General features: G+C 33.2%; 2 protein-coding genes across 4 annotated transcripts in view; both read right to left on the bottom strand.

The window, feature by feature from the left end:
- The window catches only part of LOC126881124 (RING finger protein 207-like), a 63,792-nt gene extending 9,201 nt beyond the window's left edge, over positions 1–54,591 (bottom strand). The window contains exons 1-13 of one of the 3 annotated variants that reach the window (XM_050645181.1): positions 54,492–54,591; positions 54,245–54,433; positions 49,616–49,764; positions 41,215–41,318; positions 33,650–33,829; positions 31,854–32,058; positions 28,809–28,950; positions 28,634–28,746; positions 26,912–27,188; positions 22,455–22,605; positions 21,561–21,702; positions 17,689–17,878; positions 12,222–12,379 (exon numbers count right to left, since the gene is read on the bottom strand). In XM_050645181.1, the coding sequence (XP_050501138.1) occupies positions 12,222–12,379; positions 17,689–17,878; positions 21,561–21,702; positions 22,455–22,605; positions 26,912–27,188; positions 28,634–28,746; positions 28,809–28,950; positions 31,854–32,058; positions 33,650–33,829; positions 41,215–41,318; positions 49,616–49,764; positions 54,245–54,417 (1,984 nt within the window). In that variant the 5' untranslated portion in view covers positions 54,418–54,433; positions 54,492–54,591. Of the gene's footprint in view, positions 1–12,221; positions 12,380–17,688; positions 17,879–21,560; positions 21,703–22,454; positions 22,606–26,911; positions 27,189–28,633; positions 28,747–28,808; positions 28,951–31,853; positions 32,059–33,649; positions 33,830–41,214; positions 41,319–49,569; positions 49,765–54,244; positions 54,434–54,491 lie in introns of those variants that run through there. The other 2 variants (XM_050645182.1, XM_050645183.1) reach the window with 2 other exon arrangements.
- A 16,616-nt stretch (positions 54,592–71,207) lies between these two features.
- Positions 71,208–143,089, bottom strand: LOC126881123 (1,4-alpha-glucan-branching enzyme). Its single transcript, XM_050645179.1, has 11 exons — positions 142,742–143,089; positions 126,191–126,360; positions 124,549–124,664; positions 122,246–122,374; positions 117,577–117,786; positions 115,167–115,335; positions 100,590–100,965; positions 89,647–89,823; positions 83,751–84,108; positions 78,102–78,317; positions 71,208–72,640 (listed from the first exon to the last, which is right to left on the bottom strand). The coding sequence occupies exons 1-11, from the start codon at positions 142,852–142,854 to the stop codon at positions 72,596–72,598; spliced, it is 2,079 nt and encodes a 692-aa protein (XP_050501136.1). The 5' UTR covers positions 142,855–143,089; the 3' UTR covers positions 71,208–72,595.
- Positions 143,090–144,179: the final 1,090 nt, after the last annotated feature.

The raw sequence follows: 144,179 nt of genomic DNA, 5'->3' as shown, positions 1-144,179 counted from the left end.
GGTTCAAGAACTCGCCCAGGTGAAAAGTAGGCCAAATTTTTTTTAACAATTTTTTTTAATCAAATTGCAAAAATCAATATTTTTGGACCGTATAATTTTTTTTGTAAATTTTTTGGACCATTCTGGATAAAAAAGGTCTCTTATAATTTTTCTCTAAAGTTGATCGTTTTCGAGATATAAGCAATTTAAAATTAAAAAAATCGAAAAATGGCGATTTTCAAGACTTAATAACTCGGTTAAAAGTTATCATTATGAAAGTCAGAAAGTGACTAAATCAAAGTTTAATGCTATTAGATCTACATCCTACAAGATCCCGAAGAAATTTTTGTCATGATTTGATTACTAAGCTGTTATTTATTATTGATAATAGCTGTAATAATATTGTAATAATACATAAGTAATAATATAATAATACATAATAACTGTAATAATAATATTACTGATAAGCTGTAATAATATTGAGCGCCATGCACGTGGTAGCCGCTCGTAAATGCTGAGTGCGAGAGAGATCCCACTCCGGCAGTCCAATTGTGCCTATTACTTGCACTCACATTTACGGCGTGCATGGCGCTCAATATTATTACTTAAAAATAACAGCTTGGTAATAAAATAATGACAAAAATTTCTTCGGGATCTTGTAGGGGGGGCATTAAACTTTGATTTAGTCACTTTCTGACTTTCATAATAATAACTTTTAACAGAGTTATTAAGCCTTGAAAATCACCATTTTTCATTTTTTTCAATTTTAAATTGCTGATAACTCAAAAACGATCAATTTTAGAGAAAAATTATAAGAGACCTTTTTTATCCAGAATGGTCCAAAAAACCTACAAAAAAATTGTCCGAGCCAAAAATATTGATTTTTGCAATTTGATTAAAAAAAATTGTTAAAAAAAATTTGGCCCACTTTTCACGTGGGCGACTTCTTGAACCTTATTCTGGGATGTCTCACGAATGTAATTATGCAAAAAAATCTCATGGAAATGTTTTTCCCAACGAACCCGCCGTTTTCGCCTTGTCTAAAAGGAATTCCCGCAACAAACCAGAATTCTGCAAACGAGTAAATAAGCAGTGTCATAGCTGCATCGAGGAAGGTGGTCTGCAGTTTGAACACAAACGGTAACTTTAAATCCATAATTCATCATCATCATTGGCTCTACAACCCATGTAATAGTGGATCCTGGCCTGTTCCAGAATCAGCTTCCATTCCTTCCTATCCTTCGCCTTGGTTTTTCCCTTCTTCTTCTTCTTCTTATTGCGCTGTCTCCTTTCGAAGGTTGGCAATCCAAATGACAATTGTAGTTTTGGAAATTGCAGCACGAAAAATTTCTGCAGATGAGTGGTCAAACCATCTTCTCAGGTCTTTCAGCCACGAGTTCTGACGTCTTCCTACTGATCTTTTGCCCTGTAATTTACCTTCTAATATGATTTGACGTAGTTCATATATTTCCCCTCTCAACACATAGCCCAAGTATTGTATTCTTTTCTTTTTGATTATTCTTAGTAATTCCTTTTGTTTGTTCATGCGCCGAAGTACCTGATTGTTAGAAACTTTTTGTACCCATGAAATTCTCAACATCCGTCTGTATATATTCATCTCAATGGCAACTATTCTCTTTTCTGTTTCAGAGTCCAGTGTCCAACTTTCACAGCCATACAGCAAGACAGAAAATACATAACATCTGACCATTCGGATTCTGAGCTCCAGACTAAGGTCTGATCTTGTAAAAAATGTTATCATGTTCATGAGTGTTTTCCTCGCTTGTTCGATTCTTGATAGGATTTCTTTTTTTGGGTTACACTGGCTATTGATATTTGCTCCCAAATATTTTATGGACGTTACTTGCTCTATTGTTTGTCCCTTGGCATACAAATGTACGTTTATTGGTGTCTTTGAAAATAATAAAACTTTCGTTTTGGAAACTGTAAACCAAACATTTCACTACGACGAACTACCGCATTTATTATATTTTGTAGTTCTTGTGCGTTGCTTGCTATTATAGTCTAAGATCCGAATAGGAGGTCAAAATATACCCATCTGCTTGCCGGATGAAACATTTTCTTTTATTAAATTTCATACATAGACAAATATTTCTAGCATGGGTTGCCTATCAAAATCGTGTCATAGTTATCCTTAAGGGGGGGGGGGGGTTTGAAATATTTAATTTTTTTTATTATTTCAAATAAAAGTGCATACTTTCAAGAATACACTCTGAAAATTTCAAAATAATCGGAGTAAAATTACCAGAGATACAGGGTGTTAAATATCCCTACCTTCGACTCGCTTTGTCGCGACTTCGCGCCAGCACGCTTGAGCGTAGTGAGAAACGTTAAACAACTGTTCGCCTTCTCTTTTGTAGATTGTGCGATCTTTGATGTTAGGATCTCAAATAGGGGCTGATTCTTTGTTTTCTAAAGGAGCTCTGACACCGGTTCAATAAAAAACTTAAACATGAGCAAAAAAGGAATAGAATAATTAAATGAGGCGCAAAGAGGTCCACTTACCAATTCAATCCCTGCATTTGGTCTTCAAGAGGGCCCTCAGCTGCATTTAACATTGCACCAAGTCCATACACGAAAAAAGCCTTACCAGCTAGGCTTTTACACCGGCAAACGAGCGAGCCGTTGGTTGAGTGGCAACTTACGAGCTGTTGATTGTAGAACAACTTGCGAGCCATTTATTGTAGAGGCACTAGCTTCTCTTACTTTTGACGAACACTACTAGGCTCCAGTTTTTGCACTCATTAAAGCAAACCTCTTTTCTATCGCGATAAAAGGCAAAATAACTAGAGTTGGGACTATTTGCCTTCCTCGTGTAAATAAGTTAATTCAAATTTAAATGAAAATACAACATTCTCCCCCACCAAAATGCAGCTTTGAATGGTGCATTTTAAAACTATTACAAGCTAATAAACAAAAAAAAAAATAACAAATCATGGCACTTTGGAATAAATCCCAAAAAAAAAATTAAACAATATCATACTAATAACAAGATCAACAAAAAAACTAAGGAATTATTTAGATAGGCAGAGGACACAGCTTGACCAGGGGGCGTCGAAGAATTCCCTTTGTGGTCTTAACATCCGCAACTCTTATAATTCCATCCTGTCCCGGAAATACTTGGGATATTCGTCCCAAACGCCATTGCGACGGAGGGATATTATCATCCTTTATAAGGACCATCGTTTCTAGTTCGATAGGTTTTAAATTATCGGATGAAGTCCATTTACTGCGCTGATGCAAAGTATGCAAATATTCTTTGCTCCAGCGTTCCCAAAAAGTTTTATGCATTTGATTTATTAACTTCCATCTCATCAAATGAGATGCAGGAATATACGCTCCATCAAGAGGTTCAAACACAGCCGAAAGAGGTTCTAGATTTAAAAAATGACCCGGCGTTAGAACTGACAAATCATTAGGATCAGAACTTATAGGGGTCAAGGGCCTAGAATTAAGATACGATTCAATCTGAATTACGACCGTGTTTAGTTCCTCATATGACAAGATCTGATCGCCTATAACGCGAGCTAGGTGCGTCTTTACTGACTTTATTCCCGCCTCCCATAAACCGCCAAAGTGGGCAGCAGATGCAGCATTAAAATGGAAGGAAATATTTTCATTTGAAGCAGCATTTTTCATGAGGTTAAGGTATTTAGCAGCGCCAACAAAATTACTGCCACGATCAGAATATAAATTATCAACCCTACCACGACGAGCTATGAAACGCTGCAAAGCAGAGAGAAAAGTCTCACTCGATAAATCACTAGCTAACTCTAAATGAAGAGCTTTGGTGGCCATGCAAACAAAGAGGCAAAGATACACCTTACAAGATTTAGCTCCTCGATAGCGATTCATCACAACATAAAACGGTCCACCAAAATCCATACCTGAATTCAGGAAGGGTTTAACCTGGGAAATTCTAACTAGGGGTAAGTTACCCATTGGAGGTAGGTAATTTCTAGGATTGGGCCTCCAACACTGTATACATTTTGACAAAACCGAGCGTATAGCACGCTTAGGAGACAAAATCCAAAATGACTGGGCAAGCAAAAAACTAACTGTACGCAGCCCAGCATGACAGTATCGTTTATGGTAATAATCAATCAGCAAATAAGTTAATCGACTTTCGCGAGGTAGGATGCAAGGAAATTTCTTATCAATCGAAACAGACAAATATCTAAGACGACTTCCAACCCGTAATACTCCTTGATCATCGATAAAGCAGGACAACTTTCGCAAAGGTTTGGAAAAAACATTTCCCTCGAACTCCCTTTTACAATATCGATGTTGAGTATATTTAACTAGCATAATCAATGACTCATAAAGTTCCTTGGAACTTAAGGGACCTTCTCTCTTATCATTGGGGAATTTTGAATTCCAAGCAAACCTCAAGATCCAAGCTATAAGTCGTCGTATAAACGAGAAATCGGAAATGTCATTCAATAGATTCTCAAGAAAATTATCATCATTAACACAAGCCAAAGTTACCGTACGCTCCTCATCAAACATTTCAGCACACTCAGAAAAGCGACAGGAAGCGTCTGGAATGGGATCGGTGTTATACAAAAACTCAGGACCTGCAAACCAATGAGATTGCTCCAACATTAGAGCAGGTAAAACACCTCTGGAAGCCAAATCAGCGGGATTCTGAGCAGAAGGAACATAAAACCAACTATTAGGAGAAACGCGTTCCTGTATATATGAAACCCGGTTAGAAACAAAAGTTTTCCAACGATGAGGAGAGGATTTTATCCAACTTAGAGCTACCTGAGAATCGGACCAAGCTACAAATTTTGCGATTTTAAGTTTAGGATCTAATACTCTAACTACAAACTGCATGAGTTTAGATAGTAGAACTGCAGCGGACAGCTCCAAACGTGGAATGCTTACAGTTCTTATGGGAGCCACTTTTGACTTCGCGCAAACAAAAAAGACACAAACCTGACCATCTGGTAGAACAAAACGCAAATAAATAACAGCGGCATAACCCTTTTCACTACTGTCACAAAACCCATGTACCTCACAACAAATATACCTGGACACGAACATGCACCTAGGTATTTCAAGCTGTGCAAGGGATAACAGTTGTTCCTTATACTGGTTCCAAACTTTACAAATTGAGTCTGGAGGAGAGTCATCCCAGTCGATTCCGGACAACCATAAACGTTGGATAAGGTGCTTCGTGAACAAAGTCATGGGAGCTAGAAACCCTACAGGATCAAACACTCGGGCCAATTCAGACAACATACTTCTCTTAGTACAAGATTTGTCCAGAGCTGTCACTTCAAAAGAAAAACAATCCAACTGTGCATTCCATACAAGTCCAAGGATTTTTAGAGGTGACGAACAACTATTATCATCAAAGGAAATAGGTTTCTTACCAATATGCGACTCCGGTAGGCCTTCTAATAATCGCATATCATTGCTCGACCACTTACGCAATTCAAACTGACCTCGAGATAACAAGGATATCAACTCATTCCGAAGATCTAGCGCAATTTCTAAGGTATCACCACCACACACTATATCGTCAACATAAGTACTCGTACGCAAAACTTCAGCGGCAAGGGGAAACTCTCTACCTTCATCTTCACTCAGCTGCAACAAAGTCCTTAAAGCAAGAAAAGGAGCTGATGATACACCATAAGTAACTGTTAATAACCGAAATTCCTGTAACTCTTCATCAGAAGAGAATCTAAAAACAATCCTCTGATAATCACAGTGACTTTTATCAACTCGTATCTGCCTATACATCTGCTTAATATCCGTGGATAAGACATATTTATGAAGTCGAAAACCCAATAAAATAGTTAAAATATCTTGTTGTAGTTTCTTTCCAGTAAACAAGCACTGATTAAGAGAATTCTGATTTCCAATTCGAGCAGAAGCGTTAAATACAACTCGCAACTTGGTAGTCAAACTATCAGGTTTTAATACAGCATGGTGAGGAATATAGTAACAAGATAATGGACGAGAAGTTTCTGACACAAGCTCCATATGATGCAAATCCAAATAATCTTTCATAAAGGTACAATATTCCTGATAAACACTAGGATTTTTCAAAAGCCTTTTTTCTAAGGAAAGAAAACGATTTACAGCTAACTCAAACATTCCTAGAAAAACAGGAGATAATTCCCTGAAAGGTAGAGCAACGGTATAACGACCAGAGCCGTCTCGACAAACACTCTCAACAAAATTTTTCTCACAAAGAATATCTTCAGGAGCTGAACATTCTACTTCAGGAACAGTTTCTAAACTCCAAAACTGCTTTACAGACTCCTCCAACGAAACCATTTGATCCACGAGACAAAACAACGAGGTGGCAGATGTCATAGCAACCGAACTACATGGACCCATAAGGACATAGCCAAAAACGGTATTAAGAGCATCAGGCATACCTCTAGGAGTTTGAACTTTACCTTCTAATAATAACTGAGAAAAGATATCAGCTCCAAGCAATAAGTCCACCTTACCAGATAGATGAAACCGAGGATCTGCCAACTTTAAATTAGCAATATAAGACCAATGCTCAACATCCAAACTGACAAAGGGTAGGTCCTCACAAATTTTTGGCAACACAAACGCCTCACAATTAAAAATAGGATCCACTCTATCCACAGGTTTTATCTGAAGATCAACTCGACCAACCACTGTACTTTTTATAGCACCAATACCTTGTACCGATAAGGTAGCAGAAGAATGTCTAATACCTAACTGACGAATACAAGACTGAGATACAAAAGAGGTCATGCTGCCCCCATCAATTAAAGCTCGAACAGGTTGATACAATCCACAACCATCCATAATTTCTACCACAGCAGTAGCTAACAAAACGCTCGAGTTTTTTGAGGCAACACTACCTAATGATGCAGCGTGTGAGCTCAATGTTCCAGTATTAACCTGAGCATCAGAAGAAGCAGTAGTCGGAGCGGCAGCAATAAAAGTAGCGCCGTGAGTGGCACTTTCAGAACTTTTAAAATGTAAAAGACTATGGTGGGATGAATTACAATGACCACAACGAGAGGTGACACTACAACTACGAGAATCGTGTTTTTCTAAACATTTAAAACAAAGACGCATTCTCTTACAAGCGTTGTACCGTTCATAAGGAGATTTATTTAAAAATAAAGAACAATCTTTTAAATGGTGATCGGCAGAACTTAACAAACAAGTCGTCGCATTAGGCTTCGAAAAAAAACTATAGCGATTATTGACTTTAGAACCATTTTTATTTGCATTGCGTTTAGAAGGCGATTTATTTTTTCTATTAGAATCTTTGGGAGAACAAGGCGACAACAAGGACGAGTCAAACGAAATGCATTGACTTTCTAGGAAATCAGATAATTGAATAAAAGTAGGCATTTCACTAGACCCATGTAATAATTCAAAACGTTGGTGAGTCTCCTCGTCAAGCTTGGTGAGAATTTTGTAAGCTAACACAAAATCCGAAATTTTATAACCCAAATTTTCTAAGGCTGATAAATTTTCCGAAAAGGTATCAATTAAATTACTATAACTATCAGAATTCTTAAACATAGTTGCGGGAGCTTCTTCAATTTTGCACCAATGTGCCATTGCACGCAAACGTTTATTTAAATACCTATTTTTTAATTTATCATAAATCCTAACATAATTTTCTCTAGCTAAAGGCAAGGATTTAGCTAACCTTAAAGGAGGCCCTTCTAAACTTTGAATCAAATACGTTAATTTTTCCGTATCATCAACGTTAGGTCTACGGTGCACAAGCGCATCGAACAAGTCAAAAAAAGTAATTGCTGACGTAAAATCACCGGAAAATTTAACTAATTCTAACTGCGGCAAGCGAACATTACTAGGAGGTTGTACTGCATTCGAAGCGGCGATATTTTGCTCATTTTTTTGACTATTATCATCATTTTCAAAGAGATCCGCGAAATTAGCCTTGATCTGATAATAATCATTTAAAAATTGGGAACGAATAATGTCCTCAGAATCTAATTGAGCATCCGTAGGTTCAGAGTTCAAAAGATTTGTAACGATGTTTTGATGATTTTTATTAAAACTCTCCAAAACATCGTCTAAGTCTGAGTACCGAACACGAAAAAGCGACTGCTTATGAACCTCTGTAAGAGAAGAATTGGATAAACGCAATAACGTTTCTAAATCGTTCATTGCCATTCTCCTTTGAAACGTATATTTTTTCAATTTATCAGCCATTATGGAGAAAAAAGAATAAAAATTTGTTTAACGTAATCAACGATAAAATTAAAAATACAAATAATCAACGATCCCCTGGTCAAGCTGCCACTGGCATAAAGAGAACGCAATTTTAACTATAAATAAATTCAAATAGCTAATATTTTACAAGTTTAATGACCTAAACAATTAAACTTAATAAATTTATCAAAAAACAAGAATCCTTATCAAGCCGTAAAGGCGAGGACTTTAAAATTTGAAAACTCACAAAATTCTGTGTATTGAATACCTGAAAACCATTCAAGGTCAACCAATTGACATTACCTGCTAGACAAGAAAAGAAGCAAAAACTGTACGCAATGTTTTTTGGGCGTTATTTCAAAATGCAAATTTTATTATATTATTCAAAATTAATTGTTAACAAGCAATTTTGTATACAAGCGAGGAAAAACAAGCCACCCCAACAATAATTGAACAATTAATTATAAAAGCAATAAAGTTTAAATTCTTTAAAAAACCGACTATCAAAACACCTCAAAAAAACAATATCCGGCTCGAAGGACCAAAATGTGCGATCTTTGATGTTAGGATCTCAAATAGGGGCTGATTCTTTGTTTTCTAAAGGAGCTCTGACACCGGTTCAATAAAAAACTTAAACATGAGCAAAAAAGGAATAGAATAATTAAATGAGGCGCAAAGAGGTCCACTTACCAATTCAATCCCTGCATTTGGTCTTCAAGAGGGCCCTCAGCTGCATTTAACATTGCACCAAGTCCATACACGAAAAAAGCCTTACCAGCTAGGCTTTTACACCGGCAAACGAGCGAGCCGTTGGTTGAGTGGCAACTTACGAGCTGTTGATTGTAGAACAACTTGCGAGCCATTTATTGTAGAGGCACTAGCTTCTCTTACTTTTGACGAACACTACTAGGCTCCAGTTTTTGCACTCATTAAAGCAAACCTCTTTTCTATCGCGATAAAAGGCAAAATAACTAGAGTTGGGACTATTTGCCTTCCTCGTGTAAATAAGTTAATTCAAATTTAAATGAAAATACAACATAGATTACTCCTCGATTCAATATGCATCACTTTACGATCACAATATTCGATCACAATATTACGATCACAATATTCCAATATGCATCACTTTACGATTTGGCAGACAAATTAAAAGATGAAGATGCAGTTGTCAAAACTTTAAACGAATTTTTCTCAAAACTGCTTTTTCAAATGCGGTGGACATTGTAACTGTAACTGAAAAACTACTCGGCCGATCTACCTGATATTTTGCACAGATTTTCTTTAGACATTTCGTGAGGTAACAACGTCGAGATATTTTTCTTTTTTTGCTTATTTTTTGTTCAACAATAATAAATCTGTTGATTTTCACAAAATTTTTACCAAAAATTTCATTTTTTTTGATTTCTGAGTGATACCAAAAATTCAAAAATCATTAAAAATAAGAAAACTCGACGTTGTGACCTCGTGAAACTCATAAGCTAATTAAATCTTTTTGAATTTTTTATTTCGTATGATCGAGTGTGGAGTTCTGATGTCCACCGCAAAATCCATTTTTTGTGAGCTGCCTGTCAAAATTTGTCACAAATGGCTTATTTTTCAATTTTTTGGATTGAATTTTTTTCTAAGTATTCTTTGAATTGTACTTAATATGCTTATTTAATTTAAAAATAAAATAATTGTACCATAGCTTCGAAAAAAAATCACAAAAATGTGCTTGATTTATTGATTTCAAACCATACCCCCCCCTTAAGGGTGGCCGAAGGGGTTGAAATCAATATTCCAAACACATTTTTTTTAAAGTATGGTAGAATTATTTTATTTTTAAATTAAATAGGCATATTCAGTACAATTTATAGATTGCTTAAGAAAAAATTCAAGGAAAAATACTGAAAAATAAGCCAACTGTGGCAAATTTTTAAAAGACACCTCAAAATATAATGGATTTTGCGGTGGGCATCAGAACTCATCATTAAATCACGGTAAACAAAAAATTCAAAAAGATTTTATTAGCTTATGAGTTTCTCGAGGTAACGCTGTCTTTTTAGTTTTAGTAAGTTTTTTAGTTTTATCTAATTTTGACTTTTTGATACCACTCAGAAGTCAAACCAACGAACTTTTTTTTGTAAAAAAGAGTGAAAATTAACATATTTATTATTGTTAAACAAAAAATAAGCATACACCAAAAAATATCCCGACAGCTTTACCCCAAGGAATGTCTAAAGAAAATATATACAAAATTTCAGGTGAGTCGGTCAAGCAGTTTTTGAGTTACAATGTCTACAGCCTTTGAAAAAAGGAGTTTTCAGGAAAAGTATTGTCAACTTTTATTTTCAATTTTTTTGTCTTTTAAAATTGTAAAATGATGCACACCGGACGGAATATCTTTTTGAATCGTGGAGTAATTTACAAAAGAAAATAAAAACAGCTGTTGACCGTTGTTCAATACGTTGGAGCGAACCTGCTGCAAATCGAGTCGAAGCTAGGGCTATTTAACACTATCTCCCTACCTCCGACTCGTTTTATAGCAAGTTCGTGCCAACGCGCTTGAGCGTAGTGAGAAACGGTCAACAGCTGTTCTTATTTTCTTTTGTAAATTACTCCGCGATTTAAAAACATATTTCGGTGTGCATCACTTTACCATTTGACAGACAAAAAAGAAATTGAAAATAAAAGTTGACAATACTTTAAACGCGTTTTTCTCAAAACTGCTTTTTTCAGGCTGTAGGTAGACATTGTAACTCAAAATCAACTTGACCAACTCACCTGGAATTTTGTATATATTTTGTTTATGACATTCCTTGAGATACCGGTGTCAAGATATTTTTGTTTTATGCTTATTTTTTGTTTAACAATAATAAATATGTTGAATTTCACCCTTTTTTGACAAAAAATTCTTTGTTTAGATTTCTGAGTGATATCAAAAAGTCAAAATTAGATAAAACTAAAAAACTTGACAGTGTTACTTCGAAAAACTTATAAAATCTTTTTAAATTTTTTGTTTACCATGATTCAATGATGAGTTCTAATGTCCACCGCAAAATTCATTCATTATATTTTGAGGTGTCTTTTAAAAATTGGCCACCGTTAGCTTATTTTTCAGTATTTTTCCTTGAATTTTTGCTTGAATAATATATGAATTGTATTGCATATGCCTATTTAATTTAAAAATAAAATAATTCTACCATACTTTAAAAAAAATGTGTTTGGAATATTGATTTCAACCCCTTCGCCCCCCTTAAGGATAGCTATGACACGATTTTGATAGGCAACCCATGCTAGAAACCTTCGTCTATGTATGAAATTTAATAAAAAAAATGTTTCATCCGGCAAGCAGATGGGTACATTTTGACCTCCTATTCGGATCTCGTACTATTAGGACAGTATCATCAGCGTACCTGATGTTGTCTATGCTGGTTCCGTTAATCTTGATTCCACCTTGGACCTCGTCTAATGCTTCTCTGAATATAGACTCTGAATACAGATTAAATAGTAGCGGTGATAAGACCCTGTCGCACTCCTCGTCGGATTTGTATATCTTCGGATGTTGTGTGCTCTATTTCAATTGTTGCTGTTTGGTGCCAATACAGTTCTGAGAAAATTGGCAGGTCTTGCTCGTCAATTCCAGTTATTCTTAGAATTTCGATCATCTTTTGATGGTTAATGCAGTCAAATGCTTTTCAATAATCAATAAAACATGCATAAACATCTACATTCATATCTCTGCATCGTTGTGTTCCGGTCTCTGGCTATCCATAATTACTTTTTTATATAAATAATCAAATCAATAAACTAGTTTTCTGTATGTTTTTTTCTTTTTGTTTGGTATGCAAATTGGTTAACTGACTTATGCCCACCCATGTAATAAGAAAATAAATTAGGCTGGACCTAAAATATCAATTGAGATTCTTGGGAAGCCCTATTAGTTAGAACGAAAGACAACGGAAAAATGAACACTTACTCTTTTCACTCTTCTTTGGCCTAGTTTTTTTTTATTTTATCATCTAAATGAAGTACAAAAAAATTACCTATCGAGTCTGTGCTACTCATTTTTCTATCGTCTTTAGCCAATTTCCTTTCGGTTTCCGTATCCGATTTCGAAGACGGTTGGCTCTGTCTTCTACTGAGTATATCCTGAATTTTCTCCTTGATTTGTGCTTCTAATCGATCAATGTTCATTTGTTGACTAAAATGTAAATTAATTTAAAATTGCTGCGTAGATCTTTGAAGAGCGTTTGGAAAATTTTTATTTTGGCCAGTTTAAAAGCTTAAGTGGAATATATAAGTCTAGTTAATTTCTTATTATCTATGGCTTTATTGTTTATTATTTTTTCCCAAACTAAACAATTTCCTCACGAGAGTCTTCAAAGCCATACAGCATCTACGACAAAGTTTCGTTTTAATAAAAATATAAAATGTCCCTCGGCAATATTCAAACAGAAACCCTTAAGAAATTAGAACTAATGCAATCAATAATATATTACCATCACCGCTTTTATTGGTTAAAAGTATCAATCAATTTAGTAGGCACCGTAGGTCTTTACTCGAGTGTTATTAAGACTAACCGGGAAACTTTTTTACCATCTGTTTCATAATAAAAACAATAAGTAAAATTGTTTGTCTTTACAATGTCAGAGATATATAAGGTCCAGTAACCAAAACACCAGAACACAAATATTGGCTGTTTGATCAGTGGGATGCGCACGCGCACATACAGGGTGCGCCAAACCTCTGGTTTTCTTTGATTACGGCTAAACTATGAGATATACAAAAAAATGTTTATAACAAAACTAATGTGTATCAAAGACGTCTATAATTTAAAATTATTTTCGATTATACATGGTAAGTCAGAACGACGGTATGAACCAAAGTTTTATTTTTTTAAATGGAACACCCTATATATTAAATCATTTTTGAATATACTATTTAAAAATATGAAAAATTTGTATAAGGTCTTATAGGCATAAAGTTAATAATTTTCGAAATATTTACATTTTTATTGAGAAAAATGGTTAATATTTATAGGGTTGTGGATTATGTTTTCAAGGTAATAACAATTTAAGTGATAGGTCAAAGTTTTTATAATATAGTGTTATTTTTAAATAATTTAATATCTTGTACTTTTAGCCATAAAATATACAGTGTGATAACTATTTGCAAATACAAAATTTTCTCATTTTTTTTAAATGGGACACCTTGTATATTAGTTTTGCATTTTGTAGTAAATATTACAACCTTTCTTTTGGTATAAGGTTGTATGTACCTAGCATGTTTCGTTTTGTAGATATTTAAAAAAAAACTATAGTATTTACGTTTTTGCGGATTTTTTATTAAAAATTTTTTTGCAAAAGAAATAATTATAATCTGGTTTTAGAAACATACACTAAAATATCAAATATGAAAATAAAAACGTAATTAAAGATTAAAATAAATCGTATGCTAGTACAATTCAATTGAATTTAATGACTTTAAATTATTTTACAAAAAATATTTTACCATACTAATGAATGCATAAATCAGTTACTAAATTAAATAAACTACCAAATTTTAAATCTACCTTAGTAATTTTTCTACCACAGCAACTTTCCTGTACCAAATTAATTGTTAGTTATATTGTATTTACAAGTAAGATTAGTTAAACTTTTAATTTACCTTTTAAAACTTACATCTTGAGAACATCATAATTATAAAGTATGCTTTGAAACAAATGAATGTTAAATGCATCAGCCAAATTATTTATTAATATAAATAGTATTTACTGGTGTCACACAAGCTGGTAATACTTTTGTAGTTGAATTTTTTGTAACAATTTTTTATATTTTAAATTTTAATTTTTCAACCGAACAATTGGTGGATATGACATTTGTGTTGGGCGAAACCATTAGAAATTATTAACAGCTTTTGTGACACGAGTAGGTACATACAGTAGGAAAAATGAAAGAATACCCATGAACGAATATATAAAACAGGCTGTATTTTCCTGTCAACGTGTCACACAAAAAATTGGCCAACACAAGTACATGTAATAATTATTATTACATATACTTGCACCGGATAATTTTCTTTGTGACACGGTGACAGGAAAATACAGCGTGTTTTATATGTTCGTTCATGGGTATTCTTTCATTTTTCCGACTGTAGATACTATTTACTTCTTAATATACTTCTATGACGTTCATTTGTTTCTAAGCATACTTTATACGTTCACAAGGTGTAGGTAAATTAAAAAGTTATTAACTAATCTTACTCGTAAATACAATATAACTAACAATTAATTTGGTACAGGAAGTTAGGAATACTAGGGTAGATTTAAAATTTGGTTGTTTATTTAATTTAGTAACTAATTTATGCATTCATTAGTATGGTAAAATATTTTTTGTAAAATAATTTAAAGTTATTGAATTGTACTACCATACGATTAATTTTAATCTTTAATTACGTTTTTATTTTCATATTTGATATTTTACTGTATGTTTCTAAAACCAGATTATAATTATTCTTTTTGCAAAAAAATTTATAATAAAAAATCCGCAAAAACGTAAAATCTATAGTTTTTTTTTAAATATATACAAAACGAAACATGCTAGGTACATACAACCTTATACCAAAAGAAAGATTGTAATATTTACTAAAAAATGCAAAACTAATATACAGGGTGTCCCATTTAAAAAAAATGAGAAAATTTTGTATTTGCAAATAGTGATCACACTGTATATTTTATGGCTAAAAGTAAAAGATATTAAATTATTTAAAAATATCACTATATTATAAAAACTTTGACCTATCACTTAAATTTTTATTACCTTGAAAACATAATCCACAACCGTATAAATATTACCATGTTTCTCAATAAAAATGTAAATATTTCGAAAATTATTAACTTTAGGCCTATAAGACCTTATACAAATTTTTCATATTTTTTAATAGTATATTCAAAAATGATTTAATATATAGGGTGTTCCATTTAAAAAAATACAACTTTGGTTCATACCGTCGTTCTGACTCACCCTGTATAATAGAAAATAATTTTAAATTATAGACGTCTTTGATACACATTAGTTTTGTTATAAACATTTTTTTTATATCTCATAGTTTAGCCGTAATCAAAGAAAACCAGAGGTTTGGCGCACCCTGTATACATATACGCGAGCACAAAAACTAAAAACGGCACAGAACACAATGGCTGGGCGCTGTTGAAGACCTCCAATTACTATAGGCAATTGGTGGAATGCATAAAACGTAGTATCAGCTAATGCTTCAAGTATGTGCTAGATGTTTGAAGCTTTTAGTACACTTACAAAGCATTTACTTTCCTCCGTAACATATGCTACTATTTACCAGATATATAGAACGATAAACTACGCTTTTGAAGTATTTGCTAGTTTAGTAGTATTTGCTTCAGTTTAAGTGAAGCTGGTGGATGAACGACTTCGGTGTAGGCGTTCTTTTGTTACAAAATGGCAGCATTTATGAATGTGAATGAACAATTGTTAATTTTTATCCTCGCCTATCTCTTTTGTCGCTTCGGAATCCGAGTCACTCATTTTTAATACTGTGAAATTCTAATAACGCAAATTAACGTTAATTCTAATCCGTAAAAATGTGAATTCACAAATCACAAGTACATGGAAAACTATAAGTTTATAGAACTTATATAGTTTTCACACTTATATAGTTCTAAAACGATTGGTGTGATGCGCTACGCTTAGTAGTAGATACGGTATGCGGCAAAATAAACAGTACTGAAATGTCTATGCCTCAAATTTGTATGTGTCATCCGCCGAAACGTACTGAGTGGTTTCAGAACGAAGTTATAACCTATGTGAATGTCATGTTAACGTTAGGTGCTTCAGGATGGTTCTCAGTTTTGCAGAAAATTTTTTTATCGTGGAGCACTCTTTTCGGTCATACAGAAAAGGGGGCAAAAATGATCCAATCTTTCAGATCCAATGGTTTCAGAGGGACAAGGCAACCTGTCACACGGGCAGGTAGCTTCTTCAAATACTGCGCGATCATTTTGGGAGATCGCCACTCACCAGACCTCACACCACCGGTTGTGTACATATGAGGAATGCTGAAGGAGGCAGACCGATCCACCGTCTTACATTCCGGAATTGAGGACTAGAATTAAATATTTTTTCATGGCAGAGGGCATCTTTACATCTGTTTTATCGGGATCGTCGTCGTGAATAATGTTTGCAAGGCTATATCATGTATACTAAATATACAAAATATTCACAAACATTTCAATATAAATTTCAGTACTGTTTATTTTGTCGCATATTGTACTTCATGTCAGTAGTAGGTACTTCTTTTGTGTAGTATGTTCTTCTCAGCAAAAGCACATACTTTTATGTAAAAGAAAATGCTACAAGGTAGAAACGATTTGCTGAAGCAACAGCATCTACTACGTTTTATGCATTCCACCCATTGCCAGTATCTGTTAAGTATGTCCAAAGTGTTAATCCTTTATACGAGTGAAAGTCTTGTATGATAATATCACTAGGTAACGGGATACCATTTTTTGGGGTTCTTATTGTAAATACATTAGGGTATTTAATATATTTTTACACAGTAAATCTAGTTTCCTTTTATATTATGTTCTTTATTCTTTATATTTCGGCGTATTTTAAAGATATACGTGCAGCAGCAGCTTAAGTCACTCTTATAGGTTTAATGCCCATTCTACGCCTGGCGCTTTGTATTTCCTTTTGTCTTTAATTTTTCACTGACACCCCTTAGTTTCTTATTTAGACCAAATTTTTCACATTTGAAATAACTACAGACATGCAAATGGGTCGTTCCCATACTTATGTAGTCTAATGCTGTTGTTCGATTCTACTGCTAGCCGTTAACTTTTTTTGTTCCAAACTTTGTTTCCTTTACTTTTGTAGGTGTTTAGCATTTTTTATTTTTCATTAATACTCAATATTGGTATATTTTTTCTAGTTTATATTAAACATTGTAAACTTTGTTTAGGGAACACATTTGGTAGACTTTGTTATTTTCTTTAATTAATTTGTTACATTTATTTATCTATATATTTATTTATTCACTGCTGCATTCTCATAACTCAAATTTATTGTGTACATCAACAGTTCAATAGTGTGTTAACATTAATAAGTTAATTAGTTATTGACAAAACTTAGTGTTGTGACTTTTAATAAATATTTTGTTGGAGTTATACTGGTAATATATACTTGTCTGTATAATTCAAATTACTTTTCACTATACTAATAATTACATAACCTCAATTTTATATATGTTTTAAATTTATATTTAAATCTGTACATTATTAAAAATTCAGTTTTCCCATTAATTATATTATAGTATGTAGTTAATAACGGTTAAATACATGTTTTTCCATAATTAAAAGTAACTAGTAATACTCGTAATGATAATGATGCATTTTCTTTTGAGTAGTAAATAAATACAGAGATCGGCTTTCTTATATCAGAAGAGTAAAACTTCGAAAAATAACGGATTATTACTTACCTGGATATAAACGGTTTTTTGGGTGTCGCTTTTTGGGATGTAGTAGTCAGAGGCTTGTCTACTTGACCGGCAGACTTGCTCCGTTCTCTTTCTTGAACATTAGGACGGACTTTCTCGAGTAATTGACCGAGTACTCTACTACGAGAACGAGGAATTTTTCCCATGGATGAATCAGACTGTTGTAATAAACCTAAAAAGTATATATAAATTTGCAATTCTAGTTCTACAAGGTCAGTTTTGGCTGTCTTGTTCTGAGAATGAGAAATTGACCTCAAATTCAGATGACTAAATCTGAAACAGTTACAATAACGGCATACGATGCGAAATGCAAATGAAAAACCTCATCTTTAACGCTCTTGAAATTTGACAGTCCTTCCATATTTTGGCCATTTTTGATGTGGCAACTTTTGCTAGATCACATCTACGTTTAATCTCTTCATGTAATGACGCTATGTTTGTGATCAATGATCCCAGATATAAGTACGAGCTCACAACCTCAAACCGGTCAATTGTGGTTATGTGTGGATGATTGTTATGTAGTCTATCCACTATCATGATCTTTGTTTTTGATATGTTTAATTGCAGACCAAATATTTGACTTTCCTTTTCGACCAGTCTTATAAGATCAATCAGCTCTTCTTGACTATTTGCAAGATGGGCTGTGTCATCTGCGAAATGTAGGTTGTTTATTTTATGACCATTTATTAGATGCCCTTTTCCCATCCTTCAAGTGCTCTTCTCATAATATGCTCCCCATATACAGGGTGTCCCAAAAGTAGTGGAATAATTTTCAAAAATCTATCTAATGACACCAAACACCAACCCCCACTACACCCCCTGGAGGTGGGGTGGAGGGTAACTTTAAAATCTCAAATGGAAACCCCTAGTTTTTCTTGCAGATTTGGATTCGTTACGTAAAAGTAGGCAACTTTTATTTAAGACATTTTTTCGAACTGTGGATAGATGGCGCTATAATTGAGAAAAACGATTTATCCTGATACGATAGGTAAATTATAGAAACGGTCTAATATCTCGAGAAATACACTTCCAAATGAGAAACCAAAAAAAAGGTTTTTAATACTTTTCGAAAACCTATCGAATAACACTAAACATGACCCTCCAACACACCCCCTGGAGGTGGGGTGGGGGGTAACTTTAAAATCTTAAATAGCAACCCCACTTTTTATTACAGATTCGGATTCGTCATAAAAAATTAAGCAACATTTATTCGAAACATTTTTTAGAATTGTTGATAGATGGCGCTTTAATTGGAAAAATACGATTTATTAGCGCCATCTATCAGCAATTTTAAAAAATGTTTCGAATAAATGTTGCTTAATTTTTCATGACGAATTCGAATCTGCAATAAAAAGTAGGGGTTGCTATTTAAGATTTTAAAGTTACCCCCCACCCCACCTCCAGGGGGTGGGTTGGAGGGTCATGTTTAGTGTTATTCGATAGGTTTTCGAAAAGTATTAAAAACCTTTTTTTTGGTTTCTCATTTGGAAGTGTATTTCTCGAGATATTAGACCGTTTCTATAATTTACCTATGGTATCAGGATATATTGTTTTTCCCAATTATAGCGCCATCTATCCACAGTTCGAAAAAATGTCTTGAATAAAAGTTGCTAACTTTTACGTAACGAATCCAAATTTGCAAGAAAAACTAGGGGTTTCCATTTGAGATTTTAAAGTTACCCCCCACCCCACCTCCAGGGGGTGTAGTGGGGGTTGTTGTTTGGTGTCATTGGATAGATTTTTGAAAATGATTGAACACGTATTTTTCAGTTTTTTGATCCAATGTTTAGTTCGCGAAATATTCGACCGTTCCACTACTTTTGGGACACCCTATATATTGAATAATTGTGGAGATAGTATACATCCTTGTCTGATACCCCGTTCTGGCTGAAATTCGTTTGAAAGTGTGTCAAGCACTTTAACCGATCCAGTAGTGTGTTCATATAAATAGTTTAGTTATAAGTGAAATTAGGTGTTGTGGTACGCCTACTTCTTTTAGTATTCACCATAAGTGTTTCCACTTGACCCTGTCGAACTTAACGATAATCTATAAAACATATATGTATAGTGGAATATTGAATTCCCTAGATTAGTTTTATATTCAACAGGTGTTCTCGAGTGTCTTTAACTTAGGTAAATCCAGTGGAATGCCCTTGTGGAATTTCTCTTTGAAGGAGTGAGGTAACTTGGAAAGGAGAATGGTGCCTAATAACAACTAAAAGAAATCGCTTCTACACTCAGTAAGAGAGGAAAACAAATACTTTGACGTTGGAATACTATTAAAATATACAATATGTAAAAGGTTGTCTGGCAAATAATGACGACTAGATTTTTATATTACACGTTTATGCTCCAACTTCAGACAAATTAGATGATGAACTAGAGAAATTTTACTATAATGTAGAGGAGGCTCTCATATTCCAAAAAAAAAACCTCAAGATCATTATGGGAGACCGAACGCAAAAATTGTATTGTATAGTAATATCCCACAAATTGTGTCACAATTACAAATATACAACAAAACTAGTATCTTTGGTGGGGATAAGCCAGAATTTTTCTTTAAAATTAAGTTTAAGTATTTGAAATTTCGATTTCCACTTCGGAAAGCGTTACCAAAATACAAAACATTAATAAATTAAATAAATTTTGTTTTTGTTGCTTGGTAAAAATTTTTTCTAATAATTTATTTTTGTCTGACTCATTCAGACATATACATTTTAAAATAGGTCTGAATTGAAATTAAATTATTAGAAGAATTTTTTACCAAGCAACAAAAAAAAATTGTTTAATTTATTAATGTTTTGTATTCGGACGATTTCCAAAATTTCAAATAAACTTAATTTTGAAGTAAACTTGTGGTTTATCGCCACCAAAAATACAAAATTGCATTAAGATGCCACAAGAAAATATTTATCTTCAAAACAATATAAACAAAATATTTAGAAATGGGGTAATCAGCTGCAAAACCTATCAAAGTAGTGAGTAGTGACATTAATTTGGAATAATCCCTTAGCAGTAAAAATTAGATTAAAATTCAGAAAAATGCAAAAAATGAAACCCCAACGGAGAACAAACTGAGATTAGTTTCGAAGAAAGAAATACGTAGAATGACTACAAAATAAAAAGAAAAAAAAAACATTAATCACACATAAAGTAATACACATAATGGAGTACAAAATAAGATATTAACAATTGAATAGAGATACCGACGAAAAATTTAAACTAGTAAAGAAAGACTAGAGGAAAAATTATAGCTACAGCTGATTAGTTGTACTAGAAAAAAAGTTTTGTTAATAAATGCTCCTAATGAAATAAAGCGCATGAAACTGTACCAAGGATAATATCTAGACCTTTATTATTTCGCTAAAAGTTTCTTGATTAATTTTTTTTTAAGTATTTTATTAGTACAGACACTCAAAGTGTCTCGTCTGTAGTCGTTCGTTTAAAACAATGGGTGCGTTCGGACGACCACAGCGGAAATGATCAAAATGATCATTTCCAGCTGAGTAAGCGATAGCGTTCAGAGGACACCGCTGGAAGTCAGCCGCTGAGAGATTTGCTAAGCTTTTCCTATCAGCGCTGGATACAACCACTAAGCTGCTTTGTGCTGACAGTCAGCCGCTGTGGTTGTCCGAACACACCCAATGCTTTGCTGCAATTGAACACTGGTGGGGGACACCGGTGTCAGACACCAAGTGTCTTAGTCTGAAAGGATACTTAGACGTACATATGTGGTCGTTTGAAATTTATTATCATTCTTTACTGAATCGCTGAAGAGTTGGAAAATTTGCCTGCTATCATACCCTAAATTTTTCAATCTGCATATTCCCCTGATTAATAATTCTATAACTTACCAATGTGTTCCAAAAGAGAAGCTAAATGTTGGGCCTGTTCAGCCTGACTAACTTGAGTTTGTTCAGTTTGACCTTGTTGTTGCTGCTGTTGTTGTTGAGCTGGTGTTAAACTTCGTATGTAAGGTTCTAATTGCGTTGCTACCTAAAATTTATTTATTTGTTTAACTAATACATATACGCTTTTCATCTTGATTTAGACGAAGAGAAAAGGGCAAAATAGCTAAGTGAGGGATAAAAATTGTGGTATTTAAGCAAAAGCAATACTAAAAAAAATAGAAATGGAGTGGTATTATGGCTGATAAAGGAATGAAACAGTTGTTGAAGTTGTAAAAACCCGTGAAATAAAAATGTCAGTGAAATGTACGCTTTTCATCAAGGGCTGAATGTAGTAGATATTCGTGTACAATATATGCTCCTCAAGGCGTACTGGGTTGAAAGATATGTGATCAGTTAAGAGACGTACTTAAAAGATATTTCCACTTAAAACAGAATAATTGGAAAACATGTCTAAATTCAAATAACACGTTTAATAGAAATTAAACCTACGTGAGGGCAGTATGCAACCTTGTCTGACTCTATTCTAATGGATGGTGTTTGACGCAATTTATACGTACAAAATGCAAAAACAAATTAAATAGTGAGTGTAAGGATTTAGTTTATTTATTATGATTGTATTTGTAAAATTATTCATAATTAAATAAAAAAATGTCTGAAGGTACTTGCAAAAACTAAATTAAAAATATTTTTGTATTATGTATTAATAAAAAAAATGAAATCCTGAAATCCAAGAAACCTTGAGTACCAAATACAAAAATTTAAATGAAAAATCAATAAATACTTGAAAGACTACTAATATTTAATAGGGTATAAATATATATAGAAAATTAAACATACAACCTGACTAATATGCTTTAATTCGTTTCTTAATGTATTGACGTCGGCTCTTTGACAGCTGAAAACTTCCTGTTCAACGCGTAATCTCCATAGTTGTTCTTCCCAAGAGGCATCGAACGCAGAGGCCATTCTATCCAACTCCTTTTGTTGTCTAAAAATGTTTATCAATCTTAATCTATATTCTTGAGTTATACTTCTTTAGGCGCGATTGTGAAAAATGTGGAGAGTGAATTTTTACAATGGGCGCGCACACCGACCGAAAAAAGTTCTGAGGTTAGTTGCTTAATTTTTAATTAAAGTTGCTAAAGTTACGTATCAGTGCAAATAAACAATGTGAAAAAAATATATTAGTGTTTTTGTTAATTCAATTATGTATATCGCACCCTCAGTGCAAGACTGCAGTAACTCAAAATTTTATGAAAATGAAGTAATCATGGAATTCGATTGTAAACATGCATGTCTATCCCCTGTAAAACTTTAGTAACTTTCAAATGCTTAATGGGCTAAATATTACAACAACAACAGTTTAACTATTTTGCGTTTTTGAACATAAGTTCCGTACAAAACTGTTGTAACTCTAATGTAACAGAGTTACAACAGTTTTGCACGGAACAATGCAACGGATTCGGTAACAAGCAATAACAAGCAATGAAAAAAGTAAGATATTTGTTATTTTAATATCTATATCTGTGGTGCTTAATTTTAATATACAGCGCGTCTACGTAATCCATTAACAGCTGAGACAATAAACAAAGATTTTCGAGACCAATCTATTCATGTAAATTCTATGTCCTTTGTGTGATATTATATTTATTTTCCATAAGATGTGTGCGATTTCGTTTGACCATTTATTTGTTAGATTGGATTAAAACCACATAAATTAAGACTAATTATTTACGACCAAAAAGTATTTTTTCTCATGAAAGGAAAAACAGTTATTTTAAAACTTGTGTATTGACAATACTGAGAGGTCAAAAATATCTATTCTCAGAAAACTTGCCAAAGAACAGCCAAAAATTCAAATGGCCAAAAAGAAAGATTTGGTATACCTACTTATGCCATTCGGGTATGATACCAGAAGACCACCATAGTTTTTATAAAAATATTTTGGCACAAGATGATGTACGAGAAGAGGACAACAACTACGGTAATACCTGTCAGCAACGGCCACTAAAAATGAAAGAACTATTGGCCGATATAGAAAGGTGACCGGTATTGCCAGTTTCTGTAGTCTAGATATACATAATTGGTTTGGGGATTTTTAAACTGGCCGTTAGTACAGATGGCCGGTAACAAAGGTTTCACTGTAAAAGTAAATGTGTCTACACTTTTTACAATTTTCTCCGTGCAAAACTGTTGTAACTTTGAAATTCTAATACTAAATGTGTAGTGATTAACAATTTTTTCCGTGCAAAAGTGTTCTAACTTTGAAATTCCTATTTTTTTGCATTAATATTATTTTATTTAAATTTCTATTTTTGGTTAATGTAATATAGGCTGAAAAGCATGCAAAATCATAATTAAATGTTAATTTTTCTTAAAACTTGTGTCTTATTTCACCGATATTAGCACGAAAATAAACAAAATCGTCTTTATCTCGAAACTTACTTATTTTGACTTACTGCAGTCTTGCACTGAGGGTGCGATATGTACGACGCGACGGTGATATATATTTACTGATTATTTCATTCATAGAGATTCTGACCAATAGAAACCTACAAGAATAAAAATTGCAACGGTTATTTTTTAATGATTTTAATTTCCAATCGTGTAGTAAGATGTTTCATCACGTGTTAAATTCTGTCCAATCAGATTATTATTTTAACTGGAATATTCTACCTACTTAGATTATTATACTGGGAATATTTTTAGGTAGATTGTTTCTCTTTATTTACGAGTTTCCTAGTTTTGACAACTGTCACATTTAAGAAAATAAACCATAATAAACTTTTAGTTCTGCATCTAATGTCAAATTGTCACGAGGACAACACAAATCGGCAATTTTAAGCGCTCGAGTGTACTTCGGTAAGATTATTTCATGAATAAAACTGTATTTATAAATAATTTTAACTAATATTTTATTGATATCTTCGTCTCCTAAACTGTACTGTTCACTTCGACAAGTTGAAAAATCTGTGTCACATTAATTGGGATAAATGTCACTGAATGATTTTTATACAAAGACTTGAATTTTATACGTGTAAGTATTAAAAAATAATCTGTCGAATATCACACGATAGTAAGAATAAATAGGAAAATAATGCTCCAATTTCTTTCTGAAACTTGTTTCCATTCGGCAATAGTCTATTGCCAGGCAACAAGTTTTCGAAAAATTGTTGCAATATAGTCAATTTATTCTCACGCTCTTGTGATATTAATATTGGTAACGTTTTTCGATAATTTCCAGTCGCCAAGTATTACGTCAGATGCCCTTCGTTGCTACGCAAAAATGAACATTCAGTGACATTAATGACAATTAATATTTTACAACTTGTCAGAGAGACCATCATGAACAGGTTTAGCAAATATTCAAGCGAAGATATCAATAAAATATTAGTTAAATGATTTAAAAAGACAGTTTTATTCATGAAATAATATTACCGAATTACACTCGAGATCTTAAAAATTACTGATTTGTTTTGCCCTCGTGACACTTTCGACAGAATTTCACTCCCCTTGGGATCGTGAAATTAAAACTGTCACTCAGGATACAAATCGATAATTTTAGAGCTCTCCTGCAATTACTACTGATAATTTGTTAGTAAATATATTTATTTTGAATATTTGTGGTAAAAGTAGTTTTAATACATAACTGCATTTACAATATTTTTACTTTACGTTACGTTATTTTAAGTTAAAAACAATATCTTAAAATAATTCAGTAAATTGTTCTATTCAACATTGTTGCCAAGCATACGTTGTATCAAGAATATCAAGTATGTATAATATCAAGAATAACATTTTTTTCATTTTTATAATATCAAAAATAAAAAAGTTTCTCCTCTTAGGCATCCATCCAACCCCCAGATATCACACTGTTCACTGGACATTACACTGGACAGTAGTGCAGTGTCTAGAGAACAGTGTAGTATCTGGGGGCTCAGCAGACTAAGACCCCGAAAGCCCTGAAGATGACGTCAGAGAGAACGTCGAAAGCTACGGGGTCGGCATAAGTCAGGCAACGCTCTCTAAAAAAACTGCAGAAGTCCGGCAATGCTCATAAGTCTGGCAAAGCTGTCGAAAAAGATTAAAACGAAGCATGTTCGTGCTTTGATGCAGCGATGCAGCAAAGTAAAGTAGGCCTAAATATTAATTAACAAAAGACAAAAATGATGACGAATTTAGTTCCGAGCCATCCTTTAAAGGTAGAAGATGTCAAAATTGAAGTTGTTGACAGCTACATATACCTTGGACATGCGGTAAAAATTAGCAGAGACAATCAAACTGCTGAGCTGCTAAGAAGAATAACTCTGGGTAGCATATGGAAGACTGTGTGATATTTTTAAAGGTGATATACCTATCAGCTTAAAAAGAAGAGCCTTTAATCAATGTGTCATGCCTGTTCTTACATATGGCGCAGAGACACTTACTCTAACAAGAACATCTGCACGAAAACTAAAAGTGACGCAATATAGAATGGAAAGATCATTGTTGGGCATAACATTAAGAGATAGGTTAAGAAACGAAGAAATTCGTAGAAGTGGTGTAGAAGACATTATAAAACACATAGCCAAAATTAAATGGAAGTGGGCAGGACACGTCGCTAGAATAAAAGATGATAGGTGGACCAAAAAAAATCTTGAGAGGAATGGAGACCGAGAGCGGATAGACGAAACCCGGGAAGACCACCCACAAGATGGACTGACGACATAAAGAGGATTTGTACCAACTGGATTGCAGCAGCGCAGGATAGATCTGAATGGAAGTTTTTCGAGGAGGCCTATGTTCAGCAGTGGACGACTATGGGTTGATGATGATGTTCGTGCTTCAGACAGTTGTGTCGGTGTCATGATAGTACGTGGGCGTCGAGCTACGTGGCATGTGTGCGGGAGTACCTTAATGTTCATTTTCGAGAATGGATAGGCAGACGAGGAATCATCGAGTGGCCGACACGGTCATGTGACCTGATCCCCTTTGATTTCTTTCTGTGGGGCCTTCTCAAGAACCTCGTTTATACAAGAGGACTACGCACCCTTCCCGACTTCCGAACTGCATTTGAAGAAGAATTTGAAAATCTTCGCAGACAGCTTGACGTACTTCGCCGAACCTGCCTCTCCCTTGCGAAACGTTGCAATAAATACATTAATCAAGATGGGCCTCAATTTTAACACTTACAGTAACCTTTTCTCGAATCCCTTTTGTAATTTCTTTGAAAATATTGATGCTACATTTTTTTCTCTTAATGCAAATTTGTTGCCTGACTTATGCCGACCTCTGTATATAATATACAAATTTACCTTTCCAAACTTTGATCCAAATGTAAACATTCCCTTATGAGCATCTCATAACGTGTCGCCAAAGGTGGAGTTTGAGCCTTTCGCAGGGCGCTGATGTCTTTGTGCAATTCACCAACTTTTTCCTTGATGGAATTAAACTGTTGATTGAGATCTCTAATTTGGGATTCAAATGATCGACAATGAGTGGAAAATGAACTGTCTCCATCCAAGAGCTTGTTCTTAAGAGCAGTTTGTTGCTTCTTGGTAGCTGGCGGGACGCTATCGTACATTCTTGAAGCTAGAAATATTGTTATGATTAAACAAAAAATTGATGAGTTACGCGTTGAATAGAACTAAAAGTTTCTTTAAAATGTATAATACAGTACTTGAATATTTGAAGGGGCTGTAGTTGAAAGGGCTTGAACGAGTCACTAATCACGAGTGTATACAAATTTTGAACAGCCATATCTTACCCAATTTTAGCCTTGCAGAAAAAAAAATTCAATATAATCAGAAATGCAAAACCTACATTTTTTTATCCTTTGAGATTTTTGGGATCGCTAATAATTTTTAAGTTATTTTGAAAAAAAAAAGGCATTTTTTTTCAAAAATAAGCACTTTGAACCGATCAAACTTACAGATCATATAAACAATACATAAGTAAAGGCACTTGTGAAGCGGTAAAGAATAATTCTAATTAGGGGGTAGTTTTCACGATTTTTTTACCAAAAAAGGGACCAACTTTATTTTGAGCGTAACTTGCTTTTGATGCTAGAAACATTTAAAAAAAAAACAAAGCTTTTTTTAAACACTTTTAAAAACATGTGATGAGTTTCCCCGAAAAGTGCATTATTTTTTGGTTATTTGACGTTGAAATAATATGAACACACTTTTCATTAGCTACAACTCTGTTTCTACTGGGTCTACAGACTTCATACATACCGTTGTTTTTACTTTTTTATAAGACGTATATTTTTCCTAATATTTTTTCGATAAAATACTTACTTTTTGAGTTATTTGCGAAAAACTGTCTAAAAACGTGGTGTATTTGTTACTCACTCGCAAATAAATCGAAAAGTATTTTCTTCAGGACTTATCTTGAATTTATGTTTTTTCATCCCCGAGAAGGGATTGTACTCACCCTCAGTGCGAAAGCACACATCGGCACAATATCACTTTTTTTCTTTAACATATTAGCTACGTGTTTGCTAAATTTCATGTCAATTCAAGCGGTTCTTTAAAATTCGGAGCAAAAACCGTGAGTAAATGGACTAATAGACGGAGAGCTAGAGCCGAACAATATTGGTTTGAAATCCAAACAACTATGTTCTAACATGTCATGACATATTAGTAGACGTAAGTGGTTACACAACGTATTTTGTTCCATGATATTCCCCTCTTTATCCTTGTTCGCCATCGCTTTTGTATCCACTTAGGTGTCAGCCCTTTGGAATTTTGTTTAATCGGGAAAATTCGTAAGCATATTATCGATGACGATTTTTTGTCTGAAAATTTTCCATTTTAACTCCTTATTTCTACTTCCTGCATCCACTTCGGTGTCAGCCTGCAAGGGATCATAATTATCAATATACAATAGGTGCATTTCACAGGAAAGCACTTTTGACTTTATTTATTATTACTTATGACGATGATTTTTCGGCTCCAGCTCTTAGTCTATAAGTATAAATCAAGTTTATTGTGTAATATCGTAAAAATAACATACAAAATGAATAAAATACTTACTAGCAGCCAATTCTGACTGATGCTGACTTACAGCAGCAGGTCCAATCCAAGGTTCAAGACTCTGAGCGAATTCGCTTCTATAATTTGTCTTAATTTGCGACGATTGCAGAGATCTACAACAAATATATAAATTCACAAAATCAAACGATAACTTTTGATTTAATAATTGATTTACCTAACAGGCTGACTTAGATTTCCTACTGCAGAGAGTCTTTCTATAAGAGATGGACACAGTTCTAGAAATTGGTACTTATTGGCAGCAGCTGTGAAGGTTGTACAAAGAACCAAATGCAGTTGTAATACTGGCATAACGGTACCTAATAAAATCAAAAATGTTTTAAGTAATAAATTCAAATATGTATTGCAATAGTACAGTCATTTGATCAAAAAAAGGGGGTTACCTGAAAAGTTCTCCGGGAGTTTTGAAAATTGGTAGTTCTATGGATTTAGGTAAGCTATTTTCGAATTTCAACTTTGCTACCTCGTGTCTTCGCCGTTCACGCCACCATATTGAAAAAATGGCGCCTAATAACAGTTTTTTGGGAATATCTTCTTTCCGAATCATTTTATGAAAAAAAAAACATTTATGTACAAAATTAAACTAGAAAAAATTTCCTACGATTTATGTATTTATAATTTTTTCTGTAAAATCAATAGTATTCGCGTACAATCCGACAAGCGAGACCTGGCGGGTGACCTTCTCGTATTGTGTATTTCTCCTTGTGCATTTTCGCGCAAGGTCACCCGCCAGCTATCACTTGTCAAATTGTACCAGCGTGACAAAGTATTATTAATCTACACCACCACGTGTTTTTCGTATATTTTTCTAAAATATTCTACTACTGCAGCCGTATTACACCGAATCATTTGGCCACCTAGTCACCGCGGTGAACCATTTTCATCTATTTGTAGTAACTGCATCATGTACGTTTGATCGAAATATAAATCCAATACCATAATCGTATTCGACGGATATCCTGAAGATATAGTAAACCGTAGCACCAAATAAGCGGAGCGATCCCAACGATCACGAATAGCTGCTTCAGTAGACATACTTTTTGACGAGACAATGATTTCAACTGTGTCACAAGTTGGAGTTCTCCAATTCCTGGGGAATGATGTGAACAAGAACCGCCTCAGTAGAATGTTAAAGACAAAATTTGAAGAGGAAAATTTCAGTTCTCACAAGCCACGTAAGATGTGGATACGCTAATCATCAATACCGCAATAAATGTTTCACCAGCATTCGATACCGTAATAATGGTCGGCAAAGATATAGATCTTCAGATTCTTTTCACAGCTCTAGGTACGCGATCAAACCAGGAAAAGGAAAACTTTCCCAACAAATATATTCCACTGAAAGTATCATAGATACAACAGCTGCAGATCATATGTTATTTTGCATGCCATCAGTGGCTGTGGTACATGTGCACTGTTTAACTAAGGAAAAATGAAATCCATTAATGTACTCCGAAAACATCCTGACTTGAACGAGGGTATTGAGGTATTTAAAAATTTAAACGTTGATCCAGAGATCATTGCTAAAGCCGGAGAACGTTTCCTCCTTCAATTATACGGTTACAGTGATGTGAACAGCAAGAAAGACATGTCTTTAAACAAATATAGATACAGTTGAGTCCGCGAGTCTTTACCCGTGCGTCATCATTTAAAGCATACGAAATAAGTCGGAAATATATTTCACGCAATAACAAGTGACAGAAAGTGGCTACTGTTCCGATTACGGGTTTTATTATTTGACGTTATCAAATATATAGAATGTCAAATGTAAGTTTTGCTTAATTCGCAAAATTTTTGTGCAGAATTACAGCTACATTTGAAGTAGCTTAATAAACTTTTTTATTATTATTGAGTAATAATTAAATAAACAATTTATAAAAAATTCATTAACATATTTTATTTTTGTTATTTTATTCACTTTGACGGAAACCTAAACACAATCATTTTTTTACTGTGTGAATGACGTTAGCTTTGTATGTTTTAAATATTAATTGCCAAAATATAATTACTACTTTCCTTAAAATTTCAAAGGCCAATATAAAATTAGTTGTGAAAACAACTGTTTGTGTAATATAAAGAAACTTCAAAACGCAAAAATTCGACAAAAACCGCAAAAAATTCAACTGGCTGACAGCCACAAAAGTAAACAAAGCAGAAACGTCAAACAAATTGTGCTTAAAATATGAAAACATACCGAATCGTCTTTTTTGTACCTATCCCTTTTCAATGCACTGAGTCTAGATGGTTCATAAAAATAGCATGTGTTTTTACTTAATAACAAACGGCAGCTGGTTTGTCATGAGTTTCATGCGTGGAAGAGAATGATGCTAGATAAAAAGTATGTGTTTTATCTCGCCAGGTATTAATGACGCACGGGTAAAGACTCGCGGACTCAACTGTATGTATGCTTCACAAAATCAGCATAATATGCTGATTATATTATAAAAGTAAATTTAATATTGCGTCGCTACCACCAACAGAAACCGTAGCACTACAACATTCTTTCCGAACCAGGTTCAGCAGTGGTACGAGAATTAGAGAAATGCAGAATAAAGGGGATGGAGAAGAAATAAAAATGCACTAATTCCTGTTACGATGCTCAATCGTTATTGAAACTTATTTCTTGTAAATGTAAAAAAAATGTCAGAAAGCCTGTGGATACAGAAAAACTGGATTAAAATGCTCCATTATATGCACAAATTTTAGTGGAACTTGTAATAATTCGCTAAATTTCTAAATAAATACATAACGTGTGGATTAGGCCTACAAGGAAACCACAATAAAAAAACGCGCCGCTTACTCGACCTCCAGTTGGTGTGGAAATGAGTTTATTTTCAAAATGTCTATTGAAATGTACCTACTTTGCGGCGCTCGTACGCCACACAAAACGATTGATTTTATAAAAAAATTATACCTAAATACATAAATTGTAGGAAATTTTTTCTAGTTTAATTTTGTACATAAATGTTTTTTTCGTAAAATGCGTCGGAAAGGAGATATTCCCAAAAAATTGTTATTAGGCGCCATTTTTCCAATATGGCGGCGCGCGAGCGGCGGAGATACGAGGTAGCAAAGTTGAAATTTGAAAAGAGCATACCTAAATCTGTAACACTATCAATTTTCAAAACTCCCCGGAAAACTTTCCAGGTAAAACTACCAAATGATTGGACTATAATAATTTCTGTACGAATATTTCACTTACCCAATACAACCAACTGGCTTCTGTAGATTCTCTCTTTGCTTTCGTATTGTCGTTGGACTTCCATAATCATTGTTGCGTGAGTTTTCGCCATGGCTTCTTGCATGCCGTGACAAAAAGTGTTGATGGTATGTTTTTCGCTGTCCATGTTTCTTCGTAATTCGTCCATCAGGCCTTTCAGAGCGATTATGCCATCCCTCACAGATGTCTTAAAATGCATGATGTTAAATACGTATTAAAAGGTAAAGAACCAAAATTGATTCAATACAATCAAAATGTGGCTTAATATATTTTTTAAATAATTATAGGGCTTTTCATCGATTGTCATTTGTTTCGAGCTTCTGTCATGTGTCGTTTAATATTAATATAAACTAGAAGTCAAACAATTAGGAATGCACGTCATAGATTTAATGACATCATAACCCACCGGTACAAACTTAACGGCAAACAAATTCAACAAATTTTTCCTCATATATTAGTTTTTTCGCTACCGTCAAGTTTGGCAGGACAGCGCTGTTGCCAAATAAAAAACACATATTTATTTACCAAAGCTGCCTACCCTGTTTCTCTTTGTCTTTAAGAGCGTGAAACAAAGTTATCTTTACTATAAGTGTCCAACTGACACTGTCCGATATAAGGTTATGTAAGATGTTTGTTTGTTTATTTTTTTTTCTTCTTCTTTTATGGCCTTTGTGAGCTGTGCTCATTTAGCCAGCAACATTTCTTAGAATTAACGCCTAATTAAACCTACCATACAACAAGACCAATCAAGGATAGGGTAGGGAAGTGAAGTTGGTGAAAAAATAAACTGTTAAAATATAAACTAAATAAATAAAATATAATTTGAAAACAATAATTTGACATTATTTTTAACCTCCAATATTATGACAGACGTCAGTTACCATTTACCATCTGTGACCAAATATAATAATGACGTCATATATAATCGTCCCTAATTCTAGCCAATAAAATGCTCGTTGTAATAGGAATGGCATGTCAAAAAGATCTGATTATTCCCTATATATTTTTTTAAATTTAGAATATGGCAACAAGGGGAAAATTACGTGTATTCCTTATTGTTTGACTTCTAGTTTATCTACGTCATACGTTATTGGTATATACCAATGATATAAACCAAAGACGTATGACGTAGATATCTTAATATTATAGGACACATGAAAGAAGCTCGAAACAAATGACTGTTGTTGAAAAGCCCTATTGTTTCATATAAAATGATATTACACTTTTCTCTTCGTTCTTCTTCATACATCCTTGAACGACTTGCTGTTTCGTCTTCGGGTGGCTTCTTATTAGATATACAACTTATCACTCCATCTTTTTTGACTTTCACCTACTTATTCAACTTTTTCATTCCACTTACGTAGCTGTTCCAATCTTTTTTCTGTCCCTATGATATCCCTGACAATCTTCATTTCAGACGTTTCTATAAACCGTCTTATTTTCTTGGTAATTCTTGGTCTGCAGTTAAGTCATAACCGGCCTCACTGCCGCCTTATAAATCTTTCCTGAATTATTTTGCCATCCCCTTCTAGTTTGCATATTAGATTTTTGAAGATTAAATAACGTATATTAACCCCCCAACTTTCTGTGGTAGTTCGAATGTTACAGTTACAGAATGTTACAGAACGAGGATTTCTTTGTGTACAAGTAATTAATAATATGCTTGCATATGTATTTCAACTCATCTATCATAAAACCTTCATATTATTAATATGTATAGAACAGAAATAACTACAGCTTTATTAAAACTGATTTTACTGAAACCCTTTTCCACTTACCTGTAAATCCATGATTGCATTTTGACCCCTTTCTAAGCGTTTTGCAGCTTGAGCATGAGCAGTATCGATGTCGACGCATTGTGTACGCATTTCATTGGGTAGGTCTCTGAAGCAGTTAACACACAACATAGTGTTTTGCAGCGGAGAAAACATTATATAGTGTTCTCCATGTAGGGCACACTGTAAAAGAAAGCGTATTTTAATATAACGTAATGAAAATGTACTATAATGTAAAGACAATTAGTCAATCAGATCATCAGGACTTTTATCGCCGTTGCTACTCAATTTGGCCTTAGAATATGCAATAAGTAAAATATCATCTGAGCTGACAGGGGATTTGCGAATCGAGGATCAAAACTCTTGTTGGCCTTTGCTGATGATCTAGATGCAGTGCCTCATTCTACAAGAGACGTGAGATAGGTGTTTTCAGAACTCGATGAGAAACAGGTAATCTGGGCCTTCTAATAAATGAAGAGAAGACGAAATACATGCTCGTAACCAAAAATCCAAGACCAAGAGTTAGGCAGAACATAACTAGTAATGACCACAACTTCGAAGTAGTAAAAGAGTTTAAATATTTGGGGCGGTAATCACAGATGACAACCACATAGAAAAAGAGGTCTCAGCAAGGATAGCTGCGGGAAATAGAGCATTATACTCCCTATAATTATTAAGATTTAAGCTGCTAAAAAGAAAATCTAAATTAAAACTGTACATGTCAATTATTCGCTCAGTTGTTACATACGGAAGTGAAACATGAACTCTACATCAGCAGGAAATAAATAAGCTGCTGGTATTTAAGTAAGGTTCTCAGAATGATATTTGGCCCTCAAAGAGATGAAGAGAGGAGTTGGAAAAGGCGCCGTAATGCTGAACTGGTGACTGTGTGGTACTGAAAACATCGTCAGACATATAAAAGCTAACCAGATAAGATGGGCAGGTCATGTAGTAAGATCAGAGGAAGACAGAGTGTTAAAGATAGTATTTTTTTAGATACCAGACCAGATAGAAGACAGTAGGCCGTTCCAGAAAAAGATGGAAGGATGATGTTTAAGCCGATTTATCTAGGATTGGGGTAAAACAATGGGAAATGGAAGCGCAAGATTATAGAAAATAGAGGACTATAGTGGATACTGCGAAAACTCACCCCGAGTTGTAAAGCGAGTCAAGAAGAAGAAGAAGTAGTCGATCATGAAAAATAATTATCAAATGTTTTATTGATGTCCCTGAGACCATTCGGAGAGTCATGGACGTTGTCGTGGTGAAGGTGCTCTTCACGATGGGGTGTTTGTTAATTCGGTAAGGCGAACACGACCGAGTGAAACTAAGAACCGCTCAACACTCCGGGTATCAGATACCCAGGTTCCATACCATTGGCCGTTCTCCAGCATACGTGGCTCCGCCAAAAATTAGCATCCATTTCCTAGGTTCACTCAATGCATTAAAGCTATTATAAGTACTTGATATAGTAAATAAAGCTGGTGTTTGACAAAAGTGTTTCTATATGCCCCTGATGTTAAGTGAAATGCCGACAATCTAAGAACCTCTACACAACCTGACTTCGAACCAACGGCACCCAACAATACACGGCAATCCTTCCGCTGCTACGATAATGCAACATTACATGACTATCATGTCTAATCATATAGGACATTCGATGATTCGATGCATTCAGATGTTACCATCCTGCTGTCGCGTTGGTCCTTAAGGGACGGAAAGGGCCAACTCTCGAACTCAGGAAAAACACGAACTTTTCACTATCTTTTATTTACAATTATACACGTACATGATTACGGGGTCTACGAGGAGTTGTGTTACGGTATGTACACATCTCGAATAATAAATATACAATAATAATAATCATTTAAACCTTTTTCACCTTTTATATATTTTCTCATGGTTATCCTATTGATCTTTGAATCTACGTGATATAAGCCTTCTTATGGCAAGGTTGTGTATATCGCTGTATCAGTGCTATACTGTAACATCTCAAAATTTCTATGTTTTGAGATAAGAGTAAATTCCTATAAATGAATGATGGTTCTTTTCAGATCAATACTGTACTATCTTAAAATATTTTTTGTAATTTATAATTCCATCATATTTTACTATGGTTCTGTGCTTAAAGTTCTTATATTACAGGGCAATAGAATAATAAATAATAATGTTACGGTTTTACTCCAAGAACAATTGTATAAAACTCAGAGCAATACAGTAATATAATCAAATGTTATAGTATTGCCTGGACTATATTGTAGGAATGTTTAGATTGTTGTGACTATGCGAATATAGCATAAGCATAACGCCAGTATCTTGCAGTGTTTACAAAACTGATTAACTGCTGTTTTTGACCATTTTTATTGTTAAACAATAATTACTTGTGTGATTAATATGGATGAATTTGTAAATAAGTTAAACGAAGGAAAAGGAAAACAGTTACTGTCCCTCAATACATCTAATACAAAGGTAAGAGTTGAAAGTTTACTTTTTAGGTTAATCTCAAATTGATACCTTTTTAAATCGTTTACAACGTTCATAACTACTACAGGCCTATGCCTAGGATAAAAACCAGCTGATAATAATTAAACAAACCAGTTCACTTTTGACGTCCTTTGAGTTACAAGTTTGTTTTTAAAGGGTGTTTTTCTTTTTCAGATAACATCTGGCTCAGTTTTTGAGAATTTTGTTCCAAATCAAGTTCCATTTGAAAGTACTGAAGAGCCAAATAATATCCTGCGTGAGCACAATGGAAATAGAACGCCTGCTAGCGAAAAAAACTCTCATGTGACCGGTTACAATCAAATTTTAATCGAATTATAATATTCCAGACAGTGACAATTTTCTATCGCCAGCTAGGAACGAACTTCAGCCTAATGTTCAATTACGTAATGACGAAAATGTCATTCTACCAGCCGAAAATTCCACTTTAGCACTGCATGAGTTAGGTGATAGAGAAATACTTACTTTCCATTTGGAAAATGGACCTAATGGTGTTTCAGAAAAAGACATTTTAGAAGCAGATTTTGTGTATACGTTGGTAGAAGAAGAAATACCTGCGATTATAGAGAGCGATAATGATAGACATAAAATAATGACAGTGACACCAGCACTTACGATTTGATAAATCCAATGGTTAATAATGAAGACCACGACTCTCTAGCTAGATGGTAATGGAAAAGACCCAAATGACAAGGATTATGTACCTAATTTTAGATTGTTTAACTCAGACTAACATTCAGAAAGCAGTTTTAAACAAGATGAGCCTGAGGAAAGTGGAGAATCTGGAAAGAAAAAATCAAAATAGAGAGTTAGAAATGAAATCTGGTGGGCCAAGAATATTAAGAAAATGAAAGTAAATAAAGGCGAGGCTTACAGAACCAAATCAGGCACGCTTGTGGATCAGAAAACTCTAAAAACTGGCTGGGGCGATAAATGCAAGTTGAAATGTTCTTGGCCTTTCTTAGTCTTCATGATTCTAACCGGAAATTCCACTTCAGAAAAAAGCGAATTTAATAAGTTTATGCGATGCAAAATTAATACCAACGCCTTATCATAACTTTTTCCATGGATTGAAGACCAAAGAAAATGATGAAAATAATAATTAAGTCAATGTAGTTTTTTCTATTGTATGTCACGTGTACTGAATATAGCATAAAAATAAATTAATGTAGTTTTTTTAAGATGGCAGTGTCAATAAATATTGTTGTTTCTCCATTAGGAAATGACGTTTTACTAAAACCAACAACATTTACACAACGATCACTCAATATTTTTAATATATAATTTAGTATTTCAGAGGTAAAGTGTAACATTCAAAACTATTTTATAACATTGTGGAAAAAATTTAATTCACTGTCATTTAATTTTCAAAACAAAACAGTAACATCTACAAATAAATGTAACAGTTTTAAAAGTTGTTGAAACGTTCAGTTCAATATTGTAACAAGTCAAACTCCTTTCATTTAATCCAATAAATAAAAAATGTTTTAAAAGATATATGCATTAGTGCTTTTTAAAATTGTACAAGATTAATTTACCTAAACTGACAACTAACTGAAAAGCGAAAATAAACAATAATTTTCGCTGAGGAGTCAATCTTAACGCATGAAAAACTGGTTGATTTTGAGATAGTACAGTGTTGCACTGAGGCAGCGATATGTACAAAACGAGTGTCTGTACTTTAAAGATTCCAAAACATAACTGCTCGTATCATGACCCACTTTTTGATAACATATATGATTTAAGATATTCTCTAAAATATTATAATGTAAGGGTTTATACCCTTACTGTACACTGCATACGACCAAAAAAATGGTATTTATTATATTATATATGCTAGTTAGTGGTCGGCCAACTTTTTAGCCAAAGCCAAATATGAACATTACAACAATTTAAAAAAAATTGGGAGCCAAATCTGTTTGTTCAGCAAACTTTGATTACACCAGTTAAAACTAAAGCCCTACTACCTAGTCCCATCCATAACCCCCAAAAAATTAAAACCTGTTTTTTTCGTTTTTTTGGCGATATTTTCGTTTCCAATCATCGTAGAAACTTCTATTTTCTTTCGTTTTGTAAGGTTTTATTTCCTACAACACTGTCTTTTTACAAAAAATTTGGCGCAAAATCCATTTTTTTAAATGTTGATAAGTATGTAGAACCGAAAACGGAAAGAACAACAAACGTGAGCTTTTTCAGCTGATCATAAGAATCAGGAATACTATTCCAAGCGTTGAATGATCATGTCTTCCTTCTCCAGGTCATTCAAAGCAGACCACTTGTGTTGTGAACATTTTTTTCTTCTCTAATATTTCCAATTCAACACGAAGACGTTCGAATTTAGAGCGTCATACCTTCTTGTTCTTAAATACATATTTCAAAGCTATTAATGCAAATGTTAAAAGAAGAAAATTTCAGCTCTGTTATCGTAGCATTAAGAGGAATTTTGACAAATGCTAAAGTTTGTAAGTTTGATGAAAGCTAATTTATCAGAATACGATGTAGGTAATGTAGTAGATGTAGGTGCAGAGCCGCACCTAAGGAGCCAAAGAGCCACATGCGGCTCTGGAGCCGCACTTTGCCGACCACTGTGCTAGTTGGTTAGAAAAAAATCCTTTAACGAGTTTATGGAGACATAAAGAAGAGAGAAGCAAAAAATTAATGGAGGACGGAACAATGATCAAAACAAAAAATGAAACAATCAAAATAAGAAAGCTGGAATTTTTGGGCCACATTACTAGAGGTGCGAAATATGGGATATTAAGACTCATAATGCAGGGCAAAATTAAGTGGAAAAGATTCATAGGTAGAAGAAAAATTTCCTGGCTGAGAAACTAAAGAGAGTGGTATAATTGCAGCTCAGTAGATCTTTTCAGAGCTGGCGCCAATAAGGTACGGATAGCTGTGATGATAGCCAACCTCCGATAGGAGAAGGATATACAAGAAGAAGAAGGTACAATGATGAAAGCGAAACAATTGGAGAAAAATATCCCCAGAGAACTTTTGAGAAGAAAGGGAAAATAAGGACAATTTCGAAACGTGAGTATATGCACATATAAAACAAGCACTACTATTATTGACTGAACCAAAATTAGTAGTGCTTGTTCGATCTTAAACTATAAAGTCAGCAAACTAAGATCAGGAACACGGTAATGTCCACAGAAAGCTAGATCCTCATCTTTATTCTTAACCAGTGGCGGCGCCTGGTGTTAAATATTGGGGGTGCACACATAATATTAAGATATAAAAAGACCTTGAGACCCTATTTCCGTAGGTAAAATTTTTTGAGTGTCGTCAAATTGTAAAAATTAAAGGATCTTATTAAAAATTACAATAAATAATGTATTTTATTGACTTAAAATTATAATTTAGTATTTCAATATTACAAGCAAGTTTTGTAACGAAAGTAAGTCGCCTTTTTTTAGATAAATTATTCACAAACAAATTCAGTAAAATTTGGAACTTCTTGAATCATTTTTTTTAATTGAAAACATTGCGAGTGCAGTTAATCGATCCTGGCCCATAGCCATTCTAAGGAAAGTTTTGATACGTTTCAATGCAGAGAGACATCGTTCTGTTTCTGCAGTTGTCACTGGCATCGTAACAAGTTATTGAAGAATTCAAATTATTTCAGAAAAATCGTCTTGTAAATTATTTTTAATCAAAAATTTAGTTAAGTGGACTGCGCCGGATAGTTAAAATCGTATCTTCTATTTTATTCAATATGCTTCCTCTTCTCCAAATATGTGCTTCACACCTACACAATTTGTAAGTTTTTACACAAATCTCAATTTTAAATAATCATTTATAATCCCAACCTTTGCACTTTGGTACATTCTTAATTAACAAATTTGGTTTCGGCATTTTTAATTTTTCTTCTAAATATAATGAAGAAAATTTAATTGATTTTAAATATTCCACGCTAACATTTACATCCATAAATCCTTCCATTCTTAATATTGTTCCGAAATTCGAACTTCACGAAAGCAAAATTTAAACGTACGTGTGCCGTGCACGTTAAAAACACCATAAGATCACATCCAACTTCAACATGTGCTCTTGTGGCCATCTAAACTTGGGGGCTATAGCGGTTAGCGGGGCGGGTGGTGAGTTGTATTTTGACCTATAAAAAGTCATTGGAATAGGAACCACCGTAAGAGCGGCGAACTAGGGGTTCTGTCTAAGGCCTCGCATCCGTGAAGTTTCTTCTTTGAAATAGAATAGAAATAATTAAATGTTACCTATTAAATACTTATAAACTCCTTGGATCTGTTATTTCGAATTTCAATTACTGTATAGTTAGATTAAGATCTTATTTATAGAATGATAAATTTTACATATACGAATGTTGGTTGGTGTGAAAATAATTTTGGGGTTCACGTGCACATGTGCACTTATGAAGAAACCGCCACTGTTCTTAACGGATTTTATGTTGATGTTGTGATGCAGATTTTCTGTACCGTTTTAGTTAGAATTATAGCCTTTATTTTCCCATTTATGGGTACTAAACCCCGTTTTTTAAATGGAGGAGTAATTCAAATTTACCGCGCCGTATAATTGGTCCACCCAGAGGCAAGTTTACTTCACTAAATTATAAAAATTTGTCATTATTGACATTTATGAAATTTTGACACTAATGACATTTAAAATTGATAGGTTAATTAAGTTATACCGGCGATTTTTTAGTGTTTTCTGCCATATTTCTTTAATTTTTAGATTTTTAGTCTGCGTTTATTTAAAAAACAGTTGTTTTTAGAATTTTTTAGCGACGTGTTAGTATAATATAATATTTATGGATTACCATCGAAGACCGACATTATCAACCAAAAAAGAAGATGGATCTGGTTATTTTTTTGGTGACATTATTGGGTGTGGATCTGTCGTTTAAGTTTACTCCTCCTATTTAAAAAATGAACCATAGTTTCATATAAGAATGAAAAAACTGATTTCCCGTAATTAAAAAACTCATAGTTATCATCATTAACTATGAATATTTAACATTTTTGTACTTTGACTCTTTGACATAGAAAGCGTATAATACATGACTAACATGACCACCAACAATTTACCTTTTTAGCTTCCTTGGCACATTTGCTCATATGAACAACATCGTGGGTAGAAAACATCTTTGCTCTATGGGTATTCTCACGGCAGTGAAGACACAAGGCTTGTCCTATAACGTTTATATAAATGTTAAACTTGTAATCTATTTACAGAATAAATTATAAATGAAATTAACAAATAAATTAAAATAAAACTTACAAAAATAAATTTTAACAGAAATTAGGACACAAAAGCAATAACTAAAGTACATCTTTTGAAGTGGATATTTGGATTATCCCTGTATATTTTGTATAAAATATTTGTCCTTATTTTTTTTTATAGAATATTGGACACATTTTGCATGAATTTTGGACACATAATGAGAAACGAAAAGTACCGCCTTGGGCAACTGATCACCCAAGGGGAGATGGGAGAGTGAAGGAAACGGGGTACTGGTAGGTGCCAGATTACATGCTTTAAAAATACAGAGACTGGACCGGTTTTGATTCAACATCTTTGTTTAGAGCTGCATTGGAGAGAGACAGATTTGCCAGTATAGTCGCTAACCTCCATTAAAGGAGACAGCATCCCAAGAAGAAGAATCTTTTGTTGCAGCGATAAGCCACGATTTAATTAAATAATTGTAAAAATATGTAACATTTTGTTTTTACAAAAACACTTGATCACAGAAGTACAAATTTTATACCGTTTTATTCAGTTCTTAAAAGTCACTTTACATATAACTGTAATATTGTATTGTTAATATTGTAACACTGTCTAGGGTCTAGTGGTGTATTGATATACAGGGTGTCCCGGAAAATAGTGCGTTCCTTAAAGGTGTGGGTAGAATGCACCATTTAAAAGAAAACTTTCTTATAAATTTTTTTTCTAAAGTCATCTGTTGCCCCAAAAAATGAAAATAATGTATTTTACTAAAATTTGCATTTGGCAACACGGCAGTTTTATTTATTTTGACACAGCTTAGATAAAAATATACAAATTGTAAACACAAACAGTCATATCATAATCACCTGTAACCCCAGAATAGGTACATCCTATTGTTGTGATATTGTCATGATTTCGATAGCGAGTATCATGATATTATGTTAATTACGTTTAGTGCAAGATTTACAGCAAGGCTATTTACCTCCAAGTAAAATAAGATCTTCAGAGAACCCGAATTTCTGTGTAAAGTGTTATGTGCAGATAAAGTTTATTTTTACGAATGGTGTGTTTAACTTTCGTGGTTGACAAAAGTATGAATTTGTGGGCTGGGAATATTTTTTATAATCATCTAATTGAACCATTCGAACTTCCCAGAAGATTGAATGGAGAAATGCAGGTACTCAAATGTTTGCAACATGTTCTATCGATGCTTCTTGAAGACGTAGCTTTATTGTAATAAAAAAATTTTATGTAAGTTAAAACACTATACAAACCTTATTTATTAGATATTTAATAAACACAAATATTATGCTGTTTTTCTATTACTGTTATCAGTATTTTATCAATGTATATTATGCCTATGATCGATGATTCATGATAGTTGAGTTACAGTAAAATTATTTTAGCACAGAAGGAACGCAGCGCTGCCGGCTGTATTTGCTTTTCTGTGGACATTAATCAAATGCATTAAAATTAATAAATTATTTTTTTGAAAACGGTTGACTTAACAAAAAAAATTTATTAGACTTTTTTGCTCTAAATGGTGCACTTAGCCCATACCTTGAAGGAACGCACTATTTTCCGGGACACCCTGTATACCCATTGAAATTGTAGAAGCACTGGGGACTTGTCTAAAGAAAAATATCAATTTATTTCCAGTCATCTCAGAAGTCTATGACACCTTGAATACTCATGACCCAAATTTGAAAAATCTTTACAAAAGAATAGATGAAATTCACAGTCATCTTACGAGAAGCCCTGACAATGAAAATGAATCTTTATTCCATACGATCAGGGAAATGAAACAAGACATTTTTAATCTGGTGTCAATATTTATGGGCAATCATGAAGAGACTGTAAAGGTCCAAATTCAGGATACATCAAAGGAAGAAATAGTGAAGGAAATGGCTGACTTGAAAATGACTATCAACCAAATGGCACACAAAATTGAAAAGCTAGGTACCAATGAAAAACCAAATAAAACTCCACCGCAAACCATAAAAAAGTCCATTTCAACTCAAACTGATCCTACAGAAACCCAAGAGCCTTTAGTGTCTTCTCCTTCAAAGGTAAATACTGTACCACCTACCAAATACACTGTAAAAGAAAACTGGCATTATGTGGTTGTATCAAAAATTCCACCTCCTTATACTGCTAAACAGATTGCTCACTATGTCAAGGAGAAACTTGGTACCACCGATTTTATTCGATGCTTCCCATTGCTGAGGGATACGGATAGACCAGACTCTGACTTTAAGATCGGTGTGCAAAATCAGAGTTTCATCAAGTTGCTGAAAGATCCAAGTTTGTGGCCGCCTGGTACTGTAGTAGACAACCTTAATGACAATCCTCCAGCGCATGCCAATTCAGCTTCAACGACCATAAAAGTAGCTGCTCCAGCATCCAGTACTCCTTACACGACACCATCAACACCTACTAAGGAGGGCATATCCATTCAGATTGGTTCAGATAGGGATGCCATTATTGCAAGTAAGTCCTTTAATAAACAAAATTCAAGTATTGTGGTTACGGAGAAAACTATGAAAAAGGATGATGGGCTTTGTATGGACCCGATGACTCCACCTGTAGTGCGGCTATCTCGTACTGCCGATGTGGAAAATAGTCGTTACTTGTTAGCTAGACTGAGGGACCCTGGAATTTTGAATCCTCTTCGACTCTTCCTTGCCTATCTCCATGATCAGCCCCCGAGTACGTGTTACGATGGGCACACCAACACCACCATTAAGTTTATGCTGGCTTCAGAGGGACTTCCTACTGACGTGGATTCCCTGCGTAAGCTGTATCACAGATTCCATGAGGCTTATGGTATTAGTACTGCTGAAGTTGAAGAAGATCTTTCGGCTTTTGGAACCTTCTTTTCCACTGAGACACGCCTCCGACTCCAGAAAATTAGGGAATGTCAGAATAAATATTTTTCAAGTAATTCCCCATCTAGCAAAAATTTTTTTTAAATAAATTGACGCGTACAGAAGATCAAGCGCCTTCTGACAATTTGGACGATAGCAAGCTAAGTTTATTTCTTATTAACATTCAGTCCTTAAGACACAAAACTGATGAATTACTTCTATTACTAGAAGAGCTAAATTTTCCTGAGATTGTTGCCATAACTGAACATTGGTTAAATGTTGATGAACCTGTGTTTATTAAAAATTACACTATTATATCCAGATTTAACAGGAGTAGATTATCTCATGGGGGTACTTTGATTATGTCTACACAAAATGACTTTTCAGCAGTGACCAAATTTGATAATTTATTAATTGAAAAAGTTTTTGACTTCTCCATAATTTATCAGAAATCTTCTGACCTCTATATTATTTGTATTTATAGAACTCCCGATGCGGATGTGCAGATTTTCTTACAACAACTACTTAGCTTGCTAGAATCAATTCCTTCAAAAAGTAAATTAATTCTATGTGGCGATCTAAATATTGACTACTCCAGTGTGTGTGCTGCTCAAGAATCTCTTCATTCTATCTTTGATTCCTTTGGTATAGGTATGCATGTAAATTCTCCAACCAGAATAACTAAAACTAGCTCTAGTATCATTGACTATGTCGTATCGTCTTTAGCTCCAAATTCTACTGACTGTACTGTTTTCAACTCAGGTTTCTCTGATCATGAAGCAGTATTGACTACATTTTGGTTAAAATCAAAAAATAATAGTGAAAACACGCAACGAAAATTGTTCCGTGTCTTTGGAGAACAAAATTTTCTAACATTTAAACACCTATGTCAAACAACTGACTGGGACTTCCGCTCTGTTGATGTCGACATCGAGTTTTCTAGATTCATAAAGTTATTGTCTGGTCTGGCATACGAATCCTTTCCTCTTAGGCCCATCAAAACTAAACATCGTAAACCCTGGTCAACTAGAGGTCTACGTATATCTGCAAAGAACATGCGTTCATTATCGTACCTAAAAAAATTCTCGGACAACATATCCTTCCATGATTACGTTAGGCTTTACAAGAAAATTTACCATAAAGCCATAAAAGCCGCCAAGGAAATTTATTACAATGCGAGGCTGGCTAAATCAGGTAATGTTGCTAAGGAAACGTGGTTTATCGTAAATGAACTGAGAGATAAGACTTCTTCTCCCACCACAATCCCGACTTCTACTGAGACCCTGAACAATTACTTTGTAAATGTGGCAAAAAATTTAACAAATACTATACCTCCTTCTCAGGATCCGATTTCATATCTTTCTCATAGGAATGTAAATAGTTTCTTTTTTACACCCATAGTATTAGGTGAACTACGCTCTACAATAAATGCCATTAAAAATAAATCGTCATCTGGGACTGATGGCCTCACTCTTAAAATGTTTTCTGCTCTACCTGATTGCACGTTAAACCATCTTACTACCTTAATAAACAGGTCATTCGAAACTGGAGTTTTTCCAAGCTGCCTTAAGACAGCGATAATTATTCCTATACATAAAGGAGGCGATAAAGATCTTGCTTCGAATTATCGCCCTATTGCACTCCTGCCCACGTTGTCAAAGATAATTGAAAGTCTGGTAAAAAAAAAGAATCTTATCTTTTCTGTTGAAATACAAATTGCTTACTCCACATCAATTTGGATTCCTGAGTGACAAATGCACGAATGATGCTATGTTCTTCCTTTTCGATCAGGTTTACTCCAGTCTAAACAACCATCACTCTACAGCAACAATTTTCTGTGATTTCTCTAAAGCATTCGATTGTGTAAACCATAACATCTTGACTGACAAATTACAGCACTATGGATTTAGGGGAAATGCTCTTAAATGGCTTAAATCATATCTTAATAAAAGAAGTCAGTTTGTGAGGGTTGACACGAAGACGTCTTCTTGCATGCCATTAGAATGTGGGGTACCTCAGGGTTCAGTTCTAGGCCCTATATTGTTTCTGATATACATAAATGACATCTCTAGTCTGAACATTAAAGGTAAAATATGTCTCTTTGCAGATGATACTAGTATTACTTGGAGTAACACGGATATTATGGATCTTCGCAATACCATAGCTACAGACCTAGTCACCATTAAATCGTGGTGCGATTCGAATCTCCTGTTATTTAACGTTTCGAAAACCAAAGTCCTACCTTACAACAGTATGATGCAACCTTTAGTACTTAATAACAACAGTCTAGAGGTAGTTGAATCGGTGAAGTTCTTAGGGCTTATTGTGGATAAGTCTCTAAAATGGAACTTGCACATTGATGCCTTACACAAAAAATTAAGTTCTGCTTGTTTTGCGCTAAGATCAGTTGCTACGGAAATGAATTTGTCAACATCTAGGACCGTTTATTATGCCCTTTTTGAGTCTCATCTTCGGTACGCCCTTCCATTCTGGGGTACGTGTTGTGCGACTCAATTTGAGCGTATTTTTAAACTACAAAAGAGAGCTCTTCGTTACTCCCTGAGACTCAATAGCAGAGTTCATTGCCAAGAATTCTTTAAAAAATTTAAAATATTAACTCTTCCTTCTTTGTTTGTTTTTGAATCCGTTTGTTTAATCCGCAAACATGCATCAGAAGGTCCAGAGAGACCCACTCATAACTATCCCCTTAGAAACATGGATCATAATCTTTATCTGCCAACCCCACGGTCTGAGCTGGTTAAGTGCTCTATACTATACAATTCGAGAAAAATGTACAATCACCTGCCATCTAACATCAAATCTATTGCAGCATTTCCCGCTTTTCGCAAGGCCTTGAAAGCTTATTTGCTGGAGAAAGCTTTTTTATACAGTGAATGACTTTTTTATAAACGATTTGAATTCAGCAAATTGACTTGTAGGATTATTACTTTCGAGTACTTGTGTACATATTTGCAGCGGCATAGAACTTTTGATTTACTTTCCCTTTGCCCTTTCCTCGTTTGCCTTCTTTTTGCTCTGACGTTGTATACTTATTGTTTGCAAAATTTTTAATTTTTTAATGTGTACTTAATAACTGTAAAATTATATTAAGTAGTATAACTCACGCCATTTACTTGGTGTCTGTTTCTGTTTTTGTTTTGTTTGTAGTTTTTTACTATTTTTTGTTTTTTATTGTATTTTTTATTTTGTATAAGCTTTGTCCACAAATTGTTAAAATTTTTTGACAATAAAGCATACCTTACTTACTATTATGGGACTAACAAAGCTTTCTTCCGAAAACATTGTCGCTATCGCAGCCCTTTTGCAACGTAGTAAACACACTTAACAAGAAGAGGCCAAAATATTCAACGTTTATCAGAATGTGGTTAGTCGAGCTTGGAATCGTTTCCATTTTATTATACAGGGTGTAACAAAAATACAGGTCATAAATTAAATAACATATTCTGGGACCAAAAATAGTTCGATTGAACCTAACTTACCTTAGTACAAATATGCATACAAAAAAAGTTATAGCCCTTTGAAGTTACAAAATGAAAATCGATTTTTTCCGATATCTCGAAAACTATTACAGATTTTTTAATGAAAATGGATATGTGGTATTCTTACGGCAGGAACATCTTAAAAAGAAATTATAGTGAAATTTGTGAACCCCATAAAAATTTTATAGGGGTTTTGTTTCCTTGAACCCCCCAAACTTTTGCGTACGTTCCAATTAAATTATTATTGTGGCACCATTAGCTAAACAAAATATTTTTAAAACTTTTTTTCCTCTTAGTACTTTTTCGAAAAGCTAGTTTTTATCGAGATATTTTGAATATTTGTCAAATCCACCACATATTTTGTATACTGACAAGAGACCTGGTATACTACATTCGCTCTCGCGAGATTTTTTTTGACACTGACGTTAGTAATTTCTTTTTTGAAAAATTCAGTTGTCAGAAGTGACTGGAAATTACTACAAAACCAACGCACCTACTCATATCCAATATTATTAATAGTTAACAGACATAAAAATAACATAAACCTTACGCCAATCAATATTTATTTATTTAAACCATTATAATGTATTGATAGCAAATGAGAAAATTATTTATTGTACAAAATAAAAATATTTTGTAGAAATAAACTTCACAAAATTTTATGAGATTAGTAGACACTCCCACTATTTCTAATAATTCTTCTTTTTTTAATGAAAGATTAAGTTGATTTGAGTTGATTTTAGCAGTTAATAGTGTGAGGTAGGAATTTTTGTGTTGTACGTTTCCTATTCCGAATATCTCAAAAAAAATCTCGCGAGAGCGAATGTAGTATAGTAATATGAAAATTTATTTATAAATTACAGTTTGAGATATATTTTGAACTATATTAGAAAAGAAGCCATATCTCGATAAGAGGTGTCTTATCGAAAAAAGACTATGAGGCAAAAAAGTTTTTAAAACATTGTGTTTAACTAATGGTACCGCAATAACAGTTTAATTAGAACGTACACAAACATTTGGGGGACTTAAAAGCACAAAACCCCCATAAAATTTTTATGTAAATATATTAAAAAAGAAGCCGCAACTCGATTAAAACTGGTTTATCAAAAAAATACTGGGAGGCAAAAAAGTTTTAAAAACACTGTGTTTAACTAATGGTACCACAACAATAATTTAATTGGAGCGTACATAAAAGTTTGGGGGGGTTTAAGGGAACAAAACCCCCATAAATTTTTATGGGGTTCACAAATTTTACTATAATTCCTTTTTAAGATGATCCTGTCATAAGAATGCCACATGGCCATTTTCGATAAAAAATCTATAATAGTTTTCGATATATTGGAAAAAATCAATTTTCATTTTGTAACTTCAAAGGGCTATAACTTTTTTTGTAGGCATATTTGTACTAAGGTAAGTTAGGTTCAATCGAACTATTTTTGGTCCCAGAATATGTGGTTTAATTTATGACGTGTATTTTTGTTACACCCTTGTATAAGAGTTTCCTCTGTTATTATATAACAGAGGGCGCAATATTTCTTTGTGATGAATAAAGATCAGGTACTTTTGGAACAGATCTCGTATGATTGAATAGCTATACATGAATAAAGAGGTAATGTAAGATATTCAAACTTTCATTTGAGGACTAAGAAATGGTAAATCTATTTTTTTTTATGAAGAATTTAGTTCACATGACTATGAAGAACTCAATATAGAGAACAAGGGAAAACCATTTTCTTTAAAATTAATTATAAATATATGTTCTTTGAAAAAGAAACTTAAGTAAAGCATTAATTTGTAGTCAAAATTCTATGAAAATAATTGAATAAATAAAAAAATAAAAAAAACAAACCTAAAATAATAAAACTTGGATAATAACATAAAATTCAGTGCATTACCACAAGTATTGCAGTAATACATATTTGACCTATCCCTTTTATCACAATTGGAACATGGTGGATTTTCACTATTGGCAATGTCAATCAGCTGGCGCATTAAAGAATCTGGTGGGGGCAGTGTTGATCCATCTTTGAGAGTTGTGGGTTGCCTAAACGAAATAAAATTTATTAAGTATGTGCCCAGTCCAATACATTATATATATAGCACTAGATAGTCAAAACCATATATCGCCGCCGCCTACGAAAAGTATAACTCCGAAAAATGCCGTTAAGAGTAGAACTTTCAATGAACGCCGCGAAAAATATTATTTTTGATTATATGATTGTAAACATTATAATCCCTAATAAAGTGTCAGCGAAAAAATTTATTTTTTGAGGAGTATCGGCAAAAAACATCATTTCTGTTTGTGGGTCCACGAAAATTATAATTAGTAAAAAGTTCTCAGAAATAATTGTTTTCGTCGGCAGAAACAGAAACAGGAAGGGAAATAATTGTTTATGTCGGCATCTATTATGAACTAAATCTTTTCATTAAAAATATTTTGGGAGTTATAATCTTATATCGCCAATACTTATCAAAGAGTTATTATTTTCACTGGAAATGTATTAGGAATCACCTTAATCATAAGTACCAGCGATATAATGACTGACGTGTAATTAAGCAATGACAGTGGACCTAAAACAGTTGCTTTAAAATTTAATTCTGATCACTTGAAAAGTAAATTAAGTATTTAATTTCCTATATTTTATGTTCACTAATTATGTTGGATTTTGTTTTATTAACCTTTTCACTGCAAGAACCGGACATATACGTAAAATAATTTCGGGCCCGTACAACGGGAACCAGCTAAATACGCATAGCCTTTTTCGGCATTCGCTGCGGCAACCGCACGAATCAGATATTGTTTGCGAATTGTATGTTGCCCATAGATGAGCATGTTATATCAAAATTTACATTACATTTAAAAATTCATACATTTCAAGAATCTAACACCAACAAATTAACAGTCACAACCGGGTTAATCAGCACAGGCATGAAACAGCCGTACCAGAGATCATACTACTTTTATAACTAGCCACAGTGAAAAGGTTAAAGGCAAATAAAATGAATATACTATTTACGAGCCCCAACAACTTAATGTTCAGCGAAACGAAAATTTATTGAAAAAGTTCTCTTCGCAACTTTGCTTATTTAATTAAAGAAAGAAATCAACAATACATTAAAGTCTATCATTAATAATAAATAGCGGTATAAAACGGGAGACTATTATTTATTATTAATAATAAAATCATGGCAACTGACCATTTACCTACTATGTAATGCCCACTAAGATATTAAATAATACCAGATGATTTAATTTTTAACCATCAACAAAAATGTATCTAATACAATTTGATGACAAGAAGTATCAATTTGATGTGATATGGTAATACATTCTTCACAGATATCTCCGCTGCAGTACATATTTCTTTGTTGATAACAATTTTTAGATAACATGAATAATTTTTCAATGATATAAATTATTATTTTTTTCATTCTTGTAAAGGCACAAGTTTGATTATTTGGTAAACCTACATTATATCGCCGCCGCCTACGAAAAGTATAACTCCGAAAAATGCCGTTAAGAGTAGAACTTTCAATGAACGCCGCGAAAAATAATATTTTCGATTATATGATTGTGAAAATTATAATCCCTAATAAAGTGTTAGCGAAAAACTTTATTTTTTGAGGAGTATCGGCAAAAAACATCATTTCTGTTTGTGGGTCCACGAAAATTATAATTAGTAAAAAGTTCACAGAAATAATTGTTTTCGTCGGCAGAAACAGAAACAGAAAGGGAAATAATTGTTTTCGTCGGCATCTATTATGAACTAAATCTTTTCATTATAAATATTTTGGGAGTTATAATCTTCGTGGACACGCATATAAAAAAAATTGTAATCGTCAATACTTATCAAAGAGTTATTATTTTCACTGGAAATGTATTAGGAATCACATTAATCATAGGTACCAGCGATATGTCACCAGAAATTAAAAAGATTATTAAAACATGTTTGTTAATAAATTTACTGCTTTATAAATACGATATACAGTGGAACCTCAATAAGTCAGATTAATCGGGATCACGACTGATCCGGGTTATCGAAAATCCGGGTTAGCCAGAGAATATGGTAAAAATTAATAAAATACATATAAATAATAAACAAATACACATCATAATTGCAAAAACATGAAATACATATGCACAGTACATGTAAATGACATACAGTTGTACAGTGAAACCTCGATTATCCGTCAGGGCACCGGACCAAGGGTATGACGGATAATCGAAAAGACGATTAACAGAACATTAAAAAAATTGAAAATTGATAGTACAACTCTCAAATTTTATTTACATATAGGTTTAGTTTTACAAGATAAGATGAATGTTTGTTCGTACAATCGAATCAATTTGGTTTAAAATATGCTGAAATCTTTTTTTGTTTTACTGATGCTTCACATTTTTCCTAATCCTCGTAAGATCACGCAATCTACTTTATTGGCTTCTTCTTGTCAAGAATACCACTCGATAAATTGTTGCATGTGCGATGCAGCTTCTCTAGCTTCTTTACACAAATCTTTGTCAGTTGCAATAACATCATCGACATTTTCAGCTTCTGAAACTGTTTCGTCCGCCTCTTTTGCCATTTCAATGATTTCATCATCTGTCAGCAATCGATAGCCGTTTGCGTCCTTATCACAAATTAACAATTCGTTTATGTCATCTTTATAGCCAATAAAAACAAAACAGCCATTCAGCCATAACTTCATTTGTTACCACACTGTACATTTCAGCGAATTTCATTTGGATTATCGCAATGCTCAAAAAAAATGAATTGATGACCCAATTTTTGCTTATGTAGTCAATACAACTTATGTACGGACCCTGATAGTTAACAGAGGTGACGGTTAATGGAGAGACAGATAATCGAGGTTCCACTGTATACAGTATTGTTTATTTCTTGGTAAAAAAACCCAGTCAAAGTGAAAAAATGTTTGTTTTGTCTGATGAAAATCGGTCCGGGTTAGCCGGACTTCCGGGTTATTGGAGGCCGACTTATCGGGGTTCCACTGTATTATATTCAGTACTATTGTGAAAATTTAACTGTTTCGCCTGTCTTTGTCCTGGTGAATTCCTCTACCATTCCAAAGATTTGTGAGCTACCCACTTTCTTGTTATTGCCTGTACAACCTCCAGAAGGGTTCTCGTCAAAAGAATGTCATTGATGAGCCTTGTTTGACCATTTCAACTGCTTTTTCATTACCCTTATGACCCTCATGCCCTGGTACTCAGGTTACTCTAACCTTGCTACAGTCTCCTAGTTTATTTAGGGCACCCACACAATCCCATACTAGCTTAGAATTGACCTCTACAGAATTGAGTGCCTTAAACGCTGCCTGACTATCTGTGAAGATGGCAATTTAACTGAACATTCTTTCCTGCCTTTCTAATACCACCCCTTAGTGTCACCTAATTTTACATAAAACTAATATTCTATATATATTAACACACATAAGATTTAACTTAAATGATAAATTAATACATAAATCGACTTCCTACTATAAAATAGTAGTACTAAGAAAGGCAGTACCTGCAAAAAGAGCAAATTAATCAGCGATTTTAATCTCTCCCTTTTAGACATCTCGCACAGAATGGGTGGCAACAATTAAGTATACACAATAAGTGAAATAATCATGACAAATTGGACATAATGGATTTTTTCGAAACTCCAATACATTTTCCGTTCCTGGTGGTTCCATTTCGAATTTACAGGAGCTAAGATAGATAGATAGATAGATTCAAAGGCCTTTTTGGCCTATTCCACTGTCTAGCCGGACCCTTTTTAAAAGGTCTAATAGCTTCGAGACTCAACCTTCCATGTAGCTGTTTGCTGGTAGATTTTCTTCTCCTAATGCAAAGAACCACGTATTTGCCAAACTCTCACACTGACAGAATGTGCTCTGCTGTTTCTTCTTCTAGGTGACAGAATCTGCGCAGATCATCATCTGACAATTCCATCAGCTCCAAGTGACTATTCAGCTTACAGTGCCCTGTTAGCAGTCCTACTATAGCTTTGACTGTTTTCCTGTCTTCACTTATTAAGTCTGCCATAAATTTTGGTGAATGTTCTGTAAAGAACTGTTTCCCCTGTCTTTGTCCTGGTGAATTTGTCCACCATGCCAAAGATTTGTGAGGTACCCACTTTCTTGTAGCCTTTCTTGTTACTGCCTTTGCAACTCCACAGAGGGTTCTCGGTCCATCAGATAGCACTAATAAGCCTTATTTGGCCATTTTATCTGCTATTTCATTGCACTCATGACCCTCAGTACCTAGGCTACTATAACCTTGCTACAGTCTCCTAGTTTATTTAAGGCACCCACACAATCCAATACTAGCTTAGAATTCATCTCTACAGAATTGAGTGCAAGTTCTTTCCTGCCTTTCTAATACCACCCCTTAGTGTGACCTAATTTTACACAAAACTGATATTCTATATATTAACACACATGAGGTTTAACTTAAATGATTAATTGATATATAAATCGACTTCATACTCAAAGAATAGTAGTACTAAGAAAGGCAGTACCTGCAGAAAGGGCAAATTAAACGACGATCTTGATCTCTTCCTCTTAAGCATCTCGCACAGAATGTGTGGTAACAATTAAGTATACACGGTTCGGTGAAATAATCATGACAAATTGGACATAATAATGGATTTTTTGGAAACTCCAATCCACTGTCCATTCCTGGTGGTTCCATTTCGATGTTACAGGAGCTAAAAACGATACTGTCATTCACGTTGTATAAAACTACATTGTTAATTTATAATTCACCTGGCAAAGTAAATAATACCGAAAAATAATACGGAATTTGTAAGAAAAATTACAAGAATTTATTTATTTAAAATGTCAACTCTCAGCTGCTTCATTTGGTTTGACAACTACTCTTCTTTTTTGTTGCCACTCCCCCTACTTTTTTGTTGGATCGATTTGAAGTTAGTAACGACTGAATGCAATGGTGAAAAACTCATAAGCGTAGGCGTTATATAATTAGCAGGGGGTACATTTACAAATTGATTCCATTATTATGTTTTCAATGATTGTGGATTTCAAAGGAGTCGATTGGTTACGTACAGTCGGAAAAATGAAAGTACGAACATGAACGAACATATCGTCGGTATACTGCGAAAACCAGGTAAATGCCGAAATACCGAAAACAAGAAAAAACGTTTTTAAAGTTTATCGTTTTATTTTGAATTAAGAGGACAACTTGTGTTTGATATTCGGTATTCTAGTGAAAGATGCATATATCAGAAATTATATTCTATCATTAGTTTGAAAAAGTTAACACACCTGATTAAACCTAAATTTAAGGTGGAGATGCAATCACTTACCTGGTTTTACCTGTAAATCTAAATTAATCAGTTACCCTTAAAATAACACATTTATAACAAATATAATAAACCAAATATAATATTTTGTAGTTTTGTAATCGGAATATGAGGCTTTAACCCAAGAAGCAATTGGACGTAATATTACGACGTCTTAACGTTGGATTAAATGCCCCAACGTTAATACGCGACGTTGCGACCACGGTCAGAAAACCGCTATTTGCACCTAAGTGGGGAATAGAAATACGGGTTGCCTCGACTTCCCCCTCTCGACTTCTCAGCTCGAGATATTTTATCGTCAAATTACGTTGGTTTTTTAGGACTTTGGTCTTGTAAAGTAATAGTATAATATTCTCTACCACAGAAGTACGGCCGACACACTTAATTTTTACCAAATAGGTTAATAATCTTGGAGGATATTAAATCATCAGAAACTAAGATTCATGACGGCCTGTTGATACTTATTTAAGTAGGTTCCTTTTCTATTCAGAATATAACCTAAGTGACTTGTATAATTATTTTATTAATCATCTGCCTCATTGCATAATGCGGTCGAAAATTTACAAACGCAAGGAAGTGTACTGTTAAACTAGGTATAAAAATTGCTAAAAACTGAAATCGTAATTAAAAAAACATATTATTATGTCTAGACCCATACAAAATTATCCTTGATTTATATATAAACAAAATTCGTTAATTAAAATAAAATATTCATTAAAATCTAGCAAAAAAATTGCGAAACATTATGTTTCAAAAAATGGCTGAACCATGGCGATCTTTCATTAATGGCGGATTTGACTCGCGACCTAAATTGCACTACATTTTAACTAATTTGGACAAGGACACCCCCTGCCGACCTTTAGTATAACCTATTTTTACGTTGCACACTTCGAATTTACCTATTGGTATACCTAATACGTCCTAAAGTAAGTGCAAACAACCTGGTCTTGACGACAGACTCCCGACGACCGGTCGTCGTCGTGAACACGCCTTAAGGATCCCCCAAACCAACGCGAAACTTTCGCAACCGCAACCTACGCGGAATCGCGGCGAACCGATATTCACGGCGGATTATGAAGGTGTTCAGACCACTTTGCGCGGAATCCGCAACGGTCGCGGCAGAACAGCGTTCCTTTCATGAAACGCTGCATGCACGGTTTTTTCCGCTACCGTTGTAGTTTCGCGTGTTTTAAAATGGTTGTTACAGAAAAACTCATTGAAATTGTTAAACAATATCCTATAATATATGATTTAACGGACGAAGATTATAAAAATATAAAAAAAAAGGATAAAGTCTGGAATAGTATAGAGTTTGAATTAGGAGAAAATGATAAGTTTTCATTATATATTATAATATTATTATTAATTTGCTTGCTTAGAGATTACGCCCACTTAAAAATTTGGTGATTTTTGATGTCTTGTATTTCCTAAACCTGTTGGCCGATTTAAAAATATAATTTGTTCACATTTGTATGGCGAATAGTCGCGTCGGCTTTCGCGTCAATATGGGGAACCCTTGTCCGCTACCGCTCCGCCTGCGAATGTTCCGCTACGGAAAATTCGCGTCGCAAAACTTTCGCGTCGGTTTGGGGGATCCTTTAATCTGGTGGTAGATGCTTATGTATGTACATCAGGCAGCTTAAACCAAAGGGTTTTATGAATGCATTTATTAATCTACTTATAGTTGGTTATTTTTATTTGTTGCATATGTTTACCTCATGAAAATCTTTAGTCCCATTTTGAGTAATTAGCTGTTCAGGTTATGTATGTGCCATTTTCAGAAAGTTTAGCTTTTTGTCTGTAAAAGGATGTTGAATGTCTAAAAGCTTTTGATTTCTTTTTTCCATGCATTTCCCCTTCATTTTGAGACATTCTTTTTCTCAAATAACAACTATATATATATTTTTAACTATATAGGTTTTTCATTCAATAAATTGTTATTGTTAATATACTGTTTATAGAAAAACTAGAAAAACCAAGTGTAAAAAAGTAAGGTTATGTTATGCAATGTAATATCTTTCATATTATAGTCATACAAGTCAAGTCAGATAGGCCCTAATCAGCAAATTTTTACGTCGTTTTGTAGTTGGAAACTAAACAACCAATTGTCGAAAATTTACTTTACGACGTTGGATAGTCGTCGACGTTTTTTAGTAAATTACAGGTATCTCATAAAAAAACCTTTGACGTCAGGTTAGCGTATACAATTTTACTTAAGTATTACGTTGTTATTACCTACGTTGTATTGTCGTTCTCACCTTCCCGCAAGTACACGCAGCAATCTACCATATACCTACTGAGAAAACACCCGACGTCTCCTGAACGTTGGGTCCGATACTAATAAATACTCTGTAATCCCCGACGTTGAGCAGTCGTTAAATGTCTTCCAGTAAATTACATTGTAGTATATAGGTTATACCCGACGCGCGACGTCAGCTTAACGTTAAACCTTAATCTAATAATTAACGTTGGTATTCTCAACGTTGGATTGTCGTTGTCGTCTTCCCGAAAAATACGTCTACCATACTCGATAAAACACCAACGTCCTGTGAACGTTGGCATCTATCCTAAAAAATACGTTGTAATTCCCGACGTTGAGTATTCGTTGATGTATGCCACTTAATTGCACTTATAGTACAGATAGGTTAAGAGCGACGTCAGCTTAACGTCAAACCTTATCCTAATAATTGACGTCGTTATTCCCGATGTCGGTTGGTCATCAGATTATATGACTTATTAGCAGCAACGTTGGTCCATAGGAAAAACAGACGTTGTCCTTGGTTAAGGCTTATTGTCAACCAATTTTGTCCTTAAATTTAACGTCCCATTAAGACAAAATTGGTTGCAGGTCGTAAAATTGCTACTTGGGAACTAGTTAATAGCAATGTTTTTAAGGGATTAGTCGATAATTATAACATTTAACTGGTTTTCACTGAAGATTTCATTTAGAGCTGTTTGTAGTTATATGCATATATTATTTACATAAATGATAGGCAGTTTTATAGAAAAAACAAATTTATTTTGAACGTGTTATAGATACAAGAAAATAATATTACTATGCGTATTACTCGTCAGATTAGTCGCTGAAAGCAGGATCTGACAAGATGCCATTGGCATCGTAAAATACGATACCACCTGTTATATTCCTCCGGTATCACTCCCTTATCAAATAGCTGTAACAAATCTCTGTTTTTTGATATGCTAGTTGGCGAAGTTCTATCATAAAGTTGCTTAAGTTCTTATCGACTAACAGAAGCATGCTTATGTTAGTTAATAACTCAGCTTGCTTTTTTATTGTTGACTTGCCCTGCAGTATCAATAAAGAAATGAAGCTTGGTGACGCGTCATAATTGAAATGGATTCTGTTTGTCTCTTCGTTCACGAATCTCATCTTTTTATCTTTAACCACATTATTTTTCGCCGTTTTGGTCTTTTGTTCGGTTTTTAATTAGAGTGTGTGACAATTTTTTAAATCATAAACCTCGTAGTACTTATTTAAAATCTTTATTCTTGTATGTATACATACTTTTTTATCACTGACCTTGACATTTTTAGTTTCCCTTGCATTTTGAAAAAACAGACAAGTAATCTGGCATACCATAGAGAGACCTGCTTTCTAGCGGTTTAGATGCTGCTATGTATAGAGTCAGCTTCCATACAAGAATGTCCAGACTAAAAATTTATGTTACGATATACTGTCCTCCGCAGGTATAAGAAAATACACTTATTTCACTTGCTTACTATTCTGGGACACATTTTGGTAAGTAGTTGAGTATAATGCTTACTATTTCAGAACTTCCTCGTCTACCGTTAATTTCTGGCCAGGCAAAACGGTAAGCTACATTTGGCAATGCGGCTTTATTTACACACAAATTGTAGACCCATAATTTTCGGGAAAATATATGAATTGTCCAGTTAATCTGGAATCTGTAGTATAGCCTGTAGATCGAAAGTGATTGAAACAAAATTTCGTTGTTGATTAGAACTTTTCTTATCATTTCGTTTTTCGAGATTCCATACTTCTTTATTTTCTGATGTTGTCTGTAACTATTTTCTAAAGGCAAGCGTCCACAGACCCGCATCGTACGCAACGGATTTTAGTTTGCCTTGTACAGAAACTTATGTAACCGCGTCCACTGATCCGCATCGTCCGGATCGCATTATCGGCAATCATTGTAAGGCAAACTAAAATCCGTTGCGTACGATGCGGGTCTATGGACGCTTGGCTTAAATCCGGTTTCTTAGTTGGATTAGCCATATCATAATATAATATGGCTAATAAATATTATTTATTACAAACTAAACATTGATCTTATTTAGGACAAAAAAGCTAAATTATATAGTCGTTAGAAAATATTCTTCTGTATGTAACTTCGCTAATACCTTCAGGGTTTTTCAGCTGACAATCATTTATATAAAGTTGATATGTTTTACTTATACTCAAATTTTTGTCTAAATATCTACGCTTCGAACTTTGTCGAATATAATGTGGGACCATGGTTGCGGAAAGGACTCAATATGAGAATTCACCATTTTTAGGTTTTCATTGCTATTTTTATTTGGCAGTATATGCTTGCCTCTTTTGCCCGTATCTGCATAACAACATAGAATATCAATTTTTCTTACAACGCCTTGCATTAACGACGCTGATATACAAAGTGTCTTACAAAAAACTTCTCACATACTTGTACCTCTTGACCATTCAAAGAAACATAGTCGATACTATCGATTTTACCAGTCGATATGAATGAGAAATTTTAATAAAATATACAAGTAAAATGTATTAAAGACATTTAGCACCTTTTTACTGAATATGGTATACAGCAGTAGAAATATATTGTTGTCCGGCAAACTAATATATGTGCGCTTACTTGGTTTTACATGCAACAAAACTTTAATGTTGTGGGAGTAAGTAGCAATATATTGTTTTACTTGAAACTGAAAAGTTGGTTATGTGTAACTTATTTGTTTCTCACACAAATTATCTGCTAAATGGTAAGTCGTATCATTTACTGGGTTTTACCTGTACGTAGAGCGTAAAAAGCTGAGAATTTTGGTATACTTAACTCAATATTTTAAAATTTGTCATTTACCTGGTTTTCGCAGTATACCGACGATATAAAACACGCTGTATTTTCCTGTCACCGTGTCACAAAGAAAATTGTCCAGTGCAAGTACATACATGTAACAATAATTATTATGATGTACTTGCGCTGGCCAATTTTTTGTGTGACACGGTGACAGGAAAATACAGCGTGTTTTATATGTTCGTTCATGGGTGTTCTTTCATTTTTCCTACTGTAGATCTTTTCACACTGCAATCTGTAAGATCATTTGTGTATATTCTACATCTGTATTCAGTCGAACAGATCAAGGTTTCTAAAAAGCTTGTTATCCGTTTAGGAGAGATATTTAATAACTGGTCAAGCTCTAAAAAAACCTAACCATGTAATTTAGGGTCAATAGGAAGAAGGAAAAGTTTTTAGAGAATTGAAACTTGGTACGCAGGTTACTTTTGGTGTAAAGAAGCCCTATTTAATTTGAGGTCAATAAATTGTCTCCTTTTCTCATATTATTGTCTTTTCCTTTCATACTATTGCCTTTTACCTACTTCACAACGCTCTGCGTTGTGTTCTTGAAAACACCTGAGAGCCGGTAGCATAGTGGATATCCTTAAGCCTGGTTTTCTTCGTTTAACATAAATTGAAATACAGAGCATCCCCTTGGTTATTTTTTTGTTTTGTGTGGCCCACTTTTACCAATCGCGGTTTATGATTCGTTACAACGTTCTTCTTGATCCAAGAAAGAACCCTATTGAATTTAGAGTCAATAGATTTTCTCATATTCTTATGCTCCTTCTTTTTCTTGAAGGAAAAGTTTTAGAGTTTTGAAACTTGGTACAAAGGTTCTATTGAGTGTACAGAAGAACGCTATTAAACTTAGGGTTGTGTGTGTGCTTGTTTTTGGCTTGGATGCAAGTCCATTTGCCACAGATTTTTTTTATGTCATAATTATCAAGATAATTATGTACGATAATAAAATAAATTCATATTATAAACATTTATAAATATATATTATTACTTTTGAGAAAACTAACTAGCAGATTTAATATGTTCATATCAGTGGTACAGATGACAACATTATGGATATGGTAAGGTGGTAAATAATTCTTTTGAATAAGTGATTGTATTAGAATTTTTGTATTTAAATTATAATTATTGCAATTAAAAAATATATGATTAAGTCTCCGAAAGACCCACAGCTACATAATGCATTTTGTGTTATACCTAATTTGGATAAGTGAGCAGGAAATTTGCCATGGTTTGTTTTAATACGAAATAAACAGGCGGAAAATAATTTAGAGTGTGTGTGCATTAATTTAAAATAAGAAGAACCTGACAATTTTGGATGAATACTAAAGTATGGGTTGAATGATGAATTTGCTAGATTAATATATTGATTTTCCCATTGCGACTGGATGTTAAATTGTATAATATTTTTGTTATCTCTTTCAGTAATTATATTACAGAATTCTCCCTCTGTAATTGCAAGTTTAGCCAATTGATCAGCTTTTTCATTACCCATTATCCCTATATGTCCTTTTACCCAAACAAAAGTTACATCAATATTTTGAAGGTATCTTTTAATGTCGCATAATATTGGACATTTTAGCGTCTCGAATTTGGTACTTTGAATAGACATTAATGAAAATTGAGAATCTGACATAATAACTGCTTTTTCAATATTTTGTGATATTAACCAACTTATGGCTTTTTGAATAGCAAATAATTCTGCAGTGTATATACTGCTATGTTTTGGGAGCTGATACAATAATGACTGGTTGGCGGTTTGAATAAAAACGGCACAACCGACGCTATCTATCGTCCTAGATCCATCAGTGTAAAGAGTAGTTATGTCTTTGTCTACAAAATCTTCTAGTACGGAATTTAGTATTGCTTTGTTGATTTGTTTGGACTCTGTATACTTCTGTAAACTTAGGGTTAATAGGTCATCTTCTTCGTTTCATATTCTTGCCTTTTCTTTTCATTAAAGAAATATTTCTATAGTCTTGAAGCGTGGTACATATATCTTCTTCTTTAAGTACCATCTCCCAATCGGAGATATCATCATCAATATATATTTACTCTATATTTTCCTGTTCTGAAGAGTTCTATTGAACTGCATTTAAACCAGTTTAAAATTTTCAACCATAACACTCTTCTTCGTGTACTCCATCCTCCTCTTATCTTTCCCTGCATTAGAAATCTTAGCATGTCATATCGCTGTCCCACATCCTCATTACGTGTTCCAGAGGTTCCTCTTAGTCTAAGGAATAATTGTATTTAATTTGGAGTCAGTATATCGTCTTCTTCGTCTCATGTTTCTTCTTTTTATTGAAGAAAGTATCAAGAGTCTACGTAATATCCTCTTAGTGTAAGGAAGATCCCTATTGAATTTGGGGTAATAGGACCTCTTCGTCTCATAATCTTAGCATTTCATATCGCTATATCCACTCATTACGTGTTCAAAATATTTTAACATTCTTATTTTTTTCCTGCTTATTATTAGGTATTCTTTGCTCATTTCTCGCAATACTTCCGTGTTCGTTTTCTTCTGTGTCCAGCTATTTTAAACACCTTTCTGTAACACCATATTTCAAATGACTATAGCTTATTTATGTGTTCTTGCTTCAGTGCCCAGCTTTAAGTCCATATATTGTAGAATCGAAAACACGTAGCATCTCAGGGCCTCGATTTTTGATCCTTCGCTTCGTTACGAAGCGAATACGTTCGATAACGAAGCGAAGGGTCAAAAATCAAGGCCCAGAGCTCTTACTCTTAGTTCTAATCCAAGGTTTTTATTGCAGAGAATTGTTCTCATTTTTATAAATGCATTTCTTGCTATTTCTATCCTGGCACTTATTTCTATTGTTTGATCATTATTTTCTGAAATCCAGATTCCCAGGTATTTGTAGGTACTTATCAACTCTTTTTATCGATATATCTCCCAAATATATGTATGTTTGTATATTTGTTTTCTTTGTTATTTTCATATACTTCTATATCATTTTTAGTCCATATTTTTCACAAACATTGCTTGTTTTATTCAGTAGTAATTGGAGTTGTTCAGCCTAGCTTGCCATAATCACATCTTGTTGTTAATAGTTCTTCAGTTAATTATTATTCCTTCACTTTCAGATAGTAATGCTAATGCTTGTTCAAAAATAGATTCACTATATACATTGAGTAGTAATGGAGGAAATACATCCATGCCAAACTCCTCTCTTGATTTCAATTTCTGGACTGGGTTCATTATCGATTACAATTTGTGCTCCTTGATTCCAGTAGGTAAAGTTTTATTATTCGTAAGTCCCTTTTATCAATGTTTTTTGTCTTTGGACTAATTTTTCATGTCTTTTTTTGTCAAATAGTTTTTCAAAATCAACATAAAAACATGCATATCCACATTCATATCCATACATCTTTGAGCTATCACATTAAAAGCAAATAACGCCTGTCTGGTTCTTAGTCGGTTTCTGAACCCACACTAACTATCATATCTATTTCTTTTTCCAATTTTTTATTTATACGACCATGTATTATTTTCAAGAATAATTTAAGAACATTACTTATTAAGGATATTGATCTGTATTCACTGCAGTCTTTAGCATTTGCATTTTTAAGGATAGCACAAAAGGTGGAGAGTAACCATTGTTTCGGTATGTGTACTGTTTTTTATATTGTGTTAAACAAGTCTACTAAACTTACGTGCATAGAAATCGACCCACTTAAAAATTTGGTCATTTTTGATGTCTCATATTTCCTAAACCTGTTGGCCGATTTAAGTTATTTTTTGAACATGTAATAGCCCGATTCTTTAACAATACCACTGTAATAATATTGTTGTTAAACAGGTAAATTTTCATTGTATACCTGGTGTACCAATCAAACTGTGTTTTTTGCTCAAAGTTCGCATCACCCTGTGGAATATTCTAGCATTTATAAAATACTGAAGTTAAAACCCAACTATAGCCTCTGGTTTTCTTAACGTTCTGTTTTTTGATTCATTCGTTTATGTTGGATAATAAAAAAGTTAGGTACTTTAACAACTACACACGTTCTTCGTCAATACATGGTGTTTCTAAATAAGTGCGACAAACTTTAAGGGATAATTCTGCATGAAAAAATAATGACAGTTGGCTTTATAAACGTATGTCCGCGAATGTTTCGTTTCAGAGATACGGGATGTTGAATTTTTTCTTACAAACTGACGATTTATTTTATTGCTTTAACCTTTGACTACACGCGCTGGCGTACTTTGTACGCCAGATATAAGAATTCTACTGGAAATATATTTAAAAATTTAATTTTTGTCCTTGCTTATTTTTCTAACCTATCACTGGAATGTGCTTTACAATTTGGTTTTAGTTTCGTTATAATCGGCGTTCTGGAAAGATCGTAATTTACATTTTATTATTTGTTGTTTCCGGTGGTGGACAATATACCCCAGGATTATATTACTATAAGTCGTAATATAAGTACATATTTTAATTGTTTTTTAGTCATTATGGCAAAAAATATATTTTTCTTTGTAAACAATACTTTTTCTCCTGTAAAAAATCACATTTAAAAAAATTTTTTATTAGTAATTTTATTTATCATGGAATCCAGTTATTCCATGATTCCAGTTATAAATCCCAATTGGCTTACTGAAAAGGAACTCCAAGTATTCACTGATGCCGAATAAGGTTTATAACAAACAACTAAGTGTATTTTTTCAAAAAAAATTAAACAAATCCGCTGTTTTTAAGTGTATTTTCTTATGGCGTACAAAGTACGCCACGCGTGTAGTTATGTTATAACTTGATGCGCGGGTAGTTAAAGGTTAAAACCAGTTGAAATATGCCAATGAAATTTGGTGGGTTTTAAGATGTAGTTATTGCACATTTTTTGACATACAATTAAGAATTTAATATTCACTATTAGCGCGCATACGTGTAAAATGACCGATCATATTTCCCGTATGCACGCTAATGGTGAATAAAAAATTATTAATTTTATATCGAAAAATCCGCAATAACTATCTCTTAAAACCTACCAAATTTCATTTCCATATCTCAACTGGTTTTAAAGCAATAAATAAATCGTCAGTTTGTAAGAAAAAATTCAACATCCCGTATCTCGGAAATGAAACTTTTGCGGACATACGTTTATAAAGCCAACTGTAATTATTTTTTCATGCAGAATTACCCCTTAAAGTTTGTCGCACTTATTTAAAAACACCGTATATTGATGAAGAACATGTCTAGTTGTTAAAGTACCTAGCTTTTTTATTGCCAAACATAAACGAATGAATCAGAAAACATAATGTTAAGAAAACCTGAGGCTATAGTTGGGTTTTAATTTCAGTATTTTATAGATGCTAGAATATTCCACAGGGTGATGCGAACTTTGAGAAAAAAACATTGTTTGATTGGTACACCCGGTATACAATGAAAATTTACCTGTTTAGCAACAATATTATTCCAGTGGTATTTTTAAAGAATCAGGCTATAGCATGCTCAAAAAATCACTTAAATCAGCCAACAGGTTTAGGAAATATGAGACATCAAAAATGACCAAATTTTTAAGTGCGCTGATTTCTATGCACGTAGATTTATAATGTCCTACGGTTTCTTCATTAACGTTTTTAAGCTTTCTACTGGGATTTGGTCTGGACCTATTGCTTTGCAATTTTGCTGTTTTTAATTTTATTTTTTAATACCTATAAAACCACATCATCTTCTACTCCCATCTGTTCTGTTCTATTATTGTCTTTGAACAACTCATTGATGTCTTCTGTCCATCTCAATTTTTCGTTAGCATTCAATACTAGTTTCCCCTTTGTATCTCTCTGTATTCCCGGTTTTCTTTTTCTATTGTTGTGAGTTAATTATTTAATCTAGGACACATAATGAGAAACGAAAAGTACCGCCTCGCGGAACTGATCATCCAGGGCAAGATTAAAGGAAAACGGGGTCCCGGTAGGCGCCAGATTTCATGACTTAGAAATATCAGAGACTAGACCGACCTTGATTCAACATCTTTGTTTAGTGTCGCATTGGACAGAAACAGATTTGTTAGTGTATGTAGTCACTAACCTCCACTAAAGGAGACACCGCCACAAGAAGAATTCTTTAATATTTTTTTTAGGTTAAAATTATTGTCTTTTCTGTCATTCTTCTATTTCTGCGCATTGTTCTTTTAACCATTCTTCTTTCGCTTGTTTAATTTTGTATTTTATTTAATTATCCACGTTTTGTACATCTGATTATTTTTGTTAATATGTTGACGTCTTTTTTCCATTAAATCTAAACATTTTTCCGTCATCCATTGATTCTTTTTGTATATGTTTGGTGTCAGAACTTCTTTTTGACTTTGATATTATTAATAACCATTTTGTATCCGTGGCAGTATTTTGCAGAATTTGTTCTTTAACATTCATTAATCGAATATTGATTTCATCTGTCAGGCGTTATCATATGAGTGAGTTCCTTAAATTACTTATATCGACTTGGCCATATGTTGTTATTTGTTTTATTAATCTCATTTTTAGCCTAATTTTGGTCACTACTGGGTTTTGATCTGATCCTATGTCGGCACTCGAATATATGTTTTTACTGATATAATTGCGTTCCTGTATGTTTGTCTAACTAATACATCTATTTGGTTTCTTTCAATTCTCTCTTCTTGAACTGCTGGTGACTTCCACGTGTATAGCCTTGTCTTTGGCAGTTTAAACAATGTATTCGCTATAACAAAATTATTGTTTTGGCAAAATTCGATGGTACATACAGTAAACGCCACACTGGTACCTATGTAATTGCTAGGCTTATGAGCTAATCCGGCCCGTTCTCACATGAAACTTTCATATCACGTGACCATTATGTCATGTATTTTATAACTTTTACAACTTAAACACATGAACTATAAACTTCAAATACAACTGTTCTATAACCTGTCAACTCTCTATGTTTATATAAATATGGTTTATATGTAATAATAATAATAATATCGTATGGCATTTTTGCCGGGGAGATCCTTTCGGATAGTTCCAGCGCCAATTACATCTTTAACCCTGTTTCAAGTAACTAGTGTCGATGTACACTAGCCCAGGGGGACCGACGGCTTAACGTACTCTCCGAGGCACGGTGAGACGGCTCGTGTCATTATTGGAAATGAAAATGGTTTGTCTTTGGCAGGGATCGAACCCACGTCTACTGGCGTATGAGGCCAGCGTTTATGCCGTTACCCACGGCCGCTCACAATGTATACATGGTTTATATGTATACATTTTCTGACGTTCTAGTGATTTCTAGGTTATTCAATGAGTGTTAATGGTCCACTTCTTGAGTGGCTGAGAACATACTTGATTGACCGAGTTCAGATGGTGCGTATCAGGGATTTTGTTTCCAGTGAGATTAAGGTTCATTCAGGAGTACCTCAGGGTTCCCATTTGGGGCCCCTGTTAAATAACATATTCATCAATGATATACACCACTGCTTCCGGCACAGTTCACCTCTTCTTTTTGCAGATGAAGTTCTATGCAATTATAGTCTGTTCGCTAAACTCAGACGCAACTTTCTAGATATTTTAGTCGGTAATTTTGCCAATTTTAGTAAAATTGGCAAAAAATAATTACTAAATAGTTAATAATCACTAAATAGTTAGTAATTTTGCCAATTTTTGCAAAATTGGCAAAAAACAAAAAAAATATCGACTAAAATATCTAGCCAGTTGCGTCTGAGTTTAGCGAACCGACTATATCAACCATACAGAAGATTGTATTAATCTTCAACATGATCTTGATCGGTTGAGTGAGTGATGTATGTTGAATTCCATGGCCCTGAATGCATCCAAGTGTCATGCTATTTCTTTTGGACGATCGAGAGACCCAATAGAATATAATTATAATATACAGAATATTCCTGTTGACTGGGTTACTGAAATTAGTGATTTGGGAGTTAACTTAGACTGTAAACTTTTATTTGAATCACATTATACGTCAAAAATTTCCAAATCTTTACAAATGCTTTGTTTTATAAAAAGATGCACTAGAGACTTTCAGAATATTGAAACAATTAAACTACTATATTGTTATTTAGTTAGACCTCATCTAGAGTATTGTTCTTGTGTATGGTCTCCATCTTATAATATTTACATATCAAAAATCGAGACAGTCCAACACAAGTTCTTAAGGTACGTAGCATAAACTGGGTATACCTTTTGAGTTAAATCATGTAAATTGTCATCAAATTGAAATTCAATTGGGTATTCTCTCATTACGTGACCGACAAGTAATTAAAGATGCAAGGATGCTTTATGGCATAATTAATTCAAGAGTCCTCAGCTACTTGAACAGGTTGGTCTCCATGTACCTCTCCGTAGAACTCGATTGAACCAAACATTCTATGTTCCTATCCATAGAACCAACTATGCTTACACCTTTTTATCTCGAGCACTACGATGGGCAAATATTCACCCTGATCTAGATTTCTTTGCACCGAAGTCTGAATTCATTTCAGGCCTCAGGCGTATGTTTGTTTGAGTAGTTGTGGAATAGGTAGTCATTATTGTGATATGTAAATCTGTTTGTGATATTTACTATTTTACTTTATTTTAATTATTGACACACGTATTATGTATATTGGAATATATTATAAACTTGTAATCTTATTGGGCTGCAGCCCGTTGAAAATAAATAAATAAATAAACATATCGTATCATATTCATAGATATAATAACAATAGATTAGGCCAGGTCCGAAAAATGGCGTAACGTTGAGCAGTTCGGGTCGGTGGTCTATCTGTCTCTCTCTAGCATATGATGGCCGCTGCCGCTATGTCCGTGTCGTTCCATTACTCCCACCTCTTGGAAGATACGCTCACACTCGTATAACAGACAAAGATAGCTAGACCACCGTACTTGATATTGGCGTTACACCTCGATGTATTATCCCTAGCCTAATCTATCTGTTATATCTATGATCATATTCTCCAACTTAATACTTCTTCTTTTACGTCAAGGGACTTTTTCTATATAGGATCAGTCTGTTTACTCCTCGGCGTAAAAGTAAACCATGCAACAAGTGAGGGGTCCAGGACTGTATTAGCTCAATGTGTCCGTGTGCCTAGTATAGTGGCGGTTACTGTATATACTTTTATGTAAAAGAGAACCCTATTTATTTTGGGGTCGATAGGTCGTCTTCTGCTTGTCATATTCATATTCTTTTCATTTTTATTCCTTTTCTGGTTTTATTTGTTTCCTTTTCTTTTTCCTGACGAAAAAGTTCGTAAGTCTTGAAACTTAGTATGTACATAGGTTCCTCTTAGGCTAAGGAATAATTGTATTAGATTTGGAGTCAATATATCTTCTTCTTCGTCTCATGTTCTTACGCTTCTTCTTTTTATTGAAGAAAAAATCAAGAGTCTACATAATGTCTTCTTGGTGTAAGGATGATCCCTATTGAATTTGAGGCAATAGGTCTTTCTCTTCGTCTCATATTCTTGTCTTTCCTATTTCTTGAAAGAAAAGTCCTAGTCTTGAAAATTGTATCCTGTAAATTATTTACCATATTCGAGAATTATATCGTACCGTTCAGTACTCCGTTGTATCGGTTTATTCTTCCAAAATTTAATTCAACGGTTTTTAAGTTTTTGAAGACGCTTTAAAACTATAGGGTTTATTTATTGTGCAATTTTTTTGGTGAAATATCAAGTGAATCCCTTTCCCCTACTCATACTCCAAAACTTATACAGACTGTTTAGATTTAAATTAGATATACACCCTATAAATGGCAACACTGTCTCCTTCGTACCTATACGCTCTGAGCTTCGCTGGTGTCGCTCCTAGCGAATTAGTAATGCAACTTGCACCGGTAATTTTTAAATTTATTATTTAATTGTTATCGCGTAATATTTACAACGCAAAAAAGTAATTAAATTGTAATCGATTTTTTAAGATTTTGCTAATCATTTTGACGTTCTATTGATGAAATATTAATTTCTTACTTCGGATACTTTCACAATTATCGTCTAGATGGCGCTAAGATTAATAGAATAATTTATAAGGGTCGCGGACGTTTCCCCAACTGTCATCAATACGACTAACTTCACGCGTAACTTTGATACGAGAATTATAAAAAAAAATATGCATTGAAATCCAGATCTCGTAACTCCTTAAGCGTGATAAAGTGAGTACAAAGACATACATATTTGTTTCTTTGTAATTACAGCTTCAATTTACCGTACACTTCTCGTAGACACTGCCGATAAGGTAGAGTCGTATTGGGGAAAAGTCGTGTGCCCAATACATATTACGGAACATTAAAAAAACTTAAATTCAGTATTTAAAACGTAAGTATATTTAAGGTAAAAATGTATACCACAGCTTTGACCAACTAATATTTTTTATAATTAATGTTTTTAATTTTAATTTTAAATTAATCACTTTGACATTTATGTCAAATTTCCAGTAAACGTTTACAGACTTGTCACTACTGGCGCTCGCGAATTTTTAAATATCCCTCTACTTACGAGCTCACAGCGTATACTAAAATTTAATAAGATATGCAGGAGACGTAAACATTAGCAAGTGTATTAGTTGTGTTAGTTACCGACGGCGCGGCGTGGAGTATCAATTTCACCGACACAATGGAGATGGCTATTTCGGTTAGTTTTTGAATATTCTTCGACAATCGTTGCTTGCATAATCGCTTAAATTATTCATTGATTTAATTAATAGGCCTATTTTTTCATTATATTCAGTGACACGTGACTATATATACAATAATTTATATACTATACAATAAAAACTAATAATCGAGAAAAGAAAAAATTGATAAAGTGATTTTAATAACATACTGTTACTGTATTGGAACGAGTAGATAAATTTTGAACATCTTTAACAATTAAAATACAATTCTAGACTACAGCAATGTTGCCGATTTTAGAGTTTCCTTCAGTGTCTTATATCTAATCAAAAACTAAACAGTCTGTGTAATTCCCTGGAAATATTATTTTATCTAGAGAAGCAAAGGAAAGGATAGGAGATTGGAGAAGGAGATTGAAAAGGAAAGGATATTTGCGTGAACTAGGGAATGACATATTTAAAATGAATGTTACTAAAAATATTTTTATTCAACAAAAATAAACTATCAGGTAACAAATAACAAAAATTGTTTTTTTAGTTAAAAAACAAAGTTGCTCCTATTTTAGGGCGAATTTAAGGTACTAGTACACTTTAGAAGACCAAAAATTAGCATTTTTTCAAGATTTTTTTTCTCAGAACCTTGAACATAAAGCTTGTTACATATTAATATCTATTTCTTAAAGAATACAAAAAATATATTTTTTTTTATTTGTGTACTTACACTAATATTGTAGAGGGCGCCAAAGTCGAGGCCTCGAAAAAAAGTAGCTCCGATGGCGGACAGTTAACCTCAGGATTGGGATCTCTGAAACAAAAAAATCGTACGGCATTTGAAAAAGGAAGGTTTCTTACGTGACAATTTACCACCGTTAGTGAAAAATTCCGCAAAAGAAAGATTTTACGGAAATTTGAAAAATTTTTGTGAAAAAATCGCCCGTTTTTCTTCAGTTTTTCATGGTTAAAAAATATTTATCTTTTATTTTTTGGTTAAATTGTGGTAAATTGTCACGTAAGAAACCTTCCTTTTTCAAATGCCGTACGATTTTTTTGGTTCAGATATCTCAATCCTGAGATTAACTGTTCGCCATCATTTTTCGAGGCCTCGACTTTTGCGCCCTCTACAATATTAGTGTACGTGCATAAATAAGAAAAGATATATTTTTTGTACTCTCTAAGAGTTAGAGATTAATATGTAAAAAGTTTTATGTTCATTTGTAATAAAGTTTCTGAGAAAAAAATTCTTGAAAAAAATGATTATTTTTGGTCTTGTAAAGTGTACCAGTACCTTAACAACTGGTTTTGTAAAGCAAATTTTTGATAAACATTAATGGCCGATTTCTCAAAATTTAACAAATTCGATACTTTATTAACAGATCATTATATTTGAGGGTAATTTTAGTTATATGTTTAACTTTATTCAGTTCTGGCCTGCCAGAAATATCCTGGATTTAATTTCATTCAGTGATTTAATGTACAATTTTAGTAATATCGTAGACAGTAAACAGATATAGGAAAATCCAAAAAGTATCTAACAATTATTATAAAACAACATTCTAAAAATATTTAAGTAGCATAAAACGAATTTAAAAAGTTAATTTTCAATCGAGATTACAATAAAATTTGTATAAAAATAGCTGTACCGAACAAATATTTTTTAAAGAATAAAAACTATCGGTACAATATAAAAAATTTAACTTTTCCTATATCAAAATAGTAGTCTTCTTAAACATGGCACTAAATATTTTTTTGACATAAAATGCAAAAACTGCGCATATGATTATTTTGTTATTTTGGAGTAGGAAAATAATATAAAGTGCTTAATCTTATTAAACCATGATTTTTTTAGTTACCGTTGATTTACTCTTTTGCCAATGTTATGCACGTCCTGCTTGGAATATAGACCTAAAACAAAAAAGCAAATGATCAATTTTAAGGCATAATATTTAAGTCATAAGTTGATGAGGCTTAGTAGTATGGTATAGTTAGACCCAAACCCAGACATCCAAAGTGAAAGTTATCCTCCAACATCAAATTGTTCTATATGGTCCACATAATGTTCAGAAAAAAGTCACACCATTTTGAGCGTCAGGTTTGGGGGGTAGAGGGGGGAAAAATCTGGAAATTCGTAGTTTTTTACGTTGTTCGTCAATATTTCTAAAACTAAGCGGTTTAGCATGAACAACCCTCTACACAAAATTGTTCTACATTAAATTTGAAATAAAAAAGGCCCTATGCATAACCCTTCTAAAATAAACGGTTCCAAAGTTACGGAGGTAGTATAGTATAATTGGTCCAAAAAAATGCCTAACCCAGACATCCAAAGTAAAAGTTTTACTTCAACACCAAATTGTTCTATATGGTCCACATATTGTTCAGTAAAAAGTTACACCATTTTGAGCGTCCGGTTTGGGGGTGAGATGGGGGAGAAGTCGGTAAATTAGTAGTTTTTTTACGTTTTTCGTCAATATTTCTAAAGCTATGCTTTAGCGTAAGGAATGTTCTATAGAAAAATGTTCTACATAAAATTTAAAACAAAAAAGGTTCTATACATAATTGTTATAAAATCAACGGTTCCAGAGTTACGGAGGGTGAAAAGTGGAGGTTTTCGATACTTTTTATATTTACCGATTTCTCCCCCCTCTCCCCCCCAAACCCGACGCTCAAAATCGTGTGACTTTTTTCTGAACATTATGTAGACCATATAGAACAATTTGGTGTTGGAGGATAACTTTCACTTTGGATGTCTGGGTTTTTGGTATAGTTATATCATAAATATTGCCCAAAAAATATAAAAAGTATCGAAAACCTCGACTTTTCACCCTCCGTAACTCTGGAACCGTTGATTTTATAACAATTATGTATCGAACATTTTTTGTTTTAAATTTCATGTAGAACATTTTTGTATATAACATTGTTTACGCTAAAGCATAGTTTTAGAAATATTGACGAAAATCGTAAAAAAACTACTAATTTACCGGCTTCTCTCCCATCTCCCTCCCAAACCGGACGCTCAAAATGGTGTAACTTTTTACTGAACAATATGTGGACCATATAGAACATTTTGGTGTTGGAGGAAAACTTTTACTTTGGATGTTTGGGTTAGGCCTTTTTTTGGACCAGTTATACTATACTACCTCCGTAACTTTGGAACCATTCATTTTAGAAAGATTATGCATAGGACCTTTTTTATTTAAAATTTAATGTAGAACAATTTTGTATAGAGGGTTGTTCATGCTAAACCGCATAGTTTTAGAAATATTGGCGAAAAACTTAAAAAACTACGAATTTACCGATTTCTCCCCACTCTCCCCCCCAAACCCGACGCTCAAAATGGTGTGACTTTTTTCTGGACATTGTGTGGATTATATAGAATAATTTGGTGTTGAAGGATAACTTTCACTTTGGATGTCTGGGTTATGCCATTTTTTGGATCAACTATACTATACTATAGCATAACCAATCGCTGCCGATCACGCGCCAGCTCGTGATATGGTTACTTCAGTTAGGTGCCGTTCAGGCGCCAGTGAGTGATACGCTTAGTTCAGTCATGGGTTATTGACGTTATTAACCAATGAACTTTTATGTTAAAAGTGCCTTTAATATACAGTAACCGCCACGTTACTAGATACACGGGAACACTGAGCTATTACAGTCCTGGACCCTTCACTTGTTGCAATGTTTATTTTTATGTCTAGTGACGTTTAGAACGTCAGAAATAGTATAGAAACCGAAAAAGTTGACAATTAATAGTACAGCTGCATATAGTTATAGTTGTCATTTTGTTAAAGTTGTAAACGTTTTAAAGTATTGAAATATTCTTTCTAATTTTAGGAGATTGGAATTCTAGAGTAGGTAAGGACGTTAATAGAGGATTAGGATGTATTGGACAATATGGGGAAGAAACATTAAATAGAAATGGAATTAAAATACTAGAATTCTGCCAAACGAATGACCTGATAATAGGAAACACATTCAGTGAACAAACCATTGAAGACAAATATACATTTGTGGCTGAAGAGAGAAATGCAAAGAGCTTAATCGACTATATAGTATATACGAGAAATTTGGAACAAAAAATACAAAATATCTTAACGGAAAAAGAACCGGAGCTGTCCACGCAACACAGGCTTGTCACTGCAAAACTGAAGGATGAAAAAATAGAGGAGGTGGAAAGAAAAGAGTACAAGAAAGTAAAAGTAAACAAACTAAAGATAGAACGTGTGCGAGAACTTTATAAGAAGGCAACCAATAAAAGATTGAGGCAGATAGAGTGCCAAAAGGAAACATGGACAATGGAAGAAAGATGGAAAACTTACAGGGAAGTATTAAAGAAAACTGCAGCTGAATTATGTGGAATCAAAAAATGTAATAATCAATTGAAAAGGACAAGATGGTGGAACAAAGAAGTGAAAACAGAAATAAAAAAGAAGAAAATGGCATGGAGAAAATACATTGAAACGGGATTAGAAGAAGATAAAGAAGAATATTACAAGCAGAGACGATTGGTAAAAAAGACAGTCACACAAGCAAAAGCAAAATCATGGAAAGAATTGGGAGAAAAACTACAAGAAGGATTAACAAATAATAGAAACTTTTGGACGACAATACGACACATGAAGGGGAAAAAATGAAAGGAGATAAATGCAGTAAGAGGTAGATCAATGCAAATTCAAATAAACCCAGAACAAATAGCTAGGGTATGGAAAGAATATTATGAGGAAAAATTTGATACCGAAGTGACAATGTAATAAATGAAGGCCAAGAAAACACAGAGATAGACCAAATAAGTAGAGAAGAAGTAATAGAAGGAATATCAAATATAAAAATAGACAAGGCAGGAGGAGATGATGAAATTGAACTGGAAATGGTAAATACATGGGAGAAGAGGGAATAAACTGGCTATGGGCAATATATAAAGAGGCTTGGGAAAAACAAGCAATCCCTAGAGACTGGCAGAATAACATAATTGTACCAATATACAAAAAAGGAGAACATATAAACTGCGAAAACTACAGAGCTATATGTCTGTCATCGGTATGCTTTAAAATGTATACGAAAATAATAGAGAAAAGACTAAGGCAAGAAGTAGAAATGAAATTGGGAGATCAACAAGCGGCCTTTAGACCAGGAAGACAAACAAATGACAACATATATTCGCGGTGTGCAAGTACTTGGAAGGGAAACGAGAAACGACCGTGCGCGAGTCGCGGAGAATATTTCAACTATCTTAAATAATTCATATTGTCAATTGAAATTGTCAAATTGACGTATATTTCATACCTTCTGTCATTGAAGCAGAAAAATTATATATTGCTCCACAATACTGATATGATATGCAATTATTATATAAAGGTAAATTTAAATAATTGTATTTTGCTTGCAGTACTGCATTTTAATAACTAATTTTATTTACTACATACAATTGTTTACGTTTGCATAGCATAACCTGCATCTTATTTTTTCTTCTTATTATTTTTTTGGACTATGGCCTTGACAATTATCCAGCAACCAGGACTAATATAATTGGCCAATATAATTAAAAGTGCGAATAAAAGTACAGAGCGTAGAAATAGAGGTCGCTTTGCCGAACTTGCACGGTCCCAATACCAGCAGGAACCTAATCGAAAGATGCGACACCGGGGGAAAACTGGTATTAGCATTCATAGACCTAAGAGCAGCATTTGACACGATAGAAAGACAAATTATAGGGGAATGCTTGAGGAAAATAAATGTACCAAACAGATTGATAAAAATTATAGAAAGTACTTACAAAGAGGTAAAAGGAAGAGTACAAATAGCAGGGGAACGATCAGAAGAATTTAATTGGAATAGAGGTATTAAACAAGGAGATAGTCTCAACCCTTTGCTATTCATAATCGTAATGAATGAATTAATAAGAAAAACTAGAGCAAGAACCAACCAACTACAGACAATAATAGGATACCATAGATTACAACCGGTAACAATAGAGTCCTTAATGTATGCGGACGACATAGTACTAATAGCATATTCCGAGAACAAAATGCAGAAACTACTGGATATATGGGTAGAGGAAATAGAAGAGCAAAAAATGGAAATAAACGAGGAAAAAAATAAGATAATGATAATCAACGGCAAAGAAGATAATGAAATAAAGATAAAATGCAAAAACTCAGAACTGGAAATAGTTACAACTTACGAATACCTGGGAAGTATCATTACTAACGACGGAAAAATAGACTGGGAAATAACAAATAGAGCAAAGAAATCAAACAAGTTATACTATGCCTTAGCCCCAATACTGGGGAAAAGAGAACTTGCAAGAGAGACAAAAATAAACATATATAACACAATAGTGATACCGACTGTGCTCTACGCAAGTGAAAACTGGACAATTCTGGAAAAACATAAGAGCAGACATTTAAGAAGGATAGTTGGAAAGACAAAATGGGATAGATTAAGCAACGAGACTATTAGGAGAATGGCCAACCAAGAACCAATAATGAATAAACTAAAAAAGAGACAAATGAATTGGTATGGGCATTTGATGAGGATGCAACCCAACAGAATTACGAGAAGAGTCCACGAAGCAAGGAACATTTCAAAAAGAAAAAGAGGCAGACCAAGAAAAAACTGGATACAGCAAATAGTAGGGGCGGGAAAAGTTAAAGGAAAATCACTCGAGGAATTAAAAATAATGGCGGAAAACAGAAAAGAATGGAAGAGATGGGTGAATGTAAATATAAATAGCGATCCCAAATCCGACACTCTGATAGGGTACAAGGAAGGGAACAAAGAAAGAAAGAAAAGAAATATTCTTGGTGTTTGAATAAAGTTATTTTAAAGCAGAGTAACAATACCATTAATTAATGTATTTTTTGTATGGAAAAACAATTATTTTGAATAGTTTCTTGACAGTAGCATGACAGGGATAAAAGTCACATCTAAGAACGGACCGGATTAGCCTATAAGCATATCAATTAAGTACTTACCCATCGAGATATCTAGTAGCGTGGCGCTTACTGTATATATATATTTTTTAATAATTAGCGCTAACTTTCGGAGTACACAAATTAAACGCACAATTATGCCACAAATATAGTGTACGACTTAAAAATAATACATGGTACAAAGTATGTACCAAATGCTAAAAGTATGCTTTTAATACCCAAAATCATCCACTTTTTAATGCAATTTTTATGCATAAATGTACAAAAACATTAAAGCATAAATACATATAGGTTATATTATCAAATATACAACAAATACGGAGAAGAATCTACTATATTTATATGAAGTACAACTATTTAAGGATCTCCCTGTATACTCTCGCTGAGATTAAGAAAATCTCTAGATATACACATAATAAAAGTAGGTATATTACCTGCATATAATTTCTTCTGCCAGCAAATCCTTCAGGGGTAGTTGCAAAAGTAACTGATTTGTCGATCCTATCGAAACCTCCAAAAGCTTTGTCGTCAGAACTCAAAACGATTCTGTAGTTTCCTTCTACTTCTACTCCCACTCTGTAGTCTGCAAAACTCTTGGTGGGATGGAAGTTGAAGACGAATACCAATCCTGCTCTCTCAAAGACTATCACCTAAAATAAAACTGTGTTAGATACACTATTTTGCTTTCGAAGCGAATAATAAGAAGCTGGTTCTTAGTCTTTAGTAAGAAAGAGGTGGTTCGATTGAACCAATCTAATAGTCTCCCGTTTTATACCGCTAACACTGCTTTAGGATTATAGCAGGGTAGTCTGCCATATCCGGGGCCTACGGTATACAAGGAAGGTATACCAGTGCTACGCTTCAACCGCCTATTATTACCCCTGGTTTTACCCAAGGAACTAATTTTGTCTACCCAACAAAAATGTCTAGCTGTTCTCGTCGCCGTTCGAACCCCGGCCTACCTGCATGAAAGTCAGACATCCTACCTGAGCTACTCCGGCCCTATTTTTGAACCAATCTAAAAAGTATAATTTTAAAGTACATACCGGGTGTCCACTTATATTTTCCCCCATTTTAACTGCCTATAACTTCTAAACGGCTTAAGATAGAAATATGCGGTTTTCGATGAAATGTTTTATTATAGTAAAAGTTTTGTCAGAATGGATTGAATTTTTTATATCGCTTTCAAATACGAAAAGAAAAATGGCGGATTTTTGAAAAAAACGTTGTTGACTTTTTTTTAATGGAACACCCAGTATATTTTTTTGTAAATTGAAAGAAAGGTCATTCACCTATCCAGTGATATAAAGTTTTTCAAAATCGGTTGTCAAATCACTGAGTAATTAATTTTTAAAATGAGCGGTGCAACGTGGATATCACATACCTAAATAACATAACTAAGCAAATAATATATTAAGTATGGAGAACGGTAAGGGTTTTATACCGATAGAAGACAATTGTTTGGAGGAGGAGCGGGGCGAGGACTCCAATTATTGTCTGAGATCGGTTACCCTTAACGTTCGACATGCTTATAACGTTTTTTGCACGATTGATACCATTATAAAGTATATAAAACTTCGTCCATTACAAGTAAAATCAAATCATTTGTTCTTAAGATACGCCAAAGGGAAATGTGCTCAAGTAATAGGGAAAGGGACAATCGGGGGCTGGCCTTCTCAAATTGCCAAATTCTTAAATTTGCCTAATCCCGAGAACTATACTGGCCATTCGTTCAGGAGGACATCAGCAACGCTTTTGGCTAATAAAGGTGTTGATGTCCTCGGATTAAAGCGTCATGGAGGTTGGCGTTCATCGACAGTGGCAGAAAGCTATGTAGAAGATTCTCTTCAAAATAAAATAGATTTTGCCGAAAAAATATTGTGCAATACTAGTAATACTACTAATGTATGCGATTCTGCAGGATTTTCTGTTAGAAGTGAAACCACAGCCCAAACAAGTGGGATTTCATTAAATAATTTAACAAATTGTACCATAAGTTTCAATATTAATAAATAATTCGTTAGTTTTCTTTATTCTTTCAAAAAATAAATTAAAATTAAGAGATTTTTTAACTCGACGCTAAGTGAATTACTTACCGTCGAGTTGGAGTACTTACCGTCGAGTTGGAGTACTTACCGTCGAGTTGGATTACTTACCGTCGAGTTGCTAGTAAATTTCACCTACTGACGTAAAATCTGTCACGGTAAACAGTCAAAAATGATCAATCGTGCAAAAATGATATTATGTTATGTGATTTCCACATTGCATCTTTCATTTTAAAAATTATTTGCTCAGTCATTTGACAACCGATTTTAAAAAATTTAATATCGCTGGATAGGCAAATGACCGTTTTTTCAAGCTACAAAAAAATATACTGGGTGTTTCAATAAAAAAAGTCAACGTTTTTTTTCAAAAAATCCGCCATTTTTTATTTAAAAGCGACATAAAAAATGGTCATTTACCTAAAAACTTGAAAAAACGGTCATTTCTCTATCCAACGATATAATTTTTTTTAGGTTTTTTTAGAAATTTTATTTTTTTTAGAAATCGGTCGTCAAATGACTGAGCAATTCATTTTTAAAATGAGAGATGCAATGTGGAAATCACATAACAAAATATCAATTTGCATAGTTATGTTATTTAGGTATGTAATATCCACGTTGCACCTCTCATTTTAAAAATTAATTACTCAGTGATTTGACAACCGATTTTGAAAAACTTTATATCGCTGGATAGGTGAATGACCTTTCTTTCAATTTACAAAAAAATATACTGGATGTTCCATTAAAAAAAAGTCAACAACTTTTTTTCAAAAATCCGCCATTTTTCTTTTCGTATTTGAAAGCGATAGAAAAAATTCAGTCCATTCAGACAAAACTTTTACTAAAATAAAACATTTCAGCGAAAACCGCATATTTCTATCTTGAGCCGTTTAGAAGTTATAGGCAGTTAAAATGGGGGAAAATATAAGTGGACACCCGGTATATGGAATGTAAAGATGGCATAATAAAAAGAAGATTTTAGCAAATGAACAAAACTGGAGAGCAATAACACTTCCAAGTGCTATATCAAAATAATGATAAAATATTCTCAACAGATTAAATCTTGAACTGGATAATAAAAACAAAAATCCAAACGAATGGCAAAACGACATATTACATAGAGACCAGAAGTGGAAGATCGTAAGATAATAATACGGACTGTCTGTAAGATATATAAAAGTAATACGAATAATTTAATGAAGGTTACAAATGATTATGCTAGAAATAACAATAAAGTTTAAGAGAAAAGGCAGTTTTTGCTTTTATTCGATTCAGAGTTACACCACCATCTCCAGGTAGCTATTTCTGCCTCTCTGGCGTTCACAATGGAGCTATGCAGTCACAACTCCGAACTAAACACTAGTCTTATTTAAGGGAACTTACCGCGACTGCAATAATTCACCTTTAAGACGCAAATCAGCGACATCTCTCGTAAAAAGAGAAAAACGAAAAGTCCGAGATACAAAGTTTACTACAATTAAACAATAAAAATAATAAACAATATTTTAAATCTAAGACTTTTCGTTAAGAAACTGCTTTCTGGTTGCATCCCGTATCTCCGGCTTTATAAGCACGGAGACGACGAACATATGAGAAAGCACGACGATAAGAAAGTCGCGGTAAGTTCCCGAAAAGAAAGTCCACGAAAAGAAAGTGGATACGTGACCGTGTCCTTTCTGCTTTCTTATATATTCGTCGTCTCCGTGCTTATAAAGCCGGATATATAGGATGCAACCAGAAAGCAGTTTCTTAACGAAAAGTCTTAGATTTAAAATATTGTTTATTATTTGTATTGTTTAATTGTAGTAAACTTTGTATCTCGGACTTTTCGTTTTCCCCTTATAACCGCATTAACCACGAAGGTCATCAGCGGGGTAACGAGAATACAATTAATAAGTTTACAAAAGTATGAAATTGTGTACAATTAAATCTTACTTGCTAGGTTACATTTATTAAGGAATTGGAAAAGAGGTTTACAGTCGGTTTGCAGGTTAAGAATGTCTTTCATATTGTTTGAATAACCAGATATAGATTGTTTGTAAGCGGCAAATTCATCACATTCTGTTAGCACATGTTTTATTGATAATGGTATATTACACCTTCTGCATTTTGGTGCTTCGGTATGGGTAATGAGATGCTCATGATTAAGTTTACAGTGTCCTAACCGAAGACGAGATAAGACGACTTGGTTCGATCTGTTGATTGTATGTGGATTCCATGGACCAGTATCTTCTTTAACGTCTCTTAACTTGCTCGTAGATGTTTTCCATTTTTCATTCCATAAATTGAGGGTCATCGATTTTAGTAGTTGTTTTGTATCTGAGGCTGGAATTGATTGTTCTGCCAATGAAGGTAATTGAGCAGCTGTGTAAGCCCAACGATCAGCGTTTTCATTTCCCTCGATTCCAGAATGAGAGGGAACCCATAGAAAAACTATTTTTGAGTCTGTTTGATGCAGACTGTGCAATATTTCTTTGATTAATATGACTATAGGATTTTTCGTGAAGGTTTGTTGTATGAGTCTCAGTGAATTGAGTGAGTCAGATATTATTAAAGAGTTTTTGGTTCCTCTTTTTAAAGTTTAAATTTTTAGAAGATAAAAATTTGTTATTATAAGATCAATCTGTGCCGACGATAAATAGAAGTTAGAGTAAACATTTTTAGCTCTTGGAAGAGATCTGTTTACTGAGTGCATTGGCCTATTTTATTTTCCCCTGGGAATCTGTGTCAGCATATTACAAGAATGGCACGTTACTTTTTTATTCGGTCGAGGACTTTTATATGACGAAAGTAGGGGATTATGTCTATGACGGCGATTGGTTGGAAGGAATGGTTCGTCGTCTATTTAGGGGAAGAGTTGCTTTAGCTCGGAGTGTATGAAAATATGAAATCATTCTGAGTTTAAAATCTGAAGGGCTCAGACGTACGTCTTATCTAACCATCCTCCGCTGAAGTTTATTTCAGAGCTAATAAGAAGATACAAAGAACAACCCCCACCTCTCTTCCGATTCTGAGCTAGGGACCCTTGTATTCTTATATGTATGTGTTGTCATTTTTACTGCAACAACACTATTTTTAAGAATAAAATGAGATCATAAAGAAAATAAGGGAATTTAACGTGAATTAGATGGAATATGTACAACAGCTGAGGATCTTCAGTTTGCTGACGATATGGTTATTAATTGAAAAAAAAAGTCATATACACAGAAAAATCAATAAGCTTGTCCAAAAAAAGCTTGCAAATAATTGAAAATTGACGTAAAGTAAAATCAAATTTATAGACAGGAATATTTTAAGAAGGACTAAAATAATACAGCTCGATAGGCAATCGAATATCAACCACAGGTAAAAAGAAAAGGGGTGACCGGATAATATGTGGAAAAGAGATACAACCAGAAAGAACGAAAGGATATGTTTTTGATGGGGAAAAGAACGAAAGAACTGAGCCCATTAAAATTATTCAGAATAAAAATTAATTCTTGGCAACTATTGACACGAAAATGACACCATAGCTATAAAATATCATCAAACTACAATTAATCTTGAAGATTATGGGAGATAGAAAATTAAAAAAAAAACAAAAACCACGGTTATTACAAAAAAAAAGAGATAAGATGCAGACAAGAATGCTTGTAAAAAATTCATAAGAATAAAAAAAGGATGCGCTGACCCAGTCAATCAGCCATTCCAAACTTTCGGCTATGAAACGCTAAAGCTTTGTACACATGAGAGCATTTGCCAACAGTTACGTCGCGTTTTACCTGAAAAGCCCAAACGCCGCGGTTCAAGTTACCAAGAAACAAATCGCGGCGGTTGTAAATTACTAGGGGAGGAATGGGACCGCCAGTCAAACGCTGGCATGTGTACGGTACAAACGTCGGCTAACTGCGGCGTCAGCCGCTGGCAAACCGCCCCCATCCATATGTACAAAGTCTGAGGCATCCAATACTCCATTAGAAGGGATGGATTTAGAGGAGTGAGGGAAAGAAGTAAAATTAACTATGTATGTAAATCTCAAACTCTGTAATAAGTATCACCCACCTTATCATCCTGGTGTTTTGTACTGACATATGCTGGATGAGCCGCCAACCATCCGTATTTCTGCTCTGTGTGGTTCATAGCGGCGTCCCAGTTGTTCAAAAACTTATATTTCAGAATATCATCATCAACGAGATTCCATTGTCTCCTGGCGTAGTGATAGGAACTGTTGTTGCCAGCCCTTGGAAAATCTAGCCATTCTGGATGACCAAATTCGTTACCAATAAAGTTTAGGTAGGCTTCTCCTCCTAGACCGTGAGTTACGTAACGTATGAGTTTGTGCAAAGCAATGCCTCTGTCGATGATGAGCGACTGGTCGGATAAGGTGCTCATGTGCGTATACATTTCTTTATCCATTAACCTAAAACATAACGACGGTGACTCTTTTATCTATACGGGAGAGATAGGGACAAAATGGTCCCTGTACCATTTTTTAGGATAAAAATAACAAAAAAAAAATTAAATATTTAAGTAGGTACAGGGTTTCTCATTATATTTTGACCCCCACTTATTTTCCTTAATTTCGGGAATACAAAAAAAAGTTTCAAATAAAAGTTGTATTATTTTATCTGTACCGACCAACAGTGTAGCAACAGACCAAATTTTGTATACAGGGAGTGCCCAATAAAATGCATCTTCAATATTTCAAATGGGACACCCTGTATTTTTTTATAGTTTTGAATAGCCCTGCATTTCCTGATTACAAGTATATAACATAGTGTAGCATTAGTTTTGTTCTATAATGGCGTATGGTACTACAAAAGGGTAACCATAGGCTATGCAACTGACATTTCAAAATGAAACAATTATTAATTAAAAAAAAAAGTAAAATCCTTTATAAAAGGTATATTTAAAATCCCTAAAAAGGGCTACATCACAATCACATAACTAGTTTTCGACTGGTTTACCAGTCATCATCAGTGCTTACTTAAAATGAATATAACCTGGTAAAATAATGCAAAGATTTTGAAATATTGACTACGGTTAAGAAAAGTTGTAGGTTATACTCACGTGAAGTTTACATGCTAACCACCAAGACATAATTTACAAAAATATTAGGGTCAAAGTCCTGTAAAAGTAATCCGTTAAGGAAACATCGATTGAAAATACTGACTTAAGCGTGGATGTTTGAAATATTTGCTAATATGCCCCAGGTAACATCTGAGCTGTAGTGTGACTTGACTACATGGTGGAAGTGTAGCTGCAATTGACAATGAAATGGATAGAAACTTCTGATTGATGACAAGACAGAAATGACAGTTCCACAGGAAGTTGAAAAATTAACATGTCATATTTAAAGACTATGGTGTGCAGTTTGTTAAAGTTAGAAATGATGTAACAACACACTCCATTGTGAAAATTATCATTTAAAATTCAGTAAACTAGATGTTAATAGTTAAATTCACGTATACTGTTAGTGTAGGTGGTTAGGCAAACTACATTACACAAATGTATGTACTCGAGAACTAATTATATCTTGGTGGTTAGCATGTAAACTTCACGTGAATATAACCTACAACTTTTCTTAACCGTAGTCAAAATTTCAAAATCTTTGCATTATTTTACCAGGTTATATTCATTTTAGGTAAGCACTGATGATGACTGCTAAACCAGTCGAAAACTAGTTATGTGATTGTGATGTAGCCCTTTTTAGGGATTTTAAATATACCTTTTATAAAGGATTTTACTATTTTTTGTATTACATGGTATACAGCCAACTACAGGAAAACTTTTTTCTTGTGGATTTTTAATTATTAATTTATTATAAACTGTCAGTCCTCATACCGAAATGGGTTATACTGCAGATGAAAAAGTAGATATATTCTCAATTTATGTAAAAAATAATAAAAACAAGCAAGCGGCAAGAAGAGAATATAGGCTGATTTATCCAGATCGACAGACTCCGGCTGCAAATACATTTTTATATATTTATCGTCGTCATAAATGAAAAAATGTTTGAACGGAAGAAACGTACTATCGTAGGAAATGATGATGAAGATCTTAATACTTTGCTTTACTTTGAAGGTAAAAATTAAATACTTAAATAATAGATTAAATCCATAATACATTTTTATTTTAGAAAATTCCGAAACTAGTCTAAACAATGCTACTAATGCATTAGAGAAAAGCCGTGCGACGATACATAGAGTTTTAAAAAAGCACAACTATAAGCCGTACAAAATATTACCGGTACAAGAACTTACCGATGTTCATAAGAGAAAGCGTTTACAGTTCTGTCAAGACATGCTTACAAATTTGAACAATGATCCTAATTATTTTTATAACATTTTATAGACAGATGAATCAAATTTTTCAACTTCAGGCATTTTTAATAGAAGAAATAGGTATTCGTGGGAACAGAAAAATAATAGAAAAAGAAAAATTAAGCAAATAAAAAGTCAGGAAGAAAATCAATAAATGTGTGGTGCGGAATATTTCAAAACAAAATAGTTGGACCATTGTTTTGTGATTATAAATTAACTGGGGAATCATATTTGGACACAGTCATTACAGAAGTGGATGAGTTATTAAATCAAAATTATACACAAAATCAATTAAATAGTATGATATGGCAACAAGGTGGAGCACCGCCACATAATGTCGTAGCCGTTCAAGAACATTTAAATAATCAATTTAATGTGTGGATCGGCAATAAGGGTACCATTACATGGCCACCAAATAGTCCCGACTTAACACCATGTGATAGCTTTTTATGGGGGTTTTTAAAAGAAAAAGTGTATTTTGATTCAAATACAAATATTAACACTATCACGGCAAAAGTTCGCGCGGAAATTGAAAATTTAAATGGTCATAATAACACAATATCTAACGCATTAGAAAATTTGAGACGAAGATATTACTTGTGCATTGATAACAATGGAGGGCACTTTGAGCATCTATTGTAATATCTTAAATGTAGTATTGTATCTTAAATGTAGTATTGTATCTTAAATGTAGTATTGTATCGTAAATGTAGTATTGTAAGTCATTAATTTTGTTGACTTTCTAAATATATTTTTTCTAAATATATTTTTTTCTTATCTTAGTATATTATAGTAGTACCATACGCCATTATAGAACAAAACTAATGCTACACTATGTTATATATTTGTAATCAGGAAATGCAGGGCTACTCAAAACAATAAAAAAATCCAGGGTGTCCCATTTGCAATATTGAAGATGCATTTTATTGGGCACTCCCTGTATACAAAATTTGGTCTGTTGCTACACTGTTGGTCGGTACAGATAAAATAATACAACTTTTATTTGAAACTTTTTTTTGTATTCCCGAAATTAAGGAAAATAAGTGGAGGTCAAAATATAATGAGAAACCCTGTACAGTTTGATTAAACAATAAGAGGGGTATAGCAGAACATATTTCTTTGAAAAATAGCAAAAGTTAAAAGAAAAACAAAATAAATACTTAAAGTTCTAAAGGCCCTCGGTAATAATTCAATTTGTCATTCTGCGTTTAAATTTTTCAAAAATACTTATTAGTTTTTTTCAGGATTCGAAAAAAAAAAAATGAATGCATTTAAAACACAAGTTTCCCAGCTTCCAGTTTCCCTTTCCCAGCTGCCCTTGTCTTCACTACATGCCATCGCTATAATTTTGTTCCCTTTAGACTTTCTGGTAAAAAGTTGTATATTTCTGATAACTTCTTGACAAAGATGTCTCTCGTTATATTTTTTGTATCTATTTTTTAATGCTCCAGTCAATCAGTCAATCCAGAGTAACATTACAATATGTTCACTGATAGAACAATCTTCTTCTTCTTCTTCTTCTTTTTGTATAGGCATCACTCTGTATGTTTTTCAATATGTCTCAGTAAGTTGTCGTTCCAACGTTTTCGTGGTCATCCCACTGATCATCTTCCTATTGGGGAACCGTCTCTCGCCGCCCTTACTACTCTATTTGTTGCCATTCAGCTTATGTGGTCATTCCATTCTACTCTTGTTTCTTAACCAGTTACTAATGTTCTTCACCCTGCATCCCCGCGGTATATCTATACTTATAGCTCTGTCCCATAGTGTCTTACCATCAATTTTTTGAAGGGGGTTCATCTCCGCTCTTTCGAGCAATCTTGTAGTTCTCTCTGTGTCAGGTCGTGTTACTGCCGTATGTCATTATTGGTCTGATGACTTTGTAAATTCTGCTTTTCATCTCTTTTCCGATGTTTTTATTTCTTCATATTGTGTTATTCAGGCAATTTGCGGCTTTGTTTGCTCTATTCACTTAATCTTCCACTTTTGTTTCGAGCTTTCCGTAGCTACATAGAACACTGAGTAACTTCTAACCTAATATAATTATTTTTTTTCTAAGCTAAAGTGTTACTCGGCAGTATTTCTTTAGTTTACATCAGCATATCGCCTATTTACACTACAATTAACGTGTACACTATGCTCATTACACGAGCTAATATGCTTTAGTTCTTTTGAGTCGTCTGGTCTGGTTCGTGTTGTCACGTAGCTGGAGGGCCTCAACATTCACGTGACGATAGAGCCTGCCTTCGTTGTTCCGAGCAAGTTTAGAGACAGTATTTGCTGTCTAACGGTGTCGATCTCCAGATCACTGTGGATGTTACTGTCTAGTTACTGTCAATAGTAGTTGTATGCCAAACTCCAAAAAAGGTTGAAGATTTGATTGTAGAGTAGCAACTTATTATGAGTTAATAATTTGGAGTCACGTCCAAGCAACCAATTCATTTTTTATGTCTGATTCCAAGCTCTTGTCTTTTCTTGTTAATGTGTGCTTTCCATCCGAGCCTTGCATCAAGAGTGATACCCAGATATTTTGCAATATTTTCATATGGAACCTGGATGTCATTTATTCTGATTGTTTTGTCTCTTGATTCTCCATGCTTTAGTCCAGTTATCGATCTGATCATCAACATAGAGGTAATCCACAGAATCGGAAAAGAGAAAGGAATCGAGAGCACAATTAAAAAAAACTTGAATATCTAGGCCACATATTGAGACACTATAAATACCGTCTACTGCAATTAGGTCTGGATCCCGCATAAGAAAAAAAAGTTGATTAATAGCAAGCTGACAATTTGTTATTAGCTTAACGGTGTCTAGTCGGACAAACTTTGATATATGGGAATACTGGAACAGGGAAGTTTTAATGGTGGAACTGGTTTAAAATTTGGAACGTCAGACTATGAAAACGTCAGATGTATTTTGTCGGACAGAACATCCAATTGATTTGTTGCCCTTTCATTAAACTCTCATGCAAAAATCAGACTGGTGTCTATCACCAACTGGGCATTTTATTGAGTGGAACACGAAGAACATGTCAAATGACAGGAATCATGTTGCTTAGTAATAGCAGTCCGATTTTTGCATGAGAGTTTAATGAAAGGGTAACAAATCAATTGGAAGTTCTGTCAGACAAAATACATCTGACGTTTTCGTAGTCTGACGTTCCAAATTTTTAAGCTGTTCCACAATTAAATCTTCCCCTGTTCCAGTGTTCCAATATATCAAAGTTTGTCCGACTAGTCACCCTTAAGCTATTAACAAATTTTCAGCTTGCTATTCATCAACTTTTTTTGGTACGCGGGATCCAGACCTAAATTGATTGTCCAGGGGAAAATAGACAGTAAGAGAAGGTCAGGGAGGAGAAGACACTAGTGGCTCCAAAATCTGTGGAAGTAGTTCGGACTCCCATCAGTTGAACTATTCAGAATTGCCGTAAGCAAGATCAGAATTGCCATGTTAATAATAGGTTCGCAACGGACATGGCACTTGAAGCAGAAGAATCGATCTGTTCTATTGAGTTTTTTTAAGTACATATGTAAATTGAAGACGCCACAATTTTATTTAAATGTAATGGTCAAATATTTATATTAAGACAAAAATCGGACTAAACTACATAAAAGTAATAATCTACTTACCAAAATGCGATAGTTTTATCACCGACTAAGGCTTGATCGTGAGATTCTGCGTATGCTACGTTGCCTTCCATCCATCGTCTATTTGTTAATGTATGTATAAGGTTGCCCATGTCCCATTCATCATCGGATTTGTGTTTTAGCAGTTTTATCCATTTATCAGGTATAGCCATGGCCAATCTATAACGAAACAGTCTTACTTGTATTCAAAGTAGATTTAATTAATTTACTTTAAATTTTTGAAGTGAAAACTTCTCTACGGACGTTGTGCACTTTTTGGATGGGAAAAAAGCATTGAATTCGCGACCGTCATCGCTTAGACGAAATTAATTTGGTACGTATATGTATTATGTGTATGTATATACAGGGTGAGCCACCACTAACGCGACGGAAGATTACAGCGAAATGGTAAAAGATTTGAAAAAAATTTAAATTGAATAGTTTGTAAGTTGATAAAAGCTACATTTTAAAATTATTTTGAAATATACAGGGTGTCGCAATAAATGTCGGCGTATCAAAGTTATATTTTTTCTTGTATAGTTTCGTAAGGCCTATACCTATGTACAGAGTGTTCTGAGTTATGTTGACTTTTCTTAAAATGTAAAGTTTTAAAAGAAGGCTTATTCTCAAGTTATTTACGAAATTATAAAAAACATTTCTTTTACATCTAAATAGTTGGATATTGGTTGAATGTATTCTATGATTAATTATTACACATTTGTCTACAGGGTGTTCAAAATTTACAGTTTCATTAGTGGAGTATTCAATGTGCCATATGATGCTTTAAATGGAACACCATGTATATTAATAAATAATTATACTAAACAAATTTACCTCTTTCGAATGGTATATGGATGTCCTATACCTAGGTGTCATAGTTTTTGCGTAATTTACAATTATTTAAATTCTTAATCTGTAAATCGATTTTAAAACAAAAGATGTAGTTAATTAATGTCATTGTATGACATTGTCAGTTTATGACAGTACGGTCTGGTAATTATCAAAACTATAAACATCGGTGTATGATATTCAATTTTTTTTTACTTAAAAATGGCTTTGGCAGAGCCAATTACGTTCAAATTTAATTGTTCCTAAAAATGAATAATCACGATATCTATGAAAGAGTAGACATGCTACTTTTCATTGGGGAATATTTTTAAAATTGTCTCTTAGCTTCTAAAGTTTACGCTTAAAGGTATAATGATAGCAGACACCCCAAAAAGGACGTTTTTGAGAGATTTCTCGAAAGATTCCGTGCTACTGGTAATGTTGCGTAGGTACGAAAAGTTAAATAAAAATAAACCATTTATTTTTAATGACGTCAACCAACTTAATCTCCTGCTTTCTGTTACGGAAAACCCAAATACTAGTACGTGAAAAATTTCGAGTCAATTGGAAATCAGTCAAACGAGTGTATGTAGAATACATAAGAAAAACCACTATCATCCGTATAAAACTAAATTACACCAGCATTAGACAAAACAGGAACGTTTAACTTTTCGTTTATAGACTTAAGAATTTGGAGAAGATCCTGATTTTTTTTAAGAATGTATTATATACAGACGAATCTACCTACTTTTCATAATAATCGTCTAGTTAATAGACATAGCTTTCATTTTATTATGATACAGTAAACAAACATTTTACTGTTGATCACCAACACCGATGAAGTGTTAATGTTTGGGGCAGCATTCTGAGCGAGTACGTTATCGATCCATATTTTTTTGACGAAAATCTAAATGCTTTTTTAAATTTCTTAAAACAAGTTTTTTGGATCCTTCTTAAAATCTTCCACTTAGCGTGAGAACAAACATGTGGCTCCAATTCCACGGAGCTCCTGCTTATTTTTGACATTTAAGATGTAAGATGTGATGTTAAGAACAACCTGAACATAAAATTTTGTTTAGAAATAAATGGATACTTAGATAGATTCGATCCATATATTTGGCTACCTAGGTCACCAGGATTGACCAAGATGAATTATTTTAAATGGGGTTATATTAAAAATATTGTAAATGCTACACTTCCTACCCTACTACTTCAGATGACATTTTTATGAAATTAAGAATTTCGAACGCTTTTGCGTCTATAACACCAGCTATGTTAAATAATGTAAACAAATCATTTAAAATCGCTTGTTGTATAAACATTTTGAACATGTATTACATAACTAATAATTTTTTACTTATAGTAAGTGGTGGTTCATTTTGTATTTAGTTCTTTTCTTAATATTATTAAAATTTATTTTACAAATCAGCAAATAAAAATATATCTACATATTTATTTACAACTACACTCTATAACAACTATGCCAAGCTGATGTGCTTAAAAATCGAGAGTGACTATAAATATTTTTAATATCGATGTACCGTTTAAGAAAATTGTAAATTACGCAAAAACTATAACTCCTAGTTATAGAACATATACCATATACCATTCGAAAGAGGAACAACCTGTTTTTAGTATAATCCTTGATTAATATTCATGGTGTAACACCCTGTAAATAAATGTGTAATAATCAAGCATGGAATGCATTAATTATAAGATAGTTACCAGCCCGTATTGTCATAAAATGACAATGTCATACAATGACATTAATTAACGTCATCTTTTGTTTTAAAATCGATTTACAGATTAAGAATTTAAATAATTGTAAATTAAGCAAAAACTATGACACCTAGGTATAGCACATCCATATACCATTCAAAAGAGGTAAATTTGTTTAGTATAATTATTTATTAATATAATTCCATTTAAAATAAGCAACATATGACACATTGAATACTCCACTAATGTAACTGTAAATTTTGAACACCCTGTAGACAAATGTCTAATAATTAATCATGGAATACATTCAACCAATATCCAACTATTTAGATGTAAAAGTAGTGTTTTTATAATTTCGTAAATAACTTGAGAATAAGCCTTCTTTTAAAACTTTACATTTTAAGAAAAGTCAACATAACTCAGAACACTCTGTACATAGGTATAGGGAAGCCTTATGAAACTATACCTTATTTTTTGCGGACAATTAAAAAATTCAATAAAATACAGGGTGTTCCATAAGAAAAAATATAACTATGATACGCCGCCATTTATTGGGATACCCTGTATATTTCAAAATAATTTTAAAATGTAGCTTTTATCAACTTACAAACTATTCAATTTAAATTTTTCTCAAATATTTTACCATTTTGCTGTAATCTTCCGTCGCGTTAGTGGAGACTCACCCTGTATAAATTGTGTAGAAGTTTTTAAATTTAAAATAAATGTAAAACCTATTTTTGGATGAGGAAAAAGGATTGATTTTGCGACCGTCATCGCGACAGTCATCGCTTCGGCGAAATGAATTTTGTACCTACGTTTATATATTTTTTGTGTATGTACAAATGTATAAATAGTGTAGAAGGCACGCAATGCGTATACAGTGATGAGCGCGCTAATAACCGGCAAAATAGCACAAAAGATGGAAAACAATACATTGCGAAACAAAAAGAGATGAAACTGGTGAAGGTGGAAATGATCGTTATAAAAGTATAAATTAACATTACATTACATAGTTTCCCACCTTTAGACGTCTGTGACAGGAGTATTTTATAAAATTCTACTGTCACAGAGACAGTTGTCATACTCGTCTGATAAGTCTAAAGGTGGGAAACTATGTAATGTAATGTTAATTTATACGTTTATAACGATCATTTCCAACTCCACTAGTTTCATCTCTTTTTGTTTCGTAATGTATTATGTTTTCCATCTTTTGCGCTATTTTGCCAGTTATTAGCACGTTCATCACTGTATAATATAGGTATAGCACCTATTTTTGGATAGGGATAAAGAATTTATTTCGCGACCGTCATCGTTTAGTCGAAATAAATTTTGTATGTATATATTTATATATTATGTGTATTTATATATAAATAGTTCGCCCGAAGTTATAATGCTTGGAGGAGGGAGAAAGTGTGTACCCGAAGAAGCATGCAAAGAAAGCGCATGAGGAGCCGCACTATCCCTACTCCAATCATTATAACTGATTAGTGTTTTTGAAAGTATTTTTAATACGAAAACTTCTTTAACGACGTTGTGCACTTTTTGGATGGGGAAAAAGCATTCAATTCGCTACCGTCATCGCTACGATGAGATATTAGTTATTTATATACTTACTATAGGTCGAAATGTATATAAGTTCGACCGAAGTTGTAATGCTTATAGGGGGAAATAGTGTGTAGCCAAAGGAGCTTGCGAAGAAAGCGCATGAGGGGACGCACTATCCATACCCCAATCATTATAACTGATTAATGTTTAAAGTATTTTTGAAGTGAAAACTTCTTTAGCGAAATTGTGCACTTTTTGAAAGGGGCAAAAGCATTAATTTCGCGACCATCATCACTCCGATCAGATATTAGTAATTTATACTATAGGTTGATTTGCGCATAAATTCGAACGAAGTCACAATGGTTGGAGGAGGAATAGTCTGTACCCGAAGGGGCTTGAGAAGCAAGCGCATGAGAGGCTGCACTGTCACTACTCCAATCATTATAAGTGATTAGTGTTTAAAGTATTTTTGAAGTGAAAATTTCTTTAGCAATGTTGTGCACTTTCTGAATGGGGAAAAAGCATTGAAATCGCGACCGCCATCGCTTCGCCGAATTACATTCTGTACGTTTATGTATTATGTGTATGTATATATAAATAGTGTAGGATGCGATACCCAACGCGTATATAATATAGGTATAGCACTTCTCTTTGGATGGGGAAAAAGCATTGACCTCGCGATCGTCATCGACACGACGAGATATTAGTAATTTATATACTATAGGTTGAATTGCATATAAGTTCGACCGAAGTTATAATTGTTGGAGGAGGGATAGAGTGTGTACCCGAAGGCGCTTGCTTCGCAAGAAGTTTTCACTTCTGTCGGCACTCCCACGAGTGCCTTATATTTTTTAATCAATTCAGAAATCGTGAAAAAATATTTCTTTGTCGAAACGTAGTACATTCATAGACATAATAAGAATAGACTAGGTAAGGTATGGGCCGTTCTGTGCATCGAGGTGTAACGCCAATCATGGACGTCTATGACGCCATGCTTCTACAGCATTATCCATGATCCTTTGGAGCCCTGCGCACTATCTGCCAGCAATACTGTATCGTCTGCATATCTAATATTATTTATAAGTTGTCCATTTACTGCAATACTATCTTCTGATTCGTCCAAGGCCTCTCTAAAGATGTTTTCAGAGTATATGTTAAATAATGCTGGTGACAGTATGCAACCCTGTTAACTCCTTTTTCGACTGTGAAGATTTCGGACAGTTCATTTTCGAATCGAACTGTTGCTTTTTGTTGGAGATATAAGAGACGAGTCTTATATCCTTACCATCGAGTCCGGATGTTTTTAGGATATCGATTAGTTTTCCATGTGGGACTTTATCAAATGTCTTCTCGAAATCTATGAAACATGCATACACATCGCAGTTGACATCCCTGGCTCTCTGTATTATAACTTGCAAGCTGAAAAGTGCTTCCCTCAGGACATTCGAGAGAAAAATACTCAGAAAGTATATGGCCCGGTGCAAGAGGAAGACGGCACATGGAGAATCAAGAGAAACTATGAGGTTAATGAATTGAATGAAGGTTATGATATTGTAAGATTTGTGAAAAGTTAAAGACTGTCATGGCTGGTACATGTCCAGAGACAAGAAGACGCAAACAAAGAAAATATTACAATGGAAACCGATAGGAAGGCGAAAAAAAGGAAGGCCCAGAACGAAATGGTTGGATGACGTGGAAGACGACCTGAAAAGCATGAACTTAAGACAATATAGAAGAAGGTTACAAGAAAGACCATCAACAACACAAACCCCAAAGAAAAAATAGATAGAAAAAAACATTGGATGACTGAAGAAACTCTCAACATTGTAGAAGAAAGACGAAAACTTAGAAACGGCACGCCAAATTCAATAAAAAAAAGAAATAGAAATAAGCACCATAAATACAACTATGAAACACTTGTGCAGAAGGGACAAAAATAATTATATAAAAAGCATATGTGAACAACTAGATGAACATGCTGACCGCCAAGAATCTAGAGAACTTTTCTCAAAAGTCAAATATCTAGCGAGAGAATTCAAACCACAGGCATAGATCATCAAAGATAATAGTGGAAATACCATAACAAACCCAGACGGTATCGCAGAGGTGTGGAAACAATATTGTGAAATACTATTCTCTAACAAAGACACAGACCATAATACAGAGAAAAGAAGTTATGAAAAAGAACCACAAATATTAAAATCAGAAACTGAGTCGGCAATAAAAAAACTAAAATGTAGAAAAGCACAAGGAGAGGATGGAGTAACAGCTGAAATACTCAAAGAAATGGGAGAATTAGGGACGGAAGTAATGCTTAGAATTTGCAATGAGATCTGGAATACCGAAAAGTGGCCAAATGACTGGGGTAAACTCACGTTTATTCCCATATACAAAAAAGGTTCTCCGACAGACTGCAGTAATTACCGTACAGTAGCGTTGATATCTCACGCGAGCAAAGTACTTTTAACAATAATCAATGAAAGATTAAAATCCATTCTCTTGTCGCAAATTCCCCAAGAACAATGCAGATTCGTTCCAGGTAGGGGAACAAGAGAACACATTCTTAATATTCGTCAAATTATCGAAAAATCTCGAGAGTTTAACATAGAAACAAATTTGTGCTTTGTTGACTACTCCAAGGCCTTCGATAACGTAAAATGGGATAAAATGTGGCATATACTTAGAGAAATGGGTAAGCCAGAACATCCAATCTATCTATTACAAGCACTTTATGTAAATAACACCGCTAATGTAAGAGTTAATAATGTGGTTTCGAAAAACTTCAAATTAAAATCTGGAGTGCGGCAGGGATGTATAATATCCCCCATTCTATTCAATATATATATATATATATAGTGAACACATTATGCGTCAAGTTTTTGAGGAATGGCAAGGTGGAGCAACGATAGGAGGAAGAAAAATAAAAAGCCTACGTTATGCTGATGACACTGTTATATTGGCGTCTTCGCCAGAAGAACTGGAAGATATTATGAATAGGCTAGGAAGGGTGAGTACGGAATATGGTTTGAAAATAAATATACAGAAAACCAAAGTAATGATCATCCATAGAATCAGAAACAACCAACCGGAGATAAGAGACTTGACAGGTTACGAAGTGGTCAGACAATTTAATTACTTAGGCTCCGTTATTAATAACAGTGGAGGATGCGAAGACGAGATTCGTAGACGCATCACAATGGCCAGATCGGCAACAGCCAAACTCACAAAAATATGGAAGAACACTGGCATTACAAAAAACAGGAAATTACTCCTTGTTCGAGCATTAATATTTTCTATCGCCATCTACGCTTCAGAGACTTGGACCATCAAAAAAGCAGATTCAAAACGTATAATGGCGTTTGAAATGTGGGTCTACCGGAGAATGTTGCGCATACCATGGACCGCACATCGCACAAATAATTCAATATTAGCCGAACTTAACATAAAAACTAGACTCAGCACAACTATCAACCAAAATATACTGAGATATTTTGGACATATAACTAGAGGAAGAGAAGGCATGGAACTAATGATAGTTGAAGGTAGAGGGCAAAAGATTAAGATGAAGATTTCCAATACGATGGTCGGACCAAATAAAGGACATGACTGGTTACTTATTCTTCGAAGCAAAACAACACGCACAGGAGAGAGATAATTGGACAGAAATAGTCAAACGACTTACATGACGCCACTACATCCTTACGAAGGAGAACAGATAGAGGAGGAGGACAAGAAAGATCTGAATGGAATGACATAATCAGACAAAGACCCATCCAGGGTTATGATGCCAAAAGAAAAAGTGGTTAATCAAAAATCTCTTCTATACGATGAAGAGATTAAACATTCTCACATGCTCTCTGTCGGTACCCAGCCTGGCCTACTAGAAATGGTAAGCCTTTGGGTAGGCGTCTAAGCAGACGAATTAAGTCAGTTATCTTGAGGAAGTTTGTGATTCTCAATATCTGAGAAAGATTCCGAAATCAGTGGTGTAGGCATAGACCGGTCGTCGTAGGCAAACGGCGGCTCAGAAGAACTATCTTCCGATGCGCCGAAGATTGGGCTATCGCTAAGGTCTAGTCCAGACGTTATAGGATAATACAATGGGCTCGTCCTAGGTGGTGTAAGTATAGTACATCCGTAAATACTAACCATAAAATGTTCAACAAGAAGATGACGTAATTTCGAGTGTTTTTGATTCTGAAGAATCACCTCTAACAACTTAAATTTGACAATCAGTTTTTGACAATACACCAAAGTGTGTGTGACATTGTTAAGAGGCAACAGTAGCGATCAACAGGTAGCAACAAACGCGGTCCAAGATTGCGGCTCTAATTTTGAATATTTTGTCGACATATTTGGCACACTGTTAAACATCGCAAAATGTCTGATCTGGGACATATAGTGAGGGGAAGTCGATATAAAATATTACAACTGATCCTTAAAGGCAAAATAGAGCGCCGTAGAGGTATAGGAAGAAAACAAGTTTCTTGGTTAAGAAACATTCGAGAATGGACTCAGATACCAAATGCTGGACAATTATTCCATATTGCAGAAGATCGAGAAGCCTTCGCAATGGTGATCGCCAACGTCGGATAATTCTGATAATGCACGTGAAGAAGAAGAAGATTTGGCACACATATTCGTAATATAATAAAGAATGGCGGTACAGAGCCCATTTGAGAAATATGTTAGTATGTGGAAATTACTCTATAACAGATTTCTGTTGCGTTATCTGCACTCGATACCATTCGCAGATAACGCAACAGAAATTTGTTATAGAGTAATTTCCACATCGAGTAATTCGTATCGAGTGCAGATACGATTCGTATCGAGTGTTCGTAATCCCTATGCATATAACAGAACAGAAATCTGACGCAGGTTTATCAAAGTGACAGTGACAATTTCTCTATGTTGACTAATCAGTTATTTAGTTATAATATGTTAGATTTCTTAGAGATAAAAAATTTTACTAGGGCCAATATGACACAAAATCTAGGCATGGGATAAAATAGTTTATTTTTTTGTTCTTCTTAATGGCGGTACAGGCTCCTTTTTGCAATATTTTATTTAGTTATAGCGTAATTTCCACCTCTGTACCGCCATTCTTTATTATATTACGAATATGTGTGCCAAATATCTCCACAAAATATTCAAAATTACAGCCGCAATTTTGGACCGGGATTGTTGCTACCTGTTGATCGCTATTGTTTCCTCTTAACAATGGAACAGTTAAGAGAAATAGTAAAATAGTTTAATTTAAAAGTACATCATAAATAGTACATCAAAAAATTTTTATCACTCCAATCGAATAAAATCGAATAAAAGTGTGTTTGATATCTCAAACTATAAAAATTTTTGAAAATATTGTAAATAAAAAGATATTGAATTCGAAAGTTGATTCCAGTTGTTCAGATAGCTTAATGGGCTGAGGCGCTCGATCGGTACCTCTAGTGGATTTACGATCTAGGTTCGATCCCTGGTCCGGACGATGAAAAATAAAAAGGCCAACGTCGTAGTATAAAATGCAATAGAATCTACGGCTTGGTTTCGAATAAGCAAGGTGTCTGATCGGCCTATGGAGGAGCGGTACGGCAAGCGATAAGAGCTTGTGGCTTGGTGATACTCCTTCATAGATCCCTACCGGAAAGGCGTTGACGCCTAATAACGGTGTATATATATAGGGTGTCCCAAAAGTAGCAGAACGCTCGAATATTTCGCGAAATGAATATCGGATAGAAAAACTGAAAAACAAATGTACAATAATTTTCTAAAATCGATCGAATGACACTAAACACGACCCCCCACTCCACCCTCTGGAGATGGGGTGGGGGGCAACTTTAAAATCTAAAATATAAACACCCAGTTTCTATTGCAGATTTGGATTCCTTACGTAAAAGTAAGCAACTTTCATTCGAGACATTTTTTCGAATTGTGGATAGATGGTGCTATAATTGGAAAAAATGATTTATCGTGATACCATAGGTAAATTATGGAAACGGCCTAATATCTCGAGAAATACACTTCCAAATGAAAACTCAAAAAACACGTTTTTGATATATTTCAAATACCTATCGAATGATACCAAACACGACCCCTCACTCACACCCTGGAGGTGGGGTGGTGGGTAACTTTAAAATCTTAAATAGGAACCCCCATTTTTATTACAGTTTTGGATTCCTCATTAAAAAATAAACATTTATTCGAAACATTTTTTAGAATTGTTGATAGATGGCGCAAATAAATCGTAATTTTCCGATTATAGCGCCATCTACCAACAAATATTACTTAGTTTTTCATGAGGAATCCAAATCTGCAATAAAAAATGGGGGTTCCTATTCAAGATTTTAAAGTTACCCCCACCCCACCTCCAAGGGGTGGGGTGGAGGATCATGTTTGGTATCATTCGATAGGTATTTGAAAAATATTAAACACGTATTTTTTGGTTTTTCATTTGGAAGTGTATTTCTCGAGATATTAAACCGTTTCTGTAATTTACCTATGGTATCACGATAAATCGTTTTTTCCGATTATAGCGCCACCCATCCATAATTCCAAAAAATGTCTCGAATAAAAGTTGCTTACTTTTATGTAATGAATCCAAATCTATAACAAAAACTGGGGGTTTCTATTTAAGATTTTAAAGTTATCCCCGCCCCACCTCCATGGGGTGGAGTGGGGGAACGTGTTTGGTGTCATTTGATAGATTTTTGAAAATTATTGAACACGTATTTTTCAGTTTTTCAATCGGATGTTGACTTTGCGAAATGTTCGACTGTTCCGCTACTTTTGGGACACCCTGTATATAAGTTGATTCCAACATAAAAAATGTAAATATATTGTCATAAAAAAGTTACCTGTAATCAAATCCCATACAACCTTCTGTGACTGGACGGCAAGTCCCTGGCATACCAGACACGTCTTCAGCAATAGTAACTGCGTCGCTGTGTAGTTTGTGAATCATATGGTTAGCCATCATAAGATAAACCAATCCCTCAGTATCTACACCCATACTGAAATAATCGTCATAGTGACCACCAAAACCTTGACCGATTCCTCTAGAATGGTACAACATGGAAGTGACACCGTCAAAACGGAAACCATCAAAACGGTACTCTTCCATCCACCATCTTATATTTGAAAGAAGAAAACGGAGTACTTCGAATTCTGAATAGTTAAACAGTCTAGAATCCCATAAAGAATGTTCGCCTCTTGGACCAGAGTGGAAGAAACCTTAAATAAACATAGTTTAATTGATGGATTCAACCGTTACTTGATGGAAGTTCATTTTATCTAACAATAAAACACTGAAAACTTTTATTTTCAATACTTCCACAAAAATTTATTATACCTTAATGTCACTATAGCTGTTTCGGCAGAGTGCCTTTCTCAAGTGATTTATTTTGCGCGTCTGCATTTTAAAGTCTTTAAGTGAATAGGTTGAGGAGTGGGACGCTGTTGGTCTCAAGTTGGTCATCCAGAATTATTATATTTGTATTTTTTAATTTATTAATTTCCATATATTCTAATAAAGATAGCTTAACGCCTTTATTTTGAATATGAAGAATCTGAAACTGTTCATTAAAAGGAACTGCTTAAATGCGGTGTTTTGAAGTGAAATATTGGTGGAGATACGTGGATGATATATACTAGTATGCTTTAAGGAACCAACAGACAAGAGCTCAGACGTTTTGAACGAAAAATACTTGGAAAAAATTTTCGGGCCTCACCACTACATCAACACAAACCATTTACACCAGTTAATAGGGAAAAAATTCATCGATTTCACGTAAAAATGTTAAACAGGGTTTTGAAGGTTTTAAACGATAGATGAGGGATAAATGATGATAATTCCGTGAAGACGTACAGCTAATATTTCTTCTTCTTTTTTCTAAACAGTTACACAGAATGAAAAACTCAGTTTTTTTACTATAAATCGTTTCTTGTACATTTTAGAGAAACATGTTTCAAATAAATATTGTAGATCTTAAAAAGTTCTTTAACTTGGTGGGACAAGTATTAAAATATATAAAGAATTGACCGAGATAATTGTAAAAAACCCTCATATTTGCACTAATTTATAAATGTTAATAACTGTATTTTTTGCACAACGAAATTTAATTTAACTACTTTAGATTATGCCAATTAAAGGGTTATTTCAGTGTTCTAAATTTCAACCAGATTGACCAAATAGTTTATGAGTTATTCAATTTGTTTATGCCAGAGAGCAATTGTTTAAACAGCTGTTCTTGCCCTAACAGTGACTCTAGAGATATTTTACAAATCCCAATCGATTATTTGAGACTTTAATTTTAAGATGTATTGAAAATGTTTTAAGATTTTATCAAAATTGTTATTAAAAAAACCGTCTGAAAAAGACCCTACTTTTTAGGTTATAAACAATTGGAATAACATTGACAGTTTTTATGATACACGCTTGTATGTAGGTTCACTGAAAAGCTGGTGAAAAAATATACTTTAAAATTGTAAAAAGAATTTTATGTGACCAATATAAATCAAGTTAGAATTTTTTTTTCAATAAATCATATTTCCATTGTTATAAACATTAAGAGCTGAAAATTGAATGAGTTGTTTAAGAAAATCTGTATTTTATGATCCACTTCATATATTGCATATGCGGTGAAAAAATAAAAAGTCATGACTACTCATGAGTCATGACCCGTTAAACTGATGGTATTCGTGAAACACCGCCAACGAATGTGAAGGTGAGAATAGCTTCGTTTTATTTTTTAGAATGGAATCCCAATTTAAAACAATTTACAATTAATTCAACTTTTATGTGCAGAGCTCAACAAATCTGGGTACCGAACTAAAGTAGCAGATGAAGATGCAGACGTATTAATAGTGCAGACATCTCTTTACGAACATACATATGAACCTGACAAGATCGTTGTAATAATTTGTAATGATACCGATATAATCATAGTATTGACGCAACTCTCTGTTCCGGACAATTACATATATTTTGAAAGAAAAAAAAAGCGAAAAAGGACAATCTATCTATCTATTATAGTTGTAATAGGTTTAAACAATCTCATATAAGAAAATACGTTGGGTTCTTCTTATATAGTTTTACTGGGTGTGATACAACTTTTTAGATCTGACAAATATTTTTTATGACGAGAATGCTAACAAGGAGGACATCATGAAAAACGGATATATCATTGTTGCTTTGTATTCTGCTGCAATTGATGTTACATATAAAAAACACAATAACATATTGGCATTAAATGAGTTACGATTTTTAAAATTTGTAAGAAATACAGGGAAAAAAATTTGCGTTTATCATCAATTACAACACTGGTTAGGTAAAAAACTGGATGCTACCCATACCCAATATGGATAGAAAAAGACTGATATTGATTTTGAACCCATTTACACCTTATATTGTTTGACTCCTTAAGTGATATTAAAACAAATAGCATGTAAATGTTTAACGGGTTGCAAAAGTACAAGATGTGGCTGTAAAAAATATGGTATAAACTGTACGGATCTTTGTACACACTGTGCAGAGTGTGCAGTGGAAGAACAGGAGAAAAAATGTTGCAATCGCGCTGCAGTGGTTCTTGACGATGTCGAGTCAGACTTTGTAGACGATGAACTAACTGTAACTTGCCGAGAAGTCTAGAAGTTGTAGATGTTCACTAGAATAATCAAATTAAAATTCATAAACAATGTTTTATTATTTATTTTTATACTTATTAGATGCCTACCTAGACAAATATTAATAGCTTCTTTCAATTAAATCATAATAAAACAAAAATTAATTTTTTAAAAACTATTAAGGACTTTTATATACTTTTAATTAATGCAATTAAAATAAATAAATATTGTATTGTACTAATTTATAATTATTTTATACTTATATAAAAAATATACTTTGTTTAATAAAATTTAAAGGAATTTTTACGAAATACTTGTAAAATTCAATAACTTTTATAGTATAATTAAATCAATTGATTTTCACGGGATTTTCCCATTTTCCCGGAAGTTGAAATTTGCACAGTTTTTATTATTTTTTTGAGCTAACCCAGTTAAAAAAAGAAGGTTGCGCGAGCTATGGAAGGTGATAATTTATTGCAGTTTTTTTTCCAAAAAAGGAAGCGAAGCTCGAACAGTTCCCACCTTCACTTTCGTTGGTGGTGTTTCACGAGTACCGTCAGTTAGCGATACCGTTATAATAATAAGTTTTTTTATTATTTCACTGCCTATGCAATCTATACACTGGATCATAAAATATAGATTCCCATAAATACAATATGTTCAATTTTCAGCTCTTAATGTTTATAAACAAGGCAAAATTGATTTATTAAAAAAATAATAACTTGATTCATATTAGTCATATACAATTAATTTTTCTATTTTAATATGTATTTTTTCATCAGCTTTCCAGTGAGCCTACATGCAACCGTGTGACATAAAAACTGTCAAAGTTATTCTAATTGTTTATAACCTAAAAATTAGGGCCTTTTTCAAACGGTTTTTTTAATAACAATTTTAATAAAATGTTAAATTGTTTTAATATATCTTAAAAATAGATTCTCGAATAACTGATTGCGATTTGCTAAATATCTCTAGAGTCACTGTTAGGGCAAGAACAGTTGTATAAACAATTGCTCTCTTGGATAAACAAATTGAATAACTTATAAACTATTTGGTCGATCTGGTTGAAATTTGGCACACTTAAATAGCCCATTAAATAGCATAATTTAAAGTAGTTAAATTATAAATCATTATGCAAAAAGTAAAGTTATCAATATTTATAAATTAGTGCAAAAATGAGGGTTTTTTGCAATTATCTCGGTCAATTGTTTATATATTTCAATATGTGTCCCACCAAAGTAAAGAACTTTTTAAGGTCTACAATATTTCTTTGAAACATTTTTCTCTAAAATGAACAAAAAACGTTTTATCGTCAAAAAACTGAGTTTTTCATTCTTTGTAACTGTTTAAAAAAAAGAAGAAGAAAAATTAGCTGTACGTCTTGACGGAATTATCATCAGTTATCACTCCTCTACCGTTTAGCACCTTCAAAACCCTGTTTAACATTTTTTCATGTTTTTTTACCTATTAACTGGGGTAATTACAGGATCAGAACCAATATCGAATTAAAAGTACTCTACAAAGACGCCGATATTGTCCAAGAAATTAGATCACAACGACTAAGATGGGTATGCCACGTGCACAGACTTCATACCGAGTCTGTAAGACTGGTATGAATGGGAGAAGATTTCTACAGGCAAAAGACCACTCGGACATCCCAGAATGCGACTGAGAGATAACATCCAAGCAGATCTCCGAAAAATGAACATCCCATTTGACATTAGGTTGATGGAAGGCCGAACAAATTGGAAAAAAGTTGTAGTTAGACAAGACCCAGCCAGGGTTGTAGCGCTACGTGATGATGAACAGACTATTTAACTAATTTTTATCATAAATTAATTCACTCCATGGTAATATTGAGTTAACAATGGAAAGAGAAAGGAATCAGTCCATAAATTTTCTGAATTTAAAAATTATCAGACTGTAAAATAAACATTAGTTCTCCGTATTTCATAAACCTACAGATACTGACACAACTATACATAATTTATCATCCCATCCTACACAACATAAATTAGCAGCCTACCATAGCATGTTACAGAAATTCCCATGTCAAAAAATAACATCGAGACAAAATTGCACATCATTGAGCAAATAGCAGTAAACAATGGGTACAACAGGCTGTACATGGGTACAAGAGACTTCATCGGCTACTGGCAAGTCAATCGCCACGTATTTCTTAGCTCCGAACAAATCGTTTGATTTTGTATAATATACTAATTATTAATTCATTAGACATAAACTATCCTATTAAGTGCAATAAACTCTACAAAAAGTGCTAATTAGTTAGTGTAAAATTTGCAATCTAAAGTGCCTTTTGGAACAGTTTTTGTGAGTACATTTTATCATATTCGTAAACCTTATCAGCATATTCACAGTAAAAACTTTACAATGCCTACGTCACCTAATTGTGGGAATTGTTTAAAACTGATACCTGCCAACGATCGAAAACTTCAGTGCGATGGATGTAAACGACAAATTCACATGGGCTGCACAGAGGTTTCACTTGACGATCGGGTAACCAGACAGAAAGTTCGTGGTATTTGTATTCTGTGCAACTCTTGTAACACAAACGTTGCTAACATTTCTCAAATTAAGGATCTTTTATCTGATCTCAAATTAGATATTAACAGTAAAATGGATGCATTTGATAATAAACTGGCCGAATTAAATGAAAAATTAAAGCAGATTGACTCTCTTAAATCAGTAGAATTTGCGGATAATATAGCTAACGAAGCTGTTGATCGTATTACAAGAGCCAAAAATGTGTTAATCAGAGGCGTCCCCGAAGTGGGTTCTACATCTCAGGCTAAAAAAGATCATGACAATAATGTTATTACATCGGTATTGAGTTCTGTTGGGTGTCAAGAAACTCCGCTGAGTTTTTACAGGGTTGGCAAACCTAATCAACGTTTCCCTCGTATGTTAAAAGTGGTTATGTCTTCCGACTATTTTGCTAAACAAATTCTACGCAACAAATCCAAGCTTCTAGAAGATAAAGACACTGAATCCTTCTCCATAATTGACGACAAAACTCCAATTCAACAACAACGTCTGAAAGACCTTCGAAGCGAACTGGAAACTAGAAAAAACAATGGTGAACGGGACTTGACAATTAAGTACATCCAAGGCATTCCTAAAATTACTACATTTCGCCATTGACCCAAACTCCTCTATGTTCAACGATTGGCTACTTCTTTATACAAACATTGCTTCACTTAATGCTAAATTTACTGAATTTGTATGTAATATTCAATTAATAACACCTCATATTATCTGTATAGCTGAAAGTTGGTTGAATAATAATATTCCTGACTCTTTAATTGCCATACCTAGTTACACTATTTATCGTAAAGACCGACAAAATCGCGTAGGAGGTGGGGTCTGTATTTATCTTTCGGAGTTAATTACTAATAACTTTTCTATTTGTGCTAAAGATATTCAGACTGCCGGATTAGATATTCTTCACCTGACTATCACCAGAAATTCATTTACCATGAATCTAATTTGCTTGTATCGTTCCGCTGATACCCAACCAGGAACTGATAATCTTTTTATTGAATTACTTGAGGAAATATCACTTCTTGACAATCTTGTTATCGTAGGTGACTTTAACTTTCCCGATATCTCATGGCCAGCTATTTCGTTATCTGACGGTGTTAGCTCTCATAATTTATTTAAAAATTTTATTATAAATTCCAACCTGTCGCAACTTATCACCAAACCTACTAGATTTAGACTTAATAATCAACCATCAACGGTCGACCTGGTAATTACAAACGAAGAACAATTAATTTCAACGATAGACATATCTTTTCCAATTGGAAAATCCGATCACGCAGTGATAACTTTCCACATTCAGTTTAACTTATCGAAAAGTCTTAACAAAATGTATACAAAGACTATAACAGTTAACAGATTTCTTTAAAGTTAATTCCGCTTTACATCAACTTAATTGGAATAACCTTTTTCATAACTTAATCGATCCCTCGTCAATGTGGGACACTTTTCTTGACACTACAACTAGAACTATTTCAGTTCATACAACTGAACGTCAGCTGTTTAGAAATCAATTAAAACCTTGGATCAACCTTGCCGCTACACGCTTAATTCGACATAAACGGAAGCTTTGGCAATCTTATAAACGCACAGGTTCCCTTGATGATTTTCTTGTTTACCGTAGATTTTCCAATAGAGTAAAACAATCTTTGCTAAACCTAAGGAAAGATTTTGAAGAATCTATCATTGCAAGTGATAATAGTAAGAAAATTTTCCGGTACATTCGCACATCTTTATCATCTAAAGTATCCATACCATTGCTTCAAAAAGCCGACGGGTCTTTATGTTCCTCGAATAAAGAATCCTCTGATGCTTTATCGCTGTTTTTCACTCAGGTTTTTACAGATGAACCTAATGATGCCGTTCCTCAAATAATGTGTCCACGTTTGCATGAAACTCTTAATGACATCTCTTTCACACCGGAGGTAATTAAACAACATTTACGGAAACTACGCAACAATTCATCGCCTGGTTTGGACGGACTAACCTCCTTTTTCCTAAAACAATGCGCAGATTCTGTAGCAATCCCTCTATCCCTTATGATGAATACTTCCTTTAATCAGGGTTATCTCCCTTCATCGTGGAAATTGGCTTCGGTTACTCCTATTTTTAAGAAAGGCAATAAACTTGATTGCAATAATTATCGCCCAATCAGCCTAGTATCTATTGTCAGCAAGATCATGGAAGCCATTATTTCCGAAGCTATGTCTGAGTTTCTCCTTCACGAAAATGTGATTCCTCACCAACAACATGGTTTTATTAAAGGTCGTTCAGCAATCACGAATTTACTCCATTGTGTTAACGATTGGTCGTCATCTTTAAACGATCGGCATCCTGTTGACGTAGTCTACTTAGACTTCTCCAAAGCTTTCGACCGTGTTCCCAAGCGTCGACTACTAGCTAAATTGGATCACTTTGGTATCCGCGGAAAGTTAAACCTTTGGATTCAGAATTTCCTATCTGATAGGTATTTCCGAGTTCGTGTTGGGGAAGCATATTCATCAGATAAACCTGTCAAGAGCGGAGTTCCACAAGGATCGGTACTTGGACCACTTCTCTTCTGTGTCTATACAAGCGATCTTCCACTCATTATATCTAGTAAGGTTTCCGTTTACGCTGATGATACCAAGTTGTACGTTAATCCTATTGTTAACCAACATGTTCTTCAACATGATCTCGATACAATATTGAAGTGGTCCTTGGAATGGTTACTTCCTCTAAACATTGAGAAATGCGTTGTACTACACATTGGCAAGAACAACCCGTCACTACCGTACTTTATAAATGGACATCCCTTAAGCTCGGTAACCTCCCACAACGACCTCGGAGTGATAATTAACAGTGACTTAAATTGGTCGGAGCATATTGTGTCGGTGTGTAAACGTGCAAACTCGAAACTATTTCTGATACGTAAGTGTTTTACACGTATTTCTTTAAATTCCATGTGCAGACTTTATTCAATATACGTCAGACCTACTCTTGAGTTTGCAGGACCGGTTTGGAATCCAGATCTCGCTCGTGACAAGGTATTAATCGAAAATGTGCAGCGTAAAGCTACAAGACTCGCATTCGGCCGCGTAAGACCTTGTTATGAAGATAGACTCACCATGGCTCATCTAACGACTTTCGAGCGTCGACGTCTTCGAGGTGATCTAATTTTGTGCTTCCGAATTCTGAAATACAACTTTGGAAACCTAAATACCATGTTTACCATAAACCGAGATGATAGATTAAGAGGCAACCAATACAAATTAAAGAAGGAGCAGGCAATAGCACGGTCCAGAGTAAACTTCTTGCCTAACAGGATATTTAATATTTGGAATAATTTAGATCGAGACACCATATCAGCAACTACAGTGAATACGTTTAAAAACAGACTGGATACGACAATATTTCATACATAAAAATTGCACGATGTTAAATTTTCTATGGATATTTTACTAATATCTCTTATTTTATGTAACTGTCAGTAGTTATTTTACATTGTTATTTTTCTTTGTTTTTGGGCATAATAGGAGCTTGCTCCTCTGCCCTTACTTGTTATGTAATAATAATAATAATAACAAACAAGCAACAAAATTTTAAACCAAAAACTCCATAAGGAAGCCCTGAAATTATAGTAGACGATCCGATATAAGGTCGCCTTGCACCGATCTGTTTAATGGATAAAAATTATTGGATATGTAATTTAGCATGTTAACAATTATTACAAAAACAAGGGTTGCCCGATCTAATCTTGTTCTAACTATAATTAATTAATATTTAAAAAGTGACATTTTTTTATGAATTAAAAAAAAATTCGACCCGTGATGATATTATATCAGATTTTTTGGATCATTCTAATCAAAAAAGGTCTTTTGTAATTTTTCTCTAACGTTGATCGTTTTTGAGTTATAAACAATTTAAAACTGAAAAAATAACGAAATATGATCATTTTCAAGGCTCAAAAACACAAGTAAAAAATATCATTTTTGCTATTATCAAGTACATAAATTCAAGTTCAAACCTTTTTCTATCAGGTCTTGACAAGAATTTTAGATATGTTTTATTCTAAAACATATTTTTTTAATTGTTAATGAGGAAGGTTTCTTATGGGGAGACGGGCATTGACAACTAAAAAACAATGTGTCAGAATGAAATAAGTCCAAAAGACTTATCAAGAACTGATAGAAGAGGTTTGAACTTAAATTTAGGTACTTCGTAATTTCAAAAATGATATTTTATACTTATGTTTTTGAGCCTTGAAAATCGTGATCTTTCGTTCTTTTTTCAATTTTAAATTGTTTATAACTAGAAAACGATCAATTGTAGAGAAACATTAAAAAAGACCTTTTTTGTTTAGAATGATCTAAAAAATCTGAAATAATATCTGCCCCGGTCAATTTTTTTTAATTTATAAAAAATGGCATTTTTTAATTATTAATTAATTATAGTTAGAACAAGATTAGATCGGGCAACCCTTGTTTTTTGTAATTGTTAACATGCTAAATTATATACTTATATAATTATACCAACTTATACCAACCCTTCTAGGTACTGTAGTATACAAAAGAAAATACCGAATAGAACGTGGTTCCAGTCATATAATTATTCAAGAAAATACATCACAACTATAACACGTCTTCGTTTTGGTCACGCCTGTTATCCCACACACCTGCATAAAATTCGTGTTCTCGAAAATGATCGATGTCCAAATTGTGATAAAAAAGGTGATTTAGATCATATTTTTTTTTGAATGCCAAAAATATAAGAATGAAACAGATCGATTTATTCAGCAGCTACATAGACTTAAGATACCAGCTCCGTTTAATATCCTCAGTATCTTAGCCAATGGACAAGAGAGTATGTATAATGCGTTGGTGATGTTTCTGTCAAGTACCAAAATAGTTTTGTAGTGTCAAGTATTTAAAGTATATGTGTGTATATGTGTATGTATGTATATAGAGAAAATATGGTGAGCAACTTGGACAGTCCATAGCAAGGCGGCTTTCGAATTGAGTAGGGAGCCGCGGAAGATAAAAACAAAGAAATAACTTGCTATGGAACTTTGAGGACCTCACCGTCTTGTTTATTATTATTTCTATTTTATTATTCTTATCTTATTGTTATTGTTATTAAATTTTTGCAGATCGTTTTTGAACACACATTTCAGTACATAAATTACCTCAGTAGTAATGTTGTGACTGGCTGATCGACATAAAGTCCATGCCATTAAAAAAAAACATGCTAAATTACGTATCCAATCATTTTTATCCATTAAACAGATCGGTGCAAATTGACCTTATATCGTATCTTAGACTATTAGTCTTCCCACCACCACAGAAACACCCAGTACCTTCTGCACTATCACATATACAGGCAAGTCAACAACAAAAATAGCCAAACATAAAAAAGAAAGGAATAACACCAGCTTTCAGAACTAACAACAACTTAAGCCAGCGGTCGGGGAACTATTTTAATCATTACCCCAAAATATTTTTGTGTAAGTTGATATTACCCCATGGAGAAGAGCAAAAAAACGAAATCGCCTCTTATTAGCATCTTTCATATTATAGCCCCCATGATAATTTTGAAAAGAAAACAATAACTAAAAATTTAATTTAAACACCATTTATTCAATTTATATTAATATAATACCTAGTAATACATAACGGTAATATTATAAGTAATATCTATAATATATTATAACAAATTGAAACCCATTGGGGTACAATTGAGGGACAATTTGGGGCACTGTAATAATAATGGTGGTATAAACAAGAATTAGAAAAAAAAAAGAATAATTAAAAACATTCTTTCTTCACGTTTTGGAGAAATGATGATTGCTTCAAAATTGGGACTTTTTGATGTAAGGGCGATTTGAATACTGTCTTCGGCGTTTAATCAATTTCTGTTCTTCGTTTTTATGTTCATCAGAGTGGAAAAGCCTTGTTCGCACAAAGATGTTATTCCAAATGGCAGCAATTTTTAACCGCCTATTCATGTGCAATTTTGAAAGCCTTTGCAGCTTTTGACATCCAAAAAGACGAGAGATTTGGTTTACTCTCAAACTGAATACATGCTTCAGTATTTGATCGAAGTTCAAGAATTGCTTCTGCCAAACCTGAAGGTTCTTCTGGTATCATAGCAATTTCACATTTAAAATGATATACAATCCAACTGACGGTACGTGTATCAAGATCTGGAAAGCAATCTGAAAACCGCATTCTGAGTTTGATAAGATGCCTTACAATTGTATCCTTGATGTCAGCAAAAGTAATATTTTCGAAATCTTCCAAAAACAAAGCTAACCTTGAAAAAGAAGCTATCTTGTTCTGTTCTACTTTCTGTCTCCAATATTGCAGCTTTAATCCAAACGCTGATACTATTTCTCTCGCTGAAATGATATTAATATTCTTTCCTTGCAATTCTTTGTTTAATATATTTATACTCTCAAAAATGTCCGCTTAATATGCGAGATATGCAACCCAGGAAGAGTTTTTAAACTTATCTGCGAGAATATTTTTTTGATCAACCATAAAAATTTCGACTTCAGTTTTGAGAGTCCATACTCGATTATTTAGTACATTTCCGCGAGAGAGCCACCTTACTTCTGTATAATAAAGTTGGTCCGTATATTCAGCTTCACCGTCCTGACATAATTCACGAAATAGCCGCGAGTCGCTTAATAAAATTTACAATCTTGATGACATCCTGCATGACGGCTTCCAGTGTAGGTTCTAAATATTTGACCGCATAAGGGCCTGGCGATGGATCATACAGTGAGTAACTTCAATGTTTGGGTTATTTCTTTTACGAAAGTCGAAAAACCATTAATATGATCCAGCATAGCTGGAGCTCAATCCAAAGATACAGAAATACAGTTTTCCCATTTTAAACTTTGCGCATTGAAGTATTCATTAACTTTATTGTAGACATCAATTCCACGAGATCTTAACTCGAGAGGAGAACAAAACAGCAATTCCTCTTCAAAATTATCTGCACCTTTGTAGCGAACATACACCATTAGCTGTGAATTGCTACTAAAATCAGTTATCTCATCAAGCTGAATAGCAAAATATTTAGCCTGTTTTAATGCGAAAATAATCTGTTCCTTCACATTTTCTGCTAATAAAGAAATTCGTTCTTTCACAATTCTCGCAGACAAGGGCACTGACAGTTTCTTGAAGATCAGAACGCTGATCAAAAAATGTACCAAACAAGTTGCTATTCAATCTTTTTTCTTTTAACAGATATTTTTTAACAGATATTTTCTGTCTTTTAACAGATATTTCTAAATTTGCATAGTATTTTCACGGTTTGGAAGACAGGTGTGAATGCAAATTATCTAAATGTTTCTTCAATTGACTTTTTTTGAAAGATTCTGAAGTCAGTACCTTCATACATACAACAAACTGTGGTTTCATTGTATCATTGTCTTCTATTTGTGTAAAACTGTAATTAAAGGAATTCATCTTGATATTTTCTTTTTCTATTTGCTGCCATCTGAAGGGAGACAGAAAATAATAGTTGTAAAATACTTGAACAGGTTTATAAAATAGCAAATTAAAAATATATACTTTTTAATCACAAAAGTTTTATTTTTATCCCCAAAAATTTCATTTTTACCCCATTTGGGGTAATTTACCCCGGTGCCCCGACCGCTGACTTAAGCTAATACATTAAGAACAATAAGAGCCAAAAGAAATAGCAATTACATGAGTGGTGTATACCAACTGACATGTGGTGACTGTCCAAAAACTCACATCGGTCAAACTGGCAAACTCTTTGACAAACGCATAGTAGAACACCAAAGGGCTTTCAATATCAGAAAAACAGATTCTGCGAACGCACTTCACCTTCTAGATCGTAATATTTCTTTTAATGAACAGTTTAAATTCTTCATATTCAAACTTCACTTGAGACAAACAGCTCCCCATTCCTCAACCTATTCACTTAGAGACTTTAAAATGCAGACACATTAAAATAAATCAAGAAAGATAAAAAAGGTCAAGGAAGGTTTTGTTTATATTTGATTCAGAGTTGGACCACCATCTCCATATAGCTATTTCAGCATCCTTATGCCTCATCAGTGAAGCTCAGAAGTCTCAACTCTGAAGGAAATACAAACAATTCTGCCAATTTGAGGCAAACCATCGCAATGCAATGAACCCACCTCTGAGACGCAATTTAGCGACATCTCTCGTATTACGAGGAAAACAACGAAAAGCCCCAGATACAAAGTTTACTACCTTTTAAACAATTAGAATAATTGAAATAAAAATATAATAAACAATATTTTAAATCTAAGACCTTTCGTTAATAAACTGCTTTCTGGCTGCATCCCGTATCTCCGGATTTTACAATATATAATCAAAAGAGACGACGAAAGTAGGAGAAAGCAAATAGAGGACGCTTAGGCCACGCATTTACCTTCCCTTCGCCAAGGAAAAGGACCGAAAGACAGTTTCTAAATACTCATACTGAGTAAAAATGAAAAAGATAAAAAAGATCAAGGCAGGTTTTGTTTATATTTGATTCAGAGTTGGACCACCATCTTCATATAGCTATTTCAGCATCCTTATGCCTCATCAGTGAAGCTCAGAAGTCTCAACTCTGAAGGAAATACAAACAATTCTGCCAATTTAAGGCAAACCATCGTAATGCAATGAACCCACCTCTGAGACGCAATTTAGCGACATCTCTCGTATTACGAGGAAAACAACGAAAAGCCCCAGATACAAAGTTTACTACCTTTTAAACAATTAGAATAATTGAAATAAAAATATAATAAACAATATTTTAAATCTAAGACCTTTTTTATCTTTTTCATTTTTACTCAGTTTGAGTATTTAGAAACTGTCTTTCGGTCCTTTTCCTTAACGAAGGGAAGGTAAATGCGTGGCCTAAGCGTCCTCCATTTGCTTTCTCCTACTTTCGTCGTCTCTTGTGATTATATATTGTAAAATCCGGAGATACGGGATGCAGCCAGAAAGCAGTTTATTAACGAAAGGTCTTAGATTTAAAATATTGTTTATTATATTTTTATTTCAATTATTCTAATTGTTTAAAAGGTAGTAAACTTTGTATCTGGGGCTTTTCGTTGTTTTCCTTAAAATAAATCACTTGAGAAAGGTACTCTAGCGAAACAGCTGTTGTGATATTAAGTTATAATAAATTTTGTGGAAGTATTGAGAACAAAAAAGTTATCAGTGTTTTATTGTTAGAAACATAGTTTACTAATTCATTTATAAAATTTGATTGCTACTTACAGGAATCAGTTCCATCAAATTGATTAAGACCGTCCATTACGTTCTTACTGGCATGAGAATGTACAAGATCCAATAATACCATTAATCCCAACTCATGTGCTCTGTCCACCAAACGCTTGAGTTCTTCGGGTGTACCATATCTACTAGATGCCGCATAAAAACTGGTAACCTAATAAAAAGTGTTATAACTTGCGTTATTAAAAGTATTATAAATATCGAAAACAACAATTTAACGAAGTGAAAAATAAAAGTATAGAAAAAGACTGTATGACTTGTAAACACTTCTATACAGGGTGTTTCATTAATAATTGTCCATATAGTAACTGGAGAAACCTTAGCACAAAATACGAAGATTTAACCTAAAACACTTAAATAAAAAATGTGGTTCCTTTAAAATTATTCGAGGTATCCTTTTCATACTTGGCAGAAAGTGCGACTACTAGACAACCTACTAAAGTATGATAAACAAAAGTTTCTAGCTACTACCAGAGGCGTACGACAGAGGATGGTGAATGGTTGACCCTTCTCAAATTCTAAGCCACTGGAGGAATTACTATTTTAGTGCCATTTTTAGATTCTCCAATACTTTCTACGTAAATAATATACTCTTCATTGATAACGATAAAGTCATTAGTTTTCGAGATATTTGATGTTAAAAATTTAAGGGGCACAGTTGTTTTGATTAATTTATGATATTATTCATATGATTAAAATTTAAAAATTATTTGTACCCAGTACTTTAAGGGCGGGTTGTTCGAACGCTAATCAAGAAGTTGATTATAATTAAGTTCCCTTAACAACCATCAAATAACAACACCCCTCATTCGTACGTCAATCAGTTGACTGTAATCAATTATGTTAATTATCATTATGATAATTAACATAATTGATTGATTAATTAGTTATTAATTATTAATTAACATAACAATTATTAACATAATTGATTAATAAATCTCATAATTGTAATCAATTATGTTTTCAGCAACCCAAACAAAGTTGACATTGACAGTTGGTGACAGTAATTAAATATTTGATAATGATCAGTTGATTCCATTTTTGATTAGAGCTCGAGCAACCGGCCCTAAAACTATTTGGCGTATCCTTATCATACTTTGCAGAAAGTGTAGGTACTGTACACCCACGCTGTACACTGTACACCCTACTAAATTAAGATAAATAAACGTTTCTAGCTATTACCAGAGGCGTACTACAGGGGATAGTGTCTGGTTGATCCTTCCCAAATTCTACGCCACTGACGAAATTGCTATTTTAGTGTAATTATTTGATTTTGCAATACTTTTTTTGTAAATATACTCTTCATTCGTAACGATAAAATGATTAGTTTTCGAGATATTTGAAAATAAAAATGAAGCGACACAATACATTAATCAAAATAACAGTGTGAAGAGTATATTATTTTCATACAAAGTATTGGAGAATCCAAAAATTGAACTAAAATAACAATTTCGCCAGTGGCGTAGAATTTGGAAGGAGTCAACCATTCACTTTCCCCCGTCGTACGCCTCTGGTAATAGCCACAAACGTTTGTTTAACATAATTTAGTAATTTGTACAGTACCTATACTTCCTGCCAAGTATGAAAAGGATACGTCGAATAGTTTTTAAATGCTGAGCAAAAATAGTTTTTAAATTTTAAGATAAAGCACCCTGTAACTCAGTAAGGAACCACATTTTATTTAAGTGTTTTAGGTTAAATCTTCGTATTTTGTGCTAAGGTTTCTTCAGTTACTATTAGTGGAGAATTATTAATGAAACACCCTGTATACATAACTCAAAACTGCAACAGATGTATGTTTTCAAAAACTGATAGTGTGTAAAGCGAGTGATATTTATTAAAATCAGCTAAGTACTTTCGGTACATAGGTATAAAAACCTCATAGAAGAGATTGTTGACAAAAAACATTAAATTTAAAATTGCTGCAGAGCTAAGCCTCAGATCTTGGGTAGAAACCCTTAAAATTATTAAATATATCGATGTGCTACTAGACAATATGGCTACCACATTGTAACGACTGTTACAGCTGTTCGTTACAATGTGGTAGCCATATTGTCTAGTAGCACATCGATATGATATTTAATAATTTTAAGGGTTTTTACCCAAGATCAGCGGCCTAGCCCTGCATCAATTTTAAATTTAATATGTTGTTTGTCAACAATTGCTCTTCTATGAGGTTTTTATACCTATAAGACGAAGCTCTGATGATGGCATTTTGCCATGAGGAAAGTACTTAGCGGATTTTAATAATATTTTACACACTATTAGTTTTTGAAAACATACACCTGTTGCCGTTTTGACTTAAAAATGGAAAATGCAATCTACAGCGTCAAAGCTGTGAATATACTTGTATGCATACTATTAAATCTTTATTTGTTCAAAAATTGAATATTACCTGATATCCAAAACTAGCATAGTAAGCGTGTTCCATGACAGCCATTAACTGAATACAGTTGTACCCTTGTTTAACGATTCTAGGAAGAACATTATCAGTAAAGTTATCATAAGTTCCAACCTTTGGTTCTTGAGTTGCTATTCCAACGTGGCATTCGTAAATTCTAAGGCTTTTAGGACGAGGCACTTTCTTGTGTCTAAATATGTATCTCTAAAAAGTTAAAAAAATGTTGGTTCATAAGATCTTAGTAGTATAAAATAAAGTTGATATAACTATGACCACCTTCTACATGAAAGGGGTAATTCTACATAAAAAAATAATGACAGTTTGCTCTATAAACGTATGCCCGCAAATGCTTCGTTTCTGAGATACGGGGTGTTAAAATTTTTATTTCAAACTGCCAATTTTTTTATTGCTCTAAGACCGGTTGAGCTATGAAAATTAAATTTAGTGGGTTTTAAGAGGTAGTTATTGTGCATTTTTTGACAAACAAATACCAATTTTGTATTCATCACTGGCGCGCCTACGGGTAATGGTCTGAATTTTTTTAAAGAAAAAAATGGTACGCTACAAAGATAATTCAAATTAAAAATTATTTTTATATTTCACGTTTAATTTATGAAAAAGAACCTTTCTTGTTATTAGTATTAATAAGTATTAATATTGATATTATTGTTACTTACATATCAGTACAAGAAATATACAGTGTACAATGTAATGTTCAATTGTAACATTGGGCCCAAGTGTCTTCCTTGATTTCAAACTCGCATGAAAATCCTAATATGTGACTTTGTTGCCTAGGTGTTCAGATTTTACTCTCACAAATCAAAAGTGTGTGTAAGAGAAGTCAAAAGTAGCTTATTTTAGTGCAATGCAATAAAAAACACAAAAAATATATGACAAAAACAAAGTTGGTTATTAACTGCACAGACGAAAAGAGACTAACAAAACATATATCACGATGTAAATTAAATACATCTGTAGTGCCAATTGTGAGTGATTAAGGCCATGGGTACATAATTCACAAATATTTTACGGCTAGCCCTACTTTTTCTGTCTTTACACGGCAAATTACGTGTAGTAAAATTCACACTTGTATGGATATGTAAAAATTACTAGAATGTCATTCTACTTGAAAATGTCATCATTAACTTAAAGAGATGGCTTTTGAATGTTCTTGGATAACTGTTATTTGTATAATTGCAAATTATTAATTCAGTTAATAAATGTGATAATTTTTTCACTAACTATGTATTCAGTGATTGTAATAATTTATATGTACAACAAAAACTAATAAATACTCAATCGAGAAAAGAGGAAAAGTGTTAAAGTGATTTTTTAATAATATATTGTTACTATGGAACGCTTACAATTTTGAACATCTTTAACAACAAAATACTTGGATCACAGAATATATTATCCTGATGTATTCTCTGCTTGGATCTTCCACAAATAATACACAATAAAAAACTTTTTATTAAGTTCACGTCTTAAATCAATTATTTATCAAATACACTATATATATATATATATATCAATATTATTTAATCAACAACTCAAAATATTCCCGATGCCATGTCAAATATTTAAAATTGTCACTGATTGTCAATGTCTGGCTGACAATATTCTATTCGACTGAGTGCGTTGTAAGACAAAGATAGATTTGGAAAATATTACCACGGACATTGTGTCCATTTTTTTCGAATCCTGAAAAAACTAATAAATACTTTTAAAAAATTTAAACGCAGAATGAAGACTAAATTATTACCGAGGGCCGAAAGTCCCTTAGAATAAATAAAAAGTTTATTTTTAATGAAATATTTGAAATTAAAAATCACACTAAATTTTCTCTTAGTTTTTCACTTCTGTAACTTATTAAAATAAACATAATAGAAGTTCTCAGGGACTTTCGGCCCTCACTAATAACGTAATCTTTCATTCTGCGTTTAAATTTTTCAAAAATACTTACTAGTTTTCTCAGGATTCGAAAAAAATGAATCCCCATTTGAATAGCATTGCAGCCGAAAATACGTACCCATCCTCTTAAAGGGCAAATCCTTTTAATCAGATCCAAGAAAAATTATTAAAATTATTCAGTTAAATCATTTTATATAATTTCATTTTTATATAAAATGATTTGACTGAATAATTTTGATAATTTTTCTTGGATCTGATTAAAAGGATTTGCCCTTTAATCACACACAATTGGCACTACAAATGTAGTTAATTTACATCGTGATATATGTTTTGTTAGTCTCTTTTCGTCTGTGCAGTTAATAACCAACTTTGTTTTTGTCATATTTTTGTGTTTTTTATTGCATTGCACTAAAATAATCTACTTTTGACTTCTCTCACATACACTTTTGATTTGTGAGAGCAAAATCTGAATACCTTGGCAACAAAGTCACATATTAGGATTTTCATGCGAGTTTGAAATCAAGGAAGACACTTGGGCCCAATGTTACAATCGAACATCACATTGTACACTGTATATTTCTTGTACTGATATGTAAGTACCAATAATATCATTATTAATACTTTATATATCATATACTGACTAAAACAGTTAACATCAGAGTAGTACTGGTCTATTGGAACACCATTGTGGAACTTTCTATAACTTGTTAACTATTGTTAGACTTAAACCTATAACTTAACCTAGAACTGTATTTTAACAGCTTATTCATTTTAGCTTGTTCAGTTTCTAAAGGGCCTGATGATGGCGTATAAACTGTAAACGCCGAAACCGGTTCGAAAACTGTTGAAATAAAAACCTTCAATAAGATTGTGAGCATTAGACTTTCTATACCCTAACATTTAAAAGAAGATTGTTTAAGATTAGTAGTGGTGCAGGATTTAACTGGAGAGACATTGTCAAGCGTTATAATATGAGAACTTAAAAATACTTAGGGCTAGATATTTCAAATCTTCGTGGGCAAAGTTACGACGGCGGAGCTAATATGTCAGGAAAGTTACATGGTTTGCAAGCGCGAATTTTTAAACAGCCTTTAGCATTGTACAGGGTGTAACAAAAATACAGGTCATAAATTTAATGACATATTCTGGGACCAAAAATAGTTCGATTGAACCTAACTTACCTTAGTACAAATGTGCACATAAAAAAAGTTATAGCCCTTTGAAGTTACAAAATGAAAATCGATTTTCTCCAATATATCGAAAACTATTAGAGATCTTTTATTGAAAATAGACATGTGGCATTATTATGGTAGTAGTATCTTAAGAAAAAATTATAGTAAAATTTGGACACCCCATAAAAATTTTATGGGGGTTTTGTTCTTTTAAACCCCCCCAAACTTTTGTGTACGTTCCAATTTAATTATTATTGTAGTACCATTAGTTAAACACAGTATTTTAAAAACTTTTTTGCCTCTTAGTACTTTTTCGAAAAGTCAGTTTTTATCGAGATATTTTGAATATTTGTCAAATCCACCACATTTTGTATATGGCTAACTACGATTATGGAGACTTGGTAATAATATGAAAATTTATTTATGATTTACATTTTTAGGTATATTTTGAACCATATTAAAAAAGAAGTAATATCTCGATAAAAAGTGCCTTCTCGAAAACATACAAAGAGGCAAAAAAGTTCTAAAAACACTGTGTTTAACTAATGGCACCGCAGTAAAAGTTTAATTGGAACATACACAAACATTTGGGGGGTTTTAAGGAACAAAACCCTCATAAAATTTTTATGTAAACATATTAAAAAAGAAGCCGCAACTCGAAAAAAACTGCCTTATCGAAAAAATACAAAGAGGCAAAAAAGTTTTAGAAATATTGAATTTAACTAACGGTACCACAATAATAATTTAATTGGAACGTACACAAAAGTTTGGGGGGGTTTAAGGGAGCAAAACCCCCATAAAATTGTTATGGGGTGCACAAATTTCACTATAATTCTTTTTCAAGATGTTCCTGCCATAAGAATGCCACATGTCCATTTTCTAATAGTTTTCGATATATTCGAAAAAATCGATTTTCATTTTGTAACTTCAAAGGGCTGTAACTTTTTTTATGTGCATATTTGTACTACGGTAAATTGGGTTCATTCGAACTATTTTTGGTCTCAAAATATGTGATTTAATTTATGACCTGTATTTTCGTTACACCCTGTATATTATGCACTGTGCCTCACATTGCTTGAATATGCCAATTTCAATATCTGCCAAATCTCTGTTTAGTGTATTACACAAAAACTTGACACAATAGCTGAAGTAGCAAAATTTGTGGAATCCAGCAAGAGGTCAAACCTTATGAGAGAGAAAATTAAAGACGTATGTCCTCAACATAAGAAAACTAAACTTCAAATTTTTTGTGAATAGCACAAAGCACAAAATTACACAGATCACAGCTCGATCCTTTTGATACCATAGGTATCTGTGATGAGTGAATTTTATCCTTAGAGTAAGTGTGATGAGTTGTATGGCTAAATCTGGATAATATAACATTTGCGGTAGGTCTGTCCCCATATGAATTTCTAGATCCGCGCATGTTGTAGGGGTACATTTACAGGGTACAAATTTTCTCCCCATGTGATTTTCTGATGCGCTCCAGTAACAGTAACTGCCAAAATCACCGCTTGGGCTCCCCTTCCATAAACGACAATCAAAAAATGTTCATTAATTTTATTTCCTTATATACTTACTTGAGTCTGAGGAGGATTCCAAAACTTTTGTTTATAAATAGTTCCTTCATGCTTGGGAGGCTCTACTGCATATGTTGCGTATGGTGACAGCCTATCCACTTTGTGGCCTTCCCATGTCTGAACTACAACCTAAAAGGTAATTGTTTTAAAAATTTTGCGTTGTTTAAATAGAGGTTAAACACTCCTTATCATTTTTCGCTAAATTACACTTCTCCAAGAAATTAACGCACCACCTTAAAATGGGTCATTTTTAATGTCTCGAATTTCCTAAACTTGTCCGATTTAAGTGATTTTTTTACATGTTATAACCTTATTCTTTAACAATAGGGCTTTTAATTCACAGTCATTTGTTTCAAGCTTCTGTCATGTGTCACATAATATTAATATATCTACGTCATACGTTATTGGTATATACCAATGGTACAAACCCAAGACGTATGACGTAGATATATTAATATTATGTGACACATGACAGAAGCTCCAAACAAATGATAATCGATGAAAGGCCCTATAGGGGTCACAGTCATTTGTTTTGAGCTTCTGTCATATGTCGTACAATTCGTGTATATTAATATTATACACAGATTATACAACATATGACAGAAGCTCGAAACAAATGACAATCGATGAAAAGCCCTATATCGCTGAAATAATATTGTTGCTAGACAGGTAAATTGTTATTGTATACCGGGTGTAACAATCAAACTATGATTTTTTTCTCAAAGTTCGCGTCACCCTGTGGAATATTCTAACATTTATAGAATACTGAAATTAAAACCCAACTAATATAGCCTCATCTTTTCTTAAAATTTTGTTTGTTTTTTATTCATTCGCTTATGTTGGATAATAAAAAAGTTAGGTACTTTAACAACTAGCCTTGTTTTTCATTAATACAGACGTATGGCAAACTTTAATTAAGGGGTAATTCTGCACGAAAAAATAATGGCAGTTTGCTTTATAAATGTATGTCCGCAAATGCTTCGTTTCCGAGATAGGGGATGTTGAAATTTTTCTTACAAACCAACCATTTATTTATTGCTCTAAAACTGGTTGCGATATGCAAATTAAATTTGGTGTGTTAAGAGGTAGCTATTGTGCATTTTTTGACATACAAGTAAGAATTTTATGTTCATCATTGGCGCACATAAGGGCATATTACCCGTATGCGCGCCAATGGTGAATATTAAATTCCTAATTGTATATCAAAAATGCACAATAACTACTTCTTAAACGCACCAAATTTCATTTGCATACCTTAACCGGTTTTAGAGCAATAAATAAATCGTCAGTTTGTAAGAAAAATTCAACACCCGCTATCTCGGAAACGAAGCATTTGCGGACATACGTTTATAAAGCAAACTGTCATTTTTTTTCATGCAGAATTACCCCTTAAATTTTGCCATACTTATTTAAAAACACCCTGTATTGACGAAAAACAAGGCTAGTTGTTAAAGTACTTAACTTTTTTATTATCCAGCGTAAGGGAATGAATCAAAAAACAGAATGTTAAGAAAACCTAAGGCTATAGTTGGGTTTTAATTTCAGTATTTTATAAATGCTAGAATATTCCACAGGGTGACGCGAACTTTGATAAAAAATCACAGTTTGATTGGTACACCCGGCGTTCCGTCTTCCGTCCCTGCACATATTTTTTCTTTCATATTTAATTAGTAATTAATAGCATAAGTTTTTATCATTATTCATTTTTTATTTTGTTTAATCATGTGTGTATGCTTTAATTATGTACCAATACAGTCCTGTAGGCACTACCCCCCAAGCTCAACGCACTTAAGACATAGCTTGGCTTGCCATGCATATACGGGCATTCTTCAGATAGGTAGAAGACTTTCAGTGTGAAACAACACATTGTTATATAGTTTTAAACCAAACAAAAGTGACAGAAAACCGCAACCCAGCCTAGTACTAGGAAAGAAGAAGACGACAGCGTAAAAAGTACCGTACATATATATCATACACCCAATTCAATTGATTGATTAATTTTGCTTCAACTCTTTTCAAAATATCATATAATACCAGCACCTATAAATAAATATAAATGCCTTATTTCTAATTATTTGAATATATAAGAACACCCGGTATACAATGACAATGTACCTGTATAGCAACAATATTATTACAGCGATATTGCCAAAGAATAAGACTATAACATATTAAAAAATCACTTAAATCGGACAACAGGTTTAGGAAATTCGAGACATCAAAAATGACCCTTTTTAAGATGGTGCAATAATTTCTTGGAGAAGTGTATTATATTTAGTTTTTTTTTCTAATTTGTACACTACCTTCAGCTCTGATAAATGTGGTATTGCTGGTGAACCATCTTGATTGGGTGGCAATATTAACTCCCATTTTCCATATTCTAATTTTTTGTATGGGTGACTATCTCTATTCCAACCATCTATAAATAAAATAAAGAAATTAATCAACACATAAAGATAATATTAAACTGTTAGAAAATCGAATATTATTAATATCAACATAATATCAAACTCAGCAATTATTATTAGATATGTTATTAGATTATATTGACTGACGACGATGATGAAATAAGCGAAAAATAACCGAGATAGAAAAGTCTAAATTTTTACTGCGAGAATCATGTAACCGGGGTCCTTTAACCTTTAATCTGTAATCCTTTAATCTTTAAAAGGGATATAAAAGATTAAGTTTAATACGATTTTATAATCCTTAAAATTACCTTTTAAACCGTTTTTGGATAAACATGATGTCATAAAAGTTAACAGAGTTATTCTAAAAAAACATTTCTGAGCATAAATTTTGATATTTTATGAACTACGCCGAAAAAAAAAGATATACAATAAATTGAATATAACACACTTTGAATTAATATTAACATGTTCGGTGTCAAAAGATAAAGAAAAATTAAGAATATTCGTAAGGAAAAACCTCAGACGGAATGAGAAGAAGAAGAATGAACCATGAACTAAGAGACATAATGAAGGGAGAACATATAGTTAGATTTATTAGAGCGCGGAGACTGAGATGGCTGGGACACATAGAGAGAAGGAAAAACGACCTACTGATTAAGAAGGTTATCATATAGAAGCCAGAAACTGAAAGATCAAGGGGAAGATCCAGTGAGAGATGGGAGGACCAGATCATGAGAGATATCAAATTCCTGAAAGTGAGAAACTGGAGAAAACTATGCACACATTGAAATCAGTGTAAAAAAATTGTAACGAAAACCAAGTCATACAACAAACTTTGACAACACACAAGAAGAAAGAGGAGTGATTCACTGCAATAAGCGAATCAGAGAACTCTAAGTAAGAGCGGCAAACATTCCGTCCATTTTACAGTTTAATATGTTGCAATTGTTTTTTATAAAATCAATATATTATAAAGGGCATAGGCGCACAATGTCGCCTGTCAAAATGTTCAATGCGTTTTAATTTATACATTTTTTTCGAATCCTAAGAAAACTAATAAGCATTTTTCAAAAATTTAAACGCAAAATGAAAGATTACGGTATTACTGAGGGTAGAAAGTCCCTGAAAACTTCTATAATGTTTGTTTGAATAAGTTGCAGGGGTGGAAAAGAAGAGAAAATTTAGTGTGATTTTTAATTTTAAATAAATCATTCAAAAGAAACTTTTTGTTTATTTTAAGAGACTTTCTACCCTCGGTAATAATGTAGCCTTCCATTCTGAGTTAAAATTTTTCAAAAATACTTATTAGTTTTCTCAGGATTCGAAAAAAATTAATACATTTAAAAGACATTGAACATTTTGACAGGCGACATTTTGGGCCTAATGCTAGTATGTAATGTGTTTCTCAAAAATATCCTATGAAATGACACAAAATTACTAATTTCCATCTAAATAATATTTAATGATTTTAATCATCAGTTATTGTAAAAATAAAAGTTGTCCTTATCTACGTAACACTAAGTAGTCTACTTACTAAAATCCCCAGTTAAAAACAATTGTTGTGCTCCTGGTGCCCATTCCCTACATATAATTGTATTATCCTGTTGGACATTAATTCCATAATACTTATATCCCTGTGTAAATTTATCTAAACCTCCTCCATTTTGTTCAATGTTCTCTTCTATATCTTTAAAGCAGGCATATCTAAAAGTAAAATATTAATCAATATATTGACATTGTTATCATTTTCTGCTCCAACTTAATTGAAGGCAAAATCAATAGCAAAAGGGGACCAGGAAGAAGACGCAACTATTGGCTTAAACTTCTACGACAATAGACGAATATGACCTCCATAGAACTATTCAGGGCAGCTGCAAATAAGAATTAATGGGAAATTGTAATGGCCAACATCCATATTAGGGCAGTCAATGAGAGCAAGAACAGGTTATTACCTCCGAATTCTATCCTACTGCATGGATTTTAATGAAATTTTAGGAATAGCCTGAAAATATCTCCTTATTCAAAGTCTACCCTATGCCGATGTGTGCTTTTGTCTTGGGGGCGGTTCCCACCCCTTCTCGGGGGTGGAAAATTTTTTGGTTAAACAACTACGGAAGTTGCTAGGGAATATAATTCTAAGCAAAAACTGTTCTATAATTTTTTTTCGAAAACTCAATACTTTTTGAGTTATTCGTGGTTGATAATTGGCCATTTTCATTGAAATTTAACACCTTTTCAAACGGTTTTTTGCGAATATCTTAAAAACAATGCATCTAACTAAAAAAATTGTATAAAACATTTTTGTAGCTCATAAAAAAACAAAAAGATTCGTTCCTTCTTCAATCTTCTAGTTATAACACAAAAAGAGATATGGTAGGTAAAAAGAGTTTGTTTTTTTGGTGCATGCTCAAATCAGTATATTCAACTTGAAATAACAGAGAAACGGTCGATTTTAGGTGTATAATGCTACCAATACCTTTTATTGTGCTTGAAAAGTCCTTTCAAATAAGCAATATTAAATGTAAATTACATTCAAACTAAGCGAGATATGCTGCAAAAAATTGATGACTAACGAATTTTAAGAAAAAAAAATTGAGAAGTATAAGTATACCCCTCATCCACAAGAATTTAAATGCATCGTTTTCCTTCTACAATACATTTTACTACAGTGTTATTTTTATGTTCAAAAAGTTGAGCCGGTTTAAAATGAATGGTTTTTGAAAAAAAATAAGATCAAATTATAGAGCGCTTATTTAAATTTTCTTAAAAATCTTCCTTTTTCTCCATGTAACTTGAAAATGATAAGAGATACTGTTATAGAAAATAAAAGCAAAATGTTTATCTAGAAGAAACCTACATTTTTGTATGGCATCTTTTTTTTGGCATCTCTTATCATTTTCGAGTTACATGGAGAAATAGGAAGATTTTTAAGAAAATTTAAAAATGCGCTCAATAATTTGATCTTATTTTTTTCAAAAAACATTTATTTTAAACCCGCCCAACTTTTTGAACATAAAAAGAACACTATAGTAAAATGTATTGTAGAAGGAAAACGATGCATTTAAATTCTTGTGGATGAGGGGTTAAATATACTTCTCATTTATTTCTTAAAATACGTTAGTCATCAAATTTTTTACAGTTTATCTCGCATAGTTTGAATGTAATCGACATTTAATATTGCTTATTTTAAAGGTCTTTTCAAATACAACAGAAGTTATTAGTAGCATTATACACCTAAAATCGACCGTTTCTCTGTTATTTCAAGTTAAATACACTGATTTGAGCATGCACCAAGAAAACAAGTTTTTTTCACTTACCATAATATCTCTTTTGTGTTATAACTAGAAGATTCATAAAGAAAATAATATCTTTGTTATTTTATAAGCTACAAAAATGTTTTATATGGTTTTTTTTTAGTTAGATGCACAGTTTTTAAGGTATTCGCAAAAAACCGTTTGAAAAGGTGTTGTTTCAATGAAAATGGCCAATTTTCAACCAGGAATAACTCAAAAAGTATTGAGTTTTCGAAAAAAAATTATAGAACAGTTTTTGCTTAGTATTAGGTTCTCTAGCAACTTTCGTAGTTATTTAAGGAAAAATTTTTCCACCCCCGAGAAGTGGTGGGAACCGTCCCCAAGACAAAAGCACAAATCGGCATAGTGTAGACTTTGTTTCTTGGGCTATTCCCTACTTACTAGTAGGATGGAATTCGGAGCCACATACCCTCATTGACTGTCCTATAAGGATAAGGCACAGTAAGATCATTTTCTGAAATCTTACCAATTTATAGCAACTTTGTTGTTTTATGTTTTTTTATAACAATTTTGCTGTGACTAAAAAGCCAATAGTTGTTTGTCTCCCATCAGACATCCCCAGATGGTGGATAGGGGAATGCAATAACCAGTCCTAGAACCAGCTGATAGGTGGGAAATCACCTTTACCAAATAAAGGTATTGGCAACCTTAACATAAGAGTCCCTGGTCCCCGAAGTTTGGGGTTGGGGTAGAGGTCCTCCTCCTGAAAAAGGCATCTGTTACAGAACCTCAGGAACTATTAGCTGGATGGAATTTCTGATGGTGACTCTGTAAACGAAAATTGGAATTGGGATTAAGAACATGGAATATCCGATCCCTGTACTGAGCTAAAGAACTCACATCTTTGGAATTCGTATGCCCTAGGTTTTCACCCAATGTGATCGGAAGTAAAACCGGAAGTCGATATTTGAACTCTTTATGTAACTTTGCATCAATTTGATATTTGATTTAACTAATTTTGAGTCAATTTTGCCAAACTTCTGGTCATAACTTATTAACCGGAAATGATATAAAAACCAAAAGTATATATTTGTTCTCATCTTGCTAATGTGTGTCGAATAATATTTGTACTATTTCAGCAACTTTAAAACAGTACTTCCAGTTGCAACTTCCAAACTTGAAGTCCGAGGTCATCTTTGGGTTATAAACTCCCATTCGACATTCTATCTGTTCTAATAATGGTGGATTGTGTTCATGGACAGATGACCAGACAGAAATGGATAGTTCAAAGTTTTCACAATTTTTTTAATGCTGTAAAATGGGTGAAAACAATATTCTCCAACACCCTGTACATCCATTTAAGTGCATACATGAATGCACTTAACATTCACCATAAATTATTAAGAATTTTAAAGACAACTACCATCCGACGCCCCGAAGGGCACTAAGGATTATGGAAAAGAAGAAGAAAAACAATTATGAGTAAAGTGATTTGCAGAGCGTCTGCCACAAACCTTTGAACCATATATGAGGCTATATTAAGGAGACGCATCAGCGTGTCTTGTCTTTATTTTAGCATTAGAAATGACTATAGGAGATGCTGACTGAATCTTTAATAAGTGGCACAAAATATGGGCCTTAAAGTAAACAATGAAAAAAAATGTTGCCATGGATGTTTCACCACAATGTGGCTTCTTCAGTTATTAAGATACAACTAAGTTAGAATTGAACAGTTCTTATGATAGATGTTTGATTGAAAAGATTGTATGATTATAAAATTATCATAAAATCCCATATAAACATAATAGTTAACTATAAAATTGTAATAAACACTTGTGTGTGTGTGTTTGAGCATTATTGGCTTCGGAGTCAATGTCCATTCGCCATCTTATCTTTTTGGGATTATTTGTATTATTTATGCGGAAGCTCTAAAGGAGTGCTTCCTGCTTTCTACTGATTTGTTCAGGTATGTATCCAATCACAATCCTGCTCCAATTTTACAAAGAACTATTTTATATACCTATATCTAATTTTCAACGATTTTTGTTTTTATTTAGAATTATTTCTTTTCATTGTGCTTTTTTTTCCTCATTTTTTATGTATTTTTCTTTTGTAATAAACACTTATTCAGTTTGATCTTTACATTTTAACAAGACACAGGGTGGTGAACATAATATTATTTATATGTACCTAAATACAGTAAAAAATGTTCAAAAATATGATTGAATTTAATTATTTCATTAATTTCACATTTTTATTTAATTATTTCAAAATAGCATCAGGTGAAGGTCTAGATATTTTTTATTTTAGTAAATATGAAAATACTACAAAGAGATATGTAAGGGATATCCTAAACAGTTGATTGATAACTTAAAAAGAATCTTAATGAAAAAATAAAATACGAAAAAAAAAATTTTTAAGAAACGCTTTTATTTATTTATGAGTGACTAAAAGTTAAAATATAAAAAAATCAACTAAAAAGCAAAAAATAAAAAAATCAAACTCCACGGATTATTCGAAAAAAACGTTCCTTAAAAAATTGAAAAAATCTAACACATTCGTTAAAGAAAAGCGTGGGGCGAAAACCGTTTATTCGATGAAGACGCGCCACGCTTTTCTTTAACGAATGTGTTAGATTTTTTAATTTTTTAAGGAACGTTTTTTTCGAATAATCCGTGGAGTTTGATTTTTTTTATTTTTTGCTTTTTAGTAGATTTTTTTATATTTCAACTTTTAGTCACTCATAACTAAATAAAAGCGTTTCTTAAAAATTTTTTTTTCGTATTATTTTATTTTTTACTTTTTAGTCTTACACTTTTCAAACATTAAAATATATAGTCATGTTTAAAAAAAGGATATAGGTATATGACAGATACTTTTTTTGCATTTATTTTAACTTTTGATACATACATTGTACAGCCGGTTCCTAAAAAAACTGATACGACTCTTAGTAAGATTTGATCATGTTGAGCAGTGTATTTGATTGATCTGACATTATATTTATTATGACAGACAAATAATAAAATAAACAAACAATAAGCAACTGATTACATATTATGTTAATTCATAAATTGTACTAATTATTAAGGTCTAAATGTTTATATTATTTTGAATTCCTGTATTTTATAAAGAGTATATTATAAATGATAGTTTTTACATCAAATAGATCACATAATTATTGTAAACGTGGATTATACAACAAATTATACAACAAATACACAACAAACGTGGATTACGTTACGAGAGTACTGTCATTTGAATCGTAATATGATTTTTTTCGAATCATGAAAAAACTAATAAGTATTTTAGAAAAATTTAAACGCAGGATGAAAGATTACATTATTACCGAGGGCGGAAAGCCCCTTAGAATAAACAATCAGTTTCTATTGAATGAAATATTTGAAATTAAATATCACACTTCTCTTTTATTTTCAGCCCTGTAACTTATTAAAATAAATATTATAGAAGTTTTCAGGGACTTTCAGCCCTCGGTAATAATATAGTCTTTCATTCGGAGCTTAAATTTTTCATAAATATTTATTAGTTTTCTCAGGATTCGAAAAAATGAATACCTACAATTAAAATACATTGAGAATTTTGACATGCGTCACAATTTTGCATTAACTCAATGTAAAATTCTAAACTGTTGAATTCCAGGTTCCCTAATTATTTGACATCAAAAGACATTAGAAACTATTTGTAGAGTATTGAAAACAACTGTTAAAATTGGTCTACATAATTAAACATATTCCAAAATTTTGTAAAAATGTAATACATTTCAGTTTTCAGCCCAAACTTAGGCCACACACAATGCAATAATGTTCACATTTTTGAACTGTCAATATTTTTATTTTATCATCTATTGTTTAAAAACAATACAGTTGATAAGATACCCTCAGCTGCGGAGAAAGTATTCCTAATAATAAAGATTTATAATAAAGTCTAATAACCGTGGAACAGAATAAGCTATCTGACAAATTTTAAGATTTGGCAGTGACATTGACAGTATGTAAATATTTAGTATTTATCCTTCAAAATACACTGCTCAATTTTCTACAAAATACGCTTCAAGAGTCGTATCAGTTTTTTTTGGAACCAGGTGTACATTTTCTGTAATTTCTTCATACATTTCTTAAATCAAAATCATTATTTACGACTATTACAGTTTTCGCAGTATTTCCATCTCTTGTAATACTTTACTATTGCACGGTGTAGACGCTGTTAATTTCTCGCAATGCAGTTCTTCGATGCGCAAGCCGTCTAAAGGTACGTATCCATACAAGGGTAAACCTCGCTCGGTGTAGTAGCTCCACTTAGTGGATACGTCGGTGATCGCCGCTTGGCGCCTACACTCTTCGTTTCAACCGGTTTGCGGTTTATATGTAAGGGAGTGCATGCTGTATCCATTTGAGCAGCTACACTGAGCGGGGTTCACCCTTGTATGGATAACGTACCTTAATGATCGCACTCGGCTCAATGAAATGTAAGCTTTGCAGGCTCAATGCAGGCTTTTAAGCCTGTCCTTACGCAAACACTTTCGGGTCCAAGTTCACGACAGCGCAGCGTAGTCATCAGTCGAACCTTGCGTTTTATGGACAGTCGAAGCCCACGACAATACTAAGGGCAGCATTCGTCCCTCTGCGCTGCGGTGCCATAACTTTTTTCTAATGGATAGAAATCGGACAGAAGCTGGATAAATTTGAAACTTTATTGTTTATATATGCAGCATAACGTAAACAAATAACGTAAAAAGTGAAATTATGTATAGTTCATATAATTAGCTACAATCTGTAAAAGTTTCAAGTTTCTACATTGTAAAAAACAAGAGAATTTAAGCATTTTCCATTAAAATCGCTTTTTTTTTAAACAATTCATAAACATAAAAAACAATTTTTGATCGACTATTCGTGTATTGTTCCCGCGAATCCATATGTCTGCAAAATGTCATTCATTTCCATTGAAGAAAAGGCAGTCAAATTAACGTCTAAAGATTTGACGCAAACAATGGAACTAAATAAAAGCGTTTAAAAATCAAAAACTTTATGAAGAATTATAGAACAAATAAAACGTTAAACATACAAAGAAACGTGTGGGGAAGGGTAAGTTAATAATTGAACATCAAGGAATTAAAGGAATGTACAGTAAAGAGTAGTGAAATGCAATAAAGCAGAATATGAGAACTATGCAGATGCAGAAGAGTATGCTGCTGGTATGAAATCTCACAGTTGAGGTGAATATATTTCATAAAATTAGTAAAAACATTATACATATTCCGGAAAAATAGTGACTAAAGTATCTTGTGATAAAATTAAAAAGAAAACCATAATACTAGTGCATGTAGTTAATAAAAACTGGTGTCTGTTTGTTGTGCTACAAGTTGGTACTAATACAGAAACTGGAATGTAAAAATAGTTAAGATAACATTTATAATATCAATATTTGAGAACTGAAGATAAACATTTATAATATTATTCAATTTATATTTAAATAATAAGACATTTAAAGAGATTTCGAACTAGAAATAGTTGGATATATCTATATACTTTGCTTATATTATATAACTTTTGCTATCATAAATGATTTAGGTACGTGTACAGGCTTTTCTGAAATTAAACACAAAGATAAAATTAGATACTGACTGTGCTCTATGCAAGTGAAAACTAGACAATTTCGGAAAAACACAAGAGCAGGATAAATGCAATTGAGATGAGACACCTAAGAAGGGTAGTTGTAAAGATAAAATAAGATAGATTAAGCAATGAGACTATTAGGAGAATGGCCAACCAAGAACCAATACAGTAAAACCTCGATATAACAGACTAATTGGGCAGACAAGTTGTCCATTAAAAGCAAAAGTCCGTTATATAAAAATAGGTTTAAAATAAAACAAAAAAATGTTTCTTAAGTTTATTTTGCACTTTTGAAGATTGCTGTTTCTTATAATTAGATATGTGTCCGCATTATGTCCATTATAAAAAATTTATTGAAACTCTTTGTAAAATACAGAGACGTATTTAATTTTTTTCACATCTGACTGGATTTTCTTGTCCGTTATATCCGAGGTCCGTTAAATAGAGGTCCGTTATATCGAGGTTTTACTGTAATGAATAAAATAGCAAATAGACAAATGAACTGATGAGGGCATCTGACAAGGTTGCAACCCAACAGAATTACAAAAAAGTCCACAAAGCAAATAGTCCTGTCGCCAGTGGGGATACAACGGCCTCCTTAATTCAGATGGACTTAACCAAGTTTTTTTATGTATTTTGACCCGTAGAACATGCATTTTTTGGGTAACAGTCGATCCGGATGTAGATAAGATTGTTATAAACAAAGAACTTGAGGAATCACATAACAGTGATTTTCACAGTTCCACAGTTTTCAAAACAAAACATTTTTTTCGTAGGATGCATAGTTTTTGACATAAACGTGGTTGAACTTACAAAAAATCGAAAAATTGCAATTTTTGAACCCGAATAACTTTTGATTGAAAAATAAAATAGCAATTCTGCTTACCGCATTTGAAAGTTCAAGTCAAATTCTATCGGTTTTGATTACTTTCATTGCTATAAATTAATTTTTTTATTGTTAAACAAAGCTATAAACACATAGTGATTGAATGATGTTTTCAATGCATTTCTGATTTGAAATCAAACGAGTAGGTGCGCATACAGACAATTTCATGTAGATTACGTACATTAAAATGCATGCATTGGGCACGGGAAACAAAATGTGTTTATGACTTTGTTTAACAAATAAAAACTTAATTTTTAGCAATGCAAATAATCAAAACCGATAGAATTTGACTTGCACTTTCAAATGCAGTAAGTAGAATAGGGAACTTGCATAAATTTTTAAATTTTGCAACACAACATAATTTAAACCATGTATCAAAGATAAAAAAGTGTTGTTTGTCTTTCGTTTGGCCTCTAAAGACGATTAAAAATTCAAATTAAAACAGTTGGTCCAAAACGCGTCGTGACGTCACTGGGTTGTACATTTACATTTTTCCAATAAAGTAAACAGAATTTTAAATTAGACGTTATAAACGTCAGTAGAAAATACATTTATGTGACGTTAGAAGTGTTTTTGATCGTTTGAACTATTCATAGAAAATTTTTACTTTTACAATATGGTTTTATTTTCAATAGTAAACCTTCGTTCCTTTTCTTCAAAAACAGTATAAAACTCGCAATTTTAACAAACTGGTATATATTATTACAATGACATACGATAAATGTCATTAGAATATAAATATTTTTGACTTATTCCACGAAGATGAGCTGGTCAAATACCCAAGTAGGTGGAGGCCAATAAACTAAAGAAGGAGAAGAAGACTATACCTAAATATAAGGTTGTGTCTAGGTATACGTTAACGTGTACGCAAATAAAAAAGTTAGAGTGTCAGTGATTTCTTATTTTTTATTTGTTTATTGTTTGTTTTTAAATTAACTATGGAGTGTGGACAATTATTTAGTTCTTTTAACGAGTTTATTTAAAACAGTACGAAAAAGATAAGAGACTATAAATTAATATATATATTTTTAGTTATAAATGAAATAGTATTACCGTCCAAGATTAAAATAAAAGGAAGACCTAAAGCTTTCACAATAATAATTAACTTGTTCTGAAGCTATTATCCTTGTGGAATTTTTGTAATCAACTATTCTAAATGAGAACTAAGCCACAATTTAACTAAAAAATTGATCTTATTAACATTTCGACGTCTAAACCGGATGTCGTTGTCAAAATACAAAATATTATTAAATTAAACAAAAATGTTGTTGCTTAGAAAAAATTTTTTTCTAATAATTTATTTAATCTGCCTAATTTTTGTATTTTGACAATGACATCCGATTTGGACATCGAAACGTTAATAAAATAATTTTTTTAGTTAAATTGTGGCTTATTTTTCATTTAGAATAGTTGATTATAATAATTCACTTACATATAAAAATTATTTTAACAATATTTTGTACCTAAATGTCATGTCAACTAAATGCATATAATTATTTTGCTAACCTAAATAATAATATATACTTTTATATATATATATATATATATATATATATATATATATATATATATATATATATACATTGATTTATTACAATAGGGATGTTCACTAATTTTTAAATATAGTTAAATTCAATAGATTACAAGGTATATAAAAACGTAACAATCATAAAACTGTTTAAAAATGTATATTTTTTAAGATAAATGAGTTCATAATGTTGATTTTCTTGGAGGCTAGAAAAACGGTACCCTGCACCGAGGCTACGGTCTGTGACGTCAGCAGTCGTAACGTCTTTGATCGACGACTAGTTTTGTATACTTATTTACTCAGTGTATTTGAATGTGCGCAGTTTTTTACGTATTTAATTATTGAAAATTATTACAGAAAGCTGGTTAAGCGAGGACATCTTATCTGAGGAGTTTGGTGGAGCTAGTAGCTATAATGTTTTTCGTGCTGACAGGAACATGCAAGTTACATCAAAAACCAGAGGTGGCGGCATATTGGTATTGGTTAAAAGTTACATCCAAGCTTCAATTATTAAGAAAACTGAAAGCCACATCGAACAGTTGTTTATATTATGTAAATATTTTGGAACAAGTTTTGTGGTGGGCGGTGTATATATACCACCTGGATCAACTGAGGATCAATACAGTGACCACTGTCTGGCTGTTGAAGAAATCTGTGCTACATATCCTGATACCAAGTTTTACATAGTGGGTGATTTTAATCTGCCTAGTGTACAGTGGTCAAATTCTAATAATGGTGTTAAAGTAAACTGTTCTTCAGGTTCTCCAGCTCTTTATCTAGCACAAACATATGGTTTTTATAATATGTTCCAAATGATTAATACACCAAATAGCAGAAATGTATTTCTGGATCTTCTTTTTACCAATGATAATTCAATGGAATGTTGTAAGTCTTTAGATCCACTTTTTTGTGACTCTATTCACCATACCTCTTACACCTGTAATTTTAAAATAGGGAAAAATGAAATGTTGGATTCACTTAAAATAGAGGAATTTTATTTTGATTTTAAGAATGGCAATTATGAGGGTCTAAATGATTACTTATTTTCAGTAAACTGGGACAATATATTTATACATAATGATATTGACACTGTTGTGTCAGATTTTTATAATATCTTAACTTTTGGTATTCAATGTTTTATTCCACAGAAAAAATTTAGAACATCCAGCTATCCCTCTTTCTTCTCTAGGGAATTAAGAGAAATGATATCACTAAAAAAGAGTAAACATAAAAAATATAAGCTGTCTTATAGTGAAAGGGACTATCATGAATTTAGTATGTTGAGAGCACAATGTAAACGATTGAGTCAAGAGTGTCACAAAAATTATCTGACATCTGTAAATAGGGATTTGATTAGTAATCCAAAGAATTTTTGGAAATTCATTAGTGGTAGGAGAACATCAAGTAATATTCCGAAAAACATGGTTCTAAATAATTCAGTTGCTACCAATGGTCAACAAATTGTTGACTTATTTGCTAATCACTTTTCTACAGTCTTCTCAAATGCAAAGGCAATGTCTCCTGAAAAATTTTATAGCCAAATTAACATAGATTGTCCTGTGATATGTGTATCTGAGGTTTTCGAAAAGTTAGGGACTCTTCCTAATAAGCTAATGATTGGGGCTGATGGCATTCCAAATCTTGTTTTAAAACAGTGCAAATATTCATTATCTCAGCCATTGTGTAAACTGTTTAATTTGTCTCTATCTACTGGAATTTTTCCCCATATCTGGAAAGAAAGTTATATCTCGCCTATATTTAAAACAGGCTCCAGAAATGATGTAAAAAACTATCGTAGTGTATCCATACAATCATCTATCCCAAAATTATTTGATAGTCTCATGTATAATTATTTGAACTGGCATTGCAAACACATCATTATTGATGAACAGCATGGTTTTAGAGGAGGTCATTCCACAATGACCAACTTGCTTCTATACCATGGTAGGTTGTTGGATGCCTTGGAGAGGGGGTATCAAGTTGATGCTGTGTATACTGACTTCTCCAAGGCATTTGATAAGGTCAATCACTTGTTATTGGTTGAGAAGCTGAGAAATATAGGTTTCTCTGATAGATTGGTGGAATGGTTGCGTAGTTTTTTGTGCGATAGAAGGCTAGTAGTTAAAATCGGTAACTTTATATCTAGAGTGATTGAGGTATGTTCAGGGGTTCCTCAGGGGGGACACTGCTCTCCTTTGTTATTTAACCTGTTTGTTAATGACCTCAAAAAGGTCTTGAAGTATTGTGACTTTCTCATGTTTGCTGATGATCTCAAATTATTTTTAACTATACGTAATGATCTTGACATTAGTTTACTACAAAAAGATTTGGATAGTCTTTCTCAGTGGTGTGAACATAATCTCTTAGACCTTAATATTGATAAATGCTTTCAGATTTCATTTCATAGGAAAAAAAATAGAATACCATCATTCTATTCTATAAATGGGCAAAATCTTAAAATAAATGAGGTAGCTAAAGACTTGGGTATACTATTTGACTCCAAACTGAATTTTAGTGATCATATAGATAAACTAGCAGTAAAAGCGAACAGGATGTTAGGTTTTACACTAAGAAATTGTAAAGGGTTATCTTTGGAGGCAGTGAAGACAGTATATGTTGGGTTGGTCAGATCACAGCTTGAATATGGGTCAATTATCTGGTCTCCTCAGTATAATGTCTATAAGTCGTTACTGGAGAGTGTGCAACATAAATTCCTACGATATTATAATTATATGTTCAATCTGAATATGATTCCTGACCACAACTATTCTCATATTTTAAGGTATCTTAAACTGGATACATTAGAGAAGAGAAGAACCATGTTTGATATTTGCTTTGTTTTCAAACTATTGAATGGAAATATATCATGTTCAGAAATTCTTTCACAAATCAAATTTGCTGTTCCACAGAGAATGCTTCGACAAAATAACTTATTTTTTATTGGCTTTCATGCAACAAATTATGGTAGACACTCATTCATGAATCGATCCCTAGAGTTTATGAATAGAGAAGATAGATTGGATGTGTTTAATAACTCTTTTCAGTCATTTAAGAGAACTCTTTTGGAAATATGTTAATGTTATATTGCTATTACATATGTGCCAGTTTATTAGTGATAACTTATGTACCTAATGGATTTATTATTTAAATAACTTTTTGTTCATTCTGTATGTGATATATTTGTACCTATATGTATCTTTTAAGCTTTTTTTAATAGGATGCTATTTAGATTAGTTTTGATATAGCCTTTAATCAAAAATGTACTATTTTTTTTTTGTAATGGGGGTTTCCCGTCTAATAATAAATAAAAAAAAAATAAAAATAAAATAAAGCCAAATAAGTGGTGTTTTGTTCCTGGGTGTGTAAATACATCAAAAAACAGTTCTGACAAGATTTTTATTACCGTTCCAGCCAATTTAAAACAGAAAAAGAAATGGTTTGTTGCAGCTAGAACTTAAAATAATTAACTTAAAGAACTAACTTAATAAAATAAACATTATAGAATCTTTCCAGAGACTTTCGGTCCTTGGTAATAATATAATTGTTCTTTCTGCATTTAAATTTTTCAAAAATACTTATTATTAGTTTTCTCAGGATTAGAAAAAAATGAATGAATTTAAATAACATTGGACCAAGATTTTGCACCTACCCCCTTAAAGAGTAAATAAAAAAGTTTCGGGACCTCAAATGTGTATTCCTTAAACTGGGATATTCCTAAAAACGGGATTCTAATAATACATACAGTAAAAGTAAACCTTGAAATAACTACATGTGGATGTAGGTATGACTTTATATTATATTAAAATCATTAATAATTTAGTGAAAAGATTGGTTGAAATGAAAATGTATAATACCCAAGTTCAAAAATATTTTTTACCTTGGAACAGTTGTCAACTCGAAATACGAAACAACCGAAATAAGATCTAGAGTTGAAAAGGACATAGCAACATTTAACAACATGCATGAGAAATATTTTTACCCATTGCGACATAATATCTCTCCCACTAAAAATGCGGCTGCTAAAATGTTATTATTTCCGGTCTTGCTATATGGCGCAGAGGCCTGGACAATAATGGAAACATTAATGAAAAAGCTAGAGGCATTCGAGATGTGGGTGTACCCACGTATCCTCAAAATATCCTGGGCGACCCACACCAACGTACAGGTATTGCGTCGAATGGGAAAACAAAAAGAAATCTCTTTTACAATTAAGAAACGAAATCTTAAATATTTCGGTCATATCATGAGGCATGATAAATATCGTATACTCCAACTGATAACGCAAGATAAAATAGAGAGCAAACGCGGACCCGGAAGAAAAGACACTCATGACTTAAAAACTTACGCCAATGATTTGGACAAAAATCGATCGAGTTATTAAGAAACGCCTCAAACGAAATTAAAATTGCCATGATGATAGCCAACGTCCACAACGGACAAGGCATGAAGAAGAATAAAAATATTTTTAATAAGTACACCTAACCAAGGTAAAGTAATAACCAGCCAATGTATGTATACAATATGCATGCATACAATGCATGCATACAACTTTCTCTATTTTTTTTTTGTGGAGTATTAAGCATTTATTTTTTTAGCTTAAAGAAGACATGGAAAATTATATGGAATATACACTCAGTAAAGCTGTGGTAGCTTTATTTTTTTACAAGATGCCAATAAATCATACACCATTGTTACATCTACACTACAGTCGGTAGTTTATACGAATCAGCTTTCTGAAAACCTTCTTCCCATTTTATTTGTTTATTTTTGTAAAACCCAAAATATGTCCTTACAAACAGTCTAGCCACTTTAACTAAACAAATTCACTATAAAACTCCACTTTAACCCTGATAAAACAAGAAAAGAACAAAATAAAATGACCTGAAACGTCAAACAGGTAAACAGTAACACTATTAGAATGGCGCGCGCTTGGGGTATGCAACTAGTGACGTCAGGCCAATAGAGAAGCGTTCTTGAAATTTAAAATAATGGTAGATTTCTAATAAAGATTTTTTATAGAAAGGCTTTTTCAATTTTGTTGAAATTTTGGACAATTATTCCTAGGGTGTTTCTTAATCATTTTACATGTTTGAAATGACTTTTTAATTTTTTGTGAACATCCCTATTAAGTTTGAAACATCTGAATAGTTCTGCTTCCCTTCCCTTAACAAATATTTTTCTATCAAACAAACACTAAACATATCAAAACAGCATGTACTAAAATGTATAGTCACTGCGCAAGCTAACTAATGACGTCACTGGCTTGAAGAAGTTTAATTCACGTCTACCTAACTTTTTTATTTGCGTACACGTTAGCGTGTACCTAGACACAGCGAAATATAACCATAATCAAAACTAATGCAAAACTATGTGACGTCACGGGCCGTTTGAACTATTTTATACCGCAGAAGACTTTAAATATGTATTTCTAAGTTATTACAAGTTTTTGAAGAGTGAAATTTTGGAAATCTCATTTTTAAACAAAACTGAACATTATTATCTAATAAAAAAAATGTGCAAGTTCCCTATTGCTATTTTATTTTTTAATCAAAAGTTATTCAGGTTCAAAAATTGCACTTTTTCAATTTTTTGAAAGTTCAACCGCGTTTATCTCGAAAACTATGCATCCTACGAAAAAACTTGTAAGACCATTTTTCGCTGAGAATCACCCAAAAGATACAAAAAAATGTTTTGTTTTGCGAAAAATCGCTGTTATGTAATTCCTCAAGTTCTTTGTTTATAACAATCTTATCGACATCCAGATCAACTGTTACCCAAAAAATTCATGTTCTATGTGTTCAAAATACATAAAAAAAACTTGGGTAAGTCCATCTGAATTAAGGAGGCTGTTGTACCACCTTGGCGACAGGACTAAAAGAAAATGTAAAAATAAAAAGAGGCAGACCAAGAAAAAATGGATACTGAAAGTAGTAGAGGCAGGAAAAGTTAAATAAAAATCACTACTTGAGGAATTGAAAATTATGGCAGGAAATAGAAAAGAATGGAAGAGATGGGGGAATGGAAATTAAAAGAGCTAGGCCAAATCTGATAGGGTAAAAAGAAGAGGAGAAAGAAAGAAAGAGAACTATGCAAGTAACATAAATAAAAAGAATATTGAAATGAAATATTGTAGAAAGATAAAAAAAATAACATCTTTGTGTAAAATCTTTTTGTCTTTTACTGTTTTTCTATGCAGATGGCATACATGTGAGCCACCTAGTGCATCCACCAATACGCGGATGGCTTGCATGCATGCCACTTTTGATATAATGCCCTTCTAAGATTAAAACAAGTTTCAGTAGAGAGTATTAATCTTTTAGCTCATACATCGACATGCAACAACATGTTAAAGAATTAACATACGAACAAAAAACATGAAAAAATAAGATGATAAATAAACATTAATGTTACACTATTTTGTGGGATGTCCAACATAAGCATGAAGTGTAAGCCAAAATCTCAAACTATGCATCAGGTTGTTTTGTAGAAATTGTAAGAACAACATGTGGCTTGCCTAAAACGTATTTTGCTTACATGCCAAGCTTTGAACATAAATAACAGCAAACTTTAAGCATAAAATTATAATATTTAGAATGAAGCAAGGCTATTTTTATAATTACTTTTGATTATTTCGTAATTGATTACATAAATTATCGTATATAATGGAATTACTTAATTTAAACACGGAAATTAGGAATGAATTATTTAAAAATAAAATTCTAAATTTAAAATTATGCATTGAACTTTAGTAAATGACCTTTACAATGTCACGGTTTCTTTAACTTACCTTCTTCTAATTTCTCTTTCGTAGGGCCTCAAATAACCATCTCTGTTCAGTAACGCATCTATTTCGGGAACTTCAACTTCCATAGGATCTAATTTTGTATATTTTCCACCCATTTTTATTTAAATCAAAAGGAAACAACACGCGCTTTTCTATGCCGAAATACATGCACTACTACTACTAATGCTGAAATGAAAGGTTGAAGAAGGTTAAATTGATTAGAACCTTGAGTTTGATATGGTTTGATAACGAAAGTGTCAAAAAGTCGTTGTTTTTAGTTTTTTTATCGTGTTTTGATAACTTGAACGGCAAAAACTATTTGTGAGGTTATATGTACACATTTAGTCAAACACTTGGCAACATTGGAAAACTGTGGGAAAATATTTGGTCTTTTTCATGTTGGCAACAATGGAGTAAAGGTAATCATACACGTGTGGCAAATCTTCATAGTCCAAGCTGTATGCTCGCAGCCGTTAGGTAAATTATTCGTTTTTTTTAACTTTACGCAAAAAGAGGTCCTTAACAAATTCACACGATGTCAGGAGGTACCGCGGTCGGAAAATTGTTTAAACATTTTTTTTAAAGCAAATTCAAAATATTAATTTTTTACTTCGGACATTTTTTTTAGATTCTTTGGGTCATTACGAGCCAAAAAGGTATTTTATGATTTTTGTCTAAAATTCATTGTTGTCGAATTATACCTGATTCAATTTTTTTTATTTAGCTTAAATGCCTCGACAACTAATGGTCATTGGCACGATTCAAAATTTGAAAAACGCGAATATGGCCATTTTTAAGGTTTTAACTCGGTTAAAAGATTATTACATATTATGAAAGTCAGAAAGTAACCAAATCAAAGTTTAAAGCCATCCCTACAAGATCCTGGAGAAATATTTGTCATTATTTTATTACTAAGCTGTTATATTTAATTATTAACAATGAGCGCTAAACGCGTACTAACCGGTAGGGATGGGAAAACCTACCGGTTTAAACCTAAAACCGGTTTTTTTACTTCGCAATAACCGATTTTACCGGTTGTTTTTTGTCCCGGTTATAACCGGTTTTTTCTTTTTAAAGTAAAAACCGGTTATTAGGTTTTCCAAAAACCGGTTTTTTTGGCTGGTTATAACCGGTTTTGTCAAAAACCGCCATCTCTACTAACCGGCCGTCAATGGTGAGTGAGAGTGAGATGCACGATTGGACCGCCAGAATTGTGATTTAGGATACAAACTAGGTAAGATGAATGAACCATGCTGCAGAAAGTGCGAAATAGAAGAAGAAACTGCCATACACATACTATGCCATTGCAGTGTGCTATTAGGTGATGTGAGGCAGGAATTCAATGGTTAAATGAGGTTTGAACCAGAAGAAATTCTAAAACTACCAATAAAAAAACTGTTGGCCTTCGTTGAGGCCACAGAACTTATTAATAGAGTTTAAA

Source organism: Diabrotica virgifera, chromosome 3 (genome assembly GCF_917563875.1).
Source record: "Diabrotica virgifera virgifera chromosome 3, PGI_DIABVI_V3a".
Taxonomy (NCBI): Eukaryota; Metazoa; Arthropoda; class Insecta; order Coleoptera; family Chrysomelidae; genus Diabrotica; species Diabrotica virgifera.
This window is presented reverse-complemented; position numbering and strand designations above follow the sequence as displayed.

Coding starts and splice junctions, on each gene's coding strand:
- LOC126881123 (XM_050645179.1), bottom strand. CDS start 142,854: ATGGGTGGAAAATATACAAAATTAGATCCTATGGAAGTTGAAGTTCCC. Junction 124,665..126,190: donor GTTTTTAACTGGGGATTTTA/GTAAGTAGACTA, acceptor TTTTATTTATAG/ATGGTTGGAATAGAGATAGT. Junction 72,641..78,101: donor GCAGAAGAAATTATATGCAG/GTAATATACCTA, acceptor TTTTTGTTTTAG/GTCTATATTCCAAGCAGGAC.